Source organism: Phyllobates terribilis, unplaced genomic scaffold, assembly GCF_046119375.1.
Source record: "Phyllobates terribilis strain yellow unplaced genomic scaffold, ASM4611937v1 Scaffold_7__3_contigs__length_470593459, whole genome shotgun sequence".
In the NCBI taxonomy this organism is placed as follows: Eukaryota; Metazoa; Chordata; class Amphibia; order Anura; family Dendrobatidae; genus Phyllobates; species Phyllobates terribilis.
In genome coordinates this window covers 289653958-289766642 of record NW_027362767.1, presented here as the reverse complement: position 1 = coordinate 289766642, position 112685 = coordinate 289653958, and the positions used below count along the sequence as shown (strand labels likewise).

The 112685-nt window shown below is 43.4% G+C and overlaps 1 protein-coding gene across 1 annotated transcript; it reads right to left on the bottom strand.

Annotated features, from left to right (window-relative positions):
- Positions 1 to 38574: 38574 nt before the first annotated feature.
- Positions 38575 to 108087, bottom strand: LOC141154655 (diacylglycerol O-acyltransferase 2-like). The gene is made up of 8 exons (XM_073640934.1): positions 107745 to 108087; positions 77516 to 77644; positions 62678 to 62785; positions 58551 to 58621; positions 43904 to 44108; positions 43230 to 43404; positions 42916 to 43118; positions 38575 to 40832 (listed from the first exon to the last, which is right to left on the bottom strand). Exons 1-8 carry the CDS (start codon positions 107782 to 107784, stop codon positions 40678 to 40680), a joined length of 1086 nt encoding a protein of 361 aa, XP_073497035.1. The 5' UTR covers positions 107785 to 108087; the 3' UTR covers positions 38575 to 40677.
- Between the last annotated feature and the right edge of the window lie 4598 nt (positions 108088 to 112685).

The following is a 112685-nucleotide window of genomic DNA, read 5'->3' as shown; positions in this document are numbered from 1 at the left end:
TTCTTACACTGGGTAGGACATTCCACTCTAAAATTTCTTAATAATTCTTTGATTTCATGATTCCTGTGATAAGGTCAAGGCTTGCAGCACCAGACGCAGCAAAGCAACCCCACAGCATTATGGATCCTCCACCATGCTTAACTGTTGGTAAGGTGTTCTTTTCCTTATAAGCTTCATTGCGCCGTCTGTAAAAATAATGTTGATTTGCATTGCCAAAAAGCTTTATTTTTGTTTCATCTGTCCACAGAACATTTTTTCAGGAGGATTGTGGTTCGTCAAGGTACTCTTTGGCAAAGATCCGTTGTTCCTTTTTATGTCTTTTCTTCAGCAATGGTTTCTTTCTTGGCCTTCGCCCATAAAGTTCTGCTTGGTTAAGTGTGTATGGTACTTGTTGAAACCATGACCCCAGAGTGTTCCAGGTTGGCCTTCATGTGTTTGGATGTTTGATGTGGTGTGTTTTCCACCATTCGCACCAAACTTCAAAGACATCTCTGGTCAATTTTCCTTTTTCCCCCACGTCCAGGGAGGTTCTTGATGGTTCCATGCTTGGCAAAATTCTTAATAACATTGCACACTGTTGAAACTGGGATACCAAGGTCTTTGGAGATGGCCTTATACCCTCTGTAAGTCTTGTGTTTGCTAATAATAGCAGTTCTGATGTCCTCAGACAGCTCCTTTGTCTTCACCATTGTGACAAAGGGACAGGGCATACCATGTGGCTTTTTAAGACACTGAAGTCATCATTCATTGACTAATTCTTGTCACATGGGCACCGACAATTAATCACAGGTGAATATCTTGTGATTTACCACAGGCGAGTCAAAATGTGTTTCCATACTAAATTAATGTAAATGGTACCAATACCAGTGACACAGCAAACTTTAGGTTTTTCTATTTTTCCCTCCTATTGTTTTTTGTTTTAAATTATTGTTTATTATTTGTTCTTTTGTATTTACCACGAGTCTCTATACAAAAAAACTGTTTCACTTGATTTATTTTTTTCAGGAGATATTCCACATTATGTACTTAAACTTCATGGGTGCTAGTAAAAATGAGCAGGACTGTATGAAATTTGAATTGCATTACTGCTCTAGAAAATAGGAAAAATTGAGAATACTTAGCACATAAATTGGCGAATTCGTGTGTACCGATAAAAAGATTCCCTCTGCTGGGAACCCATCTTATGTGAATCCTCTCTTAGGCTGAAACCTACATTTATATAGGAAGGTAGGATCCTGCTGTTGGGTGGAATGTTCAGTCGGAGAGCCTATGTATACAAATATCAAAAGACTGACCGTCACTTCCAAACAGAAAACAGGTGTGTACAGGTGCTTACTAAGAGTAGCCAAGAGTAGATGGCTACTCTTAGTAAGCACCTGTACACACTTGTTTTCTGTTTGGAAGTGACGGTGAGTCTTTTGATATTTGTATACATAGGATCTCTAACTGAGCACTCCACCCTTCAGCCTCTGGCGGTTTTAATCACAGCAGGATCCTACCTTCCTATATAAATATAGGCTTCAGCCTAAGAGAGGATTCACATTAGATAGGTTTCCAGCAGAGAGAATCGCCTTATCGTGGCTGCGGGGCACACATGAATTGGCCAATTTATGCGCTAAATATTCTCATTGTTCCTATTTTCTAAAGTATTATTGCAGTTCAAATTTCACATATTTCACATGTTTGCATGCTATAGCGCTACAGAGTGCTACTTTATTTGTTTGTCAGTGATTTGAGACTGGGACGGAGGTTTACCTTCCAACAAGACAATGACCCAAAGCATACTGCTAAAGTATCACTCAAGTGGTTTAAGGGGTAATGTGTAAATGTTTTGGAGTGGCAGTGGTAGTCAAAGCCCAGACCTTAATCCAATTGAGAATCTGTGGTCAGACTTGAAGATTGCTGTTTACCAGAGGAAACTGTCTAACTTGAAGGAGTTGGAGCAGTTTTGCCTTGAGGAATGGGCAAACATCCCAGTGACAAGATGTGGAAAGCTCAGAGAGACTTATCCAAAGCAAAATGCAGCTGTAATTGCAGCAAAAGGAGGCTCTACAAAGTACTGACTTTAGGGGGTGAATAGTTATTCAAACAGTGAAGTTTTCAGTTATTTTTTCCTATTTGTTGTTTGCTTCACAATAAAAAGAAAACCATATGTTCACAGTTGTAGGCATGTTCTTTACATGAACTGATGCAAACCTTAAAAAAAAAAACAGTGAAATTCTAGGTTGTGAGATAGCAAAACACGAAAAATGCCAAGGGGGGTGAATACTTTCGCAAGCCACTGTATCTGATATTTGGTTTTCTGCCTATACAGAGCGTGGCATGCCATGACAAACTCATATCTTATGCTGCGCTGTGCATGAACAGTGGCACAAGTACAATTACTCCAACACGGCAAAACTCGAGCTCTTATCTGAGTGGATACAATTAATTTACACATAGTAAAGTGCAGTTCAATCCGCATCTTAAGAAATGCATGTGATTTTGGTCCCACTGGTTATGCAGGTTTAACATGTCAACAAAAGTGTTTCACCTCTAAATACCATATGGCCAATTACCACAATGTAGTGCAAAGCCGTGGCAAAATCACATGGATATTTTCTTCCAATGCATTTAGATTCAGCTACAACTGCACCTCAAACACTACAGAAATAAATCCTCAATAAATTCTTAGGATAATTTACACTTTTCTCATAGCTTTTCTAGAGTTTTTTTATTTCGTTTTTTTTTAAAAAAACGTGCTTCAGGCGATTGTTAACTGTGAGTCAGTAGGAAAGTATGAAGCATACTTGGTTTTTTCATACTTTTGATGCAGATTTCTTTTCTTTTTTTTTTTTGTTCCTGGCATTTTTTTTTACTAAATGCAATCATTTATGTATTTATTTTTTCCCGTAGGTTCCTCCATATGAAATATGCAGTCGTAAAATGCAAGTGTGCATAAAAAACCCTTCAAAAACCCTTTTAAAATGCAGAAAAAAAAATAATAATAATAATAAAAAATATAAATTCCTGGATGTGCCGGCATTCAGGGCTTCAATTGTACTTGCGTCTGAGAGTACTCACAGAGAGCGGCTGACTCCTACTCCATGGGGCAGCAAAATGCAGCCACCAGGGAGATACGTCGGACCGCCGCATCAGGCGGCCCGATGGCACTCCCTTGCCAGCTGGGCCTGGGGCATCTACCACACTAGCCCCCCCTAGATATGCCCCTGCTTTTGGTCCACTCATCGTGAGCAAACTGCTCCAGCTGTCTCAGGTGTGAAGGTGCCTTCCACAGGCTGCAGGTTCCAGCTCCTTCCACAGATTTAGATCAGGATTCATAGAAGCCACTTCAGAATAGTCCAATGCTTTGCTCTTAGCCTTTTTTGAATGTTTTTAGCTGTGTGTTTTGGGTCATTATCCTGTTGGAGGACCCATGACCTCTAACTCAGACCAAGCTTTCTGACACCGTGCAGCATATTTCACTCCAGAATGCTTTGATAGTCTTGACATTTCATTGGATCCTGCACAGATTCAAGACACCCTGTGCCAGATATAGCAAAGCAGCCCCAATACATACCCGAACCTCCTCCATTTTTCACATTAGGTACAATATTAATTTCTTTGTATGCTTCATTTTTGCATCTGTGAACATAGAGCTGATGTAACTTGCCAAAAAGCTCCAGTTTTGTTTATCTATCCAAAGGATCTTCTTCTAGGACCTTTGTGACTGGTTAATATGCATTTTTGCAAGATCCATTTTTCTATGATTTGCTTTCAACAGTGGTTTCCTCCTGGGTCGTCTTCCATGAAGTCCACTTTGGTCAAGACACCGACGAATGGTGCGATCTGACACTGATGTACCTTGACTTTGGAGTTCACCTCTAATATCTTTGGAAGTTGTTCTAGGCTTTTTGGTTACCATTCATATTCTCCATCTCTTCAATTTGTCATCATTTTTCCTCTTGCAACCAAGTCCAAGGAGGTTGGCTACAGTCCCAAATGTTAGGCTCACCAAGTGAGGTGGATGCTCTAAGCCTTAGGTCCGGGTGGACATACTGACTCCAGGCATTTATGCAGCAAGTAGGAAAGCACATGGGCAGCAAAAAGTAGGCATTAGTGTTGAGCGAGTATGTTCTATTAACCCTTTCACCGAGTATGCTCGGGCCGAGCTCCGAGTATTTACAGCTGCTCGGTGATATGGTTGAATCGCTCCGTGTGCATGATTTGCGACTGTTTGACAGTTTTATTACATGTGAGGGATGTCTATTTCTTACACATTCCTCACATGTAATGAAGCTGTCAAACAGTTGCAAATCATGCACATGGGAGCGATTTAACCTTATCACCGAGCAGCTGTAAATAATCGGAGCTCGGCTCGAGCATACTCGGACAGAACATACTCGCTCAACCCTAGTAGGCATGCTTAGGAATCTGAAGAGCAGCAGGCTGGATTAAGTGCAACCCAGCAGGGAAGGAAGCAAGTAAAAACACAAAAAACACAGATGGTGAAGCACACCAAACATGGGATTAGCGTCTCAATCATTAGACACACCTGCTAGCAGTCTAAATTGGCCTTCAATAAGTCTAAGGAAATGATGTCATTGATCTACTCAGGGCAACCTGCAAAACTCGACATGGACCCCGAGATACCCATAACGAGTGTATAACACCATAGACCTTAAACTTCTGAATAATATGTGCAACTGGAGATGGTCTTACAGCCTTTCCCTTTCCCATTTTTCTCTATCATTTTCTTTCTAATCTCCTGAGACAATTCTTTCCTTGGCTTTCTTTGGTCCATGTTAAGTATGGTACAAACCATTATACCAAACAGCACAGTGACTACTTTTCACCCTTACATAGGCAGACTGACTGATTACATGTTTGTTGACGTAGAGAAGAAAAATTCCAGCTTCCGCCATGATATGAAATATTAAAACATGACTTTTAATTGTGTTATTTAAAATATGTAAGAACAAAACATTCCAATAAAATCGGGTAGACAAAAAGAGGGGTAGAGGTGGAGAAAAAAGGGAGACACAGGTCTATGCGTTTCGAGCTGTCAGGATTCAGAGCATCAAGCTTGAAACGCGTAGACCTGTGTCTCCCTTTTTTCCCACACCCCTCCCCCTCTTTTTGTCTCCCCAATTTTATTGAAATGTTTTGTTCTTACATATTTTAAATAACGCAATTAAAAGTCATGTTTTAATATTTCATATCACGGCGGATGCTGGAATTTTTCTTCTCTACGTTGCTCTCTGCCCAGGAGCAGGTATGTAGTCTGAGCTCCGCAGTTTTCGATGGAGGCATTCCTTCCACACTTGGTGAGCTGAACTTCCCCTCCCCCTTTTATCCAATTTTTCCTTTCGACATGTTTGTAGACACCTGTGATGATAATTACAGGACACACCCTCGTTTAACATGTACATATAGTTAAATTATTTTCAAACTTTTCTAGAACTACCATCATTTTTGTCTAGGCCATTTTCATGAGTTTGTGTTTTTTCCCCTGATTTGTCTGATTTTCATTAGTTGATGTTCAATAAAATTCAATTGAAAATATTTTTTCTCAGTTTCACATTAATTCAGTGGCCATTGTGGGTTTTTCTTACTTTAACAGAAGGGTACCAACAGTTTTGTCCGTGTGTGTGTCCTGGTTTTCAGCTCAGCTATGTATGAATGTGAGCCTGAGTGTTCTCATTCACTTACACTGTACTGATATGGTGAAAACAGTGAGGAATGGAAAGATAAAGTCTATTACAAAGTTGCTTTCTTAACATACAACTTGAAAAACTCACCTCCACAAATAATACTCTCCTGCGGATATAGTGACAATCTGCAGGTAAATGGCATTAAAATCAGATCTACAGTGGCTACAGGGAGAAAATGAACTTATATAGTTAGGGCAATGTGATCACTCCACAGCACATTGATTGACAGCCTGCTCTGCACACACACTCTGCACACACATGCTGTAAAGCAGGCTGTCAATCAATGTGCTGGGGAGTGATTCAAGCGCGCTCACTGTGTAGAGAGCGGAGACCGATGACTGGAAGCAAGTGGCTGCAGGGAGAATATAACTTCATTTTTCAGTAAGCCTGCCAGACATTGTTTAACACTCTAGTCCTGATTCATCCAGATCTGTATTGTTCACTCCGGTTATATTGAGGGGACAAAGTGGAGTCAGAAGTGCTTGATTCATTAAGAAACACAAACCTCTTAATGAATCAGATGTGACTGAAGAGTGGGGTGCGCCTCCGTGTGCCTTGCAGGCCAATCTTACTCCAGTCAGGGACTGGAATAATATTTGTGGTATAAGGAACGCCTAATACCACAAATCTCTTTTTGACAGAGCTGGGAAAAACTGGCAGGAAAACATTAAAAGTGGCAAAATGTTTGCGCAAGCTCAAGTTGAGCAAAATTTTTGAGACTTCTGGTGAAAACACTTTGATGAAATGGGCTCTACATACCTACAATTCACCACTTTATCTGCAGGTACATTTTTTGGAGGTGACAAGTTCCCTTTAAATACTAGCCTCCTGTTCCACATAACAAAGATCCAATCCAATAAGGGATAATTCCCATTAGGGCTCACAATCTAGATTCCCTATCAGTATGTCTTTGGAGTGTGGGAGGAAATACACACAAACACAGGGAGAACATACCAACTCCTTGCAGATGTTGTCCTTGGACCCATGACCCCAGCAATGCAAAGAAACATTGCTAACCACTGAGCCACCGTGCTGCCCTAAGTTTTGAGTCATACTACTATTCTCAGATGGGGTAGAGGGACTTTTGCCCTAGGGGTCTGGGGTGACATTGCAACCTCTGCATTAGGGTTGCCGACTTGACTTTTTATTTTTCTGGAAAGCTTATCCAAAAATCATGGACAATCAACATTTTTTACTGACACATTGGCAAACCATAAGAAATCAGTCAGATTTTAAGTGATATATTTAGCATGTAATTCTGATGCAAAGACATTAGCTGCATTCACTATGAGCTGTAAAATGATGATAATTACAGCCCTAATGGACAGTTTACAGTTCTGCTCTGCAGCCGCCTCTAGTCAGACTGTACTGATCTCCTGTTAGTTTTACAGTGTGTTTGAGTGTTCTGCAAATTTAGTTCTTTTTTTTTTTCTTCTTTTGTCAAACCCAGCTTTTATCACTGCGCTGTAAAGATTTCCATGGTGATGGAGAAGAAATTTGTATCCTGGACTGTAGCTGTAATAAGACATATTGTGCCTGAGCCCTGGAATGTCCCCTCCTGAGGAATTCTGTACTTTTGTGGGATAACTTTGGGAGATGTAGGGAGGGGATATGCTTTGTTTCCAAATTGCTGCTGACTGGAGCGTATTTTCAGGGAACAAATAATATTCTGTCGAAAAACACAGATGGATCTTATTGCCAGAAACTACGGAGAAGCAAGAGATGGAAGGAGCCACAAAGCTTTTCAAGCAAGATAATTACACGTTAACTGAGATCCCAAACTCTTGGTATACAAACTATTGTTTATAGGAGGCAACAGAAAAGTGCAGCAAAATAGAAGATGCAAAGTCACAAACCATATCGCAGATTAATTTATTTTGATACAAACCAAAATATACTATATGTTACAGCATATATAATGTCATATTAGAGTGAATTAAGATTGTGAGCCCCAATGGGGACAGTGCTGATAATGTCTGTAAAGCGCTGTGGAATTAATAGCGCTATATAACAGTAAATAAATAAACTGTAATGTCAGCTCACTCCTTTTTCATGTAATTGTTTCTTTATTAGGTTTTCATATATATAACAAAGTACTCTGTTAATACAATAGGTATTTGACTAATTGGAACAAATCCAAATGATCAGCAATGAGAAATAATGGGAGTTGTGGTGCACAACAAAAACATACAGCTATTTATTTTACTCACTTATACAGCGCCATTAATTCCACATCGCTTTGCAGATATTATCATCACTGTCCCCATTGGGGCTCATAATCCAGATTTCCTATCAGTATGTCTTTGGAGTGTGGGAGGAAACCCACGCAAACACAGGGAGAACATACAAACATAAATGTTGTATTTGGGGGGATTTGAGCCACCGTGATGCCACTATGGCTCTGTACAAATTCATATAATACAGCTGTGTGATTAATTATAATATTATAAAAAATGTGTCATTAATAAAGCAAAACTCATCAAATATTTTCCATCTGGAGCATTTTCCTTCTGCATTATCGTAAGCATTCAACAAATGTGATTTACATGTAAAACTTAGTAATAGACAATATGAGAGACTGAAGGTATAAGACAATGGTGAGTCAAAGGGAACCAGTCATTCCCCAAATGCTGTTAACCTGGGCAGCATGGTGGCTCAGTGGTTAGCACTGCGGCAATTGTAAAGCGCTGCGGAATATGTTGGCGCAATATAAATAAAAAGATTATTATTATTATTAGATCTGGGATTAATCTACAGGTTAATAGTATTCCAAAGCTGTGCGGCTTCTGTATTGAAGGCACTGCTACTGGTAAGAAAGTAACTTTATTCCTCCTGGCAGCCTCCCGCTTTCAGTCATTGAGGCGTGCGGGTGTGATTTCAGTCACTGCTCGGTGCATAGTGAGCAGCAGTAGTAATCACACCCTGGCACTTGACTGACAGCTTGTTTTGCACAGATGCGCTCTAGAGACAGCTGTTAGTCAATGTGCCAGGGCATGATTACAGCAGCTGCTCACTATGCACTGACCAAAGCCGCACCGGCCGCACCGCTATGACTGAAAGCCAGAGGAATAAAGTTAATTTCAGTGTAGTGGCTCCATGGCTACAGAATACTTTTAACCTGCAGATTAATAATGTTTTGGGACATGACAGTTTCTCTTTAGTTAGAGAGAAGACTCAAGTGATCCCAGTGTGGAGAGTGAGTCAGAATAATTATAACTCATGGATAAGTTAACAGGAATCCCAAATCATCAGGTGTAGTCAATTTTATTTATTATGCATTGCTTATATAGTGCCATCATATTCCACAGCACTTTACAGACATTATAATCACTGTCCCCATTGGGGCTCACAATCTAAATTCTCTATCAGTATGTCTTTGGAGTGTGGAAGGAAACTGGAGAGCCCCACACAAACACTGGGAGAATATTCAAACTTCTTGCAGATGTTGTCATTGGTGGGATTTGAACCCAGGACCCCAGCACTAGTAAAGCAGGAGTGTAACTGAGCCACCATGATGCATCTTATGCCCCTTTCACAAATCCAATTTCCTTGTACGTGCTCTCTCTATATTTTCCACACATATAACACATACCCATTATAGTTTGAAAGGCAGTTCATATGTCTGGATTTCTTTAGGACCGAGCATCCGCAAAAAAAAAAAAAGTCCCACTTTGATTCTGGTCACGAATCAAAATCACCTATATAAGTCTGTGAAAAACTTGGCCAGCACACTGATGGCATTGTTGTTGCTTCCTAGTGCTGTTGGTTTTTTACTGATTGATACAGGAAGCTTGAGAATCTCCTCCTACAGCACCGGAGGTGAGTATAGCTATTATTATTTTACTTGGGGGGAACATAATGATTGACATGGGGTTGTCTGAGTAGTGGACAACCCCTTTAAGGTTCGTGTGGCTGAAGGAGCAGCACAACTAAGTTTAACTGGGTCAAATTAAAAACCCTTCCATCAGCTCTCCTCTCATAGCATTGTCAGCTCCACTGTATTGCCCCTCCGCCCCACACTGCCTGCCGGAGATGAGTTACATTTATGTCTGTTGTGCTAAGGGCAACTTGTAATCACTCTGCAGTGAAAGCACAACAAGATAATCCTGTGTGAGATGTAATGACAACCAGCTCTACTCTCACTGCAGAGAGATTACAAGATGATGCTGTGAGCACAACCAACAAAAGTGTGACTCATCTCCGGACAGGCAGTGTTGGAGAAGATGCAGTACAGCAGAGCTGACAGTGCTATGAGAGGAAGAGAGCTGATAGAAAGGTTTGTAATGTGACACAGCTAAACACAGCTGCACTTTCTGATTATTCACCGGGTTTGACCAGGAGATCAGAGCTGTATCATTACATCTCACACACTGAGAAACATATGCTATTGAGGTTTTCTTTCTGTTGTGTTGCTGTCTGCTTATGATTTGTCAGCATCATACAGAGAGAAGTGCACGCCCCCAATGCAAAATATCTTATAACATTCGCTTGGACTTAAAGGGAATCTGTCAGCAGGTTTTTGCTGTGTGTTCTGAGATCAGCACGATGTAGGAGCTGAGACACTGATTCCAGGGATGTGTCACTTACTAGGTTTCTATTTCAATAAATTCAATGTTTAATTAGCAGAAGGTTATCACTATCTGACCAGTTATCACTTACTCAGTGGTCCAACCACGCACCCAGCAGTGATTTGCAACTCTCTGTCTATACATTGTACAGAGAAGGCTGACACACATTGGTGTGGGCGGGTTTATACAGGGCTCAACATTGCAAGCTCTGCTCAGTTTGTATCAGAGAAAACTTTGATTCTGTTACAACTGGTGCGCCCAGTAAACTGACGGATACATCGTTGGAATCAGGGTCTCAGCCCCTATATCATGTTGCTGTCATATTACATAGCAAAAACCTTCTGATAGATTCCCTTTAACAAAAGTTAAGTCATTATGTGGCAAATACTTTGATTGTTAATATCTCAACGCAGAGGCGAAATAAAAAAAAAGCCACTATTACTTTGTGTGTCCAGTTCAACATGAAGAATTTAGCGAAAGGTTCCCTTAAGGCCTGAGCCATTCAGAGAGTTGACTGTTGGCAGTTAATGTGTATCTTTTTTTCTCAACACACTTTTTGCAACCTTGACTATTTTCCAACAACACTTTTGATGGTTCTGTGATCATGCCCCAATATCTTAGCACGTTCTGCATCCCTCTATAAGACTTGTAACAATTTTTGAATTTTCAGAAGTAGTTAGAAAATTTTTTTGGCCCTGCACACCTTGATAAAGCTGGGGAACTCTGCAGCTCCTTCACGGTTACCTTTGGTCTATGTGCTCCCTCTCTGATTAATGCCCTCCTTGCCCGTGCTGAGAGTTTTGGTGGTGGCCCTCTCTTGGCAGGTTTGTTGTGGTACCATATTCTTTCCATTTTATGATAATGGATTTGATGGTGCTCTGGGGATCATCAGAGATTGGGATAATTGTGTTGCAGCCTCTGTGGGCTTTCAGAAAAGGTACAGTGTATATACTGACAGACCATGCGACACCAGAAATGTTTAGGGTCTTCATAGCAAAAGGGGTGAATACATATGCACATGCCAATTTTTAGTTATTTGATCCCATAAATTTAACTTATACCTATATTTTTCTCCCTTCACTTCACCAACTTAGACTATTTAGTGCTGATGCATCGCAAGCAAATCGATTACAAAAATATTTAAACACAGGTTGTAATGTAACCAAATAGGTAAAGGTGGGGAGGGCTGTGAATACTTTTGCAAGCCACTGTATATGCAATGTGGTGACTTACAGGTAAACATTCTTTCTGATTAGGGCCATTAACTTGTCTTATCTTTTCCGTTTGACCCAGACCAACATGATGACAGCTTCCAGCCATGATTTGTATCTGCAGAGTTTATAAGAAAGAACATTTGACTTCTCACATTTCCAGCCCCATCCCCATCTATTCCCAACCTACAAAAATTCCTCATCATGCCTGCACCTGCACTATGGAATAATGACCACAATACGTTAAAAATGGTGTCATTTCTATGATTACCCCTTCCCCCCAAAAAATGCCACTCAAACAGTGTCCAGAGTGCCTCTAAAAATAAGTGTGCCATAGAAAGTATTAATGCCTACACTGTGCTACCTCGAAAGTGATAAGACCCTGTTATGCTCATTTAAAGGTTCTAATGTCCCAAGTGCCCCCTTCTTGCAATGAATACCATTGAGTATCCCCTTAAAGTAACAATTCACTTTTAAAAAGTAATATTTCCCCAATTTAAATCAAATAATGTCTTCTGAGTGCCCTCACAGCTCCCTATTTAAAGTATGATGGCCCCACAGCTGCCTATACACAGTATTCTGGCACCTACAGTTCCCATATACACATTATGATGGCCCATACATTTCCCTATATACAGTATGATGTCCCACAGCTCCATATATACAATACAATGGCTTCCACAGCCCCATATGCACAATAAGATGGCCATTACAGCACTCTATATACATTATGAGGCCCCCATTATGAAGTGTGTGTTATGTGGATCTGCATCAATAAAGAGGTTCTTCAGCAGCTGAAGTGTGTATTATAAGGCCTTGCAGTAAATAAGCATATCGCTTTAGAAGGTTGACTGAGTCGTCTCAGGAATGGAACTTGGCCGGTTCTCTCTGACAGCCGGCTTAGAAAACAGATAGTGTGCTTGTTGCTGCTCCCTATATTCAATTGTGTTCGTGTCAAATATATGTGAACCAAATTAAACACAAAATCGGCACAGGCAATGTAAACGCAGAGGAGCAGTGCTCAACTGCCCCTTGCCATGATGAGGTGCATCTCTGACTTCACAGCTGCAGTGAAAACGGCTTAAGATAAGCACTACTTAGGGGCCAAAGACACAGAATACTGTTTTATGGGGCGGGAAGGCAGGGGGTCTTAGTGTGAGAGAGCAGTATGGGACAACAGGGTGCAAGAGGGGGAAGAAATGTGCAAGAGAGCAGCATGGGAGGGACTTTGTGGGTGACAATATGAAGAAAGGCAGCTTCTGGGGTGCACAGTGTGTGTGTGAAACGTGTAAGGGAGTAGCGTGGGGGCATATTGCAGGTGACAGTGTGGAGTCGGACAGCTTGTGGGGGACAGTATGGAGAGAGGCAGTTGTGAGGAACAGTGAGGAGAAAGGCAGCTTGTGGAGTGTGCAGTATAGTATGGAGAGAGGCAGCTTGTGGAGTATGCAGTATAATATGGAGAGGGGCAGCTTGTGGGGGAAAGTAACGAAAATGGCCAGATTGTGGGAGACAATATAAAAACATTGCATGGGGGTCAATATGTGCAGGGGCAGCATGTGGGGGACAGTATGGAAAGAACGGTGTGTGTTGGTGAAAGTATGGCGAGAAGGTAAGTGTGGAGATAGGTATAACTTGAGGAGGTGGAGGTTATAGTTCTTAAGGGCAGAGAGTGTGGAAGTTATAGTTTATAATAATTAATAATATATATTTTTTTTTTTATAGTGCCAACATATTCCGCAGCACTTTACAAATTTTAGGGGGGACTTATACAGACAATACAGAATAAGCATATTTCATATCGAAAGGAGTGAGGGCCCTGCTCGCAAGCTTACAGTCTATGAGGAAATGGGGGAGACACAAAAGGTAGAATGAACATATATTGTATAATACAGCATTGATATACTAAATAGGATAAATAATACATGGGCTGGTCGCCTGCCAGTATGTGTGCAGTCCTGACCGAGGCTATTATGTGCATGGTTGGTATGAACCTGAAATTTAAGATTTTAATATGGGGGAAAACTGGGACGGACAGATAGTGTGTGGAGGCGATACACCAGTCTAAAGAAATGAGTTTTTAGGGTCCGCTTGAAACTGTGGGTATTGTGAATTAATCGAACTGTCCTGGGTAGTGCATTCCAAAGAATTGGCGCAGCATGCGAGAAATCTTGGAGACGGGAGTGGGAAGTTCGGATTATGGAGGATTTTAGTTTTAAGTCACTGGCAGAACGGAGGGCATGGGTAGGGTGGTAGACTGAGACAAGGGAGGAGATGCAGGGGGGTACTGAAGCATGGAGCGCTTTGTGGGTAAGCGTGATAAGTTTAAATTGAACTCTATATTGGATGGGCAACCAATGCAATGACTGGCACAGGGAAGAGGCATCGGTGTAGCGGTTGGCGAGGAATATGATCCTGGCTGCTGCGTTATGGACGGATTGGAGAGGGGAGAGTTTAGTAAGAGGGAGCCTGATAAGTAGAGAGTTGCAGTAGTCCAGACGGGAATGAATAAGAGCTATAGTAAGAGTTTTTGCCGAGTCAAAGGTGACAAAAGTCCTGATTCTTGACATGTTTTTGAGGTGTAGATGACATGAACGAGCGAGTGATTTGATGTGAGGAGTGAAGGAAAGATCTGAGTCAAAAATGACCCCAAGACAGCGGGCTTGTTGCTGGGGAGTAATGGTTGAGCCACAAACGGAAATGGCAATATCGGGCACAGGTAGGTTAGTGGAGGGAGGAAATACTAGTAGTTCAGTTTTTGACAGATTCAGTTTTAGACAGAGGGAGGACATAATGTTAGACATGGCAGAAAGACAATCACTGGTCTTTAGTAATAATGCAGGGGTGATGTCCGGAGAAGAGGTGTATAATTGGGTGTCATCAGCATAGAGATGGTACTGAAAACCGAATCTGCTGATTGTTTGTCCAATGGGAGCAGTGTATAAGGAGAAAAGAAGGGGGCCTAGGACTGATCCTTGAGGAACCCCGACAGTAAGGGGAAGGAGAGAGGAGGAGGAGCCGGCGAAAGACACAGAGAAGGAGCGGTCAGAGAGATAGGAGGAGAACCAGGAGAGAACAGTGTCCTTGAGGCCGACAGTGCGGAGCATAGAGAGAAGGAGCTGGTGATCCACAGTGTCGAATGGAGGAGAATCAGCAGGGAATAGTGACCATTAGATTTAGCTGTTAGTAGATCATTAGAGACTTTAGTGAGGGCAGTTTCAGTAGAATGTAAAGAGCGGAAACCAGATTGTAAAGGGTCAAGAAGAGAGTTGTCTGAGAGATAGCGGATTAGATGGGAATGGACCAGGCGTTCCAGGAGTTTAGAGATAAAGGGAAGATTGGAAACAGGTCTGTAGTTAGCCGTGCAGTTCTGGTCAAGGGATGGTTTTTTAAGTAATGGATGTATGCTGGCATGTTTGAAAGAAGAGGGAAAGATACCAGATGAGAGGGAGAGGTTGAAAATTTTAGTTAGGTGAATGGGGACAGCTGGGGCAAGGGACTGAAGGAGATGTGAGGGAATAGGGTCACTGGTGCAGGTGGTAGGGCGAGAAGATGCAAGGAGCCTGATCACTTCATCTTCCGTGACTGGTTCGAAGTCAGAAAGTGAGCAAGATACAATGTGGCGGGGGAGAGCATGCTTAACGTTTGGTGATTGGGAGAAAATTTCCTGTCGGATATGGTCAATTTTTTCTTTGAAATAATTGGCCAGATCGTCAGCGCTGAGGTTGGTGATCAGGGCCTGTGCTGTTTGATTGAGGAGAGAATGAAACGTGTCAAAGAGTCGTTTAGGATTATTGGAAAGTGAGATGATGAGATTGTTAAAGTAGGTTTGTTTGGAGAGGTGAAGCGCAGAGTTATATGTTTTCAGCATAAATTTATAATGGAGGAAATCTACGGGCAGATTAGATTTTCTCCACAGCTTTTCAGCGCACCTGGAACACCGCTAGAGAAGACGTGTTTGAGATGTGTGCCAGGGTTGTCGCCGTCTATGCCGAATTGTTCTCTGCGTAGGAGGTGCGGCTTCATCCAGGGCACATTGCAATGTTTCGTTATAAAGCTTCAGTGCAGAGTGGAAGTGTGGAAAGTGGGGGGGTCTTGAGTAGAGTCACAGTTCTTGACAGAGAATGAAAGAAGATTATGGTCAGAGAGTGGAAGGGGAGAGTTAGTAAAGTCATGTACTAAGCAAAGCCGGGAGAAGATCAGGTCCAATGTGTTCCCGTCCTCATGTGTAGGAGAATTAGCAAGCTGTGAAAGGCCGAAGGAGGAGGTTAGTGATAAAAGGTGAGTGGCAGATGGGGAAAGAAGATCGCCAATTGGGATGTTAAAATCTCCCATGATTATCGTGGAGATGTCGCAGGATAGAAAATTTGGAAGCCAGGCAGCAAAGTGATCCAGAAACTGACTGGAGGGACCTGGAGGGCGATAGACAACGGCCACTCGCAGGGAGAAGGGCCGGTAGAGTCTGACTGTGTGAGCCTCAAAAGAAGGGAAGACAAGGGAGGGTACTGGGGGGATAACCTGAAAAGTACATTTTGTTGAAAGAAGCAGACCAACACCTCCACCTGATCTGTTGTCAGGTCTCGGAGTATGAGAGAAGTGTAGGCCACCATAGGAGAGAGCTGCAGCAGCGGTGGTGTCCGACTGCTGGATCCAGGTTTCGGTGAGAGCCAGAAGGCTGAGGGAATTAGAGAGGAAAAAGTCATGGATGTAAGAGAGCTTATTACATGCTGAGTGCGCATTCCAAAGGGCACAGTTGAATGAGACAGAAGATATGCAGGGAATATTAATGAGATTAGCAGGGTTACTGAATGTAACAGGGAAAGAGTTGGTGTTATTACTGGAGGATCCTTAATTAGGAGAAATATCACCTGCGACTAAGAGAAGGAAGATACAGAGAGTGAGCAGATGGTTGAGTGATTTGTGAGAGCGTTTCCTGTGTTGTATGGTGGGAGTGAATGGATCTGTGTGGTATAACATTGTGAAGAGAGCATGACAGCTGTACATAGGAGAAGAGAGGAGAGAGGGGTTAATATGGATGAAGTGTGCAGAATTTGTGGGAGAACAGTGAATGTGGATGATTGTAGCAGCCAGAATGTAAATGGCACAAATACAAATGGTAAATACTGTTTGCAAAACAGATGACCTGGAAGCAAGTTTGTTTAATTGTCTTGCATGTCTTACCTGTCTCCTGCCCTGTCCAACTGCCATATCTAACTGCCGAGACACTTTGATAAATTATGGCACTTCGATAAAGTATGCATAAATGCTATATGCATAAATGGCCCCGCATAAATGCTGCCCCTTGACTATGTCTCAATATATAGGGACGTATCTGCTTAGATCTACACAGATTTAACTCGTTAGCAATCAATCAACTACCTTAAGACAACAGGAGACCATAAAACTGCAGAAAAAAACAAACAAACTGGCAACTCTACATGGATCATAAACTGTTAAAGTAAGTGTGATGACCTTAAAGTATCATGGATTAAACAACGTAGATGAATGATATATATATATATATACCAGTGATTGATTAGCTGCAGAGCATTGCAAGTAACATGGAGATACAATGTAGATTTCAGATGAGATTACACGGAGCAGAGAAGTGAGATATATATACCAGTGATTGATTAGCTGCAGAGCATTGCAAGTAACATGGAGATACAATGTAGATTTCAGAAAAGATTACACGGAGCAGAGGAGTGAGATATATATACCAGTGATTACTTAGCTGCAGAGCATTGCAAGTAACATGTAGATGCAATGTAGATTTCAGAAGAGATTACACGGAGCAGAGGAGTGAGATATATATACCAGTGATTGATTAGCTGCAGAGCATTGCAAGTAACATGGAGATACAATGTAGATTTCAGAAGAGATTACACGGAGCAGAGGAGTGAGATATATATACCAGTGATTGATTAGCTGCAGAGCATTGCAAGTAACATGGAGATACAATGTAGATTTCAGAAGAGATTATACGGAGCAGAGGAGTGAGATATATATATACCAGTGATTGATTAGCTGCAGAGCATTGCAAGTAACATGGAGATACAATGTAGATTTCAGAAGAGATTACACGGAGCAGAGGAGTGAGATATATATACCAGTGATTGATTAGCTGCAGAGCATTGCAAGTAACATGGAGATACAATGTAGATTTCAGAAGAGATTACACGGAGCAGAGGAGTGAGATATATATACCTGTAAGAAGAGAAGAGAGATGAATATTAGAACTGCCATATCTAACTGCCGAGACACTTTGATAAATTATGGCACTTCGATAAAGTATGCATAAATGCTATATGCATAAATGCCCCCGCATAAATGATAAGGGCAGAAAGTTTGACAGATATAGGTAATAAGGGAGGAAAGTCTCATAGATATAGCTAAGAAAGGGCGAACAGTATGCAGGCTATAGTTAATAAGGGTGGACAGTGTGGTGGTTATAGTTCATAAAGGGAACAGTATGGAAATTTTAGCTCATAAAGGGGGACAATAAGGCAGTCATAGCTATTAAAGGAGAACTGTGTGAAGGTCATAATTCATAAAGGGGACAGTATGGAGAGGGGCAGTTTGCAGGGAACAGTATGGCCAGGGGGCAGCTTGTGGGGGACAATATGGAGAGGGAGCAGCATTGGGAGACACAATGTAGTGGGGGCAGCATATGGGGGACAGTATGGAGAGGGGCAACTTGTGGGGGACATAGAGATGGGCAGCATGAGGGGGGCAGTATGGAGATGGGAAAAGTGTGGAGATAGGTACAACATGAGAATAAACAGTAGAGAGGGGACAGCAAGAAGTGGTTATGCTATAGTTCATAAAAGGGAAGTTTAGAGGTTATAGTTCATAAGGGTTGATAGTTTGGCAGTTATAGTTCATAGGGGCAGAGAGTGTTGCAGTTATACTTTATGAGGGTAAACAGTATGGCAATTATAGCTGATAAGGGTCAATAGTATATCCATAGTATACAGTTTATAGTTCATAAGGATGGACAGTGTGGTGGTTATAGTTCATAAGGGGAACAGTGTGAAAGCTATAGCTTATAAAGGGGGCAGTTTGCAGTCATAGCTCTTACTTGAGAAGTATGTGGAGGCCATAGTTCATGAGGAGGACAGTGTGACAGTTATAGTTCATGAGAGGGTATGGTGTGGAGGCAATATTTTATAGGAGAAGACAATGAAGAGGCCATGTATATTAAGAGGGATAGTGTGGGGGTCATATTTTGTGCAGGTTGAAGAGTAAGGGGCGATTATTTATTCAGGGTCACAGTGTAGAGCATATATTTTTATTCAACAGCATTACATGACACTGCTATTTTTAAGGGCACCATGTCAGGATGATCTGCAGGAGACCAGAGAAGAAGTCCAAAGTCATCATGGCATCTGGACCAAATGGAGATGAAAATAATGAGAACGACTCCAATCAGAATATAATCACCTTTAAGGTACCTGGATGTAAATGTTTATATATATTTATTGTATCATATAAATGGTTATATTTATTAACCCATACTGTACCTTCATGTGCATCCAGTTATGCAGTGTGAATGATTTCTAAAGATCAGCTAGAACAAATGAGGCAAAGTGCCTCCAGCTAGAACTGTGATCTAAGGTCCAGGAGAAATGTAAAAAAAAAAAAGAAAGAAAAATTAAAATCCAGCTCAAATAAGCAATGTCTGTATGTGAAAAATGACAAAAACCATTGAAAAACCTGGTGGAAAACTCAATGTGTAAGTATATGGACCTTTTGAAATCTCAGCACTAGACTGCGACTTCACTGTTCTAAATGCTTTAAACCTTTTATGCTTTCAGGTTCTATTCATGGTAACATCCACAAGATAAATTGATAGGCTGCAGATTTCTGATCAGTTGACGCTGAATATATTCTCCTCCTTGGGTGCACCATTTTGATTAAAATCTTATGATTCTGTAAAACACATCACATTTAATGTTAGGAAAATTCATATGGAATAGCCCCTTCACTAGCACCTTGTGGGAACGTATCCTCATAGTTCTATGGATAACATCTATAAGGATTACAAAAAACAAGCAGCACCCAGCACTTTATAAGGATGGGGTTATGCTCACTGCTCGATTATTATACATATTATATTTCCATGTATCTTATATTAGACAGTTGGGGGAAAACTGTGATGACATGAGTAGATGGACCTATGTCTCCTATGGGCTTAACTTTTAAAGCTGAGCCAAAAAGTGTGTACTTATAGTTTGAGTAGCCTGATAATTGTAAACTAGAATTAAATAATTATTTGCAATGTATTCATTGTGTATGGTAAAATAGAATATAAATATTTTTCTAGATGAGTTGTCTCCATATGAATAACTGTGAAAAAATACAAAATTAGTACCAATGGCGTATTCTGTGCAAAGCGTAAAGAAACTCAAAATTTATCCAAAGGTCTAGAGGAACAATGAAAGGGCTGTGAACAGTTTCTGCTGTAAGCCATATCTTTCAAGAGTCCGAAACTTGTCTGTGTATAGCAAGTTAGTGGTTAAGACCCCTGCTGTAATTAGCAAAGCAGATGAGGGGCAAACAAAAGCTTCTAAAATAACGTTGTGTCCTGGAATTCACAAACATGAATTCATCCCATTCACTGTGCTGCGATTGTTCTCAGATCCCCTCTGAATACTGGCAATTGGAAAGAATTGTAAAATGAGCTCAGCTGTGAGCTGGATAAAGCTGGAGCAGACAAAGCTGAGATCACACAGAGCAGTCAAATAACGCAGAACATAAAGCTCAGGTGGGCACAAGTGGAAATGTGAGCAGAAGCAGTTTTATTAGGCCACGGCCCCACTATCAGTATTGGGTCAGTATTGGGTCAGTATTTTTACTCAGGAGTGGGAACCAAAACCAGGAGTGGGTGATAAATGCAGAATTGGTGACTTGTTACTATTCTACATTTTCTCTGATTCTTCCTTACCTGGTTTTATCTCCCACTCCTGAGAAAAAATACTGACCGAATACTGATAGTGGAGCCGTGACCTTAGATAAATGCACATACATGACACATATAACCATGGCACTAGTACTATTGGTATACAGTCACTGAAGTAGGAATGTAAAACATTACATAAAGGTTCAGCTGTAGCTGTGAAACAAATGTAATATGTTCAGCAGAACTTTTCTGTTATTCGTTTGGGAACATATCTTAAGGCTATGTGCTCACGATGCAGAAATGCTCCGGATTTTTCCTGAGCGTTTCTGCATCTCCCCTGGCAGAAAAAAATGCATGCGGATTGTACATGCGGATTGTACATGTGGATTGTACATGCGGATTGTACATGTGGATTGTACATGTGGATTGTACATGCGTTTTCCTGCCAGGGACATGCCGAAGTGAAGCGTTTTTCACTGGCATTTCCGCATGCGAGTTGACAAGCGCTTTCCAAGCGATTTTAGCATCACTTGGAAAGTGCTTGACAACTTGGTCACACTATATAAATCCATGCAACTGGTATGGATTTATATAGTGTGACCAAGGTAGTTAAAAAAAAGAATAAAAATGGCAAAAATAACCATATACTCACCTTCCAATGGCCCCCGGTCTCCTTCTCCGATGCATCCCGTCTTCCCGGTGTCTCGCGGTTGTGAAAAAAGGACCTGCCATAACATCATTTAGTCATGTGATGGGTCACGCGACCGCCGACGTCAGCGGTGGCGTAACATGTCACATGACTAAATGACGTCATAGCAGGTCCTTTTAGACCATCGCAAGCTGCCGGGAAGCCAGGACTCATCATACAGGAGACCGGGGGCCATCAGAAGGTGAGTATAATGTATATTTTTTATTTTAATTCTTTTTTTTTACAGATACTATGGTATCCGGGTCTGGATGAGAGTCTCCTCTTCTCCAGACCCGGGTACCATCCGCACATTGAATCGCTTAATATCCGCATGTGCACATGTAGTCATGCGGATATTAAGCGATTCAATGCAAGTCAATGGCGGCGAAAATGCCGCGATTACACAAAATAATTGGTAGTGCTGCGTTTTTTTCCTCAATGATAATCCGCAGCGGACATTTCCGCAGCATGTGCACAGCACATGCGGATTATCATTGGGGAACATGGCAGGCCTTCTACCAAGTGTTTTTTTAGCGTTTCTGCGTCGGAATTGCGGCTGCGGAAAAGCTTAAAAAACGCATAGTGGGCACACAGCATACGTGGGAAAAAAAATAAACAAGAGAAAAAAATTGGATGCAGCAGAGATAACACACACAGGCAATACAGGTGACATATGAGAAAGAATAGACAGTAGTTATAAATGGGGAAAAAAAACAAAAAGAAATGAAGAAAGGGAAAGTACACAATGATGATGATGTAACAATAAAGATAACTTTGGAGGAGCTCACTTTTTGGAGTTGTGCTGTAGTGGTGCTGAAGATTCATATATATATATATATATATATATATATATATATATATATATATATATGTATGAATTATATTTGAATCTTTAGAAAAGAAAAAAAATATAACCGGAACACTGCGGAATAGTGCAGAGACAAACGGTGCCGGGGGGAAACAAAGCGCTCCTAATGTGAGCGTCGCATTGCACATGCTCGGGAAATGAGTTAGACCAGTGCACGTCATAGGGCCCTGTGACATGCAGGGGAGGGGGGAACATGCTGAACAAGCAGATAGGCGGGGATTTCTGGGCTAACTAAAGAGATAGGCGGGGATTTCTTGGCGTCCGGGGGACCCCAATCATGTGAAAATAGATTTTATAAAACTACATTTCTCCACAAGCTGACCTCTACTATGGGCCATACAGGTATGTATAGATTTATTTTTCTATAACCTGTATGCCCATATTAGAGGTCTCAAATCTCCCAGAGGGTGACATATTTCCTTTAAAAAGGTCCCTTTGTCTGTTTCAGTAGGCTCCACAATCATGGGGAAGACTGCTGACTTGACAGATGTCCAGAAGGCAGTCATTGACACACTCCACAAGGTCCCAAAGTTCCAATTTTTATTTGGAAATCAAGGTCCCAGAGTCCGGAGGAAGAGTGGAGAGGCCACAATCCAAGCTGCTTGAGGTCTAGTGTGAAGTTTCCACAATCAGTGATGGTTTGGGGAGCCATGTAATCTGCTGGTGTAGGTCCACTGTGTTTTATCAAGACCAAAGTCAGCGCAGCCGTCTACCAGGACATTTTAGAGCACTTCATGCTTCCCTCTGCCGACAAGCTTTTTGGAGATGGAAATGTCATTCTCCAGCAGGACTTGGCACCTGTCCACACTGCCCAAAGTATCAATACCTGGTTTACAAACAACAGTATCACTGTGCTTGATTGGCAGCAAACTCGCCTGACCTTAACCCCATAGAGAATCTATAGAGAATCTATGGGGTATTGTCAAGAGGAAGATGAGAGACACCAGACCCAACAATGCAGACGAGCTGAAGGCTGCTATCAAAGCAACCTGGGCTTCCATAACACCTCAGCAGTGCCACAGGCTGATCGCCTCCATGCCACGCCGCATTGATGCAAAAGGAGCCCCGACCAAGTATTCAGTGCATTTACTGAACAGACATTTCAGTAGGCCAACATTTCGGATTTTAAAAACATTTTTCAAGCTGTTGTTATAAAGTATTCTAATTTACTGAGATAATGACTTTTGTTTTTTCATTGGCTGTAAGCCATAATCATCAACATTAACAGAAATAAACACTTGAAATAGATCCCTCTGTGTGTAATGACTCTATATAATATAGGAGTTTCACTTTTTGTATTGAAGAACTGAAATAAATTAACTTTTTGATGATATTCTAATTTAGTGAAATGCACCTATATATATATATATATATATATATATATATATATATATATATATATATATATGTACAGTGGGTACGGAAAGTATTCAGACCCCTTTAAATTTTTCACTCTTTGTTTCATTGCAGCCATTTGGTAAATTCTAAAAAGTTCATTTTTTTTCTCATTAACCCTAGAACGCATGACCATAAAAATCTACACTTTCACATACCTGGGGCCTTTTAGGCCCGTGTGCAAATAATAAATAAATGAACAACTGGAAATGACAAACAACTATATACCTGAGGAATACCTAGAGTTTCAAAATTCTAACTAAAGTAATCTTGCAGAAAATAGAAAACAATTAACAGGGCACTCTGCACCCCATCTTGACTGAAAAAAAACAGAAATGTAGAAATTTTTGCAAATTTATTAAAAAAGAAAAACTGTATATCATGTGTAGAAAAATAGAGCAGCACCTTTAAGAAATGTGGGTGCAAAGCCTCCCTGGTACATACTAAACCATCCAGATGAAAAAGAAAAACTGGAGGCAGCACACCAAAAGAGTGTATGAGGGTATGTGCCCACGTAGCGTTTTTCAAGCGGATATGCTGCGGAATTTCCGCAGCGGAAACGCTTGTGAAACGCTATGTTATCCGTCCCCCATGGTCCCCAATGTGATTACGCAAGTTCAATGCCCATGCTGCGGATTTTTCCGCAGCGTTTTTGCTGCGGGGAAAAATCCGCAGCATGTTCATTAATTTTGCGTTTCCGCAAGCGAAATTGCCTTTGCAGTGTAATAAAAAACGCAAGGCAATTCTGCATGTGGAAATCGCGCGATAAACGCACAATAAATGCGTGCGGAATTCCGCATGCGTTTATCCGGGAGAGGACATGCAGAAATGAAGCAGAAAATTTCTGCTTCATTTCCGCAGCGTGGGCACATAGCCTGAGGGTTGATTGCTTTTTTTAGAAGCCCATTGTGGCAAAATTTCAGTTCCAATATGTGAACCTTTTTCAAGGTTTTTCATATATACCTCTCCCTCTCTTCTGGTATCTTCCCCTCCTCCTTCAAACACTCCATCATCACTCCATTATTAAAAAAACCCTCTCTTGACCCTTCCTGCACAAACAACTACAGACCAGTCTCCAATCTTCTCTTCATCTCTAAACTCTTGGAGCGCCTGGTCTACTCCCGCCTTACCAGCTACCTCTCCACTCACTCTCTTCTAGACCCATCACAGTCCGGCTTCCGCCCTCTACATTCTACAGAAACTGCACTCATCAAAGTAACCAATGACCTTCTGACAGCAAAACGTAATGGTGACCACTCTTTGCTCATTCTTCTTGACCTCTCTGCAGCCTTTGATACAGTTGACCACCACCTCCTACTCTCTATGCTCCACTCAACCGGCATAAAGGACACTGCTCTCTCCTGGTTCTCCTCCTACCTATCTGACCGCTCTTTCAGTGTATCTTCTTCCCCTCTTCCTCTCACTATTGGGGTTCCTCAGGGTTCAGTCCTTGGCCCTCTTCTCTTCTCTCTCTACACAGCCCCAATTGGACAGACAATCAGCAAATTTGGTTTGCAGTATCATCTTTATGCTGATGACACACAACTATACACCTCATCCCCTGACCTCACCCCCTCTGTACTACAGAACACCAGTGACTGTCTGGCCGCAATTTCTAAAATCATGTCCGCTCTGTATCTGAAACTCAACCTCTCAAAAACTGAACTTCTTCTGTTCCCGCCGTCTACTCACCTCTCCAAATCTGACATCTCTCTCTCCGTATGTGGCACCACAATAATGCCGAGCAAGCAGGCGCGTTGCCTGGGCGTTGTGTTTGACACCAATCTCTCCTTCACCTTCCACATACAATCTCTTGCCCGCTCTTGTCGCTTGCACCTGAAGAACATCTCTAGAATCCGCCCCTTTCTCACCTTGGAAACAACAAAAACCCTCACTGTTGCCCTGATCCACTCCCGCCTTGACTACTGTAACTCTCTCTTAATTGGCCTCCCCCTCACTCGACTTTCCCCCCTCCAGTCCATCCTTAATGCTGCAGCCAGGGTCATCTATCTGGCTAATCGTTACTCAGACGCTTCCACTCTGTGACAGTCATTGCACTGGCTGCCCATGAATTATAGGATCCGATTTAAATTGCTTGTTCTCACCCACAAAGCTCTCCACAGTATGGCACCCCCCTACATCTCTTCCCTCATCTCTGTTTATCGGCCTACCCGTTTTCTACGCTCTGCAAGCGACTTTCGACTAACATCCGCACTAATCCGTACCTCCAACTCCCGGCTTCAAGACTTCTCCAAGGGTGCACCTATTCTTTGGAATGCTCTACCCCAAGAAATTAGGATGAACCACAACTTACACAGTTTTAGGAGCTCCCTAAAAACACATCTGTTTAGGGCGGCCAATCACGTTCCCTAATCAAAGTCCTTTTATATTCTTATAGCCCATTCCTTATTTCTCCAAACATAAGTCTCCACCGAACCAAAAAGCACTACAGATACTGGCTGGTGATGAGCTCATGCAGCCTTTATCTATCCCTCATCCCCACATGATGGCTGGACCATCCTTGTAAATAAGCCATTGTACTTTGTATCACCCCCACCTCATTGTAGATTGTAAGCTCTTAGGAGCAGGGTCGTCATTATTTTTGCTGTAATTATTGTATTATCTTTAGTTATGTTACTTATGACTGTTGAATTGTAAAGCGCTGCGGAATATGTTGGCGCTATATAAATAAAGATTATTATTATTATTATTATTATATATATGTGATGCTACCACTGTTTTAGTCCCGTGGTGGTCATGTGTCTCAGACGGAGGAATTGTGGCAGGGAGTATAGTGCCTCAGGGTAAGGCCACGGCCCCCCTATCAGTATTTGATCAGTATTTTTTCTCAGGAGTGGGAGCCAAAACCAGGAGTGGGTGATAAATGCAGAATTGGTGACTTGTTTCTATTATACCTTTTCTCTGATTGTTCCACACCCGATTTTGGCTCCCACTCCTGAGAAAAAATACTGACCGAATACTGACCAAATACTGATAGTGGGGCCGTGGCCTTAAAGCGATCTCTGGCATTTGATAAAGTGGCCTGTGAGCCCTGAAACTCGTTTTGGTTTTCAGATTATCCAATAAAGATAATTATTGATCTATCATCTGTATCTCACACTTTGCGCCTGGATCTGTCTACCATTCTTGGATCAGGACATTCACCCTGAAGCATTATACTCTCTGACAAAAGAAAGAAAACAGTCCGTTTCTCATGGATGGTAAAATTCACACTGATGTGTGAATGTAGCCAAAGAGACATGTTAAAATCCATCAGCTAGGAAGCCTATTATACATTACAGTGATCCCCTCTCTCCCTCGGCCCCCCTATTAGGCTAGAAAATGTTAAACATTGCACATATAAAATCACCCTATTGGGTACCCGACATTTGGTTCCCACTCTCTCCTCTAATCAAATCAAAATTCATTCCCTCCTGCTTCCACGATGGCGGTCACAGACACATGAGGAGTGCCGCGGTAAGGCTATGTGCCCACGATGCAGAATTGAAGCAGAAAATTTCTGCAGCATTTCTGCATCTCCCTGGCAGAAAAAAACGCATGCGGATTGTACATGCAGATTGTGCATGCGTTTTTCCTGCAGAATACATCCGGATCCACATGCGGGTTCACATGCGTTTCCGCATGCAGATTGACAAGCGCTTTCCAGGCGATAGCATCACTTGGAAAGTGCTTGACAACTAGGTCACACTATATAAATCCATGCAAACAGCATGGATTTATATAGTGTGACCGTAAAAATAAAAAAATAAAGCTATACTTACCCCCGATGCCCCGCCGCGTGTGCTGTCGCGCTCGTCCTGGCTTCTTCCGGGTTGCCGGCACATCGCGAGACTGCCTGCGGTCACATGACCGCGACGTCATCTCAGGTCCTGGAAGAAGAAGCGCTGCAGGGGCCGCCGGACAGGTGAATATAAACTTTTTTATTATTTTATTCTTTTTTTTACAGGTACAATGGTACCCAGGTCTAGATGAGAGTCTTCTCTCCTCAAGAACTGGGTACCATCCGCACATTGAACCGCATATAATCCGCGAGTACAAATGTACAGACACGGATTATATGCGTCTTAATGCAAGTCAATGGTGGCCATTCCGCTGCGCTTCCGCAAAATTAATGAACATGCTGCAGATTTATGAGCGCTGCAGAATCGCTGCGGAAAAATCCGCAGCATGTGCATTGACATTGCGGAATGCCATTGGGGACCATGGGGTGCGGATTACCAAGCATTTTTGCTGCATTTCCGCTGCGGAAATTCCGCAGCGGAAACGCATGAAAAACGCATCGTGGGCACACAGCCTAAATCTAAATCTCTGCTTTGCCTATTCCACATCAGAGGAAAGGCATTATAGCCACAGATTAGACATACCTCAGAACCCCCTATTTCACTGTGGCAGATTCTTGGAAAAAGAGGAGCGAAACACTGATCTCAGAGAAGGAGGGAATCGGCATGCAAACAGAGGGCACCAGGTATGGTGTCTATATATGACCAATATAGTGCCTTGAAAAAGTATTCATATCCCTTGACCTTTTCCACATTTTTTCACGTTATACCCCCAAAATTAAATATATTTTATTGGGATTTTATATGTGATATACCAACACAAAATAGCAAGTATTTGTGAAGTGGAAAAGAAATGATATCTAGTTTTCTAATGATTTAAAAAAATAAATATATAAATCCCCTGTAGTCTGATACCCCTAAATAAAATCTTGAGTTAACAATTGCCTCCAGAAGTCACATAATTAGTAACTTGAGTCCACCTGTGAGTAATTTATTCTCAGTATAAATACAGCTGCTCTGTGAAGGCCTCAGAGGTTTGTTTGAAAACATTAGGGATCAAACAGCATCATGAAAACCAAGGAGCACACCAGACAAGTCAGGGATAAAGTTATGGAGAAGAGTAAATCAGGGTTAGGCTATAAAAAAAATAGTCCAAGCTCTGAATATCTCACAGAGCACTGTTCAATCCATCATCCAAAAATAAAAGGAGTATGACACAACTGCAAACCTAACAAGCCATGGCCGTCCACCTAAACTGGCATCCCAAGCAAAGAGAGAACTAATTAGAGAAGCAGCCAGAAGGCCCACTGTCACTCTAGAGGAGCTGGAGAGATCAACAGCTCAGGTGGGAGAATCTGTCCACAAATCTGGTCTTTATGGAAGACTGGCAAGAAGAAAGTCCGTTTTGCAAGCAAGTCAGAAGTCCCATTTGCAGTTTGTAAAAAGCCATGTAGGGGACACAGCTAGCATGTGGAAGATGGTGCTCTGGTCAGAGCAGACCAAAGAACTTTTTGGGCTAACTGCAAAATGCTAGGTGTGGCAGAAAACTAACACTGCACATCACACTGAAAACACCATCCTCACCATCAAACATGGTGGTAGCAGCATCATGTTGTGGGAATGCTTTTCTTTGGCAGGGACAGGGAAGCACGTCAGGGTTGGTGGGAAGATGGATGGAGCTAAATACAGGGAAATGCTGGAGGAAATATCTGTTAGAGGCTACAACAGGCTTGAGACTTCCAGGAGGACAATGACCCTAAGCATACTGCCAGAGCTACAATAGAATGGTTTAGATCAAAGCATATTCATGTGTGTGAATGGCCCAGTCATAGTCCAGACCTAAATCTCATTGATAATCTGTGATAAGACTTGAAAATTGCTGCTCACGGATGCCTCCAACCAATCTCACTGAGTTAGAGCTGGATTGCAAAGAAGAATGGGCAAAAAATTCAGCCTCTTGATGTGCAAAGCTGGTAGAGACAGACCCCAAAAGACTTGCAGCAGTAATTGCAGCGAAAAGTGGTCATACAAAGTATTGACTTTGGGGGGCTGAATATATATGCATGTCACAATTTTCAGATTTATATCTATCATTTCCTTTACACTTCACAAATACTTGCTACTTTGTGTTGGTATATCACATAAAATCCCAATAAAATATATTTCAGTCTGTGGCTATAACGTGAAAAAGTGTGGAAAAGGTCAAAGGGTATGAATACTTTTTCATATTGTCCCTTTTCATTTATTATTCTACAAATGAGTATCGTGTGTATTTTATACTGACAGGCAAATACTGATTGCAAGGCTGTAAGTGCGGGGCGCTCATACTTTATACTAAATATATCGAGATGTTTTGAACATTTTTTTTCCATTTTTCATAATTTACATATCAGTAACATGTCTATCCATCCTGAGATTTAATTAATTCCATGACTTTTCCTTCATTGCAATTTCAATGTTGAGGATTGTATAAAGTATCGGTAAGAAAAATTATGGAACTGTTTATTTAGACCAGAAGCTGACACTTTCTATAAACTAATGTATGTAAGTGACAGGCTGACCAAACTGACATAAATAGTAAAATGTGGAATCTGTAAAGTTCCTGCTAATCACAGGGGCTGATTGGGAGCAGTAAGTAAATACAGGATGTCGTAAATGTAAGGGAAGCACAGGGCTGGCATTTTATTGGGGTGTAAGCAAGAAACAGCTTGTTTGTGTCTTTTAATCTTTACATGTAACTATTTCTGCTAACCAAATAATATTGACGTTATACTGTAATTGTCATTTGTTTTCTGCCTGAGCAATGTCAATATACTGGGCCAGTGGATATTAATTTAAACGGGTATTCCCATCTTCAAAATCTTACCCAATATGTAGTAGGTGTAATAATTGTAATAATTATATTAGCAAATACCTCCAATTAGAAATGTAGTATACGGTAGTTCTTCTTCGCTGTGTCACTTACCCCATGTGCAGGGCATTGCAGTAGCTTAGGTATTTAGGTATCATGGTTACAACCACTCTTATAGTGATAGTTAGTTAGCTGTTAGTGGTTGTAACCATGGATTCCTAAGCTACTGCAATGCCCTGCACATGGGGTAAGCATTGTTTTCCTTATGAAATTCTCAATAAGTTTGATGTGTCACATGACCCTCTTCCCATTGAAAAAATAAAGTTGGATCCAAAATGGCCAACTTAAAAATGGCCGCCATGGTCACTGACGCGCCCCCTGGGCCAGTGCTGTAGTGCGGCGCACGTGTGCGCGGGGGAATACCCGGAGCCGGATCCGATGGGGGTAGTAGTCTCCGAGTGGCGGGGACCCGGTCCGTGCCCAGGGTGGTCAAACTAAGTGTGTGGCAGTCTTTGTAGATGTTGTTTAAGTGTCGACTACGCCACCCGTTGATTTGCGGTCGCAAGGCCGCCGCTGCAGAACAGTCCGCTGAGGCCGGTGGTATGTGTGCAGCAATGGTGGTATAACCCCCAACGGGAGAGGTATGGCCTCAGGGCAGCTGGTGCGGGTGAAGGAAGTGATAGAAAGGGCGTCCCGGTACCTTTAGTGCTGGTAGTGCAATGGAACACAGAGACTGATTGCAGTTTTCAATGCTTTACTCACAGATGTTATCAGTGTCAGTCCTGCAGGTGATGACGACCCGAGCCGTGCTGCGTCCACCAGGTACGGGGCTCGACCAACCCCCAGGCAGTTCCAGAGTGTGACCTTGAACTCCTTTCTCCGTTCCTTTCTCTGGCCGTCCCCACTAGGGACCCACCCATGTCCAGCTTCCTCGGGCCTTCTGGTGGCGAAACCTATCTCCGGTTTCCCTGACCCTATGTGGCGTGCCTTCGTGGTGAGTGTAGTGAGTGGTCGCGCCAAGACGTGGCCACGACCTCCGGTTCCTGGCTGAGGATAAGTGGCCTCCACCAGTTCGGGATCCGGTACCCTGATCTGCCAACCCTTCACCCTCTTCCTTCATGTCTCTGGGCCTTTCTCCAGGTTCCATTCCTTCCTTGTTCCTTGTTCCTTTCCTCTTGTCTTTCTCTCTCTTGCTCCCTTCAGGAGCAGCACCCAGACAGGGCTGCTGCTCCCTGTCACTACTCTTCTCCTCTTTTTCTGTCTGACTGAACTCCTAAGATGGTGCCCACCTTTTATACTCCCTCTGACACCCGAGCCCAGGTGACTAGCCACCAATGGGCTCCTTCCTATGCCCAGAGTCCCTCCCCTGTCTGCTCCTGCACCACTGGGATATTCCTCCCCCCCTCCCACTCCAGCCAGGGACAGACGCTGTCGTACCTGCACATCTATCTGGTGGGAGTACCGTTGATCTGTCCCCCGGAAATGGGATGTATGTGGTGCATGCAGCTAACTGAGTTCTAGTCCACACTCCATCCTTACCCGGGAGTGGAATACCACACCTCTGGTTCGAGGTGCAATACCCCTGTAGCAGCCGAGCCCTCGGGGTGCTACATCACCACCCATCTGGAAAGTTTTCCCCCTTCCATATACTAATGTGCCATAAACAGGAAGTTGATATCACCAACCATTCCCATTTTATTTAGGTGTATCCATATAAATGGCCCACCCTGTATAGATATATATATACCATATTTTTCGGACTATAAGACGCACTTTTTTCCTCCAAAATTTTGAAGGAAAATGGGGGGTGCGTCTTACAGTCCGAATGTTGGGGGGGTATATATATATGATGTGTGGGGTGGGGGGGAGTGGTAGCGGCGGAGGAGCGGGGTACAGGAGGCAGCAACCGCCTGCTGCAGCCTACACTGTCCCTGCTGCTAAAGAAAATTAATATTCAGTGCTCCCCACGCCCATGGGCATGGGGAGCACTGAATATTCATGTTCCTTAATAGCGGCATACAGCGTAAACGAAGCGCGGCTCCTGCTGCTGACAGAATCGCCTGTGCCCGCTGTTAAAGGGCATGAATATTCAATCTCTCTCCACGCCCATATAACACGAGAAAGAATGGACATGGAATTACTGAAATCTCAGAATAGATAGATATGCAAATGATGGAAATATGGAAACAAAATTTTCAAACCATCTCGATTTATTCAGTATCGAGTATGAGGGCCACATGCAGAAATATCTGCACTTACACTCCTTGGCTGCTATCAGCTAGGTTATTAAAGGGGCTATCCAGGACTATTTTATTTTTCTCCTAATGAGCTAACTCTACAGGCAGGTAGTTGCTAACTACCTGCCTGTTCTGCACAGCGCCATCTTAGAGTGATCAAAGACCACTCCTGTCACCAATTCTGCTGCTTCACATCAAGAGAGTAGCTCCTCCAAGTGCACTATCTATTGATAGGGCATGACTGCTGACTTCATGCTGACTGAAAGCCAACCCCCCAGTTAGGCAGCAAGGAGCTGGCTGTCAATCAACATTCGATCGGCAGACACGCCTCACCAACAGAGCAGAGCGGAAGAGAAGCAGCTGCTCTGTCAACGTGACATGACTGGAAGCTGCAGAACCACTGGCAGGAGCGGTGTGTGACCGCTGTGAGCTAGCAGAGATCAGCGCTGGCCACAACAGGCAGGTAGTTAGCAACTATCTGCCTGTAAGACGCAAATACAATTGAGCGCAGGGAGTGAGCGATGGCCAGGGTGCCAGCAGAGAGAGGGGTGAGTGGTGTCAGTGACTGACACTGCTGCTCGGAGTGCCCGCTCCCCAGTCGTCACTGTGCTGAATGGCTGTGGCCAGTTGAAGGTGCCGGGCTGCCGCAGGCATTCAGCATTTTCAACTTTTTTTTTCCCCAAAGTTCCCCCTATCGGGGAGGCAGGAGGTAGCTCCCTAGGCAGGTGCCTACCTACCCCTTGCACCAGCCTTGTCTCTATCCATCCTGTGATTTCCAGAATCCAACACTTTTCCTTCTTGATGTAGCAATTTCAATGTTGTGGAGTGTAATTTCAAAACCTTTGATTTGCTTCAAACCTAAAATTGGGACAAATTTAACAATAAAATTGTGTGGTTTAAGGAAAGTACAGATGAGAGTATGAGCATTGTGTTCATGTGTACATATAGGTTCTGTGTGGGTCTGGTATATTAAAATCTATTATTAAGACCGGCCTTGGGTAATTCTAAGGGTATGTGCACACAAGGTCTTTTTCAAATGAGCAAAAATTTTTTCAAGATGAATCTGCTGATACTGAGTGGAATCCATGCGTCCCTCAACTTTAACAAGGAAATGCCTGCATTTTTCTTCCTGAAGTATGTTTTTTTTAGTTTTTTTTTTGTTTTGTTGTTTTCTGAGCCTATTCTCTCATTTTTCACCACCAGAATTTTTTTGAGTATTTTTCCGCATTTTTGTGTTGTCTTTTTTTATGGCATTTTCTGGATGTTTTTTTAAACTTCATTTAACAATGAAGAAATCGCTAGCAATTTTTCAGGCAAAAACGCTGGCAAAATGCTCAAAAAGATGGCATCTTTTCATCTTCCCATTAGGCCACATTCACACATTCAGCATTTGGTCAGTATTTTACATCAGTATTTGTAAGCCAAAACCAGGAGTGGGTGATAAATACAGAAGTGGTGATGTGTTTCTATTATACTTTTCCTCTGACTGTTCCACTCCTGGTTTTGGCTTACAAATACTGAGGAAAAATACTGACCAAATACTGAACGTGTGAACACGGCTTTAACCTGTATTGTAGCGTATAGAGCACCTTGAGAGCTGAAAACACTTGAAGAATAATCAGTTCATTTCTTTTAACCAATTGACATCTTTAGAAAACTGAAGCAGTTAAAAGACGCTCAAAAGCCTAAACATGTGAACAGAAAGTCAGTTTTACATGGAATTGCATATGTTCATTCTTTTGAGTGTTTTCTGGGTGCTTTTTCAGAAAGGTTTTGGAATCACCTGAAAAAGACGTCATGTGCATATATCCTAAGAGAGCTATGTGTTGCTTTTCATAGAGAGGTAAAATCATCAACAAAGTGAGAATACAAAATTATTATTTATAACTTTGGGATTCAATTTTATATTTTTTAATTAAATAAAATGTCTTTGTGAAAGACATTTGTAAGGCTGTGTGCCCACGATGCGTTTTTTAAGCGTTTCCGCAGCGGCAAAAACGCTGCAGAAACGCTTAAAAAACGCATGGTAGAAGGCCTGCCATGTTCCCCAATGATAATCCGCATGTGCTGTGCATATGCTGCGGAAATTTCCGCTGCGGATTATCATTGCAGAAAAAAACGCAGCACTACCAATTATTTTGCACAAGCGCTGCGTTTTTGCCGAAATTGACTTGCATTAGAATGCATGGATTCCGCTTCACTAGATAAGCACATGTGGAATCCATGCGTTCAATGTGCGGATGGTACACAGGTGTGGAGGAGAGGAGACTCTCCTCCGGACCCGGGTACCATAGAAACTTTAAAAAAAAAAGAATAAAATAAAAAATAAATATTATACTTACCTTCTGACGGCCCCTGATGCGCTCCTCCTCCCATGCCGGCAGATCGCGGTGGACTGAAGGACCTGCGCTGAAGTCATAATCATGTGACGGGTCACGCGACGCTGACGTCGGCAGGTCCTTCAGTGTACCACGATCTGCTGGCAGTCAGCACCGAGTGAAGCAAGACTCCGGGGGCCATCGGAAGGTAAGTATAGATTTATTTTTTATTTTTTACCATTCTTTCGGTCACAGTATATAAATCCATGCTGTTTGCATGGATTTATATAGTGTGACCAAGTTGTCACCACTTTCCAAGTGATGCTAAAATCCCTTGGAAAGCGTTTGTCAACCCGAATGCGGAAATGCATGTGAAGAACGCTTCACATCCGCATGTCCCTGGCAGGAAAACGCATGTACAATCCGCATGTACAATCCAGATGCGTTTTTTCTGCCAGAGAGATGCAGAAACGCTCAAGAAAAAATCCGAAGCATTTCTGCATCGTGGGCACATAGCCTAAAGGTGAAAAAAAAAAATCACAGTGGGCATGAGATTTCTATAAATCCCATCCACTTTGCTGAAACTGTAAGACGCTGCGTTTTTGACTAAGCTTCAAAAACACACCAAAAACTAATTGTGGGACTTGGATTTAAAGCGCCACTCCAGTGTACTTTAATGATAAAAAAAAATGAACTTTTTAGAATTTACCAAATGGCTGCAATGAAACAAAGAGTGAAAAATGTAAAGGGGTCTGAATACTTTCCGTACCTACTGTACTTCACAGTTTTCTATGTGTGAAAAAATGGAAGGTAAAACAAACTAAAGAAATGATGTATGAAGCTAAAAGTTATGAAGCTGCTGCTGTTGAGAATGATGGTAAGGTAGGTAGAAAAGTGCAAGCTATATAAAAATGACCAAAAGGAGGAGAGACTGATGTGGGGAAATGACTGTGATTGAATAAATCATCAGAGTAGTGTAACTAAGGCCAGTTTCAGATGAGCGCATGCAAAAATCGTCAATTTTTCATCCATAAAAAACAGATGATTTTTCACCTATATTCTCATCTATATGCAATCCATAATGCCAATTTCTTCCATCCGTATTCCATTTTTATGACATCTGTATGGCATTCGGTTTTTATATGAACAATTTAATAAGTAATAAAAGGCCAAATACATTTTCCTATGTTAATAATTGTAATGGATGCATGGAAAGTGCATGACATAGGATGGCAACCCATACGTCATCCATTTTTTGTGCACCCATTGACTTAAAATGGGCGTGTCTGATCCAAAATTTGAATCAAAGTAGAGCGTGTTGCGATTTTTTACTCGTAGACCATTGGTCCTTGTGTAAATACCTCATCGATTTGCATTGGTCAGTGTGGTGGCCAGATGCTGCCTGTTTCACATATGGAAAGCACACGGGCCGACTATACACCATTGCTCCCAACTGTCCCAGATTCAGTGGGACTGTCCCGACATAAGGGAGCAGTCCCGCTACGTCAGGGCTTTGTCCCGACTCCAATACTCACGTCTCTCTCCGTGCGATGTCTTCTCTCTTCATCGCTCCATAGCTGCTCCTCCTTGGGGGTGGGGAGGCATCTCTGCTCTACACACACTTACAATAAATGAAATTAACAATTCTCTTCTTGTGAGCTGGTCTCCCCAGGAATCAAACCCACAACGTGCACCATTGTAGACAGCAGCTATAGCTATGAGCCACAGCTACCACTGACATAAAGAGGAAAAATAAAAGTTTTATTTTTTTAATGTTTTTAGTCCTATAAGATTACTAAAAAATAAATAAAAACAATTACAAAAATGTCATTTTCTCTTTTTGAGATCTGGTCTCCCTGAGAATTGAACCCACAACCTTCCATCATTGTAGGCAGCAGCTAAAGCTATTAGCCACAGCCTACACTGATCAGCATGGGAGGATTTCATATACTTGAAGCTGCCTTGCCGACTGTGAACCTACAGGTAAATGATACTGGTACATAGAGATACATCTGTATATAGCAGTATATTTTTATGTAACTGTATTCAAGACAAAAAATAAAAGAGATTTTTTTCTTCCTACAAAATTATTAAAAAATAATTCAAAACAATTACAATAATGTCATTTTACTTCGCTTTTTTAAACATCACAAATCAGCAAATGACATACTTGGCGTCCCTGTAATCATAACACCTGTACAACACAGTGATCACGTTATTTATCGTGATTGGAAAATGGCGTAAAAAAATGACATGATTGATTCTTTTCTCCATTAAACCCATAAAAAATTTAATAAAAATATAACGCTGAGGCCTTGTTCACACATAGCGTAAATGCTGCATTTTTTCTACTGCTATTTTTCTGCAGGTGTCCGCAGTACACGATGCAATAACAATCTCTGATTATTATGTGTTTGATGTGGTTTTTTTATGCGTTTTCCCCCATATTTGATGCGCTTTTGGTGCAGAATTGAAGCAGGATTTTTAATGCTTTTTTAGTAGTACAGAAAAGCTTTGATTCTGCGCTTAAAAATGCGACGTCATTTTTTTATATGCATTTTTTCAGACTCCTCATAGAAGCCAATTTTTTTTTTAAAAAAAGCACCAAAATCACACAGTTCATCAGCACCTTTTGAGTTTTTCATGAAATCACATCCACTTTGCTTGATCATTTAGGCCGCGGTTATGTGTAGTGTAAATGCTGCGTTTCTTCTGCACAGAAATTCTGCTGTGATTAACTGTCCAAGCAAAGTGGATGTGATTTCATGAAAACTGCACCCACCGTGAGTCTAAAGTCTCTGCTGAACTGTGCGGTTTTGTTGCTTTTTTTTTTTTCTCTAGAGGCTTCTTTGTGGAGCTATGTGCGCCGCATGGTTTTACCCTCTTTCTCTTCTGCAACAGTTGGGAGATACGATGCACTGGACGGTCCCTAACAGTTGAAAGAGATAGATCTTTGCACTTACGGAACATTGTGTGGCGCATAGACCTTTAGCTCCCTCTGCTGGCCCAATGTAATAATGGCCAGCTTGCTGAAGATCAAAGCAGGAGGGTTCTTTTCTTTCAACAAAACAGGTGTAGTTAGACCTAGATTTCTGCTAGGCTATCTAAAACATACGTAAAAGATTTTTTATTTTATGCACAGTTTTGATTATAGTATGATGCAGGATAAGATGAAGTAAGATGAGGATATAAACTACTTTATTTTCTACATACGTGTTGTTGTAACAAGTATAGAGCAACTAATAATGCCCATGATATATATCAGTATAGATCTGCAGATATTTGTCTAGCTTCTAAAAATATTCAAAAGTATTATATTTCTACAGATTGTCCCTGGTTGTCCTGAAGATATTTAGTACGTTGAAATCATGAAATACATTGCTATCCCCATACAGTCTATTTCATGTTGCCTATATTGCCTTCATATTTTCCACATGGATGTACAGTATATTGACTATAAATACATATATTTTTAAGGAACATGGCTACTTTGACTCCCTAAAGGGGTTATCTATTCTTTTTTAAATGCATGTCTTTTCTCCATGATAGGCCAATAATGATACTGTAGATCGGTGAGGGTATGTCTATATGCACTCTCTCCCTGCTAGAGATAAGACATTCATTTTAAAATGCTGGATAACCCCTTTAGTATACAGATGTAATGTTCCGTTTAGCTCCCTTAGCATTAAATTTAGAAATGAGCGGATCGATCCGCGGAAGACCAAGTTCAAGTTGAATTTCCTGAAATTTGCAATTTCATGGGAAGTTAAATACTTTGAGGTTCAATTCACAGTTGCAAAGAAAAAAATTTGCCCGGCACTTTTTCCCAAATTGGAGAAGCATCAGAGAGTGGACTAATGTCATTTTGCGTTGCTGTGTGGGCCTCCCCATAATGCCCTGAAGCCATCTTACGGATTATCATACCTTGTACAGTGTTGGTCAGTACCTGGGTCATCACAGATCAGCAGTTCCCAGTGGAGCACAGATTGTACGGCAGAGTCATTTTCCACCTCCATAGTCATTGGGTAAGTCTCTTCTGTAGAGTGTAAACTCTTATAGTCAGTGGGGTCATCTGTCTCCTGTAGAGTGTAAGCTCTTATGTTCAGCAGAGTTCTCTCTCTTTCCTGTAGAGTGTAAGGTCTTATGGTCAGTGGGGTCCTCTCTCTCCTATAGAGTGTAAGGTCTTATGGTCAATGGGGACCTCTGTCTTCTGTAGAGTGTAAGCTCTTATGGTCAGTGGGGTCACCTCTCTCCTGTAGAGTGTAACCTCTTATGGTCAGCAGAGTTCTCTCTCTCCTGTAGAGTGTAAGCTCTTATGGTCAGTGGGGTCCTCTGTCTCCTGTAAAGTGTAAGCTCTTATGGCCAGTGGGGTCCTCTGTCTCCTGTAGAGCGTAAGCTCTTATGATCATTGGGGACCTCGGTTTCCTGTAGAGTGTAAGGTCTTATGGTCAGCAGGGTCCTCTCTCTCCTGTAGAGTGTAAGGTCTTAAGGTCAGTGGGGACCTCTGTCTCCTGTAGAGTGTAAGCTCTTATGGTCAGAAGAGTTATCTCTCTTTCTTGTAGAGTGAAAGGTCTTATAGTCAGTGCAGACCCCTGTCTTCTGTAGAGTGTAAGCTTTTATGGTCAACAGTATTCTCTTCTGTAGTGTGTAAGCTCTTATGGTCAGCAGAGTTCTATCTCTTTCCTGTAGATTGTAAGGTCTTACGGTCAGTGGGGACCTCTGTCTCCTGTAGAGTGTAAGGTCTTATGGTCAGTGGGGCCCTCTGTCTCCTGTAGAGTGTAAGGTCTTATGGTCAGCGGGGTCCTCTGTCTCCTGTAGAGTGTAATGTCTTATAGTCAGCAGAGTTCTCTCTCTTTCCTGTAGAGTGTAAGGTCTTATAGTCAGCAGAGTTCTCTCTCTTTCCTTTAGAGTGTAAGGTCTTATAGTCAGTGGGGACATCTGTCTCCTGTATCGTGTAAGCTCTTATGGTCACCAGAGTTCTTTCTCTTTCTTGTAGAGTGTAAGGTCTTATGGTCAATGGGGTCCTTTCTCTCCTGTAGGGTGTAAGGTCCTATGGTCAGTGGGGTCCTCTCTCTCCTGTAGAGTGTAAGGTCTTATAGTCAGTGGGGACCTCAGTCTACTGTAGAGTGTAAGCTCTTATGGTCAGCAGAGTTCTCTCTCTTTCCTGTAGAGTGTAAGGTTTTATGGTCAGTGGGACCTCTGTCTCCTGTAGAGTGTAAGGTCTTATGGTCAGCAGAGTTTTCTCTCTTTCCTTTAGAGTGTAAGGTCTTATGGTCAGTGGGGACCTCTGTCTTCTGTAGAGTGTAAGGTCTTATGGTCAGCAGAGTTCTCTCTCTTTCCTGTAGAGTATAAGGTCTTATAATCAGTGGGGACCTCTGTCTTATGTAGAGTGTAAGGGTAAGGTAATTTGGTCAGCAGAATTCTCTTTCTTTCCTGTAGAGTGTAAGGTCTTATGGTCAGTGGGGACCTCTGTCTCCTGTAGAGTGTAAGGTCTTACGGTCAGCTGAGTTCTCTCTTTCTCCTTTAGAGTGTAAGGTCTTATGGTCAGTGGGGTCATCTCTCTCCTGTAGAGTGTAAGGTCTTATGGTCAGTTGGGTCCTCTCTGTCTGCTGTAGAATGTAAGCTCTTATGGTCAGTGGGGTCCTCTGTCTCCTGTAGAGTGTAAGCGCTTATGGTCAGCTGTGATCTTTCTCTCTCTCTCTTCTCCCCAATGTGTATTTTCCAAGCATTTGGAACCTTTCCAGTATGGAGAGTCGAGCAAACCTATTTTCCGCAAATTGAATTTTATGGAAAAATTCGGCAAAGCTTGCGGATTCGAATTTCAAAAGATCCGCTCATCTCTAATTACATTCTATATTTACATTACATATGTGTCTGTAAAATACAGAATAGTTATCTTTAAATGTAAAATGTTTTATGTCCAACATGGCTCTTTGCATTCCTAAATTTGGTACAAAGTTATATTTGGGATACTTATGCATACTGTAAGTCAGCAGTCATTTATAGTAATGTGTCCATGTTTATTCCTCTTGTAGACCTTCATATTAAGAAGCAGATGAGAATGCTGCACACGTTTAAATCATGGAGACTTGTACAGAAGCAGCCAGCACAGCAGACAATGGACTCTCACTCGATCACACGGATGACTGTCACAAGATGTTTAGCTCGGCATTCTCTCCCAGCCCGTATTTGGTCTTGTGCTCATTGAAAAGTTTTAGCAAAGAATGTTTGTACATGTTATGATACCGATCCACAATCTCTGGGCTTGGGTTCTGTATCTGCGGCACAGTGACTGGCTCTCCAACTGTGGAAAATGGAGGAAAAGCAGTAGAGATTGTAGACATATGCTAAATGTTGTCACAGCCATTTAGGTTCCTATTCATGAAGGTGTTTTCTGGCTTAAAATAAATTCAAAGGTGTTGAAATTTTTGTACAACATGGAGTTCTGCAAAAAATTTTGCATCTTTTAGCTTTTTCACACCAGTTTTAGCAGAGCTGGAGCAGGACAGGGCATGGAAGGTGAATTAGAGTGCGCCACAATGTGAGTAGAGTGGTATCCATCATTTTGAGGAACACTATGGTCAGTACAGCTAAACTCCTTCTACTTCTGTTGTGTAAGCACACAATTTATATCATGTCAAGTTTACTTAATGCTAGGCATTGTATTTGTACAACTAAAGACAAACCTGAGGGTGAATGGCAGCCCTAAGAACTTCCACAGTTTGGCCCTAGCAATGGGTATTCCTCGCTTGGAATAGGCTCGAAGACCCAACAGAAACACAGTAGGTAACAGTGACACAACTTTTACTCATCACCGAGGTTCTTATACTTGAACATTTCTTAAACAATATAGAATATTATTTGTCTGTCCCGGCTCCAGCACCGGGCTTTGGTCCCATCTCCTGTGGCCAGCTTCCTCTGTGCTTATCCACACGAGATTACTATGGAAACCCAGCAACCACTTCTGATGCCATCTTCCAAAGCCTTTTAAAGACTACTCAGGCATCTATGCGCTGCCTGATTATTGAGGTAGTAGTGCACTCAAGCTACATTTAACTGTCCGCCTCCAATAGGCAGATACATATGAAAATGATGTACGACAGAGCACACGGTGACTCCATCTGCATCAATATAGTCAACTGCCCCATCGGCGCATAGGCCCAAATCCCGTTTTGTGGGGGGTTTGGATGTATGCCCCGATGTGGCCACTAATTGTGGGGAAGAACACAGTGTGAAAAGGCCCTTAAGCGTATTACAAATTTTTTTCACCATAGTTCACCCTCGCCTCTTCCCCTCACACACAACATCTACACTCTATTCCCATCCTCTGCATATATGATTGGATATTGAGCTCAGGCCAATGATGGAGCATCCCATTCTCACGCACAAAAAACTTCAATAATTCAATAAACAGTTGTTTCCGTGGGGATTTGACAGCCATTGGAAGAATTGCAGATCTACACATATAGCAATTTTCTATATTGTCCTCCCTTGGTAGAGAGTTGGATGATCTAGATCAGGGAAGTCAAACTCAAAAACACAGAGGGCCAAAATGAAAAACTTAGACAAAGTTGCGGGCCAACCAGTATACAGTATAATGGGCCCTAAAAAGTCCTCCATACAGAACAATGGGCCCCACAAAGTCCTCTAAACAGTATAATGGCATCACATAGTTTTCTATACAGTATAATGGGCCCCACATAGTCCTCCATACAGTATAATGGGCCCCACATAGTCCTCCATACAGAATAATGGCCCCACATAGTCCTCCATACAGAATAATGGCCCCACATAGTCCTCCATATAGAATAATGGCCCCACATAGTCCTCCATACAGAATAATGGGCCCCACATAGTCCTCCATACAGTATAATGGGCCCCACATAGTCCTCCATACAGAATAATGGCCCCACATAGTCCTCCATATAGAATAATGACCCCACATAGTCCTCCATACAGAATAATGGGCCCCACATAGTCCTCCATACAGTATAATGGGCCCCACATAGTCCTCCATACAGAATAATGGCCCCACATAGTCCTCCATACAGAATAATGGGCCCCACATAGTCCTCCATACAGGAAAATGGCCCCACATAGTCCTCCATACTGAATAATGGGCCCAACATAGTCCTCCATACAGTATAATGGACCCCACATAGTCCTCCATACAGAATAATGGCCCCACATAGGGGTGGTGGTTCTGGTGTCGCGGGCCAAATATAATCACCCTGAGGGCCAGATTTGGCCCACTGGTCAAAGTTTGACATGTATGATTTGGATGCTTTTGTAGCAATGAATCATGTTCTGTACAGTTACCTGGTTTCATCCAGACTGAGAAAATGATTTCCTTCTTCAGTGGTAAAAATGACAATATTATGACTTACCCACAGTTGTTATTGGCCTGGAGTAAGGGATAAAGCCCCTTGATTCAGGAGATGTTAAGCCACGACCATAGAAAAAACATGGAGCAAACCCAAAAAGTTTCTGTATCTTGCTTTGAACTGAACGAAGAAAACTTCCCTCTGAGAAACGGAGTTGTTGGTAGAGGTCAGTCTCCCCAAACGAGAAAGATGGAACCAGGTCTGCCCTATGTTTAGATACCAAGACAAGGACAATCATCAGAGGTCTCATGATTATGTGTCTCTAACTCAGAGGTCTAATATTAAAAAAAAAAATCGTGGCATGGTTCAGTACTGACCCATGCTCAAGTGCAAGTCGCACAAATCCTCGTCGTCTGCTGAGGATCACCGTTGTGACTCCAGGTTGACATGACAATGACTCAGCTGCTCCACCTACTACTATCACCACTGCATTGCCACGGCCCTTCTGTGAGAGAGCGTATCCGATTGATTTTTGATTCACTGGGCACAAGCCTAATAGGAGACAGTAAGTTCGTAAGATATAGCTTTTTTTTTTTAGATATATTCAGGCTATAATTACATTTGTATGATTGTGCTAATATTTAGGTTATGTAATTTTAAATTAGTAGATTTGGTACGTAAATGTACAATTAAGAAAACTTTACACAGTTGAGCTTTTCTGAAACAATTCATTGTTTCAGAGCCAGAAAAAAACAGTGGTGAGCATTTCTCAATGCTTGCAAGATTCGCCACTGACTTTCTAGAGTCGCACTTGAGATGGTTCAATAAAATTATCTCCATTTTTGTACACTTTATTTGGAGCGCTGCCTGCCCTTTTTTAGTTTATATCATGTAATAATTATTCCATAAAATCTACCCTTTACGACAAATTTTCTGCATCTATATTTCACTGATATACAGTACACAATAAGTGTACCTATTGGAAAATGTCAGATTTCCAAATTCTTTTTACCCTGCAAAAAATAATCATGATCATCATTAGCCAACATACCTCCACTCATCAGGTATTCCCGTAATACGGGCAACCGGAAGTTTCCAGCAAGTGTAGCCAAATGAGGTCGAATACCAGGGAATTTCTCTGAGAATCCAGTAGATTCTGTGACAAAATTACAAAACGCTCCAATGCACAGAATCCCATGAGGATGTGAACCAATAATGTAATTACGTCCTGGAGGAAGATTGTGTGTCTTCACAAGCTGTCCAGAAAAAAAACAATAGAATAGAAAAAAAAAGTCACACACTTAGGGACCAGCAGACTGACCACCTTGAGTTTTACATACAGTGCCTACAAGTAGTATTCAACCCCCTGCAGATTTAGCTGGTTTGATAAGATGCAAATAAGTTAGAGCCTTCAAACTGCAAACGAGAGTAGGTTTTATGAACAGAAGCATAAATCTTACAAACCAAAAAGTTATGTTGCTCAGTTGAATTTTATTAAATTTTAAACATAAAAGTGTGGGTCAATTATTATACAACCCCTATGTTTAATATTTTGTGGAATAACCCTTGTTTGCAATTACAGCTAATAATCGTCTTTTATAAGACCTGATCAGGCCGGCACAGGTCTGTGGAGTTATCTTGGCCCACTCCTCCATGCAGATCTTCTCCAAGTTATCTAGGTTCTTTGGGTGTCTCATGTGGACTTTATTCTTGAGCTCCTTCCACAAGTTTTTAATTGGGTTAAGGTCAGGAGACTGACTAGGCCACTCCAACACCTTGACTTTTTCCCTCTTGAACCAGGCCTTGGTTTTCTTGGCTGTGTGCTTTGGGTCGTTGTCTTGTTGGAAGATGAAATTACGACCCATCTTAAGATCCTTGATGGAGGAGCGGAGGTTCTTGGCCAAAATCTCCAGGTAGGCCGTGCTATCCATCTTCCCATGGATGCGGACCAGATGGCCAGGCCCCTAGGCAGAGAAACAGCCCCACAGCATGATGCTGCCACCACCATGCTTGACTGTATGGATGGTATTCTTGGGGTCGTATGCAGTGCCATCCAGTCTCAAAACGTCACGTGTGTGGTTGGCACCAAAGATCTCGATCTGGGTCTCATCAGACCATAGAACCTTGAACCAGTCTGTCTCAGAGTCCTCCAAGTGATCATGAGCAAACTGTAGATGAGCCTTGACATGACGCTTTGAAAGTAAACGTACCTTACGGGCTCGTCTGGAACGGAGACCATTGCGGTGGAGTACGTTACTTATGGTATTGACTGAAACCAATGTCCCCACTGCCATGAGATCTTTCCAGAGCTCCTTCCTTGTTGTCCTTGGGTTAGCCTTGACTCTTCGGACAAGCCTGGCCTCGGCACGGGAGGACACTTTCAAAGGCTGTCCTGGCCGTGGAAGGCTAACAGTAGTTCCATAAGCCTTCCACTTATGGATGATGCTCCCAACAGAGGAGTCAGGTAGGCCCAACTCCTTGGAAAGGGTTTTGTACCCCTTGCCAGCCTTGTGACCCTCCACGATCTTGTCTCTGATGGCCTTGGAATGCTCCTTTGTCTTTCCCATGTTGACCATTTCTGAGTGCTGTTCACAAGTTTGGGGAGGGTCTTAACCCCTTAATAACATCTGACGTACTAATACGCGTCTGTGCCCTGGGACTTAAGAGCCAGGCCCGTATTAGTACGTCATCGCGATCTCGCGCGCACACAGGCTGTGTGGGCGCGATCGCCGCCGGGTGTCAGCTGATTGTCACAGCTGAACACCCGGTACTATGTGCAGGGAGCGGTCCTGCACCGCTCCCAGCACATTAACCCCCGCGATGCTGCGATCGAAGTCGATCGCGGCATTGCGGGGGCAAGGGGAGGTGATCGGCGATACTCACCTCCTCTTCCGGCTTCCAGCGCAGTCTGCAAAGGCTTCCCGGGTGTTGCCATGACGACCCGATGTCGTCATGACAACATCCGGGTCACCAGAGAGCAGGAAGATTGCTTGGACATGCGCAGTGCATCTCCAAGCAATCTTCACACTGTGCACTTATGACAGCCTTCATGGCATAGGGATGGTGCTCCATTCCTGTGCCATGCAGGCGATCAGAAAAAAAAAAGTGAAAGTCCCAGAGTGGGACAAAGTAATAAAGTGTATAAACTGTGTGAAAGTGGAAAAAAAAAAAAAAAAAAATGTGCAAAAATATTATAAAAAAATAAAAAAAATAATACACCAAAAATAAAAATATAATGTACCCATCAATAAATATTATTATAAAAAAAATAAAAAAAAAACAATAAAAGTACACATATTTGGTATCGCCGCGTCCGGAAAAACCTGACCTATAAAACTGTCCCACTAGTTAATCCCTTCAGTGAACACGGTAAAAAAAAAAAAAAAAAACGAAGCAAAAAACAATGCTTTATCACCATACCGCCAAATAAAAAGTGGAATAACATGCGATCAAAAAGACGCATATAAATAAAAATGATACCGCTGAAAACGTCATCTCGTCCCGCAAAAAACAAGCCACCATACAGCTCCATCAGCCGAAAAATAAAAAAGTTATAGCTCTCAGAATAAAGCGATACTAAAAAATATTTTTTTCTATAAAATAGCTTTTATTGTGTATAAGCGCCAAAACATAGAAAAATGATACAAATGTGGTACCGCTGGAAACGTACTGACCCGAAGAATAAAGCTACCTCATCAATTTTACCACACGCGGAACAGAGTAAAAAAAAAAAAAAAAAAACAATTCCTGAATTGTTGGTTTTTGTTTATTCTGCCTCCCAAAAATCGGAATAGAAAGCGATCAAAAAATGTCACGTGCCTGAAAATGGCACCAATAACAACGTCAAGTCATCCCGCAAAAAACGAGCTGTCACATGACTGTCTGCCAAAATCTGGAAAAATTATAGCTCTCAAAATATGGCGATGCAAAAACTAGATTTTACAAAAAATGCGTCTTTTAGTGTGTGACAGCTGTCAGTCATAAAAACCCCATATGATTCTGGCATTGCTGTAATCACACCGACCCGAAGAATAAAGTCGTCTAATCACTTATACCGCACAAGGAACGGCGTCAAAAATAAACTCTTGGGTTAGGATTGGGCTAGGGTTAGGGCTGGGTTTGGGGCTAATGTTGTGCTGGGGCTAGGGTTGTGCTGGGGCTAGGGTTGTGCTAGGGTTAGGGCTGGGGTTGGGATTTTTTTCAAAAGTAAGAAAAAAAGATGACGATATGGCGACTAGTGTTGAGAGCAAGTGCTCGCTACTTGAGTTTGCATCGGGTGCTCTGGTATGCATTGAGTATCGTGGGTATTTGAGTGACATGCTCGAGTCTCTGCCCCATATGCTTCGCAGCCAAAAAACTTTACGGGGATTGCCTGCCATGCACGAGCGATCCCCGCATGTTTTTTTTTTGGGTGTCTAATAACCGTGAAACATGCGGAGCAGGGACTCGAGCATGTCACTCGAGCACACGCTGTACATGGTGCATACCTGAGTACCCGATGCAAACTCAAGTAGCGAGCACTTGCGCTCAAGAATAATGACAACTTATTCAATATGATGACCTAATGTAAACAAATTCTGTGCCGTACCTCTGGGTTCAAAATGTTCACTATACACCTTAATAAAATCCTTGAGGGGTATAGTTTCCAAAATGGGGACACTTGTGGGGGAGCTCCACTGTTTAGGCACATCACGGGCTCTCCAAACGCGACATGGTGTCCGCTAACAAATTGAATGGAAAATCGGCTCAAATTGTTAGCGGACGCCATGTTGCGTTTGGAGAGCCCCTGTGTGCCCAAACATTGGAGATCCCCCACAAGTGACCCCATTTTGGAAACTAGACCCCCCAAGGCACCTATCTAGATGCATAGTGAGCACTTGGAATCCCCAGGTGCTTCACAAATTGATTCGTAAAAATGAAAAAGTGAAAAAAAAAACACTTTTTCATTTTTATGAATCAATTTGTGAAGCACCTGGGGTTCCAAGTGCTCACTATGAATCTAGATAGGTGCCTTGGGGGGTCTAGTTTCCAAAATGGGGTCACTTGTGGGGGAGCTCCAATGTTTGGGCACGCAGGGACTCTCTAAATGCAACATGATATCCGCTAACAAATTGAATGGAAAATCGGCTCAAATTGTTAGCGGACACCACATTGCGTTTGGAGAGCCCCTCTGTGCCCAAACTTTAGAGCTCCCCCACAAGTGACCCCATTTTGGAAACTAGACCCCCCAAGGCACCTTTCTAGATGCATAGTGAGCACTTGGAACCCCCAGGTGCTTCACAAATTGATTCGTAATAATGAAAAAGTGAAAAAAAAAACACTTTTTCATTTTTATGAATCAATTTGTGAAGCACCTGGGGTTCCAAGTGCTCACTATGAATCTAGATAGGTGCCTTGGGGGGTCTAGTTTCCAAAATGGGGTCACTTGTGGGGGAGCTCCAATGTTTGGGCACACAGGGACTCTCCAAATGCAACATGATATCCGCTAACAAATTGTCGGCTCAAATTGTTAGCGGATATCATGTTGCATTTGGAGAGTCCCTGTGTGCCCAAACATTGGAGCTCCCCCACAAGTGACCCCATTTTGGAAACTAGACCCCCCAAGGCACCTATCTAGATGCATAGTGAACAGTTGGAACCCCTAGGTGCTTCACAAATTGATTCGTAAAAATGAAAAAGTGTTTTTTTTTTCACTTTTTCATTATTACGAATCAATTTGTGAAGCACCTGGGGGTTCCAAGTGCTCACTATGCATCTAGAAAGGTGCCTTGGGGGGTCTAGTTTCCAAAATGGGGTCACTTGTGGGGGAGCTCCAAAGTTTGGGCACAGAGGGGCTCTCCAAACGCAATGTGGTGTCCGCTAACAATTTGAGCCGATTTTCCATTCAATTTGTTAGCGGATACCATGTTGCATTTAGAGAGTCCCTGTGTGCCCAAACATTGGAGCTCCCCCACAAGTGACCCCATTTTGGAAACTAGACCCCCCAAGGCACCTATCTAGATGCATAGTGAGCAGTTGGAACCCCTAGGTGCTTCACAAATTGATTCGTAAAAATGAAAAAGTGTTTTTTTTTTTCACTTTTTCATTATTACGAATCAATTTGTGAAGCACCTGGGGGTTCCAAGTGCTCACTATGCATCTAAAAGGGTGCCTTGGGGGGTCTAGTTTCCAAAATGGGGTCACTTGTGGGGGAGCTCCAAAGTTTGGGCACAGAGGGGCTCTCCAAACGCAATGTGGTGTCCGCTAACAATTTGAGCCGATTTTCCATTCAATTTGTTAGCGGATACCATGTTGCATTTAGAGAGTCCCTGTGTGCCCAAACATTGGAGCTCCCCCACAAGTGACCCCATTTTGGAAACTAGACCCCCCAAGGCACCTATCTAGATGCATAGTGAGCAGTTGGAACCCCTAGGTGCTTCACAAATTGATTCGTAAAAATGAAAAAGTGTTTTTTTTTTCACTTTTTCATTATTACGAATCAATTTGTGAAGCACCTGGGGGTTCCAAGTGCTCACTATGCATCTAGAAAGGTGCCTTGGGGGGTCTAGTTTCCAAAATGGGGTCACTTGTGGGGGAGCTCCAAAGTTTGGGCACAGAGGGGCTCTCCAAACGCAATGTGGTGTCCGCTAACAATTTGAGCCGATTTTCCATTCAATTTGTTAGCGGATACCATGTTGCATTTAGAGAGTCCCTGTGTGCCCAAACATTGGAGCTCCCCCACAAGTGACCCCATTTTGGAAACTAGACCCCCCAAGGCACCTATCTAGGTGCATAGTGAGCAGTTGGAACCCCCAGGTGCTTCACAAATTGATTCGTAAAAATGAAAAAGTGTTTTTTTTTTTCACTTTTTCATTTTTACGAATCAATTTGTGAAGCACCTGGGGGTTGCAACTGCTCACTATGCATCTAGATAGGTGCCTTGTGGGGTCTAGTTTCCAAAATGGGGTCACTTGTGGGGGAGCTCCAATGTTTGGGCACACAGGGGCTCTCTAAACACAACATGGTGTCCGCTAATTATTCAAGCAAATTTTACAATCAAAAAGTCAAATGGCGCTCCTTCCCTTCCGAGCCCTACAGTGCGCCCAAACAGTGTTTTTTCCCCAAATATTGGGTATCTGCGTGCCCAGGGGAAATTGCACAACAAATTTTGTGGTCCATTTTTTCTTGTTACCCCTGTGAAAATAAAAAAAATTGGGTCTAAAGTAACATTTTTGTGAAAAAAGTTAAATGTTCATTTTTTTCTTCCACATTCAAAAAATTCCTATGAAGCACCTGAAGGGTTAATAAAGTTCTTGAATGTGGTTTTGAGCACCTTGAGGGGTGCAGTTTTTAGAATGGTGTCACTTTTGGGTATTTTCTGTCATAAAGACCTCTCAAAGTGACTTCAAATATGATGTGGTCCCTAAAAAAATGGTTTTGTAAATTTTGTTGGAAAAATGAGAAATCGCTGGTGAACTTTTAACCCTTATAGCTCCCTAACAAAAAAAAATTTTGGTTCCAAAATTGTGCTGATGTAAAGTAGACATGTGGGAAATGTTATTTGTTAACTCTTTTGTGTGACTTATCGCTCTGATTTCAGGGCTTAAAAATTCAAATTTTGAAAATTGCAAAATTTTCAAAATTTTCGCCAAATTTCCATTTTTTTCACAAATAAACACAAGTGATATCGAAGAAATTTTTCCACAATCATGAAGTACAATATGTCACGAAAAAACAATCTCAGAATCAGGGGGATCCGTTGAAGAGTTCCAGAGTAATTACCTCATAAAGTGACAGTGGTCAGAATTGTAAAAATTGGCCCGGTCATTAACGTGCAAACCACCCGCGGGGCTTAAGGGGTTAAATAGTCAGAAAAGGCTGGCAAAAGAGATCTTTAATCCACACATGTGAAGCTCATTATTCTTGGTGCCTGAACTACTTCTTAATACAGAATTCTTGTGGTTTGAGGGGTTGAATAATAAATGACACTCTGAATTAACTTTTAACGTTTTTAAAAAAAAAAAAATAAATAAAAATTTGCTGCAGTGCATTTCCCACTTCCAGGCTGATCTACAGTACAAATGTCACAATGCCAAGTTAATTCCGCATGTGTCAACCAGCTAAATCTGCAGGGGGTTGAATACTACTTGTAGGCACTGTATTTCTCTCTAGATTTTAGGGAGTGTGGTCTTATTCAAATGAGCGTAGTATATGGACGTGTGCTTCCCAAGGCTGATGTGCACAGTTCAGGACCCAGTCCTTTGTCTGTGTCACGGGTGTGTCAGAGGTGACAGACAGTCGCCCTGCAGTGGTTTGCAGGAAGTCTCCACGTTTAGCAATTCAGACAGCTGCCTAGATAGGAGGCTGTTTAGGACCCAGTGACTACCTCCCTTTAGTCTGGGTGTATATATACCTTGTGTGTCTAGGTGGACATTGCCGGTTATACTCATTTCTACTTGGAACTTGGCTGAAGCAGCATCACGTCCTCTCTGGAGTCTTGAGGCCGTGTGCCTTGTTGGAGTTCTTCTAAAGCTAAGTTATTATTCCCCTGTGTTGTCTTCCCCTTTTGTCTTTAGAGTGCTAGCGGAGGTTGACTAGTGCTCATCTCCTTCCACCCCCAGCTATTGCCTTACGCCAGGGATAGTAGGGCGAGGCACGTGATTGGCGACAGCTGCGGAGTGTTACGCTCGCGCCCGGACTGACTGGCGTGAGCGTGATTAGTGATCCCACTGTACCATGAACCGAGGAGTGCCTGGAGGGGCGTAACTAAGTATCAACCCGATCCGACCCAGGTCGCACGGCGGCTCAGTCAACTCCATGAACCAAGGAGGAACCGAGCAGATGGACCAGGTGCTACTCCAGGTCAGACCCCGGTCTGCTGGTATGCAGACAGGTGGGCACTGGCAAGCACGGCTGGTATGCAGACAGGTGGGCACTGGCAAGCACGGCTGGTATGCAGACAGGTGGGCACTGGCAAGCATGGCTGGAGTGCAGACAGGGAGGTACTAGCAGGTTGGAGCGCAGGCTGGATAGGGTCCAGTACAGACTGGGAGACAGGTACAGAGCCGCAGATGCGGTAGACAAGCAGAGTAAAGCAAAACTGCCGGAGCGGAGGACAAGGCAGAGCAGAGAGGAACTGCTGGTACGGTGAGCAAGCAGAGCGGATCGAAAACCGCAGGTCCGGTGGGCAAGGCAGAGCAGAGCGGAACCGCCGGAGCGGTGGACAAGGCAGAGAACAGGAACCGCCGGAGCGGTGGACAAGGCAGAGCAGAGCGAAACCGCAGGTGCAGTGGACGAGGCAGAGCAGAGAGAAACCGCAGGTGCGGTGGATGAGGCAGAGCAGAGGGAAGCCGCCGGAGCGGTGGGCAATTCAGAGCAGAGAGAAACCGCTGGCGCGGTGAGCAAGTAGAGCCGAGCAGGGCTGAAGGTGCAGGCAGAGAGGACAGGGCTCTGTTCACATGGAACAGATTGGAAAATACAGGAAGATGGCTAAAACACAGGAGCAACATAAGGAGGAAGGGAAAAGGGACAAGCAGAACCAGATACACACAAGGTACTTACTATGAAGTAGCGAGTGGACACAAAACTCACAAACAGAAGTACAGAGACAACGAGTTGGAGTTAGGTACAGGTTCAGATACTGCAGGAAAAGGGAAGGTATGGACACAGAGACAAACAGGTAACAGGCTAGGATACAGTTCAGACAGGAACTGCTACTGCAATGAGATACAAGAACGAGCCTGGGTATGCAGCCCCCAGAGTGGCAGAAACAGACTAGAAGTCAGAAATAACAGGCCTGGGTATGCAGCCCCCAGGGTGGCGGAAACAGACAAGATAATAGGCCTGGGTATGCGGCCACCAGGATGGCAGAAACAGACAAGATACAAGACAAGACCTGGAAATTCAGAGGCAAGGAGCACACTGAAAGTTAGTGTTGCTCACGCACCTCCTTCTGAGTGGAGGGGGTTTAAATATCCAGTGACTCACAGCAATAGGCTGGGGACGCATTAGGAGTGCGCCCACAGCAGCTATAAGAGTCAGGAAGTAACCGGGCCACCGCCCTAAGCAATCAGACAAGAGACATGCACACAGCATGAACTGGAGCAAGGTTTGCAGGCTGGACTGACAGATAAGATTGCGGTCTTGCATAGTGGGAGGTGGTGCACTATGCAAGCACGCCGCCAGGGATGTTACAGTACCCCCCCTTTACGCCCCCTCTTCTTCAAGCCTGCAAGGGTCTTCTGCAGAGAATTTGGAGGCCAATCCTTCTCTTCAAGAGGATTACCTCTTCTGTCCATTAGAGGAAACGAAACTGATCTCATCATCTTGGTGACTAGGATGCTTCCTCCTATCAAGCCATCCTCAGCAACAGATGAAGTGGGTGAAGTACCAGGAACAGCACACAGGAAAGTCTCTCTCCATTTGTTATCAGGTAGCACCCTGGTGGATTCAGGAGACAACTGGAGGTAATCCGCCTGGTTGGAGGGGTGCAGAGACTCGGGGGTAACCACTGCCTTGACGTACACTTTGCCAAGCTTACTGGATGAAGTGGGCGGTGTACCAGGTACTGGGTGTAGGAAAGTCTCTCTCCGTTTATCAGGTAGCACCCCGGGAAATTCAGGAGACAACTGGAGGTCCTCCGCCTGGTTGGAGGGGTGCAGAGACTCGGGGGTAATCACTGCTTTGAAGTACATTTTGCCAAGCTTACTGGATGAAGTGGGCAGCGTACCAGGTACCGGGTGTAGGAAAGTCTCTCTCCGTTTAACAGGTAGCACCCCGGGTAATTCAGGAGACAACTGGAGGTCCTCCGCCTGGTTGGAGGGGTGCAGAGACTCGGGGGTAATCACTGCTTTGAAGTACATTTTGCCAAGCTTACTGGATGAAGTGGGCGGCGTACCAGGTACCGGGTGTAGGAAAGTCTCTCTCCGTTTAACAGGTAGCACCCCGGGGAATTCAGGAGACAACTGGAGGTCCTCCGCCTGGATGGAGGGGTGCAGAGACTCGGGGGCAATCACTGCTTCGATGTACACTTTGCCAAGCTTACTGGATGAAGTGGGCGAAGTACCAGGTACAGGGTGTAGGAAAGTCTCTCTCCCTTTGCTATCAGGTAGCACCCCGGAGGATTCAGGAGACAACTGGAGGTCCTCCGCCTGGTTGGAGGGGTGCAGGGACTCGGGGGTAAACACCGCCTTGATGGACATAGGACCAGATTTATTAGAGACGGAGGGTCCTTGCTTTAGGACCATCTTCAGACTGGTTTCAGAGATGACATGTCTGTAAGGCGGGATGGTACCTGAAGCCAGATCATTGGTACAATCATCGAGACTGTGTGGGGACATCGCCTCCACTTCTCTTCCTTCGGAGACTTCAACGCACAGCGAGTCAGCAACTAGCAGATCTGGTGAAGAAGAAGAAGAAACTGCTGACTGTCCTGAAGATGTGGGGACTGGACACCCCTTGTACCTTAGCAGTCCCCCAGGATACACCATGCAGGATCGCCAGACCTGAGCGGGCACTAGATCTCTTGGCTCTGGATCATCTGTGGGTAAGCCAGTCAGCACCTGGAATGTGAACTTCTTCATGTGTAATGCTCCAATCGGGAGCTTAATTTGTACAGACATATTTTGACTGTTTCTGAGTAGGGCTCGTTCTTCTGCTGACAATGCCCAAACCGGCTTCTGGAGTTGTCGGACTGGAATCAGACACCGACTCTTCAAGACTTTAAGCCCGAAACTTCCGGTTAATCCGAGGCCTTCACTTGCCACGGAGACAGTCATGGTCATCTGTGGAGAGGAAACACTAACACCAAGGGCAGCGTCTCCTACAGGCCTAATATCTTGGGATTCTCCAACCTTCGCTGGACAAAGACCGTCAGGGGGTCCCAAACTACCGCAGCGGGACTGCAATCCGATTTTGTGACTGAGTTCTGGCTTCTGCTTTGCCTGACGAACATAGTCATCCTTCATGGATTCTGTGCGGGAAGCTACCTCTACAGGCTGGGGAACAGGAGGTCTTTGGGAGGACAGAACCTGGCGTGACGGTTTACCTCTACGCCTTGCACGTCTGGACTGCCTCTTGAGGTTGGGAAGAGAAGTATTCTGTGGAGCATAGTCATCCTGTGTGGATTCTGGGTGGGCAGCAGTCTCTTCGGGCTGGAGGACTGGTAGGCTACCTACACACATTACCCATCAGGGCTGCTCCGGGATATTGGAAAGGGAAGCTTTAGCAGAGGCTTCAGGATTAGGGTCATTGAAGACCATTACAAAGGCCACCAGGAAGGCCTGCAGGTCAAAGACGATAGGATCCCATGCTTCCCATAGGGGGGTGATCCATTTCAAGGCATCACCCACTAGGTAGGACATCATAAATGCCACTTTAACCCGATCGGTAGGAAAATAGTGAGCATAGAACTTGAAATGCAGCATGCATTGCTCCACAAATGCACGGCTTCGTTTTGGATCCCCATAGTACCGTGGTGGATCCGCAGGAACGAGTGCTGATAGATCCATTTGGGCTGGTGCGTAAATCGCCTGGGCCATAGCTTGAGAAAAAATTTTTTTATTGGTGCACGTATTCGCCAGACAAGGAATCAAAATGTCTCTGAGAGCGAAAGGCCATGGGGTTCAATGGGAACCATGGCCTGAGCAAACTGTTACGCTCGCGCCCGGACTGACTGGCGTGAGCGTGATTAGTGATCCCACTGTACCATGAACCGAGGAGTGCCTGGAGGGGCGTAACTAAGTATCAACCCGATCCGACCCAGGTCGCACGGCTGCTCAGTCAACTCCATGAACCAAGGAGGAACCGAGCAGATGGACCAGGTGCTACTCCAGGTCAGACCCCGGTCACAGCTGTTGACCCACACCGGGGAATGCAGGAACAGGCAGGTTAGACTGGCGTACAGGCAGGTGGGTATTGGCAGGCACGACTTATATGCAGACAGGTGGATACTGGCAAGTACGGCTGGTATGCAGACAGGTGGGCACTGGCAAGCACGGCTGGTATGCAGACAGGTGGGCACTGGCAAGCATGGCTGGTATGCAGACAGGTGGGCACTGGCAAGCACGGCTGGAGTGCAGACAGGGAGGTACTAGCAGGTTGGAGCGCAGGCTGGATAGGGTCCAGTACAGACTGGGAGACAGGTACAGAGCCGCAGATGCGGTAGACAAGCAGAGTAAAGCAAAACCGCCAGAGCGGAGGACAAGGCAGAGCAGAGAGGAACTGCTGGTGCGGTGAGCAAGCAGGGCGGAGCAAAAACCGCAGGTGCGGTGGGCAAGGCAGAGCAAAGTGGATCCGCTGGAGCTGTGGACAAGGCAGAGCAGAGAGGAACCGCCTGAGCGGTGGACAAGGCAGAGCAGAGCGAAACCGCAGGTGTGGTGGATGAGGCAGAGCAGAGCGAAACCGCAGGTGCGGTGGACGAGGCAGAGCAGAGCGAAACCACAGGTGCGGTGGACAAGGCAGAGCAGAGCGGAACCGCCGGAGCGGTGGGCAAGGCAGAGCAGAGGGAAGCCGAGGGAGCGGTGGGCCAGTCAGAGCAGAGAGAAGCCGCCAGAGCGGTGGGTAAGGCAGAGCAGAGGGAAACCGTCAGAGCGGTGGGCAATTCAGAGCAGAGAGAAACCGCAGGCGTGGTGAGCAAGCAGAGCCGAACAGGGCTGAAGGTGCAGGCAGAGAGAACAGGGCTCTGTTCACATGGAACAGACTGAAAAATACAGGAAGATGGCTAGAACACAGGAGGAAGATACGGAGGAAGGGAAAAGGGACAAGCAGTACCAGATACACACAAGGTACTTACTATGAAATAGCGAGTGGACACAAAACTCACAAACAGAAGTACAGAGACAACGAGTTGGAGTTAGGTACAGGTTCAGATACTGCAGGAAAAGGGAAGGTATGGACACAGAGACAAACAGGTAACAGGCTAGGATACAGTTCAGACAGGAACTGCTACTGCAATGAGATACAAGAACGAGCCTGAGTATACAGCCCCCAGAGTGGTGGAAACAGACTAGAAGTCAGAGATAACAGGCCTGGGTATACAGCCCCCAGAGTGACGGAAACAGACTAGAAGTCAGAAATAACAGGCCTGGGTATGCAGCCCCCAGGGTGGCGGAAACAGACAAGATAACAGGCATGGGTATGGGGCCCCCAGGGTGGCAGAAACAGACAAGATACAAGACAAGACCTGGAAACTCAGAGGCAAGGAGCACACTGAAAGTTAGTGTTGCTCACGCACCTCCTTCTGGGTGGAGGGGGTTTAAATATCCAGTGACTCACAGCAATAGGCTGGGGACGCATTAGGAGTGTGCCCACAGCAGCTATAAGAATCAGGAAGTAACCGGGCCGCCGCCCTAATCAATCAGACAAGAGACATGCACACAGCATGAACTGGAGCAAGGTTTGCAGGCTGGACTGACAGGTAAGATTGCGGTCTTGCATAGTGGGAGGTGGTGCACTATGCAAGCACGCCGCCAGGGATGTTACACGGAGGCTGTATAGGGACATTAGGGGGAGACAGGGTGACGCTAGTCCAGATTAGGAGGTCACTCCTTCCCCCTTTCCCTATTGTCTGGGCTCCCTCTCCCTTTCCCCTCTGTGTTGAACGTATACCTGGCGTGACTCTCTGTGTTGCACTCACACCTGGCATGACAGTCTGCTCTTATTCGCAAACTGAGGTCAACTTTGACACACGGTAAGGTTTTTAATATTAGACAGTGTAGGATCGTCCCGAATAGGGTCACCGTGCCATGGTAGGATGGTTTTTATGCTATTTTTGATCAAAAACAGTGTTACTAAGAACCCTATTTTATTTAAATGTACTTTTGCTTTTAACTTATTTAGTTACAGCAGGGTTTATGTTCATTTTGTCTCTTGAAGGTTTTATTCAAATGAGTGTACTATACGAACGTGTGCTGACTGATAAAAAGTCGGACAGTACTAGAGAACCAATGTTATTCAATAGGGCTGTTCAGATGATAGGTTGTTTTTCACTAACCAAGTGTGCGTGTAAATAGAGTTGCTGTATGCGCTATTCTCTTCCGTATTTTGGATGAGACTTACCCATTCGAGTATATGGCTGTGCAAAAAAATTGGATCATCCATATCGTATCTGATTTTTATGGATACATTGTCATTATTAACTTAGGAAACTGGTTTTGATCATTTACATTTTAAAATGCTGATATATAAAAATGGGTGCAATGCGGTTGTCTAACGGACATAAAATACGGACACATGGATAGCACATGGACGACAATGGATGGATGGATGAATATCGACGACTTTTCAGATGACTGTCTGACCCTGGCCTGCATATGAGATTGTTGCACTTAAATCCAATATATAAAGCTGCATAGTAGGACTTGGCTACATAGGAAACACAACTGCGAAAGATGTTTTATGATTTTATAATGTTTTATAATATAACATTCATATTGCATTATCTTTATAGGGGCTTTTTTAAGCAATGTGGTTTTGCTGTCTGTGCATGACCTCCAAACATGATTTTTATTACTTCTAATACTTTGCTAAATTTCCTGATACTTGAAAAATAAGAAGTACTTAAAAAAAAATATGTATTTAGATCATGGTGCTTTGTGTCTTTGCAGATGAACGTCATTCTGATGTGCATGAAACTGTAGCTTGTTGCCTGAGAACTGAAACCTTTACATCTATCTTTCTTTTTACTCTTTAGCCGGTTCATATTTTAGTGATTTTTTTACCTGAATAGGAAAATAGTCCCGAAAATAGTTCCAGACAGACCAATTCCGCACCCATTCGCTACGTCGACCCCCTATAGATCAGCAAAGAATAGTCAATGGCATTAAACCAAAACCACTTCAATAGATTAGGACATGCAGGACAAAATACAGCAGGTGTCAACAAAAATATGTTTCGGTGATCCATTCCTGACCATAAAGATAGAAAGAATGGCATACAACATATAGTGTTACTGCAGTGTCATTGGATGCATGAAATTAGTGTTTGGAGACCTCATTCCTTTAGAGAGTAACTAAACATTTTTCCTTTTTTTCATTTTACAAAACTGAAAATTGAATTTGCAAAAATATTATAGAAGTGTTAATTCTCCTATTTGGCTGTCTTTCTGCAGAAAACAGATGCAGAACTGTGCTGCAACAACTGCTTAGCTCCATACACCATAACTGGTGTACGGCTCTACCTACTTTGAGTATGGGGGGGGGGGGGCACAATGTCCGCTCTTTGCCTCCCAGAAGCCACAGTGAGATTGTTGTATAGACTCCGCTCCTGTTCTCCTCCTATTGTGGCTGCAATAAAGAAGGCAGAACGTGCACTTTGTGAATTCCACCCAACCCTTCTATACGCCTTAAACAATAAAAGGCCAATATTGCTAAAAAAAAACTTAAACTTACCATATACAGTTAGGTCCATATATATTTGGACAGAGACAACATTTTTCTAATTTTGGTTCTAGACATTACCACAATGAATTTTAAACAAAACAATTCAGATGCAGTTGAAGTTCAGACTTTCAGCTTTCATTTGAGGGTATCCACATTAAAATTGGATGAAGGGTTTAGGAGTTTCAGCTCCTTAACATGTGCCACCCTGTTTTTAAAGGGACCAAAAGTAATTGGACAGATTAAATAATTGTAAATAAAATGTTCATTTCTAGTACTTGGTTGAAAACCCTTTGTCTTGAACTCATGGACATCACCAGACGCTGTGTTTCCTCCTTTTAGATGCTCTGCCAGGCCTTCACTGCCGTGGTTTTCAGTTGCTGTTTGTTTGTGGGCCTTTCTGTCTGAAGTTTAGTCTTTAACAAGTGAAATGCATGCTCAATTGGGTTGAGATCAGGTGACTGACTTGGCCATTCAAGAATATTCCACCTATTTGCTTTAATAAACTCCTGGGTTGCTTTGGCTTTATGTTTTGGGTCATTGTCCATCTGTAGTATGAAACGATGACCAATCAGTTTGGCTGCATTTGGCTGGATCTGAGCACACAGTATGGCTCTGAATACATCAGAATTCATTCGGCTGCTTCTGTCCTGTGTCACATCATCAATAAACACTAGTGACCCAGTGCCACTTGCAGCCATGCATGCCCAAGCCATCACACTGCGTCTGCAGTGTTTTACAGATGATGTGGTATGCTCTGGATCATGAGCTGTACCACGCCTTCACCATACTTTTCTCTTTCCATCATTCTGGTAGCGGTTGATCTTGGTTTCATCTGTCCAAAGAATGTTCTTCCAGAACTGTGCTGGCTTTTTTTGATGTTTTTTTTAGCAAAGTCCAGTCTAGCCTTCTTATTCTTGATGCTTATGAGTAGCTTGCACCGTGCAGTGAACCCTCTGTATTTACTTTCATGCAGTCTTCTCTTTATGGTAGATTTGGATAATGGTACGCCTACCTCCTGGAGAGTGTTGTTCACTTGGTTGGCTGTCGTGAAGGGGTTTCTCTTCACCAGGGAGATTATTCTGCGATCATCCACCACTGTTGTCTTCTGTGGGCGCCCAGCTCTTTTTGCATTGATGAGTTCACCAGTGCTTTCTTTCTTTCTCAGGATGTAACAAACTGTAGATTTTGCCACTCCTAATATTGTAGCAATTTCTCGGATGGGTTTTTTCTGTTTTTGCAGCTTAAGGATGGCTTGTTTCACCTGCATGGAGAGCTCCTTTGACCGCATGTTTACTTCACAGCAAAACCTTCCAAATGCAAGCACCACACCTCAAATCAACTCCAGGCCTTTTATCTGCTTAATTGAGAATGACATAACGAAGGGATTGCCCACACCTGTCCATGAAATAGCCTTGGAGTCAATTGTCCAATTACTTTTGGTCCCTTTAAAAACGGTGGCACATGTTAAGGAGCTGAAACTCCTAAACCCTTCATCCAATTTTAGTGTGGATACCCTCAAATGAAAGCTGAAAGTCTGAACTTCAACTGCATCTGAATTGTTTTGTTTAAAATTCATTGTGGTAATGTCTAGAACCAAAATTAGAAAAATGTTGTATCTGTCAAAATATATATGGACCTAACTGTATTTGGTAAATAGTGGTGAAAAGCCTTATTTGTCATAAAGGAAAGGCATAAAATAAAATAGGTCACAGCAGTTTGAGTGGTGTATATAAAAGATTAGAAAATATGTACTTGCCTAAAAAAAGAAACTTGACAGCTGGTACGTGGTTTGGATCCACGAGCTGCACAACTTCAGCCATGTATATTTGACTCCTTGGCATTTCGGAGAAAAATTTAGTTTAGAAGCCGCTAGGAACCATGTGGCACAGTGACTAGTCTGACAGGTCGTTCCCTGGCAGCTTCTCCTCTTCTGTTGCCAGTGGCTCACAGGTCTCTTCCTCTACATGCCCACAGGAAGAAACCCATCACTCCCATGCCGCTTGTCCCCGGCAACTTTTAAAGTAGTTGACGCAGTGTTTCAGAGTCAAACGAACATGGCTGAAATCATACAGCCTGTAATGATGCATGTTGCCCGTGGATCGAACAGCATATATCAGCTAAACCCAATAAAGGGTTAAATAGTATGAATATGTTCTGTGCAATAAAAATGCTTAAGAAAACTCAGATTTCACCATTTAAACTGCATACATAGAAAATAGATATCTGAGATACAATCAGATTGGTTTGAAAATTCATATCAGAATGGTTGTACAATTCTTTTTGAAAATTTAAATTCAATCTCCACCTACCTAACCTGATTGACAGATCCTCAGTGTCCCTCCTCCCTGCTGCTACTGAAATCTCACACTGCTCAGAACAAGCTGCAGACTAGGTGGCTGGAGAATGAATACACTTGGTCTCATGAGCTATTTCATTCTATAGTTGAACTGATAAAATACTCTTTTTAAGATGGAGATTGCACATCCATTCTGACATGGAATTTCGAAGTAAGTACATCAGCCACATGAGGCCTAATAGATGTATTTAATAATGTATGCCATTTGTGCTGGGAAATTTGGTGTCATGTCAGCTTGAGGGCACAATCAGGCGGTCGTCTTACTCACCAGAGGATAACATCGCAATCCTTGGACTGGCCGTCGGCTCTCCTAATCTGAGAATGTATTTCTATGCAGCTGTCACACTCAGGTCAGGATAGCCGACAGCCAGTCCGAGGATTGTGATGCGATCCTCACACGAGTAATATGGCCGTCTGACTGCAATCTTAGAGCAAAAGATTGAGTGACACAAGCGCACAATGAAAACCACGTAACCATTGCACGTTGAGTTGAAGACATACAGACACTTTGCAAGTCTGAGGCTGCATGCAGCAGGGATAAGACTGACCTCTGCACGCTGCTTTTATTTTAGTGGTCATGTTCTGGTTGTTGTCGATGTTTTGGGGCGTTGTGGATGGGATGGAGAAACACATGCCAGGTCAGTAGAGCTCTCAGTGCTGAGGTGGAGCTTGCTCTGGTATCTCCCTTTCGTACCATAGTTTGCAATTAATGTGACACTTATTTGGATAATTGCACTTGCAAATAAGTGGCGAAGCAATACCAGTGTTAGTTGTGATAAACAATGAAAACCCAACAGGTTATCAGTTTTCCTGGTTTTATATTTTATCTTAGTGTAACATTAATGGACTGAGAATTTCCCAATAATGGCTTTACCCACTAAAGGCAGTGATGGTATATCACTAAAACATCGCGGTGGAGAGGTCCAGAAGTCAGACCCCACTGATCATAATGTAATGGCACATCATTACTATGTCATGCTAAGATTTGGTTGCCCATTAAGGCAATGAAAGCAGTGGATGGACAGTTTTGTTAGCCCAGATGGTGTATTTTTCTTATATGTTATCAGAGAGGTTCGCTATTAATCCTTTAACACAATATCGTATTTTTTACCTGTTTCTGGTGTTTCCCAATCAAATAAAATCCAGGTAAAGTAGATAGCAGATATTGGCCATAGATTTGTGAAGCACAGAAAAGTAAGCACCACAAGAGACAAGAATCCTGGGGGATGACAAAAAACATGGTTTAATAGTCTACATATCAGTGTTTCTCAGATTCAGTCCTAAAATCTCAATAGGTATTCAAGATTTCTTTAAAGTGGAAGTCAAGTTGTGGTCTTAAAATGTAATGTAAATCAGTAGATTTGGGCAAGCATCCAGAACCTGCTAGTCTAGGTTTTTTGTTTTACGCCATTAACCATGCAGCATAGTTAAAGAAGCTCTCCCACCAAAGTTTTTATCCCCTTAATATATTGCAGCCATCATATTATATAGCACTGTGTACTTACAATTAGTTTTGAGCCACCCCCGTAGTGTTCGGGTTCGGTTCGGTTCGTCGAACACCGGGATGTTCGAGGAACTGTTCGTCGAACTGTTCGTCGAACACCTTAGAACACCGTCGAACACCGTTAAAACCAATGGCAGGCAAACAAAAATACATAGAAACACATAGAAAACACCTTCAAAGGTGTCCAAAAGCTGACAAACTGCTCAGAAGACGCTCTCTTTAAAAAAGCCGGCCGGCAATTCAGCAGCGGCATACACCGGTACCCGACAATTTAGACAAGAAGGAATAGAGCATCACACATAGATTAGATAGATAGAAACATGTCAGTCACATATATATGAAGTACTGTGATAGTGTTGCTTACTGTACTTGTCATTTAGTGTAAAGGATTTATTAAAAAAAAATAATAGTGTTTTCATGCACTGTCTCTTTAAAAAAGCCGGCCGGCAATTCAGCAGCGGTACCCGACAATTTATAACAGAAAGAATAGAGCATCACACATAGATAGATAGATATAAACATGCCAATCACATATATAATAAGTACAGTGACAGTGTTGGTTACTGTACTTGTCATTTAGTGTAAAGGATTTATTTAAAAAAATAATAGTGTTTTCATGCACCGTCTCTTTAAAAAAGCCGGCCGGCAATTCAGCAGCGGTACCCGACAATTTAGAACAGAAAGAATAGAGCATCGCACATAGATTAGATAGATAGAAACATGTCAGTCACATATATAAGAAGTACAGTGATAGTGTTGATCACTGTACTTGTCATTTAGTGTTAAAATAAAGGATTTATTAAAAAAAAAAATTGGCGTGGGGTTCCCCGTAATTTTAGTCTCTAGCGGAGGTTAAGCAGACGGCTGGGGCAGATGTTTGAAGCCTGGGAAGGGGGTAATACCCATGGAGCTTCCCAGGCTACTAATATCAGCCCCCAGCTGAATACCTAGCCTTTACTAGCTATTAAAATGGGGGACCCCCCCCAAAAAAATGACGTGGGGTCCCCCCTATTTAAATAGCTAGCAAAGGCTAAGCAGACAGCTGGGGGCTGATATTAATAGCCCAGGAAGGGTGCCATGAATATTGGCCCCCTCCCAGGCTAGAAACACCAGCCGTCAGCCGCCCCAGAACTGGCACATCCATAGGATGCGCCAATTCTGGCACTTAGCCTCGCTCTTCCCACTGCCCTGTAGCGGTGGCAGTGGGGTAATAGGGCTGGGGTTGATGTCAGCTTATAATGCCAGCTGACATCAAGCCCAGGTTAGTAATGGAGAGGCGTCTATAAGACACCCCCATTACTAACCCCATAGTAAAAGTTAAAAGAAAACACAAACACCCAGAATAAACTCCTTTAATTGAAATAAAGACACAATTCTTTATTGTTCTAAATTAAACCATACTTACCATCACGCCCATTCCAGCTGAAGCCAACGATCTCCTGCAATAAAAGTAAAATAATAAACCAACCTCATCCTTACCTTTCCATGGTTCCCATGACAGCTTCAGCTCTGCTACATCGAGATGACAGGCTGGACCGCAGCAGAACGCTGCCATCCAGCCTGTCATCCCGCAGACACTGAGAAGCGCAGGCATGCTTGCGCTCCTCAGTGTCTGGCTGTGACGGCATAAAGATGAGCCGAGGTCATGTCCAATGAGCTCGGCTCACCTCATGCACGTCACTGACAGCGTGGGAGAATTCTCACGCTGAAGCGCTGAGTGCAGGAGAATTTTCCCACGCTGTCAGTGACGTGCATGAGGCTGATATTTAAATTTGGCGCACAAATCGGTGATTGGTCGCGGGCAGCATCCGCGACCAATCAGCACAGTAGTGTTTAACTTTGGCGGCAAGATCAGTGATTGGTCGCGGTCAAGACGGCGACCAATCACCGATTTGTGCGGCACATTTAAATAGCGGCCGCGACCAATTGGATGTCAGCGCCGCTCCCCGGTCCTCCCTTCACGCCCTAGCCGCATGGATGTCAGCGGCGCTGCCTGTGCGGATACTTCCGCTGCGAGAACCCGGGACATGAGCGGGCGCTCGCAGCAGAAGTATCCCGACCCCCAGCGCCGCTCTCCGGTCCTCCCTTCACACCCTAGCCGCTGATGTCCCCACAGTATCCGCATGGTGTTACAAAGGTCCGGACATTTGTGTTAAAAATCGCTGATTGGTCGCTGGCGCTGCCCGCGACCAATCACCGATTTGGGCGCCAAATTTAAATATCGGCCGCGACCAATCACCCATCTTGGCTCCACATTTAAACACCGCTGTACTGATTGGTCGCGGACGCTATTTAAATGTGGTGCCAAAATCGGTGATTGGTCGCGCCCAGCGTCGGCGACCAATCAGCACAGCGGTGTTTAAATGTGGAGCCAAGATAGGTGATTGGTTGCGGCCGATATTTAAATTTGGCGCCCAAATCGGTGATTGGTCGCGGGCGCCAAATTTAAACCCCGCTCTGCTGATGGGTCACGGTTGCCGGCCGCGACCAATCAGCGATTTTGGCGCCAAATTGAAACACCGCCCTGCTGATTGGTCGCGGCCGGCGATTGCGACCAATCAGCATTATTGGCGCCAAATTTAAACCCCGCTCTGCTGATTGGTCGCGACCGCCGGCCGCGACTAATCAACATTGTTGCCGCCAAATTTAAACACCGCCCTGCTGAATGGTCGCGGTCGTGACCAATCACCGTTATTGGCGCCAAATTTAAACGCCGCTTTGCTGATTGGTCGCAACCGCAACCAATCAGCATTATTGGCGCAAAATTTAAACCCCGCTCTGCTGATTAGTCGCAACCGCCGGCCGTGACCAATCAGCGATATAGTCGCCAAATTTCAACACCGCTTTGCTGATTGGTCGCGGTTGCTGGCCGCGACCAGTCAGCGATTTTGGCGCCAAATTTAAACACCGCTCTGCTGATTGCGCCGGGTCTGCCGCATACATATTCTAGAATACCCGATGCGTTAGAATCGGGGCACCATCTAGTTTCATGAAATAATTAAAAAAAAAATTGACGTGGGGCTTCGCACTATATTTGTGTCCAGCCAGGTACAGCAGGCAGGAATGGGCTGCCCCCAACCACCAGCTGCCTATTTGTACCTGGTTGGACACAACAATATAGGGAAGCCCTTTTTTTCTTAATTATTTCATGAATTTCATGAAATAATTTAAAAAAAAATACGTGGGGCTTCGCCCTATTTTTGTGTCCAGCCAGGTACAACTAGGCAGCTGGGGGCTGGAATCTGCAGCGCAGGGAGGCCCAAGCTTTCTGGGTCCCCCCCGCTGCAAATTGCAGTCCGCAGCCACCCCGGAAAATGGCGCGTTCATAGAAGCGCCATCTTCTGGCGCTGTACCCAACTCATCCAGGGCCCTGGTGCGGTGGCTCACTGGGTAATAAAGGGGTTAGGGCCAGCTTGGCATTATCAGCTGGCCCTAAGCCCGAAATTCATGGGGTCACGCCAATATTAGACATGACCGCCATGAATTTCTAGTAAAGTATTTAAAAAAAGCACAACACCCGGAATAAAGTCCTTTAATTGAAATAATAAATGGATATGAATAGCGGTACCAGAGCGCCAATAACAGGGCAAAAATATTAAAAGGACTGATTTATTAATATACACACAACGCGTTTCGGTGGACACAGCCACCTTCATCAGGTACTGAGTCACCCATTGCGCCTTGTTCTCTCCTCTCTTTACACTTTAATTGAAATAAACACACAATTCTTTATTGTTCTAAATTAAACCATACTTACCGTCACGCCCATTCCAGCTGAAGCCAATGTCTTCTGCAATAAAAGTAAAATAATAAAGCAACCTCATCCTTACCTTTCCATGGTTCCCACGACAGCTTCAGCTCTGCTACATCGAGATGACAGGCTGGACCGCAGCAGAACGCTGCCATCCAGCCTGTCATCCCGCAGACACTGAGAAGGGCAGGCATGCTTGCGCTCCTCAGTGTCTCGCTGTGACGGCATAAAGATGAGACGAGTTCATGTCCAATGATCTCAGCTCACCTCATGCACGTCACTGACAGCGTGGGAAAATTCTCACGCTGTAGCGCTGAGTGCAGGAGAATTTTCCCACGCTGTCAGTGACGTGCATGAGGTGAGCTGAGATCATTGGACATGAACTCGTCTCATCTTTATGCCGTCACAGCGAGACACTGAGGAGCGCAAGCATGCCTGCGCTTCTCAGTGTCTGCGGGATGACAGGCTGGATGTCAGCGTTCTGCTGCGGTCCAGCCTGTCATCTCGATGTAGCAGAGCTGAAGCTGTCGTGGGAACCATGGAAAGGTAAGGATGATGTTGCTTTATTATTTTACTTTTATTGCAGGAGATCGTTGGCTTCAGCTGGAATGGGCGTGGTGGTAAGTATGGTTTAATTTAGAACAATAAAGAATTGTGTCTTTATTTCAATTAAAGGACTTTATTCTGGGTGTTTGTGTTTTCTTTTAACTTTGACTATGGGATTAGTAATGGGGGTGTCTTATAGACGCCTCTCCATTACTAACCTGGGCTTGATGTCAGCTGGCATTATAAGCTGACATCAACCCCAACCCTATTACCCCACTGCCACCGCTACAGGGCAGTGGGAAGAGCGAGGCTAAGTGCCAGAATTAGCGCATCCTATGGATGCGCCAGTTCTGGGGCGGCTGACGGCTGGTGTTTCTAGCCTGGGAGGGGGCCAATATTCATGGCACCCTTCCTGGGCTATTAATATCAGCCCCCAGCTGTCTGCCTAGCCTTTGCTAGCTATTAAAATAGGGGGGACCCCACGTCATTTTTTTGGGGGGGGTCCCCCATTTTAATAGCTAGTAAAGGCTAGGTATTCAGCTGGGGGCTGATATTAGTAGCCTGGGAAGCTCCATGGGTATTACCCCCCTCCCAGGCTTCAAACATCTGCCCCAGCCGTCTGCTTAACCTCCGCTAGAGCCTAAAATTATGGGGACCCCCACGCCAATTTTTTTTTTAAATAAATCCTTTATTTTAACACTAAATGACAAGTACAGTAAGCAACACTGTCACTGTACTTCATATATATGTGACTGACATGTTTCTATCTATCTAATCTATGTGTGATTCTCTATTCCTTCTATTCTAAATTGTCGGGTACCGCTGCTGAATTGCCGGCCGGCTTTTTTAAAGAAACAGTGCATGAAAACACTATTATTTTTTTAATAAATCCTTTACACTAAATGACAAGTACAGTAAGCAACACTGTCACTGTACTTCATATATATGTGACTGACATGTTTCTATCTATCTAATCTATGTGTGATTCTCTATTCTTTCTATTCTAAATTGTCGGGTACCGCTGCTGAATTGCCGGCCGGCTTTTTTAAAGAGACGGTGCATGAAAACACTATTATTTTTTTTTATAAATCCTTTACACTAAATGACAAGTACAGTAAGCAACACTGTCACTGTACTTCGTATATATGTGGCTGACTTGTTTCTATCTATCTAATCTATGTGTGATGCTCTATTCTTTTTGTTCTAAATTGTCGGGTACCGGTCTATGCCGCTGCTGAATTGCCGCTTTTCATGTTTCACTGTTGGCACTGTTCCCATCGATTTGGGCAATCACTGTAATGCCACAACCACCATGGCTGTGGCATTACAGTGAGTGGCAGGCAATCCCTGCATGATTGGTGCTCAAAATAGCGCCAGACATGCAGGACACGCTTTTGGTGCACGAACAGTTATCGAACATAACCTCGAACAGCCGAATTTTTTGCAAATCGTTCGGGTTCGTCGAACAACTCGAACACCGCCCAAAACAGCTCGAATTTGAGATTGGCGAACAGTTCTAGTCGAACACCGCTCATCTCTACTTACAATTAGAGATGAGCGGTGTTCGACTAGAACTGTTCGCCAATCTGAAATTCGAGCTGTTTTGGGCGGTGTTAGAGTCGTTCGACGAACGCGAACGATTTGCAAAAAATTTGGCTGTTCGAGGTTATGTTCGATAACTGTTCGTGCACCAAAAGCGTGTCCTGCATGTCTGGCGCTATTTAGAGCACCAATCATGCAGGGATTGTCTGCCACTCACTGTAATGCCACAGCCATGGTGGTTGTGGCATTACAGTGGTTGCCCAAATCGATGGGAACAGTGCTCACAGTGAAACATGAAAAGCCGGCAATTCAGCAGCGGCATACACCGGTACCCAACAATTTAGAACCGAAAGAATAGAGTATCACACATAGATAAAATAGATAGAAACATGTCAGTCACATATATAAGAAGTACAGTGACAGTGTTGGTTACTGTACTTGTCATTTAGTGTTAAAGGATTTATTTAAAAAAATATTAGTGTTTTCATGCACCGTCTCTTTAAAAAAGCCGGCCGGCAATTCAGCAGCGGTACCCGACAATTTATAACAGAAAGAATAGAGCATCACACATAGATTAGATAGATAGAAACATGTCAGTCACATATATAAGAAGTACAGTGATAGTGTTGGTTACTGTACTTGTCATTTAGTGTTAAAATAAAGGACTTATTAAAAAAAAAAATTGGCGTGGGGTTCCCCGTAATTTTAGTCTCTAGCGGAGGTTAAGCAGACGGCTGGGGCAGATGTTTGAAGCCTGGGAAGGGGGCAATACCCACGGAGCTTCCCAGGCTACTAATATGAGCCCCCAGCTGAATACCTAGCCTTTACTAGCTATTAAAATGGGGGACCCCCAAAAAAAATGACGTGGGGTCCCCCCTATTTTAATAGCTAGCAAAGGCTAGGCAGACAGCTGGGGGCTGATATTAATAGCCCAGGAAGGGTGCCATGAATATTGACCCCCTCCCAGGCTAGAAACACCAGCCGTCAGCCGCCCCAGAAATGGCGCATCCATAGGATGCGCCAATTCTGGCACTTAGCCTCGCTCTTCCCACTGCCCTGTAGCGGTGGCAGTGGGGTAATAGGGCTGGGGTTGATGTCAGCTTATAATGCCAGCTGGCATCAAGCCCAGGTTAGTAATGGAGAGGTGTCTATAAGACACCCCCATTACTAACCCCATAGTCAAAGTTAAAAAAAACACCAACACCCAGAATAAAGTCCTTTAATTGAAATAAAGACGCAATTCTTTATTGTTCTAAATTAAACCATACTTACCATCACGCCCATTCCAGCTGAAGCCAACGATCTCCTGCAATAAAAGTAAAATAATAAAGCAACATCATCCTTACCTTTCCATGGTTCCCACGACAGCTTCATCTCTGCTATATTCACATGACAGGCTGGACCGCAGCAAAACGCTGCCATCCAGCTTGCCATGCCGCAGAGACTGAGAAGCGCAGGCATGCTTGTGATCCTCAGTGTCTGGCTGTGACGGCATAAAGATGAGCCGAGGTCATGTCCAATGAACTCAGCTCACCTCATGCAGGTCACTGACAGCGTGGGAGAATTCTCTAAAATTAACACTAAATGACAAGTACAGTAATCAACACTATCACTGTACTTCTTATATATGTGACTGACATGTTTCTATCTATCTAATCTATGTGTGATGCTCTATTCTTTCTGTTATAAATTGTCGAGTACCGATGCTGAATTGGCGGCCGGCTTTTTTAAAGAGACGGTGCATGAAAACACTAATATTTTTTTTAATAAATCCTTTAACACTAAATGCCAAGTGCAGTAACCAACACTGTCACTGTACTTCTTATATATGTGACTGACATGTTTCTATCTATCTAATCTATGTGTGATGCTCTATTTCTTCTTGTCTAAATTGTCGGGTACCGGTGTATGCCGCTGCTGAATTGCCGGCCGGCTTTTTTAAAGAGAGTGTCTTCTAAGCAGTTTGTCAGCTTTTGGACACCTTTGAAGGTGTTTTCTATGTGTTGCTATGTGTTTTTGTTTGCCTGCCATTGGTTTTAATGGTCTTCGATGGTGTTCGACGGTGTTCTAAGGTGTTCGACGAACAGTTCCACGAACATCCCGGTGTTCGACGAACCGAACCGAACCCGAACTGTTAGAACTCTCCTGTTAGTTTTTTTCTAGTTTGCTGGTCACATGACCATTTTTGCCTATTTAATCCGGCTCCGCCCTCCTGGCCTTGCTGGACTACATTGTATTTTCTACTCTTGAGCTAGCTTGGTACTCTGTTACCTTTCTCTGTTAGTTTTGCTAGGTCTTCTGACCTCTATGTTCTATGTTGTGTGTTTGTCTTTTACTGCTACAATTTCTGCTAGGAGGTGTCCAACTTTATCCCAGTCCCTAGTTCTTGTAGGGATCCCTCCCTTGCATCTATAGGTCTTCGTACAGACTAGCCGAGGACTTTAGCGGGTCTGATCGCAGGATCAGGTTCCCCGTTACATCGTAGGGATCCAGTTTAGTTCTATTGTAGGGACAGATCTTCTGTCTTTCCTTAGTGCTTGTAGCAGAACATAACAGTAAGTCCAGCCTAAAAAATTTCTCTAAGGAAAGACCCCCAGTTTCCATCATGGTCTCGGTTCAGGATTTGGCTCAACGCTTGCAGGGACTCTCTCTGGAGGTGGTCAAGCTCCAACAACACGTGAGTAGCTGCCCTGGAGCACATTTTGTGGAGCCAAAGGTACGTCTGCCTGATCTATTTTTTGGTGAACAACAAGATTTTTTTTCTTTTAAAAATGCTTGTTTATTGTATTTTCGTTTAAGACCCGGATCCTCTGGTGATGAATCACAGCGCATAGGGTTCATAATGTCACTTTTGCGCAAGGATCCTCAGGGATGGGCTTTTTCTCTCCAACCTAGTGATCCGTGCTTTAGATCAGTGGATAGTTTTTTTTCTGCTTTGGGTTTGTTGTACGATGAACCTGATCATGTCTCATCTGCTGAGTCTGAATTGAGACGTTTGAGGCAGGGATCAGGTAATGTGGAAAAATATTGTTCTCACTTCCATTGGTGGTCTGCCCAGGTGGGGTGGAACGATTCAGCTTTGAAAAGTCTGTTTCTTGCGGGGCTAGGTGAAAGGGTTAAAGATTTGCTGATTGCTTATCCCACACCTGGAAACTTGCAGGAGGCTATGCAATTAGCTATACGGGTGGACAGGAGACTGCGTGCAAGGGTTAATGAGAGCAAATCCTCTGCTATGTCAGCTCCGAGTCTTGAGAGGGTCTGTGCTGACAAAGGAGACCCGATGGAGATTGGGACGATGACACCCCGCTCTCAGGAAAAAGACTGCAGGCTTTCTGAAGGTTTGTGCTTCTATTGCGGAAATTCTGGTCATTTTATTAAGAACTGTGTGCTTCGTATGAACAAAGAAAAAAAAATGGTCAGTTATGCACGTATTGCCTGTTTAAATACTACGGGAGTATTCCTATCTGCTACTACCGCAGCTCAGGAAGAATTAATTGAATTTCGGGTATTTGTGGATTGTGGTTCTGCTCTGAATGTGATTGATGGGGGATTTTTGGAAAAACTTACATTAAAACCTAAACCTTTGTCATCCCCTGTAGCTGTGGTTTCTGTTGATGGCTCTCCCTTGAAGGTCTGTGAGTTTCCCCTCACTATTAATGGTGTTCATCAAGAGAATTTGGATTTGGTAGTATTGAATAATTTGCCTTCTCCAGTAATATTGGGGTTGCCCTGGTTAAAATTGCATAATCCTGTACTGGATTGGTCTACTAATGAAATTAAGTCCTGGAGCCCTAAGTCTTATGACAAGTGTTGTAACGGACGTATTGCTGCGGTGGAAAAAGGGGAATTACCTGTACCTATTCAGGATTTTTGAAGAGTTTTTTTCAGAGGAGGAGTCACAAATTTTGCCTCCCCATAGAGACTATGATTGTACCATTGAATTTGTCCCTGGAGCGACTCTTCCTAAAAGTCGTTTATTTAATCTTACTATTCCTGAGAGAAAGGCTTTGGAGGAATACATACAGACAAGCTTGGCCGCCGGTCACATTAGGCCTTCCAAGTCTCCTGTGGCTGTTGGATTTTTTTTTGTTAAAAAAAAAGATGGCGGTTTACGTCCTTGTCTGGACTTTCGTGAGATTAATAAAATTACTGTACGCAATCCTTACCCACTGCCATTGATTCCTGATTTGTTTAACCAGTTAGTGGGGGCCAAGTGGTTCTCTAAAATTGATCTCCGGGGGGCATACAATTTGTTGCGCATGAAGGAGGGTGATGAATGGAAGACTGCTTTTAACACTCCTGTGGGTCATTTTGAGAATCTGGTTATGCCTTTTGGTCTCACCAATGCTCCAGCATTTTTTCAGAATCTTATTAATGACATCCTGAGACCTTTGATCGGCAAAAATGTGGTTGTGTATTTGGATGACATTCTGATTTATTCGCCTGATCTGGAGTCTCATTGGCGGAGCGTACGTGAGGTATTACAGTTATTAATTGACAATTCGCTTTTTGCTAAGCTGGAGAAATGTGAGTTCGCTGTACAGAGAATTAGTTTTTTGGGCTACATTATCTCCAGTGAAGGTTTTGAGATGGACCCGGTTAAAGTTCAAGCTGTACAGGAATGGCCTAGGCCTATTGGTTTGAAATTGATACAGAGGTTTTTGGGTTTCGCCAATTATTACAGAAAATTCATAAAAAAAATTTCTATTATTGTCAAACCGCTGACCGATCTCACCAGGAAAGGTGCTAATGCTGTTCAGTGGACTTCTGAGGCCATTGAAGCTTTTGTGTTTCTAAAGGAGAGGTTCACCTCTGCTCCCATCCTTATGCAGCCTGATGTGACTAAGCCGTTTTTGGTTGAGGTTGATGCTTCTTCTGTGGGGGTTGGTGCGGTGTTGTCTCAGGAAAGCAAGGATGGAGTACATCCCTGTGCCTTTTTTTCCAAAAAAATTTCTGAGACTGAACTTAATTACGATATTGGTAATCGGGAATTGCTGGCTATTAAACTCGCATTTGAACACTGGCGTCATCTCTTGGAAGGTGCTGAATTTCCCATTCAGGTTTTCACTGATCATAAAAATCTGATCTATCTTGATGCTGCCAAGCGCTTGAATGCCCGTCAGGCTAGGTGGGCACTTTTTTTCTCGCGGTTTAATTTTTCCGTTACTTACATCCCGGGTACCAAGAATGTTAAAGCGGATGCTTTGTCTCGCAGCTTTTCTCCCATGGTCAGTGCTGAGGAGGAGGAGGAGAGCATTTTACAAGAAGGTGTTGTGATTGCTGCTTTGGACTCCGTTTTGGGAGATGAGATTCTTAAAGCACAGGAGAATGCCCCATCTAACACTCCCCATGGGAGGTTGTTTGTGCCTAGGACCTTTAGGAGAGATTTGTTTGTTGAGTGTCATGAGTCTCGGTTGGCAGGTCATCCAGGAATTTCTGAGACCAAGAGACTTGTGGGTCGCAGTTTTTGGTGGCCTGGATGGCAGAAGGAAGTCAATAAGTGGGTGCGTCAATGTACTGTGTGTGCTAGATCTAAGTCTTCGCATGCTCCTGCTGCGGGGTTGCTTTGCCCTCTGGAGGTTCCTAGTGCACTTTGGACACATCTGGCTATGGACTTTATTACTGACCTTCCCCCCTCTGAAGGTTTCACGGTCATCTGGGTGGTCGTGAACCGTTTTAGCAAGATGTGTCACTTGGTTCCCTTCATCAAACTGCCTTGCGCTAAGACACTCGCTAAGGCCTTTGTCAAGTAAATTGTCAGACTACATGGCGTTCCTACTGACATTGTTTCTGATAGGGGACCTCAGTTCGTGGCTCGTTTTTGGCGTGCCTTTTGTGACAGGTTGGGAGTTCATTTGTCGTTTTCATCCGGATATCATCCTGAGTCTAATGGCCAGACAGAAAGAAAGAACCAGGATGTTGAGCAGTTCTTGCGTTGCTTTGTGGCAGACAATCAAGAGGGGTGGTCTGAGTTTTTGCCACTTGCTGAATTTGCTCTTAACAACCATACATCCTCTTCTGCTGGGTGTTCGCCTTTTTTTTGTTGTTCTGGGAGACATCCGTCTTTTGGGTCATTCTCCAAATTGGTATCGGCTGTGCCTGAGGAGGAGAGTTTTTCCGGTGATTTGGAGAGAGTTTGGACGGATGTGCGTGGTAATCTTCAGGAGGCTAACAAAAAATCTAAGAGGTACTTTGATAGGAAACGGCAAGAGGTTTCGTTTGCTATTGGTGACATGGTTTGGTTGTCCTCTAAGAATCTGCGATTGAGGATTCCTTCGAAAAAATTGGGTCCCAAGTTTGTAGGGCCCTTTAAGGTGCTTCAGATAGTTAACCAATCTGCTGTTAGGTTGGAGGTTCCTACCTCCTGGAAGATTAATCCGGTGTTTCATGTTTCTCTGTTGAAAAAAGCTAATGTGTCGGTTGGTGACGCCTCTGCCACTGTTCCTCCGGTGGTGGAGGATGGGGAATATGAAATTTCCCGCATCCTAAATTCTAGACGGTATAGAGGGAGTTTGCAGTATCTCGTCGCTTGGAAGGGTTTCGGACCCGAGGATAACTCATGGGTGAGGGCGGATGATGTTTCTGCTTCCAGACTTGTCAGAGCGTTTCACAGGAGGTTTCCTGATAAGCCTGGGCCTAGGGGATCCGGAGGATCCTCTTAGAAGAGGGGGTACTGTTAGAACTCTCCTGTTAGGTTTTTTCTAGATTGCTGGTCACATGACCATTTTTGCCTATTTAATCCGGCTCCGCCCTCCTGGCCTTGCTGGACTACATTGTATTTTCTACTCTTGAGCTAGCTTGGTACTCTGTTACCTTTCTCTGTTAGTTTTGCTAGGTCTTCTGACCTCTATGTTCTATGTTGTGTGTTTGTCTTTTACTGCTATAATTTCTGCTAGGAGGTGTCCAACTTTATCCCAGTCCCTAGTTCTTGTAGGGATCCCTCCCTTGCATCTATAGGTCTTCGTACAGACTAGCCGAGGACTTTAGCGGGTCTGATCGCAGGATCAGGTTCCCCGTTACATCGTAGGGATCCAGTTTAGTTCTATTGTAGGGACAGATCTCCTGTCTTTCCTTAGTGCTTGTAGCAGAACATAACACGAACACTACGGGGGTGGCTCAACACTACTTACAATTGCTCATTTTGCCTTTCTACCCAGCTAATTCTTCCCTTTTCTCTCTTCTATGTAGAAACAGGAAGTCTCTTGTCCCTGTAGAAATCATCCCCCTCTTCAACTCCTGACCCAGCTGCTCCCTCTTCCTTCTGCCAGCGCCTCTTGCAATGACTTATGACTCATGCAGGGAAAATTGACCTCCTGTTTCTACATAGAGCTTAGAAGGATTCAGCTAGTCAGTTTGTAATCACGTGATGTCATAGACCTAATGGAAAAGAGAAGAATTATCTGGGTAGAAGGGCACAATGAGCAATTGTAAGTACACAGTGCTATATAAAATGATGACTGCAGTATATTAAGAGGATAAAAACTTTGATGGGAGAGTGCTTCTTTAACATGTTAAATTTATTCTGAACGGTCAATACAATTATGGCGACACCCAAATTATATTATTTTTTATTTCTTGAACATGGTATTTAAGAGGTTAAACAGCTGAGATTAGAGCTAGCTTTGATCCCGGCCATTGATGCAGGAACCTTGTTGTATATTATAGCCCATTCCGGCTGGTAATAATGGGGGCTCAGCTTCTGAACCTGCGCCATGAAAAGGCTGTAATTTTGTCACTGGTCACATTAACATCCTTCTCATTGAGCCATAAATATATGGGTTAGGAAGGGTTAAAGGATTTTTTTCTGGGATCTTACACTGATAGCTTATCCTTAGGAATGACTATCAACATATAATCACTACTTCCTAGATCCCCACTGAAAAATTTCCACACATTATCTGGTTTTGCACCTTTTCCCAGTTCACTTGAATGAGCTTAGTGCAGTACCAGGCACATACTCACATGTGTGAACTGTACTGAAGGGGCCGAGGCCATCTAGTCAGCACTACTGCCCCTTCCGTGTGCTGACAGGTGGGAAGACTGGGTGTGGGACCCCCACAAATCTCACATTGATGGTCTTTTCTAAGGGTAGGTGCAGACAACTGCGTATTCTCTCATTCTAAAGTATTGGGTCGAATATGCAAATCACACAGTGATCAGTTTGATCACAATATGATCCGATGAGGAGGAGATGAAGAAGAAATGTCTCCCTCCTCTCCATTCTGTCAGTTCGTGGAAATCTGACTGCACTCAGATGTCATCTGAGGGCAGTCCGACGGTTTCCTTGAACTCATTGACTTGCATAGCCGAGTGTGAGCTAATGTTTTATCAAATCACACTTGGACCGAAAGCAGATGAACGTAAAAACCTGAACATTTTCTCTAACCATCGCCTTGTGAAAAGATTTGGAAGGATAGTTTAATAACAGATCTGCTTAAGAATGACATTTACATCGGTAGGGATTTGTGACCTGTAAACACCACCAAGTGCCAGAAGAAAGACGTCCATGAATATCTAAGCATTTGTCAATAGACGTTCTGTAAATGAATGGCATTGTAATGCACATATCAACAAATGATGACAGAATTGTAATATATACAACTTACCCATCAGTAAAAAGGTAAATATCCACTGAATGATAGAGAAGAGTTGTATACATGACCGGAGCTGCTCTTGGGGTGGTGCAGTGGCAGCGGACAGAGAGTGCAGAGCCGAGCGCAGCGTGAGGCTGCTCCCTAAAATGCAGAAGACCGTAATGAACAGAAAGCTCTTATGTAGATTAATGTCAACACCTTTCATACATATGGAAATCCCAATGCTTGTACTTCTTATATGGAGCTACTGTTCAAAGATCAGACCAGAATCCAAAAGTCATCAATAAATTTAGGTTTATTATCTGTGAACATGTACAGAGAGACTGCAGGCCAGGTACAGGCTGCTGGAAGGTGGAGATGACCTAAATATTCACCTATATAACACATAATAAGTAGTGTTCAGCGAGTATGTTCTGTCCGAGTATGCTCGGGCCGAGCTCCGAGTATTTATAGCTGCTCAGTGATATGGTTGAATCGCTCCCGTGTGCATGATTTGCAACTGTTTGACAGCTTTATTACATGTGAGGAATGTCTATTTGTTACACATTCCCCACATGTAATAAAGCTGTCAAACACTTGCAAATCATGCACACGGGAGCGATTCAACCATATCACCGAGCAGCTGTAAATACTCGGAGCTCGGCCCGAGCATACCCGGAACAGAACATACTCGCTCAACACTAGTAATAAGTTTAATCAATTCCAATGTATTATTAATTTTTGAAGAAAAATTAGAAGTAGCCATTCCGTTCTGGAAACCTCTGACTTTACCAGTGTGATCTTCTTCCAAATATCTATGGCATAATATATTTTCATTATATTTTGTCTCAAAATATTCTGTGATTCACAGGTTGCTCCGTCTATAAGTGTAAGTGTAAGGGCTTTTTCAGATGAACACATTTTTGGGCAGTTATAGAACATTTTGTTAGCCCAACTAGTACATCATTTATATGTCTGCATTCTTCTGGATTCAATATTATCTTTTACATTAGTTTTGTAGCATCAGTGGTTATCTAGGCTAAGTCAAAGAGATTTTACGAGAACAAAGAAGCAGTGACGCTTGGAGAAGTGAAAAAGTCCTATTATTGGGTATGGCCGCTTAACCAGTAGAAGAAGGAAGGCAGCTCACCAAAACAGCAGTATGTAATCCGCCGGAGCTCGGGACACCACCACTGACATGGACGAAAACTGAGGATACAAGGTTAGATCCAGCTCGGACAGAGATAAAATATTCAAGTTTTATTAATAGAATAGAAAATCATGGTAACATCCAAGGAGTGTCCATAAGAAATATCACCAACATATTTATTGTGCATAAAGCACCCTTTCTCATTGTGTTACACCTTAAATAAGGCTGCTATATGCACCAGAAATGTGTTGCTGCTATCTCTAATGGACAGTCCTTGGATGTTACCATGATTTTTCAATCTACTAATAAAGGATGAAGATTTTATCTCCATCAGAGCTGGATCTATCCTTGTATCCTCAATTGTAATATGACCCCGTTCACACATGAGCTGTTCTGTCCATGTCTCATGGGTGGAATCCACTAGCAGTTTTATAACGAAGTAGTTGGATGCCCAATAATCCTGAATTAAGCCATCAATGTTACATCCCAGAAAACACCCTTATGACTGTTTGCATTTTTATAATAATTTGTCTGTCCAGCTGACTACAAATGCAAAACATATCTGTTTTTTCTCCAAATAAATTAATTGTAGTAATACTTAAACTGACAAGTGATCAGGAGCTTATTCAGTATATTCGGTATAATGAAGCCATTAGACTCTAGACCAGTGTTCCCATACGCCAGTCCTCATGGCCCCCTACACGCCATTTTTTTAGGGTTTCCTTAGTATTGCACAGGTGATGAAATTATTATTAATGTTATGATAGGCTACAAGCACTAAGGAAAGACAGAAGATCTGTCCCTACAATAGAACTAAGCTAGATCCCTACGATGTAATGGGGAACCTGATCCTGCGATCAGACCCGCTAAAGTCCTCAGCTAGTCTGAACGAAGACCTATAGATGTGAGGGAGGGATCCCTACAAGAACTAGGGACTGGGAGAAAGATGGACACCTCCTAGTAGAAATTGTAGCAGTAAAAAGACAAACACACAACATAGAACATAGAGGTCAAAAGACCTAGCTAAACTGACTGAGAAAGGATACAAAGCACCTGGCTAGCTTAAGAGTAGAAATTACAATGAAGTCCAGCAAGGCCAGAAGGGCGGAGCAGGATTAAATAGGCAAAAAAGGTCATGTGACCAGCAAAATAGAAAAAACCTAACAGGAGAGTTCTAACAGTACCCCCTCTTCTATGAGGATCCTCCGGATCCCCTAGGCCCAGGCTTATCAGGAAACCTCTTGTGAAACGCTCTGACAAGTCTGGAAGCAGAAACATACTGTACTGCAGTGTTCCTTAACCTGTGACATACATCATTATAAAACCTAAACTCCTTTAATGCACTACAAGTCACAGACAGGGTAGACCGGAAAGGTACAGGTAGATGACTGTTTGGAAAAAATTTAGATATTACACATCAGTTGTTTGGTAAATAACAGGATAAATCCACACAGTATATTGACGCACCCACTTAATGACTTCCTTCTGCCATCCAGGCCACCAAAAACTGCGACCCACAAGTCTCTTGGTCTCAGAAATTCCTGGATGACCTGCCAACCGAGACTCATGACACTCAACAAACAAATCTCTCCTAAAGGTCCGAGGCACAAACAACCTCCCATGGGGAGTGTTAGATGGGGCATTCTCCTGAGCTTTAAGAATCTCATCTTCTAAAACGGAGTCCAAAGCAGCAATCACAACACCTTCTTGTAAAATGCTCTCCTCCTCCTCAGCACTGACCATGGGAGAAAAGCTGCGAGACAAAGCATCAGCTTTAACATTCTTGGTACCCGGGATGTAAGTAGCGGAAAAATTAAACCGCGAAAAAAAAAGTGCCCACCTAGCCTGACGGGCATTCAAGCGCTTGGCAGCATCAAGATAGATCAGATTTTTATGATCAGTGAAAACCTGAATGGGAAATTCAGCACCTTCCAAGAGATGACGCCAGTGTTCAAATGCGAGTTTAATAGCCAGCAATTCCCGATTACCAATATCGTAATTAAGTTCAGTCTCAGAAATTTTTTTTGAAAAAAAGGCACAGGGATGTACTCCATCCTTGCTTTCCTGAGACAACACCGCACCGACCCCCACCGAAGAAGCATCAACCTCAACCAAAAACGGCTTAGTCACATCAGGCTGCATAAGGATGGGAGCAGAGGTGAACCTCTCCTTTAGAAACACAAAAGCTTCAATGGCCTCAGTAGTCCACTGAACCGCATTAGCACCTTTCCTGGTGAGATCGGTCAGTGGTTTAACAATAATAGAAAATTTTTTAATGAATTTTCTGTAATAATTGGTGAAACCCAAAAACCTCTGTATCGATTTCAAACCAATAGGCCTAGGCCATTCCTGCACAGCTTGAACTTTCACCGGGTCCATCTCAAAGCCCTCGCTGGAGATAATGTAGCCCAAAAAACTAATTCTCTGTACAGCGAACTCACATTTCTCTAGCTTAGCAAAAAGCGAATTGTCAATTAATAACTGTAATACCTCACGTACGCTCCGCCAATGAGACTCCAGATCCGGCGAATAAATCAAAATGTCATCCAAATACACAACCACATTTTTGCCGATCAAAGGTCTAAGGATGTCATTAATAAGATTCTGAAAAAATGCTGGTGCATTGGTAAGACCAAAAGGCATAACCAGATTCTCAAAATGACCCACAGGAGTGTTAAAAGCAGTCTTCCATTCATCACCCTCCTTCATGCGCAACAAATTGTATGCCCCCCGGAGATCAATTTTAGAGAACCACTTGGCCCTCACTAACTGGTTAAACAAATCAGGAGTCAATGGCAGTGGGTAGGGATTGCGTACAGTAATTTTATTAATCTCGCGAAAGTCCAGACAAGGACGTAAACCGCCATCCTTTTTTTTAACAAAAAAAAATCCAACAGCCACAGGTGACTTAGAGATAACCGGCGGCCTAGCTCGTCTGTATGTATTCCTCCAAAGCCTTTCTCTCAGGAATAGTAAGATTAAATAAACGACTTTTAGGAAGAGTCGCTCCAGGGACAAATTCAATGGTACAATCATAGTCTCTATGGGGAGGCAAAATTTGCGACTCCTCCTCAGAAAAAAACTTTCCAAAAATCCTGAATAGGTACAGGTAATTCCCCTTTATCCACAGCAGCAATGCGCCTGTTACAACACTTGTCATAACACTTAGGGCTCCAGGACTTAATTTCATTAGTAGACCAATCCAGTACAGGATTGTGCAATTTTAACCAGGGTAACCCCAAAACTACTGGAGAGGGCAAATTATTTAATACTACCAAATCCAAATTTTCTTGGTGAATACCATTAATAGTGAGGGGAAATTCACAGACCTTGTGAGTAACACTCTTCAAGGGGGAGCCATCGACAGAAACCACAGCAATAGGGGATGACAAAGGTTTGGGTTTTAATTTAAGTTTTTCCAAGAATCCCCCATCAATCACATTCAGAGTAGAACCACAATCCACAAATACCCGAAATTCAATTAATTCTTCCTGAGCTGCAGTAGTAGCAGAAAGAAATACCCCCTTAGTGTTTAAACAGGCTATACGGGCGTAACTGACCTTTTTTTTTTTTCTTTGTTCATACGAAGCACACAGTTCTTAATGAAATGGTCAGATTTTCCGCAATAAAAGCACAAACCTTCAGAAAACCTGCAGTCTTTTTCCTGAGAGCAGGGTGATATCGCCCCAATCTCCATCGGCTCCCCAATGTCAGTACAGACCCTCTCAAGACTAGGAGCTGACATGGCAAAGGATTTACTCTCATGAACCCTTGCACGCAGTCTCCTGTCCACCCGTATAGCTAATTGCATTGCCTCCTGCAAGTTTCCAGGTGTAGGATAAGCAATAAGCAGATCCTTAACCCTTTCACCTAGCCCAGCAAGAAACGTTCCAGCCCACCTGAGTAGACCACCGACGGAAGTGAGTACAATAATTTTCCACATTACCTGATCCCTGCCTCAAAAGTCTCAATTCCGTCTGAGCTGATGAGACACGATCAGGATCATCATACAACAACCCCAAAGCAGAAAAAAACTATCCATTGATCTAAAGCACGGATCACTAGGTTGGAGAGAAAAGGCCCATCCCTGAGGATCCTTGCGCAAAAGTGACATTATGAACCCTATGCACTGTGTTTCATCACCACAGGATCTGGGTCTCAAACGAAAATACAATAAACAAGCATTTTTAAAGGAAAAAAAATCTTGTTGTTCGCCAAAAAATAAATCAGGCAATCGTACCTTTGGCTCCACAAAATGCGCTCCAGAACAGCTACTCACGTGTTGTTGGAGCTCGGCCACCTCCAGAGAGAGTCCCTGCAGGCGTTGAGCCAAATCCTGAACCGAAACCATGATGGAAACTGGAGGTCTTTCCTTAGAGATATTTTTGGGCTGGACTTACTGTTATGATAGGCTACAAGCACTAAGGAAAGACAGGAGATCTGTCCCTACAATAGAACTAAGCTAGATCCCATGTGACCAGCAAAATAGAAAAAAACTAACAGAAGAGTTCTAACAGTTAAGGCATCAGAAATTGCCACAGGTTCAGTACTGTGCAAGACTAAGTAAATCCTGGAAACACAATCTGATATAGATAATGAGGACTGGATTTCAGGATCATTGCTTAATACCCTTAATGATGCTGAGCTTGGAAGAAATATATTTTAAATACCGCACCTCAAGGCAGTGTGTACTACCAGACTAGTCTGCAATGTGTAATATCAGACTAGTCTGCAGCTAGCCTGCGTAGACAGTCATGAGAAAAACTAATGTATGTTCAGCTGCAGCTCTCAATTCGGTTGCCCCCCTCACACATACCAAAGCTCGCACAATCAACAGACAACCGTGGCACACCAGCCTAATTAAAGAACTGCGATGGGCCTCCAGGGTTGCTGAGCGTAGATGGAAAAGGTCCCACTCCATTGAGCACTTCATCGCATTCAAACAGTCCCTCACTACCTTCAAGTTCACACTCACTGAAGCAAAACACACATACTTCTCATCTCTCATATCCTCCCTGTCTCACAACCCCAAACAGCTATTCAACACCTTCAATTGTCTCCTCCGTCCCCAAGTGCCTCCTCCCTCTCCTCTTATTTCAGCCGAAGACTTTGCCTCATTCTTCAAACAGAAGATTGACACCATCAGACAAAGCTTTTGCCTAAAGTCCCCACAGCCCCTCCCCACACCTACTCAAACCTCCTCCTCCAAAACCTGCTTCTCCACCATTACGGAAGATCAACTTTCCTCTTTACTCTCCAAATCACACCTCACCAGCTGTGAACTTGACCCAATCCCATCCCACCTCATCCCAAACCTTACCACTATCTTCATCCCAACCCTAGCCCACCTCTTCAACCTGTCACCAACAACTGGTGTCTTCCCCTCATGCTTCAAACACGCCTCGATCACACCCATCCTCAAAAAGCCATCCATTGACCCATATCACTTCTCCCCTATGCTTTAAAACTACTCAAACAACATGTCCATTCTGAACTGTCCTCCCACCTCTCCTACTGCTCCCTCTTTGACCGCCTACAATCTGGTTTCCGACTGCACCATTCTACTGAAACTGCACTGACTAAAGTCACCAATAACCTACTAACCGCCAAATCCAAGCGACACTACTCTGTCCTCCTCCTACTAGACCTGTCATCTGCCTTCGACACAGTGGACTTTTCCCTCTTACTACAAACTTTCTCATCTCTCGGCATCACAGACTTGGCCCTATCTTGGATCTCCTCATACCTAACAGACCGGACATTCAGTGTCTCCCACTCGCACACCACCTCCTCATCTCACCCCCTATTTGTCGGTGTCCTCCAAGGTTCAGTTCTAGGACCCCTACTCTTCTCCATCTACACCTTAGGCCTGTGACAGCTCATAGAGTCTCATGGCTTTCATTATCACCTCTATGCTGATGACTCACAGATCTACCTCTCTGGACCCGATATCTCCTCTCTACTAATCAAAATCCCACAATGTCTGTCCGCTATTTCATCCTTCTTCTCTGCTAGATTTCTAAAACTTAACATGGACAAAGTAGAATTCATCATCTTTCCACCATCTCATTCAACCCCCCCCCAACTGACCTATCTATCAATGTCAATGGCTGTCCACTCTCCCCAGTCCCTCAAGCTCGCTGCCTTGGGGTAACCCTGGACTCTGAACTCTCCTTCAAACCACATATCCAAGCCCTTTCCACTTCCTACCGACTCCAACTTAAAAATATCTCCCGGATCTGCATATTCCTCAACCATGAATCTGCAAAAACACTAGTGCAACCTCCTGCTCTGTGGCCTCCCTTACAACAGTCTCGCACCCCTCCAATCTATCCTAAACTCTGCTGCTCGACTAATCCACCTGTCCCCCCACTATTCCCCGGCCTCTCCCTTCTGTCAATCTCTTCACTGACTCCCCATTGCTCAGAGACTCCAGTTCAAAACCCTAACCATGGCATACAAAACCATCCACAACCTGTCTCCTCCATATATCTCTGACCTAGTCTCCCAGTACATACCTGCATGCAACCTTCAATCCTCACACAATCTCCTTCTCTACTCCCTCTTTCCTCCTCCTTCCACAATTGCATACAATATTTCTCCCGTGCATCCCCCTCTACTCTACTCTGGAACTCTCTACCCCAACACATCAGACTCTCGCTGATCATGGAAACCTTCAAAAGGAACCTTAAGACCCACCTCTTCTGACAAGCCTACAACCTGCATTAACCATCGCTCCACCATACCGCTCTACGACCAGCCCTCACCTACTGTATCCTCACCCATCCCTTGTAGACTGTGAGCCCTCGCGGGCAGGGTCCTCGCTCCTCCTGTACCAGTTGCCGTCACGTTTTGTTCAAGATTATTGTAATTGTTTTTGCTATGTATACCCCTTTTCACATGTAAAGCTCCATGGAATAAATGGTGCTATAATAATAATAAATAATAATAATAATGTTCTCCCTGTGTTTGCGTGGGTTTCCTCTGGGTTCCCCGGTTTCCTCCCACACTCCAAAGACATAGTGAAAGGGAAATTAGATTGTGAGCCCCAATGGAGACAGTGCCAATAATGTTTGTAAAGCGCTGTGGAAGTAATGCTGCTATATAAGTGAGTAAAATAAAGAAATAAAATAAATACCTCCTCTTTGAATTCTAAGGTTTTATGTATCAGGACATAATAAAAACAACATGAATGTTTGAAGGTATTAAAAATGGGTAAATAACTTCTGATGAACAAAAAACACATGACAAATTACACCAGGTCAGTGTTTATTTAACAAAAACTAATACAGAATTACAGATCGTTCATTGGGCATTGTTACTGCCTGTGTAAACAGGTTACGGTGTACTGATCGGTCATCATTTACTGTAGCCAGTCGGTTTATGTAAGCAGACCCCTACTCTTTCAGTTGGTTGTTGAATAAACTAGAGTAGATAATTTGCTGGTTCTGGTCCTGTCAAATATTCCAGATACAACATCAGATCTACAGGTTCGGGAGCACTTTGGCAACAGTGACCACAATATTTTTAGTTTTAATGTAATTTTAACCCCCTTCATGACATCCGCCGTACATGCATGGTGCATGAGGGAGGTGCGTTCCCGCTAACCGCAGTACATGTACGTCATGACGATCGTGCTGGCTCTCTCTGAGCACCGGCATGATCAAAAGCAGGTGTCAGCGCTATGAGAGAGCTGACACCCTGCAGTGGTGCTAGCGCCGATCGCGGGCATTTCACCCCTCTGATGGCGCTGTCAATAGTGACAGAGACATCGATCTGCAGAGCTCCCTCTCTGTCCCGATTGCGATCACGTTGTGTCGATGGTCTCCATGGTGACCCCGGACCTAAAGATGCCACAGGGTTACCCAGGTACAGTGGCCTGTAAGCTCTTACTCAGAGCAGGAGCAGACATGCCATTGATCTAATGCCCTGCAATGGAAAAGCATTTCAGAGTATTAGATCAGCGATCAGGGCAAGGAAAGTTGGTGTCCGATACTGGGACAAGATAAAAAAGTAACAATTGTAAAAATATTTTTTAAAAAATCACAAAATAAAGAAACAAAAAGAAAAAATATGAATCCAATAAATACATACAGTATATTTATGTAAAAACAAAAATAAACAAATAAACTACACATATTTGATACTGCTGTGTCCAGAACGATCTGACCTATAAAAGTGTCCCACTAGTTAACCCTGTCAGTGAACAACGTAAAAAAATAATAAAAAGAATGGCAAAAAACGATGCTTTTTCATCATGCTGCTGAACAAAAAGTGGAATAGAACAGTCACATGAGGAACAGCGTAAAAAATAAATAAAACCAATTCTTCATATAATGTTGATTTATTAATTTTGCCTCCCAAAGATCGCAGTAAGGCACGGCTCACATTTATCCTGCGCTCTGCGCTGAGTGCTAGCATCGGACTTTCCATGTAAATCTCTGAAATACTTGATTCAGACAGAACCCCTTGTGAAACATTCCCTATAATGAGGCAGATGGAGGCATTGTGGTTGCAGTCTGGCCTATGATCCGGCGGTGTCAGTTTTTTTAAGCATGCATAAAAGCATGGTCCGCCACAGTTTTGTGCACCTTTGAAAAGAAGGACACCGCTGAAAAGAGGCCAGACAGAGTATAGAGTAACTCTGTTGCCTCCTTATAGTGAATGGATCCCTCAGGGGTTTTCATCTCATCATTCAGAGATTTAGCTGGAAACGCTGATATAACTGCTCAGCGTAGAGTGCAGGATAAATGTGATCCAAAATCTTATGTAATATTTTCCCGATAAAAGCTTCACCTCAATCCACAAAAGAAAAGCTAATTCCCACTCAGGTCCATCACCCATCAATGGAAATATAGGCGGCTTCCTCTTTACTGCTAGTAAAAAGGCTCTGGAAAAGCGCTATGGCTCCTTGCCCCCAAAAGAAATCCAGAGAATTCTGTGCTCCCAAATCCAAATACCTCCCTCCTTTCTGAGGCCCAGTGTGCCTAAACAGCAGTTAGCATCCATGTTTGACATTTCTGTAGCGATGAGAGTTCACTTAATTTACGAGATCCATGTCTCCAGAAGCACGAGCTGGGCACAATGTATCGGTATTACAATTTACAAGCACTACAATGTGTGGGCACTACAATGGCAGATTTTCCATTTTCACTCAGCAACATTCATTGCTGCTTGTTTCTGGCAAACACCCATGGAGTCAAAATCATCACTGTTCCTGTAGATAAATTCCAAGAGGGGTGTAATTTCCAAAATGGGGTCACTTGAGGGGGGATTCTGTTCTTCTAGCACTTAGAGGCTGTGTATATGGAGTCCGCAAACTATTCTACAATAATTTGTTCTCCAAGAGTCAAATAGCGCTCCTTCTGTTCTGAGTCACGCCGTGTGGCTAAGCAGTACTGTACAGCCACATATGGAGTATTGCTATGTTCAGGAGAAATTGTGTGATACATTTTGGTGCCATTTTTACCCATTTCCCAGTGTGACAATATAAAATCTGGGGCTAGAAGAAAAATTTTGTGGTAAAAAGGTAATTATTTTTTCTTCACCGCCCAATGATATTAAATTCTGTGACTCACATGTGGTGTCAATATGATTACTGCACCTCTAGATGAATTCATTGAGAGGTATAATTTGTATAATGAGGTCACTAATGGGAGGGTTCTGCTGTTCTTGCACCTCAGGGGCTCTGCCAATGTGACATGGCACCCTCAAACCATTCCAGCAAAATGTGCACTACAATGTGGTGCTCCTTCCCTTCTGAGCTGTACACTGTGCCTCAAAAGTAGTTTTTGACCATAAATAAAGTATTAGCATACTCAGGAAAAATTGCGTAACATATTTTGTGTTTCATTTTCTCCTATTATCCTTCTTGAAAATTGAAAACTTGTGGCCAAAATAACATTTTAGTGGAAAAAATGGTAATTTTCCATTGACTCAGCCCAATGTTATACAATTCTGTGAATCACCTGAGGGTTAAAAAGGCTCACTACACCACTAGATGTATCTCTCAAGAGATGTAGTTTCCCAAATGGAGTCACTTGTGGGGATTTCTGCTGTTTTGGCATGTCAGGGGCTCTTCAAATGTGACATGGCATTCACAATCTGCTCCAACCAAAATTACGCTCCAGAATTCCATTGGCGCTCTTCCCTTCCGAGTCCTGCCATGTACCCAACAGTAGTTTTCCACCACATATGGGGTATCCAGAATAAGCCGTGGGCAATGAAAGTATCCTGCGCTGCTGAATAAATGAGAAGCCAAGAAGAAATGAAGGAAAGTTGGTTTAATGTCAAAGTCCCCCCGACTCCTTCATCAGGACAACCAGGTGGTTGCCAACGTTATAAAATTCTGCGAAGCACCTGTGGGTTCAAGGTGCTCACTACACCTTTAGATAAGTTCCTTGAGGGGTATAGTTTCCAAAATGGGGTCACTTTTGGGGAGTTTCCACAGCTTAGGCACATCAGTGGCTCTGCAAATGTGTCATATGGTGTCCACTATCTATTCGAGCCAGTTTTGCGTTCCAAACATCAAATGCCGCTACTTCCGTTCCGAGCCCTGCTGTGTGTCCAAACAGTAGTTTTCTTCTACATCTGGCGTATTGCCGTACTCTGGAGAAATTGTACAACAAATTGTATGTTCCATTTTCTCTTGTTACCCTTGTGAAAATGAAATATTTGGGGCAAAAGTAACATTTTTGTGGGAAAAAAAAAATATTTTTTTCATTTTCACAGTTGTACATTATAAAATTCTGTGAAGCACCTGTTGATTCAAGGTGCACACCACACATCTAGACAAATTCCTTGAGGGGTCTAGTTTCCAAAATGGGTCCCTTGTTTGGGTTTCCACTGTTTAGGCACATCAGGGGCCTGCAAACACGACATGTTGTCAGCTATCTATACCTTCCAATTTTGCGCTCCAAAAGTCAAATGGCACTCCTTCCCTTTCCAAGCCCTGCCATGCGCTGAAACAGCAGTTTTCCTCTACAAAAGGGATATTGGCGTACTCAGGAGAAACTGCACAACAAAATTGTATGGTTCATTTTCTCTTGGTACCCTTGTAAAAATGCTGAATTTATGACTAAATTAACATTTTTGTGGGAAAAATTTAAATATTCATTTTTTCTTTCCACATTGCTTTAATTCCTGTGAAGCACTTAAAGGGTTAATAAACTTCTTGAATGTCGTTTTGAGCACTTTGAGGGGTGCAGTTTTTAAAATGGTGTCACTTTTGTATATGTTCTGTCATATAGGCCAATCAAAGTCACTTCAAACGTGATGTGGTCCCTAAAAACAGTTTTGTAAATTTTTTGGGGGGAAATGAGAAATTGCTGATAAAATTGTAACCCTTCTAACTTCCTAACAAAAAAAATTATGTTTCAAAAATGATGCTGATGTAAAGTAGACATATGGGAAATGGTATTTATAAATTATATTGTACAACATGACTAACTGGTTTAAGGATATAAAAATTTAAAGTCTGAAAATTGCAAAATTTTCAAATTTTTTGCCAAAATTCCGATATTTTCACAAATAAAGGCAAAAAAATCCAACCTAAAATTACCACTAACATAAAGTACAATGTGTCACAAAAAAACATTCTGAGAATCACTGGGATACGTTGAAGCGTTCCAGAGTTATTACCACATAAAGTGACACTGGTCAGAATAGTAAAATTTGGCCTGGTCAGGAAGGTGAAAACAGGCTTCGGGACGAAGGGGTAAAATAAGACATTACAAAGAAAAAATATAAAACCTGGAAATTTAGGAAAGGTAAATTCACTAAAATAAGGGAAGAGTTTAGTCTTGTAGACTGGGATCATATACTGGTAACTGGGGATACTGAACATAAATGAGGATTGTTTAAAGATACTACTAGAATCCAGTAGAAAGCTTATACCCTCTGGTAATAAAATGTTCAGGAATAAAAAAAACATTATGGTTAAATGGGACAGTTCAAAGTATAATTAGAACATAAACAAAGGGCATTTAAAAGTTTGAAGGACGAGAAGTTCCAGAAGTATAAAGATCTGAATGGGAAATGTAAAAAAGAAATGAAGGTACAAAAGTTATCTACAAAGAAAGAAACTAATTGCCAACAAAATTAAAATAAATCCAAATCAATGGTATAAATATATTGGTGCCAAAAAAGAAAAAAAAATTGATGATTTCAGCCCCCAAAAAGTGACCATATGAATATAATGTAGAAGATAAATAGAAGGCTGAGATATTGCACATGTACTTTTCATCTGTGTTCACCATTTGGCAAGGCAGTAATCAAGGTTTACCCAACCCCCTCGGTATTACTAATGTAACTTAAGAAGCTACAACTGAGCAAATTATTGACAAAGTACCCAGACCAGATAGTGTTCATTCACGGATATTGAGGGAGTTGAGCTCAGCAGTTGACAGACTGCTGTCAATAATCTTCAAGGTACTTAGATGCTCTTGTAAAAGGATCAGAGCTACAAAATTTTAAGATGGTTGAGGTGTTACCGATATTTAAAAAAGGTAAGAAGGTGGATCTGAGTTACTCCAGTTATTCTTTCATCAGTGGTGTGCAATATTTTTGAAGGTATTATAAGTAGTGATGAGCGAGCATGCTCACTACTTGAGTTATTCATGCATGCTCGGGGATCAGATACAGTAGCAGGCATGCTCGAGTCAAATGCTCGTGTACCAGCGGTCGCATGTTTCATGGCTTGTACACAGCTGCAAATCATTCGGGAATGCCCGTGTATGTAGGCACCCCGCCAATCAGCGATAGTCTGAAAATCAGCTCGGTGCCAGTGGCGACTGGAACTGCTCAGTTTCAGATTTTCACAGCACAGCTCCGCCAATGGAATATTGACTACGGCTAGGCACTGCACGTCTGCTCCCTATTAATTTGAATAGGCGCAGATATGCAGTACCCAGATGAGGCTACTGTACAGTTGACAGAGCTGTGCTGTGCAGATCCACAATTCAGCACTTCTGGTCATCCCCAATCGGGAACAAATAATATGCGGGGTGACAGGTGAGACATTCATGACCTATCCTACGAATCGACCATCAATGTTAAATTCCCGGACAACCCCTTTAATGAATTGTAGCTCCAACTATGTTATTCATCTGTTGAAATGTCCATGCTCACTGCAATATATCTGTTGAACAGTCCAACAACTGCGACAAAGGATGAAGAAACATTGTTTTAATGTCACAGATAAGTTCTTAACCTCGCAAGGGCAGGGCCCTCTCTCCTCTGTGCCAGTCTGTCATTGTTAGTTTGTTCACTGTAAGTTATATTTGTATTCAGAATGTGCTCTAAACATAAATAATAATAATAATATGTTTTTAGAGCACAGTGGGAGCAATTCATTAAGGTACTAACTCCAAAAATCCGGTTTAATTCACAATATTTTTGTGCAACTCAGCAGTTGCGACTTTTGGCATTTACATGCGAGTCCTGGCCAGTTACGTCAATATGGGTGTATCATGGGCAGGGCACGGGCAGGGCGTTGTCACGCCTACATGTCAAATTCATCAGGAAATTGTTGCAGGATGTAACCTAAAGGAAAGAAACTAAGGAAAGGTATAGAAAAAAGAAAGTGAGGACAGGTGCTCTGAAAGTAATTGCTATGTAAATGAGCACCACCCACTACTAGCACCAAAAAAGGTATAAATAAGCTGCATGTTTCAGTATTGGGCTATTCACCTGATGAAGGCTGACTCAACCGAAATGCGTTGGGTTTTTGACTTTGCATTTTAATAAACCGTATTGAAGAATCCTGAAAACAAAGTGGAAGCGACAATTTCTTCTATTTTTTCTAAACAACAAATTCATCAGGAAGTTATGCCACTAAAGTGATGAAACTTACTCCACAAATGTACACTAGCCCTTGGCGGCACTCGCCACTTAATTAATTAGGTCAGTATACTCTGTTTTACCTCACAGAAAGAATCACCTGCGATCCCCTGCTGTAATGTCTGTATACTCTTTTGCGTCTTCCCATGCCCAGGAGATGTGGTATGATCAGACCATGTTCCTGCACGGTCAGACACAGCCATTACACAGTACACAGCAGGGGCACATTTATAAGATTATCTCAGCACAGAAACATTGTTTATGAACACATCCAATTGTGGAAGTTATTATCATTCGAAGATCTATTGATTAAAAAGTACTTTGTGTGTGGGAAAACCCCTTTAATGTAGAATCCTAGGTTCTGATCCAGCCTAAGGTTTTTTATAAATATTTATTTATTCAATTTTCTGAGGTGTCAGAACTTTTGACCCCACCTCATAATTTCCTTTTACTGTCTTATCGTGTACATAAATTCCTGATGTTTTGTTACTGTAATATAGCCGGAGGAAAGCAGTGGCAAAGTGCTGAAATGTGTAGTCTGTAGTGATGGGCGAGCACTAAAATGCTCGGGGGCTCAATGCTCAGGTCGAACACATTAGAATACTGGGGTGCTCGACCCGAGCAATGAGCCCAATGTAAGTCTATGGGAAACTCGGAGCATTTTTCAGGTGGCTCCCCCCGGCGGTCTGCAGAGGGCGTAAAAATTGCCCAAATCGATGGGAACAGTGCTCACATGACATGGGAACAGCATGGGGAAGACCCCCGGAAGCATTTCTGACTCCCAGGTCACTGCTGTCAACAATGTTGTCAGAGGTATTACGCCACTTTTACGGATTCACATTAAAACATACAAAAACAAAACCAGAATGGATTTTCCTGGGAAATATGTTAAGGAACATCCTCTCCAGGGTAATGACTTGTATATAAGGCAAAATAAATAACCAAAAACAAAATTACTCCTCCACACCTTGGGCTATGTTCACACTTAGCGTTTTTGATGCGGATTTGCACTTTTGCATTGCTTTCAACCATGACAAATGCATTCACTGGGAAATGTCATTTTAACATTTTGCAACCTTATCTGGCCATGTGGTGTGTGAGGTATCATCAGACACATCCTGTTTCATTTATGAAGGAGGGACTCTGAAACTCACAAAGTCTATTTTTATACTGACATCAGGCGGCCTTTACTATTTTTAAAGGGCCAGCAGTCGGCCCTCACTATTCTTAGAGAGCCATCAGCCGGCTATGCTTTGTTGTTCTTATTACTAGAGAGTGGGTCTCCTATATTGTTATAGGCGTATGCAGTGAATGGCAGGGCTTCCCAAAATTTGGACGCACCCCAATACCACTTTGTAAATTTGGACACACCCCAATAAGCCTTTGAAGAGACTAAGAGGAGGGCCTCCTGAAAACAATGTTTCCATTATTAGGAAGTGGGTCTCCCATTGTGTTTGCCTATGCAGTGAATGCAAGGGTTGCCCATAATTGGGAGGCACTCCAATGCCCCTTGGAAGAGACATGGAGGTCAGAGGTACACCTGAAAACAATGCTCCCAATATTAGGAAGTGGGTCTCTCATAGTGTTGGCCTATGCAGTGAATGCAAGGGCTGTCAATAATTGGGAGGCACTCCAATGCCCCTTGGAAAAGACGTGGAGGAGGGCCTCATAAAAAATATTCCCATTAGAAAGAAGCGGGTCTGCTATATTTATAATACCCATGCACTAAGTGTATGGGCTGACACACATTTACCACTGGGGGGTATACATGAACATACTGTATAATTTTTTTTTTTTTTACGGACATCATAAACACCCTTTAAAAAAATTATGTGGATGTTGCATCACGGACCACGGTCACCCTGGTGATATGGTGGTGGAGGATGAGTAGAAGGAGAAGGACAAGAGCAAATAGCCAAAATCAGGAAGCATATACCCATGTGTGGGTGTGAAAAGGTGCATGGGAATACACCTCTCAAGAAAAGACACTGGATTTGAGTTTATGTTACGCTGCTATCATTCGGTGGTGTTGAGAAGTCTGGCCCAATCCAGCCCTTGTTCATTTTTATAAGAGTCAGCCTGTCAGCATTTTCAGTTGACAGGCGGATGCGCTTATCAGTTATAATTCCACCAGCGGCACTAAAAACCCGCTCTGATAAAACGCTGGCGGCAGGGCAGGCCAGGACCTCCAAGGCGTACAGAGCGAGTTCATTCCATGTGTCCAGCTTGGATACCCAATAATTATAAGGCACAGAGGAATCACGGAGGACGTTGGTACGGTCGGCAAGGTACTCCCTCAGCATCTTCCCAAACTTTGCACTCCTTGTGAGAGTACCCCGCGCCTCAGGGCCTGTGCGATGGGAGGGGCTGAGAAAATTCTCCCAGAAATTTGACAGTGTTCCCCTGCCTCTGCTGGATTGGAGTTGTCTCTCTCGTCTGTACTCCTTGATTGTCCAATGAACTGTGGCCTCTGCCGCCAGCGTTTTCAGATGGGAATTTTTTTAATAGATCCGCAACAAGGGCCTTCTGGTACTGCCCCATTTTTGTAGATTTGTCCGCCTCATAAATAAGAGCTAGAAAGTTCTCCTTGTAGCGTGGGTCTAGAAGTGTCACCAACCAGTAATAACTGTCACCCAAAAATTTTGAGAATGCGAGGGTCATGGGAAAGGCAGTGTAACATAAACTCAGCCATGCGTGCCAGACTGCTAACTGGCAAGACTTCCGTGTCCTCACCAAGAGGACGACTGACCATGCTCTCCTCCTCCTCCGCCTCTCTGTCCTCAGGCCATCCACGGTGAACAGATGGTATGACAGTTGTGCAAGTAGTATCGTCTATAGCGCATGAAACTAGCTCCTGTTCTTCCTCTTCCTCCTCCTCTTCCTCATTGTCACCCAATCCACATTGGGATGAGATGAGGCTGGGCTGTGTGTAATCACCCTGTATGGTTCCTTGCTCCATCTCATCGTGCTCCACCTGCAATGCATCCTCTTTGATTGTGAGCAGAGACTGTTTCAGAAGACAGAGAAGCGGCATTGTGATGCTAATTATGGTGTCATCGCCGCTCACCATCTTGGTGGAGTCCTCAAAGTTTTGGAGGATGGAACATATGTCTGACATCCATGTCCACTCCTGAGGTCTTATGTGTGGAGTCTGAACTGAATACCGACGGCCTTGTTGATGCTGGTACTCAACAACTGCCCTCTTCTGCTCACAAATCCTTCACAACATCTGTAGTGTAGAGTTCCAACACGTGGGGACATCACATACCAGTCTGTGAGCCGGAAGCTGCAAACGCTGCTGAAACACGGCAAGGCGGCGGAAGCTGTAGGTGACTTTCTAGAATGGGCACACAGGCGGCGTACTTTAACAAGCAGATCTGGCAGCTCCGGGTAGAATTTGAGAAACCGCTGAACCACGAGGTTAAGCACATGGGCCAGGCATGGTACGTGTGTGAGTTTGCCTCGCCTCAGAGCCGCCACCAGGTTCCGGCCATTGTCACATACAACCATGCCTGGCTGTAGGTTCAGCGGTGTCAGCCACAGATCTGCCTGCTCTTTCAGAGCTGTCCACAACTTTCAGCATTGTGTGGTTTGTCACCTAAGCATATTAGCTTCAGCACAGCATGTTGCCACTTGGCCGAGGCAGTGCTGCAGTGCTTCCAGCTTGTGATTGATGTGGTCATTTTGGAGATGGAGGCTGAAGAGGAGGAGGCTGAGGCGGATGAGGTGCAGGAGCTGTACACTGTGGGGGAAACCCTGATTGACCTAAGGCCCGCAATCCTTGGTGTCGGGAGGACCTGTTCCGTCCAAAGGTCCGACTGGGTCCTGGCTTCCACTATGTTAATCCAGTGTGCCATCAGCGAGATGTACCGTCCCTGCCCACAAGCAGTTTTCCATGTGTCCGTGGTTAGATGAACTTTCTCGGTAACTGCATTGTTGAGGGCATGGCTAATGTTTTGGGACACGTGCTTATGTAATGAAAGGACGGCACACCGGGAGAAATAGTGGCGGAAGGGGACCGAGTACCGAGGGATGGCAGCCACTATCAGGTTGCGGAATGCTTCCGTCTCCACGAGCCTAAAAGGCAACATTTAGAGCACAAGCAGTTGTGAAATGTGGGAATTTAGTAGTGTGGCCAGTGGGGCGTTGGCTGCATATTTGCGCTTGCGTTCCAAGGACTGGGGTATGGACAACTGAACGCTGTGCTGGGGCAAGGACGTGGATGTGCTTCCTGATGCTGCCACTTGAGAGTGTGCAATGACAGGTGTAGGGCAGGAGGCATCTTCGCATGCACCATGGACAGGGGATTGGCTTGCATGCACAACAGTGGAAGAAGCAGTGGTGCCACTCGCAGACACTGTTACTGGACCCTGGGGTTCGGCCCACAAAGTCGGGTGCTTTGCTGCCATGTGACTGATCATGCTGGTGGTGGTCAGGCTGCTAGTTTCGCCACCCCTGCTGATGCTGTCCTGGCTGGTGGTGCAAATGGCCTTTTTGAGGTTATCGGCAGAGTCTTTAAAAAACAACTCGGGAAGACCTAACAGTTGTACTGGCAACTTACTTCGTGTTGGTGTCACGGGGAACGGTTGCCTGCCATCTGTCTGCGGCCACCACACTGCTTCTTCCTGCCTGTTGGGGTGCTCTGCCTCCCTCCCCCTGTGTGCTGCTATCCTCGCTCTGCATGTCCTTCTGCCAGGTTGGGTCAGTTACTATATCATCCACCACCTCGTCTTCCACTTCCGCACCCTGGTCCTCCTCCTGACTTTCTGGCAATTGTGTCTCATCATCGTCCACCTCTTGTGACACTTTCCCACCGTCGACTTCGTGTGGCCGTGGCTGCTCAAATATTTGGGCATCGCTACATGAGATCTCCTCTTACCCCGCTTCAAGTAGACCGGGTGAGAGACCAGAATCTATAAATGGAAAAGTGAACAGTTCTTCGGAGTGTCCAAGTGTGGGATCAGTTGTCTCTGGGCACTCGGCATGGTGGGAAGAAGGAGGTTCAGGGTGAGGAATATGCGGTCCAGACTCACGGCCACTGAGACTTGACCGTATGGAAGACAAAGTGTTGGTGGTGGTGATTAAGTGACTGGAAGCATTATCTGCTTCCAGTCACCATCACATCCAATTCCCCGTCCCTTGCCACGTGCCTTGCTCATTTTAAATGGAGGACAATATCTTCCACGCTCACTACCAATGACTGAATTTGGAGCGAACTAATATGTGATCTGTGTGATGGAAAACCACAGTTTTAAATACCTGGCCTGTAGGTAACTATTTTGAAAAGCAAACTGGTGTCAATAGCTTCACTGACACACTGAAACAAAAGTTTAATGGAGGCCAGAAATAGCAGTATTTTCTGAAAATGTATATGTGATCCGTGTGACGGAGAAAACACAGTTTTAAATACCTAGCCTGTAGGTAACTATTTTGATCAGCAAACTGGTGTCAATAGTTTCACGGACACACTGAAACAAGTGTTTAATGGAGGCCAGAAATGGCAGTATTTTCAGCGCAATTATATGTGATCCGTGTGACAGACAAGCCACAGTTTTAAATAGCTGGATTTTTAGCGCTGTAATATGGAAAGGACCTGGCTGTATTCTGCGGTGCCAACAAGCAAATGGCGCAGAAAAACTGTGTCATCTGGATTGCTTTTTAAGCAAATAATGAGGATTAAGATCCAAAAAGAATTATTCCTGGCCCCTGAGACCTGGGGCTATTTCTAGAAATATCTAACAGCAGCTGGAATGGAATGGAGCCTCTTGTGCTATATGCACTGCAGTCTGCTATATACACTGCCTGCCTATATACACTGCCTGCCTGATATCTCTGCAGATGGATTAGTCCTCTGAAGGACTGTTTGTTGAGATGGATATGTGTCTCTAATATAATTTGGTACACCTATGTGGCACCCCAAGGGTCTGGTTGCCACAGTGGCATTGCTTCCCTAAAAAGAGGTAATGCCATACCTGGAAGCAAGCTGGAGTTATTTTAGCCAGGTACACAATACATGCAACACTTCCTGGCTCTAGACCAGCAAGGGGAAGACCCTCCCCTTGGCAACTGGATTTGGAGGCGGGATTAGTTTAGTTTAGTGAGGAGTTGAGTTTAGGACTTTGAAGAGAGAGGAGCTAGGGACTGGAGCTGGAGATAGCTCGCCCTAGCTGGAGCACACAAAGAACCGGACACCGGAGTCCGAGGCTGTGGGACACATCAGGCCCAGCAGCAGATACCTCAGGGCAGGATATTGCAGGTCTCCTGGCCCCCACCAGACGCCCGGAGGCTCAATAGCACAGAGGGACCAGCACCGTCACGGAGGAGCGAAGCATCCACAAGGCCCGCGCTACCAGCCATACGGGTGAGCACCGCACGTTACACTCAGGGACGTGGGCTACAACACAGCTACAAGCAGTACAGCCAAAGAGAATAGTAAGAACGGCAGGCCTACAACTCCACCTGGCAAGGAGGACTCTACGCTTGCTTCCAGGCTGACCGGACTCTTATCACTAGCCAGTACTCCAGTCCAGGCCTGTCTAAAGTGTCATCAGTAAAGACCCTGGGACTGCATCACACTGACTCCGTGTTTATTATTGACTTCCTGCACAACAACCATCATCCACACACACTGCCCTGAAGCTAACTCTTCCTGTGGGGAGTTATACCACCCTTGCTGCAAAAACCACCAGCTTCAGAGGACTGTTCCGCAGCGGCGGTCTCTATTAACCGCACTCCACAGGTGGCATAGTCGGACATTATAAAACCCATATAAATAACCCCTTGGATTGACCGCCGTGGGTCACGGATCGGGTCACCGCCACAGTGACTACAACCCCCAGCATCTACCGGCCCGGCACCGGGTACCCCACGGCCCAGGGGGCGCGTCAACTTCACTAACCAGAAACAAGCAAATCTCTCCCTAGCTCAGCAGCAGCTCTCCCTACACTGTCTGATCCGGAGTGACTGTGACGAGCATGGCGGCGCCAGGTCTGATATAGACCTGATGATGCTGTGCGGCCAGCCAATCACTGTAATGCCACAACCAACATGGCTGCGTCATTACAGTGAGTGGCAGGCAATCCCTGCATGTTCATTGGCTCGGTAAAGAGCACCAAACATGCAGGGAGGGAACCTGAGCTCCCGCCGAGCAACCCCGGAAATACTCGGTGAGCGCCGAGCATCTCGAGCAGTGAGATGCTCTGGCGAGCACCGAGCAGTAGTGAGCATGCTCGCTCATCACTAGTAGTCTGTTTTATCCTGGTTAAACCAGTTACTTCCATTTCTGCCATCTTCACTTCTTAATAAATCAGCAGCACCATTGGTTACTCCTTTTTTTATCTTTAACTATTTATTCTACCAACAGTGATTGTATTTTGGGTCAAGCTGCAGCTGATTTACCTACTTTGGCCTAGAAACAGCGTAGTGGCTGGTAGTAACACATCTTTACAAGGCAAGAACATTACTTAACCCCTTTGATGGTTTTGCCGTTACCATTAGTTTCCTAGAGATATATGCACTATAGAGCACCCTGTATTTTTCTTTCATTAGGTACAGTCTTTGCTGATGACACAAAACTTTGTAGGACTTAGCATGACTCTATAATATTACAAAGCCATCTGGATAAGATGTCTGCATGGATAAACACATGTTAAATGAAGTTGAATGTTGATAAATGTAGAGTAACATGGCCGGAGTAATCCTATTGCTGCATATACATTAAATGGAAATATACTAGTGATTACAGAACAGGATAAGGCCTTGGTTATTCTGGTTACAAGTAAGCTGGGCAGCAGTACTCAATGTCAAGCAGCAGTTGCAAAAGCAAACACGATTTTAGGGTGTAAAAAAAAAGATTAAATCCTGTGATCCTAATTTATTAATACTCCTCTCTAAATCATTTTAAATGCCAATTCTTGAATATGGGATCCTGTTTTGGCTCCACATTCTAAAAGGGATTTGGGGAAATGAAGCTGCATTTATTTACACTGCAAGATAATTGTAAGAAAGTGTTCTTAAAAACAGTTGTATCACGATTATCTAGCAGTGCAAAAAGGCTGCCAATGACTCAACAAATGAGCAAAATGCTTATTTATCTGGTGAAATTATATTTTGCACAGTGCAAAAGATCATTGTTCTCAGCGGTGCTTCATCCTGTGTAAACAGAACTCGCACTGCTGGGAACCCAGGCAGCCTATGCACACTAAGGAATATATTACAGATCACTCTGCACATTGTCTACTTTGGTCTGCAAACAGATCCTTAGAGTCAGTCAGAGGCGGGAAACTAGATTAATACATCAGATAGAAGGCCTCGCCTATAATGGAAGGTTAGAAAAGTTGAGCTTGTTTAGGTTAGAAAAAATACGCCTCAGAGGAGATTTCATTATATGTCTAAATACAGTGTCTTGAAAAATATTCATACCCTGCAAACTTTTCCAGTTTTACATGTTACATCCCCAAATTAAATGTATTTTATGAGAATTTTATATGATATACCAACACAAAGTAGCAAGTATTTGTGAAGTGTAAGGCTATGCTCCCACACGTTTGTGTTTTTTGCTGCAAATTTTTATGCAAATTTTCAGCTGCGTTTTGCAGTACCAGCAAAGTCAATGAGAAACCTGAATTCTCTGTTCACGCATATTGTTTTTTTTTTTGCTGCATATTTTGTGCCTTAGTTGGGTTTTTGGAAAATAGAGCACGTCACTTCTTTCACCGTTTTTTCACCCATAGGAAGTAATGGGTAGTGAACAAAACGCTGCTAATTTTTTTCAGAGTTTTTTTCAGCGTTTTTGATGGCAAAATAGAATAGGGGTTCTTTTTTTCACAGAAAGGCACTAAAGAGTGCAAGTTTATAATATGTAGGTTGGGAAATTACAGTGGCTTGCAAATGAATTCACCGCCTTGGGATTTTTCTTGTTTTGCTACCTCACAACCTGGAATTTCACTGTTTTTTGTGGCTTTGAATCAGTTCATGTAAAGAACATGCCCACAACTGTGAACATTTGGTTTCCTTTTTATTGTGAAGCAAACAACAAATAGGACTGAAAACTTCAGTGTGCATAATTATTCACCCCCATAAACTCAGTACTTTGTAGAGCCTCCTTTTGCTGCAATTACAGCTCCTGGTTGCTTTGGAGAAGTCTCTATGAGCTTTCCACATCTTGTCACTGGGATATTTGCCCATTCCTCAAGGCAAAACTCCACTCCTTTAGGTTAAATGGTTTCCTCTGGTGAACAGCAATCTTCAAGTCTGATCACAGATTCTCAAATGGATAAAGGTCTGGGCTTTGACTAGGCCACTCCAAAACATTTACACATTTCCCCTTACACCACTATAATAATAAATAATAATAATAGTTTATTTTTATAGCGCCAACATATTCCGCAGCACTTTACAAATTTTAGGGGGGACTTATACAGACAATACAGAATAAGCATATCTCATATCGAACGGAGTGAGGGCCCTGCTCACGAGCTTACAGTCTATGAGGAAGTGGGGGAGACACAAAAGGTAAAAAGTACATATATTGTATAATGCAGCCTTGATATACTGAATAGGATAAATAATAATACATGGACTGGTCGCCAGCCAGTATGTGTGCAGTCCTGACAGAGGCTTTTATGTGCATGGTTGGTTTGAACCCGAAGTTGAAGAAGATTTTAATATGGGGGAAAGCTGGGATGGACAGAGTGTGTTTAGGTGATACGCCAGTCTAAAGAAATGTGTTTTTAGGGTTCGCTTGAAACTGTGGGTATTGGGAATTAATCGAACTGTCCTGGGTAGTGCATTCCAGAGAATTGGCGCAGCACGCGAGAAATCTTGGAGACGGGAGTGGGAAGTTCGGATTATGGAGGATTTTAGTTTCAAGTCATTTGCAGAACGGAGGACACGTGTAGGGTGGTAGACTGAGACAAGGGAGGAGATGTAGGGGGGTACTGAAGCATGGAGCGCTTTGTGGGTAAGCGTGATAAGTTTAAAACGAACTCTATATTGGATGGGCAACCAATGCAATGACTGGCACAGGGAAGAGGCATCTGAGTAGCGGTTGGCGAGGAATATGATCCTGGCTGCTGCGTTCAGGACGGATTGGAGAGGGGAGAGTTTAGTAAGAGGGAGACCGATTAGTAGAGCGTTGCAATAGTCAAGACGAGAATGAATAAGAGCGACAGTAAGAGTTTTTGCCGAGTCAAAGGTGAGAAAAGTCCTGATTCTTGAGATGTTTTTGAGGTGTAGATGACATGAACGAGCGAGTGATTTGATGTGAGGAGTGAAAGAAAGATCTGAATCAAAAATGATCCCAAGACAGCGGGCTTGTAGCTGGGGAGTAATGGTTGAGCCACAAACGGAGATGGCAATATCGGGCACAGGTAGATTAATGGAGGGAGGAAAGACGAGGAGTTCAGTTTTTGACAGATTCAGTTTTAGGTAGAGGGAGGACATAATGTTAGACACAGCAGACAGACAATCACTGGTGTTTTGTAGTAATGCAGGGGTGATGTCCGGAGCAGAGGTGTATAATTGGGTGTCATCAGCATAGAGATGGTACTGAAAACCGAATCTACTGATTGTTTGTCCAATAGGAGCGGTGTATAAGGAGAAAAGAAGGGGGCCTAGGACTGATCCTTGAGGAACCCCGACAGTAAGAGGAAGTAGGGAGGAGGAGGAGCCGGCAAAAGACACAGAGAAGGAGCGGTCAGAGAGATAAGAGGAGAACCAGGAGAGAACCGTGTCCTTGAGGCCAATAGTGCGGAGCATAGTGAGGAGGAGCTGGTGATCCACAGTGTCAAATGCTGCAGAGAGATCCAGGAGAATCAGCAGGGAGTAGTGACCATTAGATTTAGCTGTTAGTAGATCATTAGAGACTTTAGTGAGGGCAGTTTCAGTAGAATGTAAAGAGCGGAAACCGGATTGTAAAGGGTCAAGAAGAAAGTTGTCTGAGAGATAGCGGATTAGACGGGAGTGGACCAGGCGTTCCAGGAGTTTAGAGATAAAGGGAAGATTGGAAACAGGTCTGTAGTTGGCCGTGCAGTTCTGGTCGAGGGATGGTTTTTTAAGTAATGGTTGTATGCTGGCGTGTTTAAAAGAAGAGGGAAAGATACCAGATGAGAGGGAAAGGTTGAAAATTTTAGTTAGGTGAGAGGTGACAGCTGGAGCAAGGGACTGAAGGAGATGTGAGGGAATAGGGTCGCTGGTGCAGGTGGTAGGGCGAGAAGATGCAAGGAGCCTGATCACTTCATCTTCCGTGACTGGTTCGAAGTCAGAAAATGAGCAAGATACAATGTGGCGGGGGGGAGCATGCATAACATTTGGGGATTGGGAGAAAATTTCCTGTCGGATATGGTCAATTTTTTCTTTGAAATAGTTAGCCAGATCGTCAGCGCTGAGGTCGGTGGTCGGGGCCTGTGCTGTTTGATTGAGGAGAGAATGAAACGTGTCAAAGAGTCGTTTAGGATTATTGGAAAGTGAGATGATGAGGTTGTTAAAGTAGGTTTGTTTGGAGAGGTGAAGGGCAGAGTTATATGTTTTCAGCATAAATTTATAGTGGAGGAAATCTTCGGGCAGATTTGATTTTCTCCACAGCCGTTCAGCGCACCTGGAGTACCTCTGGAGAAGACGTGTTTGAGGCGTGTGCCAGGGTTGTCGCCGTCTATGCCGAATTGTTCTTTGTGTAGGAGGTGCGGCTTCATCCAGGGCGCATAGCATTATTTTGTTATAATGCTTCAATGCAGATTCGGGACATGAGAGGGAGGAGATTGGGGCCAATGATGATTGCAACCTTTTTATAAATTTCTGGATGTTAATGGCGCGTATATTTCTATAAGTGTGGACGGTGGGAGTGTCTTGAGTAAAGTCACAGTTCTTGACAGAGAATGAAAGAAGATTATGGTCAGAGAGTGGAAGGGGAGAGTTAGTAAAGTCATGTACTGAGCAAAGCCGGGAGAAGATCAGGTCCAATGTGTTCCCGTCCTCATGTGTAGGAGAATTAGCAAGCTGTGAAAGGCCGAAGGAGGAGGTTAATGATAAAAGATGCGTGGCAGATGGGGAAAGAGGATCGCCAATTGGGATGTTAAAGTCTCCCATGATTATCGTGGGGATGTCGCAGGATAGAAAATTTGTAAGCCAGGCAGCAAAGTGATCCAGGAATTGACGAGGGGGACCTGGGGGGCGATAGACAACCGCCACTCGCAGGGAGAAGGGCCGGTAGAGTCTGACTGTGTGGGCCTCAAAGGACGGGAAGATAAGGGAGGGTACAGGGGGGATAACCTGAAAAGTACATTTTGTTGAAAGAAGCAGACCAACACCTCCACCTGATCTGTTGTCAGGTCGCGGGGTATGAGAGAAATGTAGGCCACCATAGGAGAGAGCTGCAGCGGCGGTGGTGTCCGACTGCTGGATCCAGGTTTCAGTGAGAGCCAGAAGGTTGAGGGAATTAGAGAGGAAAAAGTCATGGATGTAAGAGAGTTTATTACAAGCTGAGCGTGCATTCCAAAGGGCACAGTTGAATGAGACAGAAGATATGCAGGGAATATTAATGAGATTAGCAGGGTTTCTGAATGTAACAGGGAAAGAGTTAGTGTTATTATTACTGGAGGGTCCTGGGTTGGGAGAAATATCACCTGTGACTAATAGAAGGAAGATACAGAGAGTGAGCAGATGATTGAGTGATTTGTGAGAGCGTTTCCTGCGTTGTATGGTGGGAATGAATGGATCTGCGTGGTATAACATTGTGAAGAGAGCATGAGAGCTGTACATAGGAGAAGAGAGGAGTGAGGGATTAATATGGATGAAGTGTGCCGCATTTGTGGGTGAACGGTGAATGTGGATGATTGTAGCAACCAGAGTATAAATGGCACAGATACAAATGGTGAATACTGTTTGCCAAAAAGATGACCTGGAAGCAAGTTTGTTGGTTTGTCTTGTATGTCTTACCTGTCTCCTGCCCTGTCCAACTGCCATTTTCTAACTGCCAGGGCACTTTGCTAAATTATGGCACTTCGATAAAGTATGCATAAATGCTATATGCATAAATGCCCCCGCATAAATGCTGCCCCTTAACTAAGTCTCAATATATAGGGACGTATCTGCTTAGATCTGCACAGATTTAACTCATTAACAATCAATCACTAGCTTAAAAGACAACAGGAGACCATAAAGTGCAGGGAAAAAAAAAAAAAAAAAAAAAACAGACTAGTAAACTTGGCATGGATCATAAACTCTTAAAGTAAGTGTGATGACCTTTAAGTATCATGGAATAAAAAAGCTAGAGGAGTGAAAAAATATATACCAGAAATTGATAGGCTGCAGAGCATTGCATGGAGATATAATGCAGTTTTCAGGACAGATCACACAAGCAGTGAAAAATATATACCAGAAATTGATAGGCTGCAGTGTTGCTTTAGCAGTATGCTTTGGGTCATTATCTTGTTGGAAGGTGAACTTTCGTCCCAGCCTCAAAACACAGACAGACTGAAACAGGTTTTGCTCTAGAACAGGGATGTCAAACTCAAACACACAGAGGGCCAAAATGACAAACTTGGACAAAGTCACGGGCCAGCCAGTATACAATGCAATGGGCCCCACATAGTCCTCCATACAGAATAATGGGCCCCACATAGTCCTCCATACAGAATAATGGCACCACATATGGGCGGTGGTTCTGGTGTCACAGGCCAAATAAAACCACCCTGTGGGTCAGATTTGGCCCTCGGGCCAGAGTTTGACATGTATGCTCTAGAATATCCCTCTATTTCGTACCACCCATCTTCCCCTAGACTATTTTCCCTGTCCCTGCTGCTGAAAAACATCCCCACAGCATGATGCTGCCACCACCATGTTTCACTATGATGATGGTGTTCTTGGGGTGATGAGCTCTGTTGGTTTGGCTCCAGACGTAGCGTTTACCTTGGTAGCCAAAAAGTTCAATTTTGGTCTCATCTGACCATAGCACCTTCCCCCATATATTTGGGGAGTCTCCCACATGTCTTTTGGCAAACTCAAAACGAGCCTTACAATTTTTTTGTGAAAGAAAAGGCTTTTTTCTACCCACTCTTCCATAAAGGAAACCTCTATGGAGTGTGCGGCTTATTGTGATCGTATGGACAGATACTCCAGTCTCTGCTTCGGAACTCTGAAGCTCCTTCAGGGTTATCTTTGGTCTCTGTTCTCACTCTCTGATTAATGCCCTCCTTGCCTGGGCTGACAGTTTTGGTGGGTGGCCCTCTCTTGGCTGGATTGTTGTGGTACCATGTTCCTTCCATTTGATGATAATGGATTGAATGGTGATCTGGGGGATCATCACAGATAGGGATATTTTTTTATAACCCAACTCTGACTTGTACTTCTCAAAAACTTTGTCCCTGACTTGTTTGGAGATCTGCTTGGTCTTCATGGTCTTGTTTGGTTAGTGGTGCCTCTGGCCTTTCAGAAAAGGTGTGTATATACTGACAGACCATGTGACACTTAGTGAAATGAATTCCCCCTGTGTGCAATCTAAGCATGGGACTTATGAAGATAATTGCTTGCACAAGAATTTTTTAGGGTCTTCATAGCAAAAGGGTTGAATACTTAAACTATTTAGTGCTGATGAATCACACTACAAAAATAATTAAACACAGGTTGTAATGTAACAAAATAGGTAAAAAGCCTCTGTGAATACTTTCACAAGCCAGTGTATCTATGTATCTATCTCGCTATCTCTTTATGTAAGTTTTTTTTTGTTGCCAGGAGGGTTCTGGCTGTGAACTTCTTGTGCTTGGCTAATGCAATTTCCTGCTTCCTTTGAGATGTGTGCATAAAAATTAGACGCCATATGCATGGTCTGTGTGACGTCCATTTTTTTTCTCGCACCCATTGACTTGCATTGGTTAGTCTCATCTGATATACGCGGCCATAAGCAGCATGCAGAGATTTTTCCCTGAGCCTGATTACAGCTGAGGAAAAACTCGCAGATGAGCAGGGACTCATTTGTTTATATGACAAAATCTGGTATTTTAACAGGGGTGTGTAGACTTTATATATGCAATGTATTTCTATTTTACATTCCCACTTTTATATTTTATATGAAAACATGAGAGTAGACCTCATCAGAGAAAAATGAAAAAAAAATTCTCCTTAGGTGGGATACAATTATATAATTAGACATTGCATACATACCCTGACGAGAGCCCTGAGATTACAATCCACATTTTCCTTGGATTTCTATCAGTGATTTATTCTAAAAAAATATCTGCCACATACTATGATAGGATACGAATTCTTGCTGAGACTTACCCTGCAGGTCTTTGGAATACGCAGCAATGATGGTTTTCATGGCTTCGAGGGATAAGATGTCCTTTTTGCTGTCACTTTTGGTGAATTCTTTGTCTATTGGTGGGAGACGTCATCCATGTTCCTGATGGGTAACAAGGTTGCACTTGGCTAAAGCATCCCAAAAAGAAGGAATCCACTACTAAGGGTAATCCGCTGCTGTATTGACTGACTTAGAACCACATCATATCAGAATGAAGTTGGTGGACTGAGCTGGTCGTTATTGGAAGCACCTGTAATGTCTCACCCTGTGCTGTGTACAGAGGAATAGTCCATGTTGTGATGAAACTTCACTGCCCTTGCTCCAGGGTTAATGGGACTCAGTCCAAAACAAATGGAAGCCCTTATCAGTGCATGTCCCAGGGGATGGTGAATGGGAGGGGGCAAGTGACCTCCTCCTAATCTTCACATCTGGTAAGTTCTGAGATTTGGAAAAACGTAAATTGCAATATAGTGTAATTATTTTACAATGGTGCTCCCCATACCAAGTGTTTAATAAAATAATTACAACCTGATCGCCACTAAAATATAAGATAATGGTAAAGTGAATATTTCCTTCTAGATAACCCTGGCCTCTTAGCATAGCACCTTGTTTCGAAACTAAACTAGAGAAAATCAGAAACCAGCGCGACAACATGGCGTCAATCTAAACCTGAAATACGGTAGTCAATCAATACAGTCATTAAATCACCTTTCAAAAAACTAAAATCAGAGCATTAAAAAGCCACATAACGGAACTCCGCTATCACTTAAACCGAGCTCCCGGCGGCGACTGTGCAGGCACAGATCCTGTGTCTCGCACGATCACCATGATGTAATGATGTATTAGTACGTCATTGGGCAAGAACCCCTTCCCGATCATGATGATTCGGTATGTCAAAAGGTCATGAAGAGGTTAAGTGGCGGTGATTGGAAAAAAATACTGTGCTTCTTAGAGAGGTCAAATTGATAATCAATTTAGATACTATAATATCAAACTATATAAATTTTAGAAATAACTTTTTATACAGCACTGTGCAAAAGTTTTAGTCAGGTGTAAAAAAAAATTCTACAAAGTAAAAATGCTTTAAAAATAGTAGTGGTAATAGTTTATTTTTTTTTAACAATTAACAAAAAGCAAATAGAATGAACAATAGAAAAATCTAAATCAAATCAATATTTAGTGTGACCAGCCTTTCCCTTCAAAACAGCATAAATTCTTCTAGGTAGACTCGCACAAAGTTTTTGAAGGATCTTGACAGGGAGGTTGTCTCTAATATCTTGGAAAGCTAACCAAAGATCTGTGGCTGTAGGCTTGAGCAAATCCTTCCGTCACTTAATATAATCCCCGACAGACTCGATGATGTTGAGATCAGGACTCTGTGGAGGCCATGTCATCACTTCCAGGACTCCTTGGTCTTCATGCTGATGATAGTTCTTAATGATATTGGCTGTGTGTTTGGGGTCGCCCTGCTGCAAAATAAATTTGGAGCCAATCAGACGCCTCCCTGATGGTATTGCATGATGGATAAGTATCTGTCTGTATTTTTCTACATTGAGGACCCCAAGAAATAGGCAATGATAAGGACTGTACACGCAGTGGTCAACCAAGGAAACAAACCACAGCAGATGAAAAGCACATTAGACTTACTTCCCTTCAAAATTGGAAGATGTCCACCAATGCCATCAGCTCAGATCTGGCAGCAACCAGTGGGACCCAGTCACAACCATCTACTGTTCAGGGAAGTCTGACCGGAAGTGGCCTTCCTGTAAGAATTGTGGCCAAAAAGCCATATATTTGACATGTAGATGGGGCTAAGTGATTACAACTATGAACAAAAACAGTTTGGCAATCTGGCCATAAGTAATCTTTATGGAAGAATTCTCAACTATGCATGAAAACACAGGAACTGGCATGCAGAAATCTGGCAGCAGGTGCTCTGGACTGATGTGTCAAATGTGAAATATTTGGCAGTAACAGAAGACAGTTTGTTTGCTGATGGGCTGGAGAGTGGTACAACACTCTTATCGGGCAATAGTGAATCATGGTGGAGGTTCCTTGCAAGTTTGGGGCTGCATTTCAGCAAATGGAGTTAGGGATTTGGTCTGGATTAGTGATGAGCGAACGTTCTCGGATAATGTGCTATCTGAGGATGCTCTGCTGTTGTCCAAGTATCTTGGGCGTGCTTGGATAATATGTTCGAGTCCCTGCGGCTTTATGTTTTGTGTCTGCTAGATAGCCGCAACACATGCGGGGATTGCCTCTAAATTTGACTCTAAATTTTTTTTCTGATCTCAACATCAACAAGTCTGTTTAAGATTACCTGGAAGAATTAATGCTTTAATGCTGTTTTGAAGGCAAAGGGGGGGTCACACCAGGTATTGATTTGAATTCTTTTTTGTTCATTCACTTTGCATTTTGATAATTACTAAAAATAAACTATTACCACTTCTATTTTTTAAAGCATTCTTATTTTGCAGTATTTCTTCACACCTGCCTAAAACATTTGCACAGTGCTGTATCTCAAACTCATGACTAATGTCCAGTTTGTTGTGATTATATGATACAAAATTGTATACTAGCTGTGAGTTTGGTTATATTGATGACTCCTTATTGTATTGTATCACTGGAGCAGATAACATATAAAGCTTATGAAGAATCAATTTCTATGTAGTCTATGAAATGCTGCAGATGATTAACAGAATACATGACAAAATACTACATGCTGTGTACTCTTGGTTTACACTGCAGTACGTAGAAGAGAAGTCAAAAACAACTGAGGGTAGGACGTGTTACACAAGAACCTGTTGGTTGATCTGTAATCACCATATGACTTTTGACCCTACAGTAGGGTACACATGAAGAAAGGCTTCATTGTAACGTTAACGTGATCAGAAGCCTACCATGGCTGTGCAGCTATAGCCATACCGCTATACAGTCCAGGGCTATGACCCATATAAGACTACATATTTCTCCATATACTCCAGTGACGACCTCTATGTCTTTAGGTGTCATAGTTGTCTATAATATTTTCATTGAGAGATTATAGCTACCTTCGCACCAGTTTTATGGAAAACAGTAAAAATAAAATATTCAGATTGCATTAAATATTATGTAAATATATCCTATAAGGTACATTCCCCAAAGTGATCCCCCAGGTCCCAATGAAAAAGAACATACCTGGATATTAGTGATGAGCGAGCGTGCTCATTTAACCCTCTCGCCGAGCACGCTCGGGTGCTTTCCAAGTATCTTCGGCGTGCTCGTATATTAAGCTATTAAGCTCGAGTCCCTGCCACTGCATGATTTACAGCTGTTAGTCAGCCTGAACACATGCAGGGATTGCCTGTTTGTTAGGGAATCATCACGTGTTGAGGCTGATGAACAGTCATAAATCATGCGGACACAGGGACTCGAACTTAATATACGAGCATAATATACTCGGAAAGCACCCGAGCGTGCTCGGTGAAAGGGTTAAATGAGCACTCTCGCTCTTCACTACCTGGATATGTGTTACACTGTATAATGAAAGTGTTCTGTTGCTAAAAACCCTGCTTCAGACTGGTTTATTTTATTACATTTTGATATTCTTCTCTGTCATAGGAGCAAAACAGCAAATTTCAGGGTCAGATGCGTCACATGGTGTACACCAACCAAAGCATCTAAAGGACCCCATTGACTTATAATTGGATCGCTGTTATTTTTTTCATTGTTTTTATCATTTTACCAGAAAAAAATGGGCAAAATTCTGCAATATTATTTCTGCTAATTAATACTGCATTCGACTGAAAAATGACTTCGGATGCATATTTTAGAAACTGTAGCTTCTGTAAAGGTGATATCATAGTCTCACAGTTCAATGGTTTTAACATTATGACCCCAATTCATCAGTTGTGTTTTTTTTCTTCTTTTTTTCAATTGTCATTTTTTGTTTCAAACTTTTTTTTTGCAAAATTGGTGTAAAAATTGTGTCAAAATAAATGTTGAACATAAAATCATACCAGGGAAAGTGAGGTGTAGTGTCGTGCAGCAGGAATCTTGTACGCAGGCGCTGGGAAGGCAGAGTGACTCACCAGCGCCTGCGCACAAGTTCCCTGCTGCACAACACTACACTGAGTAGGAGAAGAGCGCCGTCCGTACAGAGGAAACAGCGCAGGCGCGGGATCCGGCCAGGAACTGCACGTCACAGGGCCCTGTGCAGGGGAGCTGGGGTGAGTATGGAAATAGGGCTAGTAGGCGGGGATTTCTTGGCATCCGGGGGACGCGAACCTTAGATTTTTTATTAAATTATTTCAGCTATTACACAGCAACCAGACCGCTAATATGGGCCATACAGGTAAGTATAGATTCACATCTCTATCACCCGTTTGCCCATATTAGCGGTCTGAAAAGTCCCAGGTAACAGATTCCCTTTAAGCACATTTGCTCCAAATTTTGCAATTTTTTAAAAAAAGGTTGCATTTGGTGAATCAGTCTAAAACATGCAGAAATGCCACACTGATATAAAAAATCTCAAAACTAAACAAAACACAACTTTAAAAAAACGCAAATCCTTTGATAAATTTGTCACAAATCAAAGTCATTAATTGAGAGTTATTCTGGCAAAAATACAATGATTAATCAGGCCCAAGACTTCACAATACCTCTGTCTTAGACAATTTTTATTCTTAGCTAAAAGGAATCTTTAACTTTACAAGATCAATATCTGTTGCTAAAACATTATAAATGTACGTACAACGCAAATAATTTTTATATAATTTGCTTTCATCTGTAGTTTTAACCACGGTATATCTGGGTGCAGCTGATGTCCTTGTCATGATATTGTTGTTTCATGCTTGTTTAGCACTCTTGCTGGTTTTTTAATTATCTATCAAAGTGTTCACTGACTGTGCCTGTTGCCACTTGTTATGCTCATATGGAAAGAT

Bases quoted from the DNA above. Each gene is read 5' to 3' on its own strand.
- LOC141154655 (XM_073640934.1), bottom strand. From the start codon at position 107,784: ATGAAAACCATCATTGCTGCGTATTCCAAAGACCTGCAGG. The intron at 58,622-62,677 runs GTAAAAAATACG...GCTGATCTATAG, and splicing joins TTGGGAAACACCAGAAACAG to GGGGTCGACGTAGCGAATGG. The intron at 44,109-58,550 runs GTAAAAAAATCA...TTTTCTGGACAG, and splicing joins GGGACTATTTTCCTATTCAG to CTTGTGAAGACACACAATCT.